The sequence below is a fragment of the Anabrus simplex genome, chromosome 5 (assembly GCF_040414725.1).
Source record: "Anabrus simplex isolate iqAnaSimp1 chromosome 5, ASM4041472v1, whole genome shotgun sequence".
Classification (NCBI taxonomy): domain Eukaryota; kingdom Metazoa; phylum Arthropoda; class Insecta; order Orthoptera; family Tettigoniidae; genus Anabrus; species Anabrus simplex.
In genome coordinates, this window is record NC_090269.1 from 143204933 (window position 1) to 143349111 (window position 144179).

Sequence of the window (144179 nt, forward strand, 5' to 3'; positions counted from 1 at the left end):
AGAAGTTAAAGAGATTACACGGTAATAGTTAACAGTCGTATTGTTATTGATTATTGTCGCTCCTCATATTCAAATATTGCATTGTTGGCTACAGTCGTGAACAAAGGGTGTAGTGTAGTCAAGTAAATAAAAATAAAAATCAGCTGACCTTGTATTCCATTCATTTGTACTTCTGAGTAGGTAGTTAGTAACCGTAATTTATATTTCGCTCCCTCGATCTTTCAGTATTTATGAGCGGTTAGCTAATAATAATAAAGTTCATATATCCCAGTAATTGCAGTTCAAGTCCGTGTAGATACATTGTAGTATAGATACAGTACATTTAGATAGTGCCGTATCTTGCGTGCCATATTCGTGTGTTATCTTTCGTGTATATCTATTAGACCGTAATACTAATAATAATTTGTCTAAGCATTTAGCTTCGTTGGTAATCTTTGAGTACAGTAGTTCTTGCAAATTTCATTTCTGTTGTGCTTAGTAGTGACATACGGTACGGTACCGGTATCGTAATTAGGATACGTCTGAAAGTAGTTTAAAAATTACTGTAGTGTACTGTACAGTAGTATACGAGTAATATCCTATTAGAATTTAGTGTGCTTATTTTATTATTGTAAAATATTTGTGTAGTACTGGTGTGGTAGAGGTATCCGTAGAAACTCTTACTAAAATATTGTTGAAATTAGGATAGGCTTAATTGCAGTTTGGAATTGTGTAGTTCTTGTGTATTACTTTCGATATTCAGTAATTAACAGCAGCTTTTATCCTGTTAGGGGTTGTAGGATAAAAAAAAAGTAATAGAGCACGACTAAGTAGTATTGTAGTGTAGTCGTATATTAATTACCTTATTGTTGTGTACTATCCCGGATAATATATCCCTCCGTTCATTTATTTTTTTGCAAATAAGTTATTTTATTTTTTAATTTAAAATTCCCCCCCCCCCCGTAAAGAATGGCTAAGGAGCGCGAGTGTACTTATTGTGGGTGTGGTGAGGCATTGAGGGGCATGAGGGAGGAGTTGGAAAGTTTGAGGGAGATAATTAGGATTCTCACAGAAGACGGGAAGGAAGATAGGACTCCCTCAAACAATGTACAGGTTACAATAGGTGTACAAGAGGGAGGGGAAGGAAAGGGAGGAGTTGTAGAAGACAGGAGTTCTAATGTTCTAAGGGGAAGGAGATTTCAGGCTAAGGGCTCTATTCAGGATCAGAATTCAGGACAGGTGTCTGTGCGAAATCGGTACGAGTCACTCCAGGTAGAACAATAGAGGGAAGATGAGGGACAGGGAACTGTTACTGAGATGCGTGGAAGTAGGAGGAAGGGAAAAGGTAGGAAAGGGAAATGTATAGTAGAGGATAGGAAAAGACAGGTGGAACAGGGTCATGGGAAGGAGAAAAGGGAGGAGGAAGTAGCTTCTGCAGCTATCAGGAAAGATAGTGCTGACCAGGAGGGGAGGGGATCACATGAGGTGGGTAGGGTTGAGGCTCTGGTCATGGGGGATTCCATCGTTAGACATGTGGGGAAAGTGTGTGGAGGAAAGGGTACTAGGGTAGAATGTTATCCAGGAATTAGATTGAGGCAGATGTTGAGGAAAGTAGAAGAGAGGGAGGAGGGGAAGGAGAAGGTGGTAGTGTTTCACGTTGGTACCAACAATGTAAGGCAAGCTGATGTAAGTACCAACATAGTTGGAGATGTGTGGGATCTGGTAAATGCAGCACGGGTGAAGTTTAAGAAAGCGGAGATTGTTATTAGTGGAATACTGTGTAGGAGGGATACTGACTGGAGAGTGATTGGGGATTTAAATGAGACTATGGAGTGGGTATGTGGGAAACTGGGAGTGAAATTTCTAGATCCTAATGGGTGGATAGGAGAAAGGGATCTGCACTCGGATGGCCTTCATTTAAACCGCAGTGGTACGTATAAGTTAGGAAATTTGTATGGAAGGGTAATAGGGAGGTACATTCAGGGAAACGGGATGGCCTAGGGATCAGTGATAAGGGAACAGGGAACTGGAAATCAAGTAGGGATGACATAAAATTGTTAGTGTTGAACTGTAGAAGTATTGTAAAGAAAAGAATAGAATTAAGTAATTTAATAGATATATATTTACCAGATATTGTAATAGGAGTTGAATCATGGCTGAGAAATGATATAATGGATGCAGAAATTTTCTCACGGCACTGGAGTGTGTATCGTAGAGACAGGATAGGAAAGGTGGGAGGGGGAGTTTTCATTCTGGTGAAAGAGGAATTTGTAAGCTACGAAAAAGTTAAAGATGAGACACATGAAATTCTAGGTGTAAGGCTCATTTCTAAAGATAATAGGCAACTTGGTGAATTTGGAGTGTACAGATCGGGAAAGGGTAGCACTGATGCGGATTCAGAATTATTTGATAGGATAGTCAGCTATGTGGGAAACGACATGGAAAGAAATGTGATTGTAGCGGGAGATCTGAATTTGCCAGATGTCAATTGGGAAGGAAATGCGAACGACAGGAAGCATGACCAACAAATGGCAAATAACTTAATATGGGAAGGACAGCTGATTCAGAAAGTGATGGAACCAACCAGAGGGAAAAATATTTTGGATGTGGTGCTGATTAAACCAGATGAGCTCTATAGGGAAACTGAAGTAATAGATGGTATTAGTGATCATGAAGCTGTTTTTGTGGTAGTTAAAAATAAATGTGATAGAAAGGAAGGTCTTAAAATTAGGACTGTTAGGCAGTACCATATGGCTGATAAAGCAGGTATGAGGGAGTTTCTAAAAAGTAACTATGTTCGGTGGAAAACGGTAAATAAAAATGTAAACAGACTCTGGGATGGGTTTAAAGAAATTGTTGAGGAATGCAAAAAAAGGTTTGTACCTTTAAGGGTGGTAAGGAATGGTAAAGACCCACCTTATTATAATAGAGAAGTAAAGAGACTAAGAAGGAGGTACAGACTGGAAAGAAATAGAGTTAGAAATGGCTGTGGAAGTAAGGAGAAATTGAAGGAACTTACTAGAAAATTGAATCTAGCAAAGAAGGCAGCTAAGGATAACATGATGGCAAGCATAATTGGCAGTCATACAAATTTTAGTGAAAAATGGAAGGGTATGTATAGGTATTTTGAGGCAGAAACAGGTTCCAAGAAGGACATTCCAGGAATAATTAATGAACAAGGGGAGTGTGTATGTGAGGATCTTCAAAAGGCAGAAGTATTCAGTCAGCAGTATGTAAAGATTGTTGGTTACAAGGATAATGTCGAGATAGAGGAAGAGACTAAGGCCAAAGAAGTAATAACATTTACGTATGATAACAATGACATTTACAATAAGATACAAAAGTTGAAAACTAGAAAAGCGGCTGGAATTGATCAGATTTCTGGGGATATACTAAAGACAATGGGTTGGGATATAGTACCATACCTGAAGTACTTATTTGATTATTGTTTGGCCGAAGGAGCTATACCAGATGAATGGAGAGTTGCTATAGTAGCCCCTGTGTATAAAGGAAAGGGTGATAGACATAAAACTGAAAATTACAGGCCAGTAAGTTTGACATGCATTGTATGTAAGCTTTGGGAAGGCATTCTTTCTGATTATATTAGACATGTTTGTGAAATTAATAACTGGTTCGATAGAAGGCAATTCGGTTTTAGGAAAGGTTATTCCACTGAAGCTCAACTTGTAGGATTCCAGCAAGATATAGCAGATATCTTGGATTCTGGAGGTCAAATGGACTGTATCGCGATTGACATGTCTAAAGCATTTGATAGGGTGGATCATGGGAGACTGCTGGCAAAAATGAGTGCAATTGGACTAGACAAAAGAGTGACTGAATGGGTTGCTATATTTCTAGAAAATAGATCTCAGAGAGTTAGAGTAGGTGAAGCTTTGTCTGACCCTGTAATAGTTGAGAGGGGAGTCCCTCAGGGCAGTGTTATCGGACCTTTATATTTTCTTATATATATAAATGATATGAGTAAAGGAGTGGAATCAGAGGTAAGGCTTTTTGCGGATGATGTTATTCTCTATAGAGTGATAAATAAGTTACAAGATTGTGAGCAACTGCAACGTGACCTCGAAAATGTTGTGAGATGGACAGCAGGCAATGGTATGTTGATAAACGGGGCTAAAAGTGAGGTAGTGAGTTTCACAAATAGGAAAAGTACTCTCAGTTTTAATTACTGCGTTGATGGGATGAATTTTCCTTTTGGGGATCACTGTAAGTATCTAGGTGTTAATATAAGGAAAGATCTTCACTGGGGTAATCACATAAATGGGATTGTAAATAAAGGGTACCGATCTCTGCACATGGTTATGAGGGTGTTTAGGGGTTGTAGTAAGGATGTAAAGGAGAGTGCATATAAGTCTCTGGTAAGACCCCAACTAGAGTATGGTTCCAGTGTATGGGACCCTCACTAGGGTTACCTGATTCAAGAACTGGAAAAAATCCAAAGAAAAGCAGCTCGATTTGTTCTGGGTGATTTCTGACAAAAGAGTAGCGTTACAAAAATGTTGCAATGTTTGGGTTGGGAAGAATTGAGAGAAAGAAGAAGAGCTGCTCGACTAAGTGGTATGTTCTGAGCTGTCAGCGGAGAGATGGCGTGGAATGACATTAGTAGACGAATAGGTTTGAATGGCGTCTATAAAAGTAGGAAAGATAACAATATGAAGATAAAGTTGGAATTCAAGAGGACAAACTGAGGCAAATATTCATTTCTAGGAAGGGGAGTTAGGGATTGGAATAACTTACCAAGGGAGATGTTCAATAAATTTCCAATTTCTTTGAAATTATTTTGGAAAAGGCTAGGAAAGCAACAGATAAGGGAATCTGCCACCTGGGCGACTAACCTAAATGCAGATCAGTATTGATTGATTGATTGATTGACCCACAAGATTCAATATCATAACCTGGTAACAGCCGAAATGAAGTCACCAATATTTATGACCATTATGATCCTGGTACCAGCATGCCACCTTACCAGCCACGTGGATATTAAATAACGACCATTAATGAAAAGTAACATCATCTCAGAGGACACTAAACTGAATTACAAATCTATTATTATGGTTATATATTTACAAATACTCAAGTAAGAATAAACCACCACACTGAAATCAAGTCACGGTAGCTAGTATGGAATGTCTATTGAATAATACTGCTAATAACATCTGAAAGCACTTTTTAACCATACTTAGTTTAACTTGAACAGTTATTAAACTCATCTAACCTGCAATTTATAACCTGGCCATACTAACACTACTCACTTCATTTTAAAAATACATATGAAGTGACTATATTGAAATGTATTTCCTTTGGATGTTAATTTTTGAAGACTATTTGACATATTTAACTTCAAATATCACTCAGTAAGGTCTTAAATTAACAATAAATGTGCTAGCAACCTCCTATTACATGCTACAAGAGAATTCAATGTTTAAAAGTCATCAAAAATAATTGTAACCACCTAGTTTTGATAATCAACCATGACTCTGCAAGAATGCACACATAATTTCTGAGATAAAATATCACTCTTAACCTCCAATTATTACACTGGGAATGCTTACTTGGACAGTAATGATGACTACCAACCCGGTTTACAGGGACATACTCAATATTCATCAGAACTCTCACTTGAAATAACCTCCGGTATTGGTTCATGGAAATCATAATAACTCTGACCTAATGTGGTCACTCTATAGCACAATTCTAAAAATTACATGACCATTATATCATTGTCATTACCATCAATAAGCCAGATTATTTCTTCGAAAACAACATCGCTGTCACTATTCCAAGCAAGCTAGAGAAAATTATATCATCATAGCTTACCACTTCCTAGCACAAATAAGAAATACTGACCTACATCATAACCTTATATAAAATACAATGTCACAAGTGTGCTACTGAGCACCAATTATAAACATAAGTATTGAGGACTGCTTTACTGCATTACAACTATAGTAGGGCAATTATTCATTTCAAGACTGTTATAAAGCAACTTTACCAGGTAATATAAATATTACTTTCAATAACAACTGCTTCAAAAATTAACATTCCAATTCTCAGTTTAAGTAACATGTTTGAGATTTGCATAAGCTCCCTGATATTTGCCTAGCTTCTGAATTTTAACTGAAAATTCCATCTGTAGGCTACATTACAAATTTTTGCAGGCTTGAACTTCTCTCAGAGGATTCAAACATTTGTCTGAAGAATGGCACTACACTGCCAGCTTTTGTTTGCAAATTTAAAAGTGAAGTTATTAAACACTCCTAACTGAAATTTTAGTTTAATGTTTATCATTTGCAGATTTTTAAAATATGACTTAGCTTCCTCCTGAATCTTGCAATTAAAAATTGATTTTATACTTTAAATACATTATTATATATTATTATTTTTTATTTACATAATTAGGTCTGATTTATCTCCACAATAACAAAACTACTTCCTACATCAAATAAGTAGAATTTCAAGTACTAATAAACAAGCTTTAAAAACGTGTTTTACAAAGTTAGATTAAAAGACCAGGTTACTTACATGTGAAATGAGCCACATAATGATGGAAACATCTCACCAACTTAGGGTTCACCTGATTTATTTATTTAACGAGACATGATGTTACCATTTTGAGCTGGTGTAGACACGATATGTCTTACTTTCCTTACATACTAGATCTATCTTGAATGGTTGACAACAAGTTATTTATATAACATACAATTTACAAACACAAATTTATAACACTTTATTATTCACAGGATGCTATAAATGACACACTGTCCACTGTCCCTTCACTGTCCAGTTCGACCAACCTCCCTCAGACTGGGTTACTGTAGACATCCAATTACCCTTATAGAAAACTCCTAATGTGGATACTAATTATTATTACCAGTGGGCATTACATTCCACTACTCATAACCCATATTTCTCCCCTGACCTCTCAGCACAGTCTTCCCTGGGTTAATTTTACCTTATGCGGTAATTATGTTTACAGAACATATTACAAACTTTGTTATAATACAAATCTTCTGGGCTATAATGGCCTGGTCCACTCCTGGCAGTCGCTTGCGGGATACAAGAGAAAGTACCCAGACGATGCCACAGAAGATTATTACTACAGCAGTAGTTGAAACGTTTGGAAGTAATGAGAGGAGTGGACCACGTCATTATAGCCCGGAAGATTTTTATTATAGTGACACTGGCCGTAAAAGCTTTCATATTTTGACAAACTTTGTTTCTTGCATTGAAGGTACTGTTTGTGAACATGCACTCTAACAAATGTCTGTTCCACAATATATCTCTACCATTAATATTTATATATAGTCCTAGATAGTTTTGCTTCCACGGTCTGTCTGACTTAAAAAATAAATAACATCTCAACCTATCACACAGTATATCTGTGCTTGGTGCACAGTCACATATTTCAATATAAATCTGTTCAAAAATTCATAGTTTATCAGCACACCAGTAGCTTCAAATATGATGTGTTAATAAACTCTTTGCCTCACTTTGATGAGTTCATCAGTATCTGTTATCTTCATCATGCAGACGTATATGGGTTTCACTGTTGAAACTTTGTAGGTGAGGTCCTCAAGGCAAATTTCCCTTTCCTCATATAATTTCTATTCGTATGAGGCAAAACTTAGTAGGTGGTCCATTTTCTACTACTTGGGTATTTGAGGGAAATTTAAAGAAGGCGTCCTTCAAAATGAAATGTAAAAATGTGCCCTGCATATTAGCAACTAATCTTCAATGTAGTTGTGAAAATTATATATTGGCATTACACCGGTTTAATCCCCTCTCAGCAACTGAACTACTGTATATTAATTTTCACACAGTTTCTGACACATCCCACTTAAAACTTGCTTTGAAGGCCACCCCAAATCTACTAATGTCTGCTCGAAGGTGGGACTTATTGTAAAATTGCTGATTTAATAAAAGGATACATTTTCTAGAAGTCCATAAAATACACCACAAGTTTTCATGGTTTGTGATACTATTAGCTTATAGAGAAATTAAACTGATCACTTATTGCACGGAAATGTGACTTGGGGTGTGGCGACATGTGTACACTCTTCCTTGTTGGCCTGAACATTGTCTGATAATGGGAGATTATAAAATTGGAGTGGCTATCGGGGAGTGAGCTGGATCAACCCTTCACAGAATAAATATCAGCCTTGCTCAGAGGAAGCAATATATTTCTATTCAAAATGTCATAAAGCTTGTGTGCTAGCTCATGAATGATATTGGAAAAAATTTTAAGCTATAACATTGTGTGTGCAGATCAGGACTTAAGTGCTATTTCCTCACTATTAGTTACTACATGAATACCACTAGGCAAAATGAGGATCTATATTTCACAATTAGTCGATCTACAGTCACTAATAGATCACAGCATGTGTAGGAAGTGTGCAATGCATTGACTTTTCTAGTACAATGGAAGTTCCACTGAGAGTTTTGTGGGTTGTATTTTTACCGTTATATGCGAGTGCACGGGAGTAACTTAACCTGTCATCTCAGGGGTTCTTGGATACCATTCGGAAATGTGTTACCACACAATATATTCAATTATTTCAAACCTGCCCATGTTTATATTAACTGAGGTTTGCTGCCTCACACAATTCGGTTCTATATTAATTTATCACCTTCCAGAAGGATTTTATATAATATGTTAACACATTACTTCAGGCCAAAGATTATGTTTTACTGAAACAAATTATTTATATTGGTTTCAACAATACACCACATAAATCACATATATATATTGTACGTATTGTAATTAATTTGGCAGGTGAAATATTCACTTCTATACTTTCCCAAGTTCTGCTGATACATTAATGCCTGCTCATCTGCCTTTATTTATTTCCTGCTGCCATTTTAATTTTTGCTCTATTTTACCTCTTATTTGCAGCTTTATTGGGGCAAATGACACAAACTGAAGTCAACAATTCCACCCGAACAACTGTAGGAGTCAAACACTTCCATTTATCTGTAAAATGAATGTTCTTCTCCTCTACCATTATTATGGTTCAAAACATCTTCATGAAATTTGGTTTACCAATTTTATAATAATAATAATAATAATAATAATAATAATAATAATAATAATAATAATAATAATAATAATAATAATAATAATAATGCTGTGTGGCCACAGAAAAGGATTGTTGCATTTCTTTGGAGTGTCTGGCTCTATGGCTAAATGCTTAGCGTACTGGCCTTTGGTCCAGAGATCCCGGATTCAATTCCCGGCCACGTTGGAGATTTTAACCTTAAATGGTTAATTCCCTTGGCTCGGGGACTGGGTGTTTGTGCTGTCCCCAACATCATGCAACTCACACACCACACATAACACTATCCTCCACCACAATAACACGCAGTTACTCACATATGGCAGATGCCGCCCAACCTCATCGCGGGTCTGCCTTGCTAGAAATAGCCACATGAAATTATTATTATAACTTTGGAGTTGACAACATACGGGTGAATTACGTGGCGTGTCTCTGAGGATGCAACCCTACCTGCAATGAATTATAATGCTGAAGGTGGCACACACACACTTGTAATCCCAAGCCATGGGAAATAACCAATGAAGGTTGATATACCAGACTATGCCAGGATCCCCTGAACCAAAGGCAAGTATTCTATTGCTTCACAGAGCTGGACACCTAATTTATTCAGTTAATTTGACTCAATTTCTTGAACTATGGGACATTCTGCTATGTAATTGGAAGTGTATCCTCCCTTAAATTGTTCTCTGAATTTGATGTACAATTACTAATGTAATTTATTATCTTAATAATATGCTCTATTAATAATGCAACCTAGGTGTCCTTGGTGTTGACTTTCAGGTTAACATTTAAATCTGTTCTGTTTGTACTGATTTTTACTTATTGCATCATGCAACTGTTTTATACTATGGGGCCACATCTTATTGTTTTTAATGATATTTATTATTCGGCCATGAATTTTTTATTGGGTATGTTGACTATTCTCTAGGTGGTGGATGAGGGATAAATTGATCTTGATGTCCTGACATTGTTCTCTACTTAATACAATTAATTACTGAACTTCCTTACTTATTTCACATTCTTGCCACTTGTTTAACATCGCACTAACACATCGAAGATTTTCAATGATGGAGGGATGAGACAAGGCAAGGATTAGCAAGGTAGTGGCCATGGCTTTAATTAAGGCACAAGTACAGCTTTTGCCTAGTGTGCAAATCATAAACCATTGAAAACAATTTTCAGAGATAGTGACAGTAAGATTCGAACCCACATTCTCCCGAATGAAAGCTCACAATGGCACAACCATAACCGCATACACAACTCATTTATTTGGTACACTGAACTTCAGATTTGTTTTATTTACTTCAGTCACCTATTTATTTCTGATATATTATGCGAGAAATTTGGTGGATTTTAAGTGGTTTGATTGTTATTCTACCCTACAGTAATCTCTGTTATGTATGTATGTATGTATGTATGTATGTATGTCCAACCATTGTCCCATTCCTCTATGGTGTTGGGTATGAAGTAGCGAGTATTCATGCCAGGATGTCCTTCCAGACGTCAAGCTCGTCACAGGTGTGATGGTGTGATATGTGGTAGTAGGAAGGGTGAGCGTGAAACACGGTACCAGCACATGGCCTCACTCCTGTCGAAAAGCATCAAGGGGTCTGCTCAAGGCTTTTAGCTCTCGTCTGATGGACGAATAACCTTCAACAGCATATGACCTCTCTCCATCTGAATAATGCGGGGAGATTTGGAACTGAATCCAGGCCATTGGCACGCAATCTTATCACTACAAATGGCATACAATTAGCTCTCCTACCCCACCAGCTAACATTCAGATGATATACAGTAGATGTTCATTCCCATTGGGAATCTGAAATATTTGTCCCGAATGAGTAAATTTATAATACCAATATAAATGGTCCGTTATTGGACATTATAAATTTTCCAGCTAACTACTTCCTGGTTGCCAGCGTTTCGCCCTCGGGACTGGAAACGGCTAACCTACGTTTCAGAACATATAGACTTTGCGCCTCATCATTCGTGGCCACCTGGCAGGTTATCAATCACCACTGATCTACATTTAGGGCAATCCCCCAAATGACATATTCCCCATCAGCTGTTTAGCTAGTATTTCCTTAAATAAATTCAAGGAATTTGGAAATGTATTCAGTGGTTCCAAACTAATTATTCTAATAATTGATAAATAGATTCTGTGGAAATATTAATTTAATTTATCCACATATTTTACCTGGACATACTGAGGTAGTGTTTTGTATGCTATGCAAAAACAAACTTACATTAAATTACTATGTAGAATTTAATTAGGTAATAGTGTCATTTTTGCAATGTAATAAGAAAGAAGAAAACCTACAACCTGTTTTCCAGTCAGCAACTGGGCTATGGATGGAGTGAATGAGGCCCCAATCATGTAGCGAGGATACGAACTGTGCTGGCTGTTGAAGCCTGTTTCACTCCTCTGGGGCAATGATTAACAACTGACAGATAAAATGAAATGATAGTGGAGAGTGTTGCTGGAATGGAAGATGACAGGAAAAACCAGAGTACGCAGAGAAAAACCAGTCTCGCATCCGCTTTTGTCCAGCACAAATCTCATATAGAGTGCCTGGGATTTGAACCATGGATCCCAATGGTGAGAGGCTGCCACCTGAGCCAGAAAGGCTACAACCTGCAAAACAATAAACCACATTTAATTTCTTAATAAAATTAATGTAGAGTTCGCATGCAAACAACCACTTTATCATGTTTCCCTAGGTGCATCCTTTAAATAATAGATCATTATTACTTGGGATTGGTATCAAGGTAGTAACAGTGTTTTCGATCAGTTTGATTTGGTTGTTTCATGGATTGTGTACATGAAATGAAATGGCGTATGGCTTTTAATGCCGGGAGTGTCCGAGGACATGTTCGGCTCGCCAGGTGCAGGTCTTTTGATTTGACACCCGTAGGTGACCTGCGCGTCGTGATGAGGATGAAATGATGATGAAGACGACACATACACCCAGCCCCAGTGCCAGTGAAATTAACCAATAATGGTTAAAATTCCCAACCCTGCCGGGAATCGAACCCAGGACTCCTGTGACCAAAGGCCAGCACGCTTACCATTTAGCCATGGAGCCAGACATTGTGTACATAATACCTGATGACGTGACCTCGAATTAAGAAGGTTTTTTTAACAAGTTGCTTTACATCTCACTAACATATGTAGGCCTTATGGTGACGATGGGATAGAAAAAGTTAGGAGTTGGATGGAAGTGGCCGTGGTCGTAATGAATGTACAGCCCCAGCATTTATTTGGTATGAAAATGGGAAACCACGGAAAAACATCTTCAGAGCTGCCGACAATGGGACTCAAACCCACTATCTTTTGGTGCAAGCTCACAGATGCGTTTCCCTGACCACACGCCAAATTAATTTCAACTTGTTTTATGATTTATTATAAATGTCCCAGTGAGTGGTAGCTGAATGTGGATATATACACTCTAAGTCACAATTCTGTGGTTCATTATGTATTGTTCTATCTATACTCGCAATTTATTGTAACAAAGATTGCCTCGGAGCACACCTGGTGTAGGTCGTTCCAGTCGACACCAGCACCCCTGTGAACATGGCGCATGCTTAGGATTAATTTGCTGAATATTCATTTCATTGCAATTTTCAAACTGATATGATATTCTTAATGCATGAAATAAAATGAAAGTTCAGAAATTACTGCGTTGAGTAAACGTAACACGTCATTCCTATTTGTAGAATTGCCTTTCTCTAGTGTCAACTAACATGTTTCTTTGGAGATGACTTAGCTGAAAAATACATTATTGCATTACCTACACTTGGTACAAAAAGTATTGGTACACCCCATGTTGTTGTACTATTGGGAGCAATGAACGACAATGTAACATGCAAGATATACACATAGACAGAGATACAGTAGAACATGAGTAAGGAGTGATTTCGAAAGGAATATACAGTATTAGAACAGATAAATAATTATTTGCACAGTGGAGCCCTCGTACGCCTCGTTGGTGTAAACAGCATAGAACACAGGAACATGTGCCTATGTCATCACTAAGGCTTCTTTACCAGTTACTCACAAGGCAGAAGTTATAGAGAGATGAGTAGAAAGCTTACTATCAGCTTCTCCACTGTGTGATATGTTATAAACAAATACAAGGAACATGGATCTACAGGAAACAAAGTCAGATCAGGTTGCCGACAACGACTCACACAACGAGGCAGACGGTGCATTGTATGCTTAGAACAAAAAAGATTCGACAAGAAGTGCTACCTCGTTAGTTGCAGAAATCACCACATCTGACAAGACGGTCAGTGCACCGAAAGTACAGAATATCTTGCATAGCGGCAATATGCATGGCAGATCCCCATGAAAGGAATCATATGTCTTGGAGGTAAATAGGAAGAAACACCTTGCATTAGCCAAAGAATATTGTGGAAAACTGCTGGAATTCCGGGACACTGTCATATTCTCAAAGAAGTCGAAGTTCAACCTGTTTGGTTCTGATGGACTAAAGAATAATAATGATGTTATGTGTTCTACGTCCCACTAACTACTCTTTTACGGTTTTCGGAGGCGCCAAAGTGCCGAAATTTAGTCCCGCTGTTCTTTTAAATGCCAGTAAATCTACTGACACGAGGCTGACGTATTTGAGCACATTCAAATACCACCGGACTGAGCCAGGATCGAACCTGCCAAGTTGGGGTCAGAAGGCCAGCACCTTAACCGCCTGAGCCACTCAGCCCGGCATAGACTAAAGAAAGTGTGGTGAAAACCTAACACCGAAATACACCAACGACACACAGTGCGAACAGTAAAGCATGGTGGTGGGGGCATGACATTCTCAGGAGTTGGGAAGATATCCTTTACTGAAAGACATATGGATCAGTACAAATACATTGGTGTGTTGCAAGATACTTTATCCAACAGTGTACACGTGCTCGGCATGGATGGGTTCTTACATTTCCAACGACCCCAAACACACTGCTTTAAAAACTTGAGAGAGTTTATTGTATAATGCCCCCAGACGACTCCTTGTTCGACCATAGAGCCCTGATTTCAATTCCATCAAGCATTTCTGGGATCATCTTGGAGGAGAAAAGCCAAGCGCCGCCTGTTTGGTAAGGAAGAACTGAAGAGGGTTCTACAGGATGGATGGTCGGCAACTGCACCATAAACGATGAAAAAGTTGGTGAATTCAATGCTGAAACGTCTGGAGGCTGTCATTCGTGCTAATGGCTTGCATACACGATACTGATACGTGCGCACGAACACCTATAGTGTTTAATGGTATACTATGCCAAAAATTGTTTTGCGGTGTTAAAGTGGATGTCCTTGTGTAACTTCATGCATCTTTTGCGCTGTTATATTTTCAGTACATTGTAATTAGTTTGCATGTAATATTAAGGACTGCACATGTTATTTTCTTTCACCCTTCTTGTATACACAAATTTTGGGGGAACATAGGGTGTGTCAGTACTTTCTGTAGCAAGTGTATACTGTTCCATCTTAACTCTAGTGTGAATTAACATGTGTCTTCGGAGAACTCGCCGTCGAGCAAACGACTTATTGCATACTTCACACTGATGGCGCTTCTCCCCAGTATGACGTACCATGTGTGTTCGGAGACTACGTCTATCATTAAATGCCTTATTGCATTCACTACATCTATGGGGCCTTTCTCCAGTATGAATAACCATATGTTGTCGAAGACTACTTCCATCACAAAACGTTTTATTGCATTTATCACATAGGTAGGGCCGCTGGCCAGTATGAATAAGTATGTGACGTTGAAGAGTACTTCTAGCAGTAAATGTCTTACAGCATTCATTGCAGGTGTAGGGCCTTTCGCCAGTATGAATGAGAGTGTGACGTCGAAGAATGTCTCGACGAGTAAAGGTACTATCGCATTCTTCACACTGGTACGGCTTTTCTCCATTTTGCCTGGTTGATACAACGTTCTTCACACTGAAATACACAAAAATAAATCAAATTTGAATACAAAAGAACATAATTCTGAACGAAATACATTTACTATATGTTTTAATGCAACTCTGTTTCATACTTAAGTACTCCCATCAAGGACTGTTACTTGAGGTTCAGAAGTTACAAATGTCGGCATTTACTCCAACTTTGCAGATTAAATCCCTAGGTGATGGCACGTTTGTAATAATGACATATAAATATCACGTTGCAATCTACTTACGCTAATCAGCTGGAGTCGGGCGAATGCATTAAACAGTGAAGAAAAATTTAGTATTAAATGTGTATCTCATCATTAGCATTATATTCACTTTAGGATTAAAGAGCATTAAGAGCCTCTGTAGGCAATTCCTCGGCTTTGTGTACACAGTATCAAATTAATCAGGATTCAAATCATGAGCTTTCATTAACTTAAAAAATAAATTTCAATACATTCAAGTTTGGATTTAGAGATACATTAAAGTTGGGAACATGGAACATGTGAGGCATAAAAGGCAAAGAAGAAGAAGAACTGGATAGAGATCTGGCTAAAAAAGAAATCGATGTTGCTGTAAATACCGAGACAAAAAATAAATTACTAGGGACAAAAGGGATTGATAAATGCACTATGATTTATACCGGAGTTGAAAAGGTTAAAAGAGCTGGGGCATGGTTCGCAATATTAATAGACAGGAAGAGGAAAAACAAAATAGAAAGCTACACCATTATCAATGAAAGGATTTTAGTACTGAGGTTGAAGGTAGAGGGAGAGGGAAATTAATCTTGGTAGCCGTGTATGTTCCTCAAGAAAACAAACAGGAAGAATCTGAACAGTTTTATGAAGTGTTTGAAACGTATGTAAAAGTCACGGTATTCTGGTTGGTGATCTCAATGCTAGAGTAAGAATCAAACCAATTGCAGAAATAGTGAGAAATAAAGGTGAACCAACATTAAATAAAAATAGTAAATTATTGATAGAATTTGCATCCTATAATCAATTAAAAATTACTAACACCTTCCTTGAGAAGACATACATAAATTTACACGGACTGCAAGAGGACAGCGATTAATCGTCCTATGAAGAGATGGAATGAAATCTGATATCGGAGCAGGCTATTAACCTAATCCATGAAGAGGAAGTAAAATAGTAAAACGTACGAATAAATTACTTTCCTGGCCATCACATATCCGTCTAAAAAGAGAAACCATAAGAATGTACGAAATAATAAACAGGCTATTTGCAGGATTTAAATTTTCCTGCAATATTTGCAGATTCCCATGAAGACAAATAGTACATAAGGAGATGCAGTTACTAACCAGTTACACAAACATATATCTCGAAATTGATTTTTCCAGAGTATGGGTGAAATCAATTAAATATTTTAAGCATGTTCCTAAATATATTGAAAGAATGTATCAGTACCAATATTGTAAGAGTCTTCATGAAAAGCGTAAGTCCAAACCGATTACAAACGGCGTAAAAAGTTTAGTGATGATCTCTCAGGTAATTGAGCCAAATACGGTCTTTGATTCAAGATCGTGCGTTACTTAAACAAATCGGCAGTTGCTCGTAGATGTTACTTTGCGCTGCGTCAACATCCTCAGGATAGCCTCCAATTATCTACAACTTGATAGTAGAATTACCGATATATCCACGGAGAGTGGCAGGCTTATTTGTGATAACAGCCCTACAACTGTTGTTAGAACACGAAAGCCCCTTAACATCTCTAGGCGATGAATCCGATCTCCTTCAGGATATTGCCAATGAGTGACTTTACATATGTATGTTTTCAGACCCGCTCGGATGCAAACGAAAGAAAGCTGGGTAGACTCGCAATACCATATTGACGTTAGAATTAACATATAAGAAATAAGGAAATATAATTGGTGTGACAAGCAGACAGGAACTGTGGTAGGAAAGTACTTAAATTAAGAGACAAATGATAGGTTAGGCGCAAATTCCACGGACACTGCGCGGTTTCTGTCACATAGATGTCAGATCGCACTCAAAAGATATTGATGAATGAGCGAGTAATATTTTTGGTTTTATATCAAAGATTGTCTCAGACCACTAGATGGTGCAGGATTTTCAGTGTTTTCTGGACAAGCCGTGAGAACAAAGACTGCGAGAGAGCTGAAGCAGAAGAAGTTGACCATCAGAGAGCACCACCCAAATGCAGGGAGCTGCATCGTAATGAGGTAAGGAAGAATTAAGACAATACAACTGAGAGAACATAACATTATGGATTCATAGGTGATTTTGAGGATCGGTGCTGTTGATCGTGCTTCAGAATCCCGAAGCACAAGACAGATCGTCAGATTTTCTAAAGCAGAATACAGTAAATTTCTAGCCAGAAAGCAAATTGAGAACATCAGAACTTGATTAATTAATCACAGTGAATCACATCTTGTAATAAAGGGGAGAACTCAGGCAGACTTCTGATGTTATTCTTCCAGCTAACAAAACATAACAACAAAATCTCTACTTAAGAAAACAAAGAAAATTATCTTCAATGCGATCATGTTGTATTGTTCTGAAGAATGACCAGCCATAAAAAGTGAATAATGAAACACACATATTATAGGAAGGAAAATAATTTGGATGCTAATGAGAACAACGAAAGAAAATTGGCTTCGAAGGAAAGGAGCAGTGGACGATTTGTACCAAGACATCAATAGAGAGCAAATCACCTGTCTAAATGGACACAGATTTATTCAATGCGCTCGTCATGTTGCAAGAAATGTCAACAGCAAGGGCACTGTGAATCAGACCCTTAGATAACCTAGAACAAAATGGTGACTAGATCTAGAACAAAAGTGTTAATCATTGAATGCCTCAGTTATAGGGTTACAGTCTTTCTGAAGTGGTGCCATCTAGACGGCCTATTCATCAATATTGACGTGTGGATTGTGCTGTTTAGATATGAAAATGAAATTCTACCAGAATTAAGATTTTAAAAGTTGAACATAGGTGCTCCCCCAGATATTTTTAGCATACCGACGATATACTCTGTCAAGATTTCAAACTTGCCTTTCCAAACTAGACTACACCAGCGATGATCGAGCCCCACAAACTTAGGGACAAGAGTCAGATGTTCTACCACAAAACTCGGAAATGTTCTGGTCGAAATAGCAGCAGATACTATGTGAATCTATCAGGGTAGAAAAAATCCACTTGGTCCTGAATGTTCTACAATGCCGACACGTAAAAATACCCTTATGACGTTAGAGAGTGCACCTACCGAATTGTTTTCTTGTTTCTTTGCTCTACGTCGTACGGACACAGATTGGTCTTATAACGACGATGACATAGGACATGGCTAGGAGGAGGATGGAAGCGACCGTGGCGTTAATTAAGGTACAGCTTAGGCGTCTGCCTGGTGTCACAGTGGGAAAGCACGGAAAAACATCTTCAGGCCTGCCGGCAGTGAAGATCGAACTCACTATGAATCGAATACAAGCTGATAGATATGTGAACCATACTATGCAGCCACTTGCTCCGTAATTAATTAAAACTCAGCTATGATGATCGAATAGAGTTGCTATCTATCTAGTAAAATAAAACACCTAGTCTAAGTCGACAAGTAGTCAGGCTGAACGGATGAGATCATAATGCTTCCACACGAATGGGCAATCTCTGGAGAGATGCACAGGGCATATCATTCAATTACTCAGGTAGATAGATGAAGTCGATTACGTGCGACCAATATACAGTATTCGGGAGACAGTGGGTTCGAACAACACTGTCGGCAGCCCTGAATATGGTTTACCGTGGTTTCCAATTTTCACACTACGCAAATACTGGGAATATCTTAATTAAGTCCACGACCACTTCCTACCCATTCCTAGCATTTTCCTGTTCCATCGTTGCCATAGGAAATATCCGTGTCGGTGCGATGTAAAGCAACTTGTAAAAAACTCATTCAAGTTTCTGTAATAATTTTAGTTCGTATTACTACGTATACAATTCAGGTGAAAACTAGCATTTACCATGAATAATGATTTAGATTACAATATTATATTCTTGTAACACACTAAACATCCTTGTGATGCAAGGGACTCAAGAGTTATTTCTTTTCATGGATCTGACTCTTTTGATCTACTTCTACTGTGAATTAAAATGCCCAGGATATTGTACTCAGGATTTATATGAGTTTCTTCCTCTGTGGTGCATGGGGCACTTGTTATGAGCTACTTCCTTGAAGGCAACAAACTACTACAAACATAAATTACATTATAGACCGTTTTGTCTTTCAGCGTTCAGTCTACAAGCCTCTGTGAATTTACTAAAGGTCGCCACAATCCTCTATTTGCAACTAGTGCTGTGGCATCATTTAGTTCTATACCTATTATCTCTAAATTGTTGGAAACTGAGTCCAACCATCGTCACCTTGGTCTACCTCTACTCCTCTTACCCTCCATAACAGACTTCCCTATGTACCTATCCTCCTTGATTCGTCTCACATGACCCCACAACCGAAGCCGGTTTTTGCGTACAGCTTCATCCATTGAGTTAATTCGTAACTTAGCCTTATGTCATCGTTCCGAGTACCCTCCTGCCATTGTTCCCACCTGCTTGTACCGCAATCATTTTCCCAACTTTCATGTCTGTTACTTCTAACTTATGAATAAGATATCCTGAGTCCACCCAGCTTTTGCTCCTATAAAGTTGGTCTGATATCAGACCGAAGTACAGATAGTTCCGTCCGGGATTTGACTTCCTTCTTACAGAACGCTGTTGATCGCAACTGCGAGCTCACTGCATTATCTTTACCACATCTTGATTCAATCTCATTTACTATATTACCATCCTGGGAGAACACACAACCTACATACTTGGAATTATCTACACGTTCCAGCTTTGTATCGCCAATCTGACATTCAATTCTGTTGAATTTCTTACCTACTGACATCAATTTAGTCTTCAAGAGGGTAATTTTCATACCATACTCATTGCACCTATTTTCAAGTTACAAGATATTAGACTGCAGGCTTTTGGCACAATGTGCCATTAAGACCAAGTCGTCAGCAAAGGTCAGACTGCCTATTACATTTCCACCTAAATGAATCCCTTCCTGCCACTATACCTATCAGCAGATGATCCATGCGAACTACGAACAGCAAAGGTGAAAGGTTACAGCCTTGTCTAATCCCTGTAAGTGCCCTGAAACAAGAACTTATTCCACGATCAATTCTCACTGCAGCCCAATTGTCAACATAAATGCCTTTGATTGATTTTAGTAATCTACCTTTATTTCCAAAGTCCCCGAGTATGGTGAACACTTTTTCCCTCGCTACCCTGCCATGTGCTTTCTCTAGATCTACGAAACATGCACATAACTGTCTCTTCCTCTCGTAACATTTTTCGATTACCTAGTACATACTGAAAATCCGATCCTGACAGCCCTCTGTGCTCTGAAAATACAGTGGTTTTCATCCAACTTCTTCTCAACCACTAATTGCACACTCCCTTCCAAGATACCAGTGAATACTTTGTCTGGCATAATAATCAATGAGATACCACAATAGTTGTTGCAATCCCTTGCTTACAGATAGGTGCAATTACTGCTTTTGTCCAATCTGAAGGTACATTACCAACACACCATTCTATTATTATTATTATTATTATTATTATTATTGTTATTGTTACCGTGTTTTGTGGTAGGTAGAGGTGAAAGAAGGTGCGGGGGGTGAACAGGTCTCAGGCTACGAAATTAAAGTGAATTTAAAATTTAACAAGGTTATATTTTCTTTTCAAAATTAAGAAATAACAAGCATGGCAGGTACAGAGTAGCAAGGCAACAAAGGTGCGATTACAGAATTTACAGGATTTGGGCTTCGAGTCCCGAATTCACACTTCTAGGGCAATTAGCCCAACTTTACTCCAAAATAAGTTTTTCACAGAGGGGTAGAAAACCCCATTCATGCCCAGGAGCACTTGCTCCAAAATTACACCATAAAGCCTCCATGAGGCATACAACCATCAATTTTCAAGGAAAGAGCCACCCGCTCTCAAATTTAAGCCTATCAAAGGCCACACCAAACTCCACCTTCAAGTTGTCCTCTAAGGACATAGACACAGGGGCAAAATACCCAACCTACTGAGGCCTATTAAGTGAGAAAATGGTTAATTACATGACCTCTAAAATAACAATTTGAGAGAAGGCAAACAGCACTCCTAATACATTTGTTTAAAACCTACTTGGCACTAGGCCGCAAATGCAAGGGCTAATCCCATACTAAAAAGGTGACTTAGGATGAAACGAATTACATACATAAAGGAAGAATTGGTTGTGAAAAAATAAGTTCACCTCAGAACAATATGAGTGGGAGCTCGAGAGGGTTAAGCACTCTCTATCCCAATATGAAGCTTGAAAGAGAATAGATACAAAGATTCTTTACATTTTAGGGAAAGTTACATTGTGGAAAAGCTTCGGACCCGCCCCGAGAGTTAAACTGCTGAGCAAGCAAGAAAAGAATTTATTAAAAGGCCATTACCTTGTTGTTGACTGCCGCCGAAGAAAGAGGCGCTTCCCGCCCCCTGCTATGTACTTTACACACTAAAAGATGGAACAGAAGTGGTGCAGAGACCCAAAAAATCAGCAGTTTATATACTCTCGCGGAAAGTTCGAGGCGTTTTAGGAATAAGAACACCCTCCCACCAAAACTTTATTGGTTAGGGATAAGCAGCATATTCAAGTTGGGGGAAGATACATCAGATTGGTCAGAAATTAATTAAAGAAATTCGGGATTGGCTAAATACAAAACAAGGGGAAAGAGAGGGGTATACAGCCAACTTAAACAATAACAGAAAGAAATTTAACAAGAAACAAACTTTTGAAATAAAAATTTCTCCAAAAAACAGTTCTTTCACATCGCACTAGGGTGTACCATTGTAGTTTTTCAGTAGTGTCCTCTAGAAGAGAAAGTTCACACTTCTTACTACAGGTGAAACAAAAATACATCAAAAGTGACACAGTTCAAAAACTCCAAAATTTCCAAGTAGTGACATCTTCTGAGAAACTTGAAAATTAATACCGTAGATAAAGTTCAGACTTCCTCCAGCAGAGGAGTTTCAACTGGCGCAAATTTTAAATTAGCGGCGTGGAGGGGTACCGCCCGGTACAGACCTCCCCCCCCAAAAGTTCCTCCAGGGGTGACACACGAAATTTGTTTGAAAACCAGGTCCAAGTTATGATGTTGATATGGAGATTAATTGCAGCAGCATTTATAAAATTTTCTTAATTTGGTTTGATTCAGTTTCAAAATTTTGGTAGTAACTGGTGAAATAATGTCTTTATGTTTGTAGAGGTTGAATTCAGAAGGAAAACTTTAGTTTTTAAAGTTAAGGAAAATTTTCTAAGTCCACCAAATATTGCAGTAGAATACCCAAGAAAAAGTAGTAAGGTTGAACTGGAATGTCCATATAGCTGGATATGTACTTCAAACGTTGATGATATTAACGGCCAGACCAGCCGCCACTGCTTGCGTTCAGAGGAGGCCGCCGGGGCCCCTCAAGTACCCTGAGATACCGCTCGCCCGCACTATGAGGGGAGCAGAGGTGTAGAAGCACGCCGCGCCCGCGGTGAACATATACAGGCTGCGGGCCAGTAGCAGGTCGTGCGCCGCACATCAGACTTGGCCGGGAGGAGAGCTCCGGCTCGCCGTGCACATGTCGTCCTCGCTGGGGTCGAGGGGGCCCTTCCTCTATCCCAGTCGCGGTACAGCGCCGCGCGGCTGCGGGGGCACTGAAACATTAAAGCTAGGCGGCAGAATTTTTGTTGGACCAGAATAATAGTAGGGTACATTCATTGTGGAGAGGTTGAGGGGCCAGCGGCGTGCAGCAATTCGTTTCAGATGCGAGCCACTGTGTGTAGTGGAGCAGGAGACGGGAGCGTGGTAATGGCCGTGGTAAGGACAGAATGGCAGTTTAACTAATCGGGGGAGGTTTACAAAAAATGCTTACATATGAAACAAAATATTATAGAAGGGGCAGAATGCCTCAAAAGTGAAAAAAAAAATATATATAACCTTCATATTCCTTTCAAGATAGTATGAGGCAAGTTAACACGGAAATTACACCGGTTTCACCTGTGACAGGTGAACCCTAAATATCCTCTCGGTGGCTGGATTACTTAACAATAAGGTAACGGGAGTAAGGAAATCGAGAATGATACACGGCCCATGAAATCTGGGGGCAAGCTTACCCGCGGGAACAAAGTTCTTGACCATCACTTGGTCGCCTACCTTCAAATTGGTGGGTCTCCGTCCACGATCATATCTTTCCCTAACCTTTTCGTGAGACACTTTAAGATTGGCTTTAGCCTTCTTCCAAAGATCTTTAATGTTATCCGGATCTATTGTCTCAGGTAGAATGTCACTCAGAGACCAGAGGTTAGAGAGCGGCGTGTTGGGAACGAACTTGAACATCAGCGAAGCTGGAGTAATCTTGTGAGATTCATGAACCGCCGAATTCAAAGCAAAAGCTAACCAATGCAGGGACGTGTCCCACCTAGAATGATCTTCATGATGATAGGCAATAAGCGCGGACCTGAGATTACGATTAACCCGTTCAGCCAGAGATGGTTGAGGGTAATAAGCAGAAGTAGTCACATGAGAGATGGACAGGTCAAAGCAGAATTTACGAAATAGATTAGATGTGAAAGTCTTAGCATTATCAGATACAATATATAGACACGGAACAAAAGAAGCAAAGACAGAATTCAGACAAGTAATGGTGGACTGGGCGGTAGCCAGCTTAGTCGGAAATAACCAGGAAAATCTTGTAAAACCATCTACACATACAAAGATGAACTTGTTGGCATTTCCCTTTGACTGGGGGAAGGGTCCTACATAATCAATATACAGGCGTTCCATGGGGCGCGACGCTTGATGAGAAGACAACAGGCCTACCTTAGTGGACATGGTTGGTTTACTAAGCAAACAGGATTTACAAGCCTTAACTAGTTCACGGATTTCACCGTCCATACCCTTCCCGATGAACCTTTCACGAATCTTTTCACGAGTTTTAAAGATTCCAAGATGCCCGCCTAATGGGGTCTCATGATAGTACTTGAAGATCATAGGTACAAGAACAGCTGGAACGACAACTTTCATCATCTTATCATGCCTCGATGGGCAACATAAAACAACATTCCTCAGTACATAAGGGACGACATGTTCCCCAGAAGAAAGGGCTTCCATTATCGGAGCCAGCGTCGGATCTTCACGTTGGTATTTCTCGATATCCCTAAAGAGCATGGGAGCATCTGTTAAGATGGCATTAACATCAAATAGTGTGGACTCGGGAGGTGATGAACTGTCGACCGGTTCATGGGTCTCAACGTCGTTGAAAAACATACGGCTGAGTCCATCAGCAACAACATTTTCGGTACCTCTGATATGCCTGACATCGAATTGGAAGGCAGAAATACGGATGGCCCAACGGGCTATACGACCAGTACGACGCGGCCTACCTAAGACCCAGCTTAAGGCTTGATTATCTGTCTCCAGGTCGAATTTGACATGTTCCAGATAGAGACGGAACTTTTCTAAGGCAAATAAGACTGCCAAACCTTCGCGCTCATATATGGAATACTTGGCTTCTTGAGCCGATAGAGTCCTAGATGCATAGGCGATGGGTCGCCTCCCTAGTTCAGTCTCTTGAAGAAGGACTGCAGCTACCGCCGACGACGACGCGTCGGTTTGGACGATGAATTTCTTTGAGAAATCAGGCATAGCAAGGACAGGGGCATTACAGAGAGCTAATTTAAGATCTTCAAAAGCGGATTGTTGAGAAGGTCCCCACTCAAATTCGATGCCTTTCCTACGAAGAAGGTTCAAGGGCGCCGCTCTCTCAGCGAAGTTAAGAATAAACTTCCTGAAGAAATTCACCATACCAATGAACCTGGCGATACCTTTGATGTCCTTGGGAGGTTTAAAATCACGGATGGCCTGTGTTCTAGAATGATCGACTGCAACACCATCAGGTGACACAATATGCCCTAGGAATGACATAGACGGCTTAGCGAAGGCAACTTTGGACAACTTAACAGTTAACCCAGCCTTTCGAAGGCGACTGAGAACTTCTCGCAGATGATCTAAATGTTCTTCAAAGGTCTCCGAAAATACGACGACATCAGCCAGGTAGTGATACAAGTACTCAAATTTGATGTCGGAGAAGACCCTATCTAGCAATCTAGTGAGTACAGCTGCTCCCGTGGGGAGCCCGAAAGGCACGCGGTTGTATTCGTACAAATTCCAATCCGTGGCAAACGCTGTAAGGTGTTTAGACTCTTCCGCTAGGGGAATTTGATTATAGGCCTGATTCAGTTCCAAGATAGTAAAGAACTTGGCCTTACGAAACCATGAAAAACAAGAATGAAGGTCAGGAAGGGGCACAGATTGTAACACTCACCTTCCGATTGAGAGCCCTATAATCAATGACAGGCCTGAAGCCACCTTGGGGTTTCGGGACTAGAAAAATAGGCGAAGAATACGCCGACTTAGAGGGCCTAATAATACCATCCTTCAGCATCTGATCGATGATTTCTTTCAGAGCCTTCATTTTAGGTGGAGATAGCCTATATGGTGGAAAACGGACAGGAATCGAATCCGTGACCTCAATTTTGTATTCAATAAGGTCAGTAACACCAAGAGTATCAGAGAACACCTCTGGAAACGACTGACACAGCTTACGAATACTATCAGCCTGCTCCTCAGGTAGATGTCTAAGGTCTAACAACATCTCATCCTGGGTAGGCGAAATAGATGAACATGATGCAGAATTACATTTCAATAATGGGATTTTATAATTAGACTCAAATTTGAAAGTGCACGACCTACTCTGAAGATCGAGCACAAGACCAGTGTGAGAAATGAAGTCAGCTCCCAATAAAATGGGGCAAGACAAGTGCTTGGCCACAAACAATTTAATTTTCCATGTAAATTTAAAAATACGAATTTTGACCTGTAAAGAACCTAGAGTTTCTAATGGAGATGAATTAGCCGAAACATATTGGATCGCAGACAAACAATAGTCAGGAAGCTTACAAACAGATTTCAATTTTGCATAACATTCAGCCGAAATAATAGAACAAACACTGCCTGAATCTAATAGAGCTGTTAGAGGCTCATTATTTAACTCAATTTTGAGAAAAGGCACAGGTGCGGGGATATCCGCCGCAATCCTAAGACATTGTTTAGGGCATTCAAAAGATGAATTTGAGGACTGAATTTTCCCTGAATTTACGACCTGTTTACCAGGGGCTGAGCCTCGGGAAGAGGGATTAGTCGACTCAGCCGAAGCCACTAGTCACATTTTATTATTGGCATTGGTGGAATTTGCACCAGAAGTTGAGCAGGAGGGGGTGCTATTTGAATTTGGGCAATTCATGGCGATATGTGTGAAATCCCCACATTTAAAACAGCCTTGTGATGAACCAGCTCCATTATTTGCCCTACTAGATTTGATTGATGGGCACTTTTTCCGAAGATGGTCAGGCGACCCGCAAGCATAACATTTACGAGGTGTGACAGGTCGGCGAGGTGGAGGCCGAGGATTACCAAAAGAAGGAGGAGGTTCTTTCGCGACCCGCAGGGAATCGGCGTATCTAACTCCTTCCGCTGAGACAGCCAATGCTTCAAGTTCAGAGAAAGTTTGCGGGCACGCCGCGAAACACAAATATGACCTATAGGATGGTCAAATGCCTTCCACAATAGCCTGTACGATCTGATCCTCCGGGAAGTGAAGAGCAAACACCCTAGTATAGAACTTAATATATTGGATGAAATCTGCCAAGTTTTCATCCAACCGTTGTACACGATAATAGTACTTCTGAATAAGGGAGGACCTTGCCCTAGCCGGGATGAAGTTAGCTAACAAGTGGGCGTGGAAGTCCTCAATAGATGATTGCTCGGCAATGGCCCTTACTATTTTGTCCGAGAGAATACCAATTGCATAGGGATAAATGATTTGCAAAATCTGACATGGAGAAAGAGAAAAAACAAGAGCATGGACCTGGAACTCAACTAAAAACCTTAAAAAAGAAATAACTTCACTGGTAGTGTTAACAGAAAATTTCGAGATACCTCTGAGCAACATTGCCAATGGATGAGGCTAGCTGCTGAACCCAGGTGACATAGTAGGTAAAGGTTTAAGTGGCAATGACGTTAATTCAGAACGTACACTATTCAACGAGGTACGGCGTTCAGACTCGTTGTCCAATTGGGCAGAGGTTGTTTGAGCTGCAACGGTTTTCCTATTGACGTCTTCCTCGCTACCTACATTCACCGTGACGGGTTGATCAGTTTTGGGAGGAACTTCCCCAGTTAACAATTGGGTAACTTTACTGGACAATTCAGAAAGATTTTCGAGAACCATACTAGCTTCCTTCCTCTGCCGTCATTCAACTTCAGAGACAACAAATCGTTAACTCTATTTGAAAAATGAAATAGCCTGGCTTGCACACGCTTAATTTGATTAGTAGAAGGATCATTTTCTTCAAAAAAAACTAACTACAGATGCTAGCTCAGTAGTATTGTCAGTGATCGTGGAAAGAGAGTCGTCAATTCCTTTCTCTCCCAAAGTGGGGATGGAAATGGGCAAATCAAGGGACTCTCTAAGCTTATTTGTGTCTACCGCAACCGTGCCTCCAGATTGCACATTTCTGATAGTTAATTCATAGATCAACTCCTCCTTGCGCAAATAGTTAAGATGGAGAACATCGCGAGGGCCGGGCATGATGACAGAACAATTTTGAAAAAGGAAAAATTAAAAATTCCAGCAACTGAGAAAATTGTTAGAGTTTGAATCAAAGCAATGTTTAGCCGTCAAAAGGGGCTAAATTGAGACCCATTCAACCACGCTCTGCTACCACTTGTTACCGTGGTTTGGTGGATTAGCAGAGGTGAAAGAAGGTGCGGGGGTGAACAGGTCTCAGGCTACGAAATTAAAGTTAATTTAAAATTTAACAAGGTTATATTTTCTTTTCAAAATTCAGAAATAACAAGAACGGCAGGTACAGAGTAGCAAGGCAACAAAAGTACAATTACAGTATTTACAGGATTTGGGCTTCGAGCCCCGAACTCACAATTCTTGGGCAACTAGCCCAACTTTACCCCAAAACACGATTTAACAGAGGGGCAGAAAACCCCATTCATGCCCAGGAGCACTTGCTCTAAACTACACAGAAAAGCCTCCTCGAGGCATACACACTCAATTTTCAAGAAAGAGCCACTCGCTCTCAACTTTAAGCCTATCAAAGGCCACACCAAACTCCACCTTCAAGTTGTCCTCTAAGGACATGGACACAGGGGTAAAATACCCAACCTACTCAGGCCTATTAAGTGAGAAAAAGGTTAATTACATGACCTTTAAAATAACAATTTGAGAGGAGGCGATCTGCACTCCTAATACCTTTTGTTTAAAACCTAATCTGGCTCTAGGCCGCTAATGCAAGGGCTAATGCAAGGGCTAATCCCATACTAAAGAGGTGACTTTAGAAAAAAAGCAATTTACATTACGTTAAGGAAGAATCGCTTGTGAAAAATAAGTTCACCTCAAAACAATATGAGTGGGAGCTCGAGAGGATTAAGCACTCTCTATCCCAATATGTAACTTTAAAAGAGAATAGATGCTAAGAGTCTTTACATTTTAGGGAAAAGTTACATGGTGGAAATGCTTCGGACCCGTTCCGAGAGTTAAACTGCTGAGCTAGCAAGAAAAGAAGTTATTCAACGGCCATTACCTTGTTGTTGAACTGCTGCCCGAAGAAAGAGGCACTTCCCGCCCCCTGCTACGTACTTTACACTTTGAAAGTTGATACTGAAGTGGCGCAGAGACCCTAAAATCAGCAGTTTATATACTCTCGCGGAAAGTTCGAGGCGTTTCAGGAATAAGAACACCCTCCCACAAAAACTTTATTGGCTAGGGTTAAGCAGCCTATTCAAGTTGGAGAAGATACACCAGATTGGTTATAAATTAATTAAAGAAATTCGGGATTGGCTAAATTCAAAACAAGGGGAAGGAAAGGGTTATACAGCCAACTTAAACAATAACAGAAAGAAATTTAACAAGAAACAAACTTTTGAAATACAAATTTCTCCAAAAAAAACCCAGTTCTTTCACTTCGCACTAGGGTGCACTATTGTAGTTCTTCAGTAGTGTCCTCTAGAAGAGAAAGTTCACACTTCTTACTACAGGTAAAACAAAAATACATCGAAAACGACCCAGTTCAGAAACTCCAAAATTTCCAAGTAGTGACATCTTCTGAGAAACTTGAAAATTAACACCTTAGATAGAGTTCAGACTTCCTCCAGTAGGGGAGTTTCAACTGGCGAAAAGTTTGAATTAGCGGCGTGGAGGTGTACCGCCCGGTACAATTATTATTATTATTATTATTATTATTAGCGTATGATGTGTACATGACAATCAAAATATACAAACATAATACAAAATATACAAATATACAAGTTGGTGACAGCATCAGGACTTCACTTTTATATTTTAATGTCCACATTTTTTGTCCATGTAATCACTTCTGGTGTTACTTCAAAAATTCCTCCACAGAGCCAGGAAATGCACGTAGGGGGCACTCTTGAACTATGTACTTGATAGACTGCACTTGAGCACCACAATCACAGCAGGGAGAATCTACCCATTCCCACAGATGTAAGGCTGCGCCAGACCTACCAACACAGGGTTGACCAAACAGCACAGGGCAGACTAAAGCCAGCCAATTTCATGCTGGGGTCGGAGATATCACATAAGCCACTGGGAGACGACATCCTCCACTCCCCTCTCCAGGCATTCCTTGGATTGAACAGAGGACATGACAGGTCCAAAGCTGTCTTCAATGCTGGTTTTCTTGTTTCAGCCTAGTTGTAGTGTGCTGCTTTATATCGTGATGTATAGGAAGGGCCTCATTCTTCACTATTCTGCACCATAAGCTATTAAGTGCTTGCTGTCTCCTTATATGAGGGGGAGAGATATTGCAAAGGACAGGTAACTATTGCACTGGAGTTGAGCACAGCGTGCCGGATACAATAAGCATAGCCTGGCGAAGTTGGATATCAATTAGATTGCAGTGAGAGCTATTTAACCACATTCCGGCACAGTACTCGGCTATAGAATACAGCATGGCCAAGGCAGAAGTTCACAAAGTATTGGCGTCAGCTCCCCATGAGGATCCAGCTAACTTGCTCAGCAGGTTATTCCGGGTCTTAAGTTTGGCGGCTGTTTCTTCTATGTGACTTCGATATGTCAGTGACCTGTCTAATGTAACACCTGGGTATTTTGGTGTACTATTGTATTTCAAAAGTTGATTCCTGAACCATATCCTAGGTTGATAAGTAGCCTCTAAGTTGTTGAGATGGAATGCGCCTACTTCCGTCTTCGAAGGACTTGGCTGAAGTCTGCACTTCCTAAAGTATTCATCCATCACCCGTAGATCTTCAGACAGTATATCCTCAGCCTCCTTGAAAGCAGATCTCTGTACTGTTAGGTTTATATCATCGGCATACATTAATTTCTGAGCTGTAGTTTCTGGGATATCATGGATGTACAAGTTGAACAGTATAGGGGCTAAGACTGAACCCTGCAGTAAGCCGTTGTTCAATTTGTGAAATCTACTCCTGGAATTTTCAGAGAATACCTGGAATAATCGATTACTAAATACATTATCAATGAGAGTAATCACCTTAAGACAAGGTACAATCTCGATGAGCTTCAGGAGGGGACCCTCTCTCCAGACAGTATCATAGGCCGCTGACAGATCAAGGAAGACAAACATTTTTAAATTTCCTCTCAAATCCAATCTCCAGATATGATGTTAAGGCAAGGACTTGGTCACTACAGTCTCGGTTGAGGCGGAACCCAGCTTGATCTATTGGGATCAGGTCTTCAATTGCAGGAGGTATCCTGGCCTTTCCATTAGTTTATATGTAACACACAGTAGCAAAATTGGCCTGTAGCTCTGGGGTAGAGAAGGGTCCTTTCCTGGCTTCAGTATCGAGATGATTTTCGTTCTCTTAAATACTGGGGGTACACGTCCAGAGTGCAGTATACTGCTAAAGAAGGACGCCAGCCATTGTACAGTTGCGGGGCCACAGTTCCTCAGTAGCTCTGTATATACACCGTCAAATCCAGCTGCTTTACCATTCTGGAGGGACTTCAGGCCATGCTGTACTTCCTCTGGATAAAATGGTCGAGAGTAGATGGTATGAGGTTCAGCTTCTTGTCTTAACCGCTTGAGCTCATATCGAATTTTTCTGCTGTATTTCTTATCTTTCATCGACCTAATGAGGAGACAAGTTTATAGATGATCGTTTTCTTGCTGGCTTGTTTGCTGAGTCCAATTTTCGGATAAGTGACCAAGCTTTCCGGCTTGAGTGAGTAAAGCTGAGCCTTCCAACAGTTTTGTTCCACTTTTCTTTCCTGCCTCTGTCCAAGGAAGCCAGCAGTTCAGTAGCTTTCTCATGACTGTTGTCTTGTTCGTACTCTTTGTATATACGGCTAGTTTCCTCACTCCACCCTGGTATGTAATCTTTACGGAATCCTCTCGGAATACTTCACTTAGCAGCAGCTTTGATAAGTCCCACGAAAGGAACGTAATTCTCAGATGGTTTTACCCATCGTATATTAGCATCAGTGTACGAGGTGTTGATCTAATAATTGGGATTTGCAGACAAATTTTATAGATTATGGGCCTGTGTTGGCTTCGTGGGAAATCGTTCAGTACTTGCATTTGTGTTTGTGAAGATTGGGTCATTAGTCCATGTGACATAAAACACAAGTCTGGAGAATAATCATGATCCCATCGCGCTGAATGGAATGTACCTTTGTCCTTGGCATCATACACCAGTGTCAGGTTATTAATTTCTATCCATTGGAATAGTCTATCGCCATTCTCATCGTTATCCGTATAGCCCCATAATATATGATGGTTGTTAAAGTCACCTCAATTAACACTATTTTCGGTGGGTTTTAGTGTGACAAGGTCTGGCCAATTAACCATTGGTGGTTTGTAAACTTTCCTGATAGTAATATTTTAAACCTTGACAGATGTGGTGAAGAGATTACGCATGGAGTCTGGTGGCAGAACTTCATAGTTGTCAATATTGTTCTTCATATAGATGGCGATGCCATATTTAGGGTGGTGAAGTCCGGTAGTTAGTTTGTACCCAGGAATTTTCCCCCTGGTAATCAGTTGATGTTCATCTTCACAATGAGTTTCCTGTAGCACCAGAATTTCAACAGAATGATCCAGAAGTATCTTGGATTGGTATTCACTTTTGGCTCTACTTATACCCTCAATGTTTAGCTGACAGATGGTTAATTGAGGGCCTAGTGTCCGTATGTAGCATGCTACGCCTTGAAAAGGGCTAACTCTTTGATTGTCATTGCCGTGAGGTCCCTGAGGACAGTACGGCGGCATCTAGTCTCTGTTGCTCGCTTAGCACCATCCGGGGGTCACGTGTAAGGCAACGTGAGGTTAAACCTACGGACATGAGCAACTTCAACCATTCTAATCTTACTATTCTATGAAGCAATTTCATCCCCGCCTTCCCACTATACTTCACCATTCCAGGTCTAATTTTATCTATTCCTACTGCTTTATGACAATGGAGTTTATTTACCACTTTTTCCACGTCAAGCGTAAATTCACCAGTACCATTTGCTTCCACTCCATGAGCTTGGTTGTTCACACCACCAGGGAGATTTCCTATTATGCTGAGAAAATTTTCAAATATTCCCTCCCCCTGTCCAACGATTCCGTGGGATCTAATATGAGTTCACCTGAATTACTCAAAACACTGTTCTTTTCCTTTCTCCCTGCCTTCTGAAGATTCTTTATTACTGTCAAGAAAGGTTTCCCCTGCTGCCTGATCTAGCCTTTCCAGGTTATTACCAAAATCTTCCCACGACTTCTTTTTTGATTCAGCAACTATTTGTTTCGCTCTGTTTCTTTCATCTACGTACAATTCCCTGTCTGCATCGGCCCTTGTTGGAGCCTTTTCTGATAAACCTTCTTTTTACGTTCACAAGCTTCTCTCACTTCATCATTCCACCAAGACGTTCGCTTTTTCGCGTCTTTACACAGTCGTTCCTAGGCATTCCCTTGCTGTTTCTACTACAGCATCCCTGTATGCCACACGTTCCCTTTCAATATCAGAAACCTGCTTACAGTCCACTATCCGAAACTTCTCACTAATCATGTCCATGTACTTGTGTCTAATTTCCTCATCCTGAATGTATCCTAGCCTTATTCGTTTACAGACATATTTCCCTTTCTCTATCCTAGGCCTAGAGGTACATAGTTCACTAAAGATCAAATAACGGTCTGTATCACAGTTCCTAACAGACTTCCTGAATTCGATGTCGGTTAAGATATAGTCTATCAAGGATCTGCTACTCCTCGCCTCTCATGTGTAGCAGTGAAGAGCTATATGCTTGAAGAATGTATTCGTAACTGTTAAACCCATACTAGCACATAAGTCCATCAAACGCTTTCCATTCCCATCAGCTTCCATATCTTTCCCACATTTACCAATCATCCTTTTGTATCCTTCAGTTCTATTTCCAACTCTCACATTGAAATTGCACATTAGCACTATCCTACCCGTGTTTCTTTTTTTGCTAGTGGCTTTACGCCGCATCGACACAGATAGGTCTTATGGCGACGATGGGATAGGAAAGGCCTAGAAGTTGGTAGGAAGCGGCCGTGGCCTTAATTAAGGTACAGCTTCAGCATTCGCATTGTGTGAAAATGGAAAAACCATCTTCAGGGCTGCCGATAGTGGGATTCGAACCCGCCATCTTCTGGATGCAAGCTCCCAGAAACGCGTCACTAACCGCACCGCCAACTCGCCCGGTGTTTTTGTTGCTGACCCTGACTACGATGTCACTCAATGCTTCATAAAACTAGTCAATTTCATCCTCATCTGCACACTCACATGGTGATTACACAGAGACAATTCTCGTCCTAATTCCTCCAACTGCCAAATCTACCCACATCATTCGCTCAATTATGTGCCTAACAGAATCTATGTTGCATGCAATAGTATTTCTGATAAAAAGTCATACCCCACATTCTGCCCTTTCCTTTTTAACATGCATCAAGTACACTTTATAATCTACTGTCTCTTCCTCGTTATCTCCCCTTACGCGAATATCACTTATCCTAGCACATTCAGAGGCATCCTCTTTGTTGACTCAGCCAGTTCTACTTTTTTCTTCCATAAGTTCCATTAATATTGATAGCTGCCGATCAAATTCCATTTCGTTCACCAAGTTGTCTTCATGGAGCCCCTCGCCTGTCAAATGAGGGTGGGACTCCAAGGTCCAAGGCTTGCTTACAATGTTCTGAGGTCGGTAAATTCATAAATCAGGATGCTACCCTACTTACACATAGTCCAAGTGAGGATCTCTCATCTAACAGGTTAGGGACCACAGTGGATTGTACAGTCCTAGCCGCCTGAACACAAGGAGGGCACGACTCACAATATGTCTGAGATGCCCACTCCCATTCCATAGCAACTGGTATCCCAACTCTCAGGACCACTTACTAGACCACTCAGCCATTGCCTGTGGTTCACGAACTAGGACGTGACTACAGTAACCCACACACACACACAATGAACCATCCCACCTATTTTTTTAAATATTCAAACCGGAGGTTAATGCCGGACAAATAGGTCTGTAGTGCCTATTGTGATGTTAGAAGCTACAGTAGTTTTAAGATATTACATTGTATAATTTTTCATATATGGCTGATTTTCCAGAGTCTGCTCTGCTTCTATTCCAAGACAGATCACAACAAGTTCCTTTTACCACGTTCAGAAAGACCAGCAAATAGCGATACAGTAGGGAAGTATCTGAAGCCACCCTTTCCCATTTAGTCCTAAAATTGCAGTTTCCACCAAAACAGTTGTTTTACATTATGCGGCGATAGGATTGGAAATGGCTAGGAGCCTGCATTTTACTGGTGCAAAATTGGGAAACTGCAGGAAGTTATCTTCAGGGCAGCTGACAGTTGGGTTTGAACACACTCTCTCTCCCAGGTGCAAGCTGATAGCTACGTGATCCAAACTGCGCAGATACTCGCATGGTATGAAAATAGTACGGCCTTACGGGAAACAATATCTAAATTCTGGCAATGTGTATGTTCACATCTTGTTACTGCTCTTTGAGCTTTACAGAGTCTATACTTTTTGACTTCCAGTTTTCTTGTATTCTGAGCTCATTTTATTACCCTTATCTAGTTGTTAATAAATCAGTACTCTTAGAAGTGAGACAGCAGTATCAACCACACACCTGCTTCTCTACAAGAAACAACTTATCCTTTGATACGTAAAACTAATAATAAAATCATCAACACCTATGTTACTCGACGGTTCGTTAGATTATTGTTGCGAAAAGGAGGCAAGTGCAACACACTTGTTCTTATAAATATTCCAGATTCTCGCAATCAACCAAATTCACGTCATGCTTCTAAAGGAATACAGTTCCATAAAAATGGTACTGTTATTTAAAAGCTATTATTCCTTTCAGAAGCACAGTGAAGAAAACAGACAAATCACACATAAAGCAAATGTAAATCGCAAACACACAGTGAAGAAGACACAGTTAGCGCCGACTTCCTACAACTAGTAGAAGCTAGTTTAAAGCCGTTTTATGTCATGCCATTAAAGCAGCATGCCTTCTATAAAAAAAAAACTCTGCAACACACATATTTCTCAACATATTTGAAAAAGTCCTGTCAACAATCAGTCCCGTCAGAGTCGTCACTGCATTTCGTATCTGGACAAAGCCTACAAAATAAACTATTGGATGAATATCGGAGCTTCTCATTTCTGTATCTCTGTTGATGAAACAACAGGTAGCCTTCTGCATTAAGTAGCAAAGTTGATTATTGAAAATTTTAACTTTGATGCCCCCTTCAGAGATCCCTTAATTTATACCAAGAAGTTGAAAACAATAACCAGAACCTAGTGGCTCATCCATGAACAGTGCGCTAATGGTGATTATCTCGAATGAAGGTAAATATGCTAAAACCATACATGGCTCCTGCTTCAAGCATGACTTTTTAAAAGAACAACTACTTAGGGCAGTGTAACGACTGCCAAACAGAGCTGCATTCTCCCCTTGACTGCGTTTTGTGTTTAGAATCCCCTTGAATGCACTAGTCAATAGAAGTTAGCAATCCGCACAGCGAGTCCAGCTTACATCAGAGGAGTCGTGTTGTGGTATGGATACACTAACACACCAGGAATTACACATTCCCCACATGTCCACAAATTAGAATCCATGTGTTCTCAATTGGGCTTAGAGTACACAACTTACGGGTAACCTGGTGCTCAAAATAATTGTCTTCCTACGTTTACACAACCTCAGCATCCGATGTAAAACCTCTGACAGCACCTTTTTAGCACCCCTCACTCTACAAAGAATTTTCGGAAGAACATTGCGGCATATTTTGCAGTTGTAACATTTTGAAAATGTGTAAACATATGAATTTTGAAACAAATTCTTCATTAGATTACTATACTTGTATATTTTGTTTCAATTACAAAGTAATAGCTTGCCTGAATGTCTGACAAAGAATGTTAGTATATGTCCAGTTTTCTTAAACAAAAACTGAAAACTGGTCAAAGACTCGCCTGGAGCACAAAGGTGCGACATAACTGCTAATTGTTCTGTTGACTGATATTGATTGCTCTTCTGAATGTAGTTTCTTCCATTGTAACTATCGGCCCAATAACATGAAGGAGATACTTAAATCTGTAGAAGACATTCTAATTAAAGTTGTGTACTGACAACCGACTTCCTGATCTTTCAAAATATTCAGAAAATTACATACAATAATTACAATTCTGTCCCTAAACTGATACATTTACCACCACTGTTCCAGATATCATTTCTCCTTCTGCATACACCACCATCCCATCAAAATTAAAGCAGCATCTATGACTGAAACTAGAAGTAGTATGGAGCAATTCTACATCGAGCATTCACCAAACTGATATCACAACAATACATTACACTGCTCGGCTCCAGTCAGTCCAGTCGCCGGCTTTCCCTCCCCTGTCAATGTTACATGCCTGACACACGAACTACTTCAAGAGGCAGAGTAAATCAAAATGAAATTTTAAAAAGTGAATAAACTCATCTCACCTCTGCAGAGAAGTGTTCGTGAAAGCTCCACTTTAAGTGCAGGCTTTCCATCAAAAATTCCTGATGTTCATCTTTTTCCCAAACCCACCCTCCCGCATTGGGAAATTCTGCTAGAAGCGGCAGACTATAAGTCAATATTTTGAAGAAATTAAGCAAATTGTTGAAACCATAGGGGATGGTGCATTTTGTGTATCTGAAGCCAAGCAAATTGTAAATTTTTCTGTACAACAGAATGAAGTGATGTATATCAAATCTCACTCAACAATAATTCAAACCTCATGACTGGTGCTCTCAATCAACAACTTGAGCTAGTGAACATAGCAAAGCAGAAGCTTTCTGAGGTACCCGGAACTGGGAGGAAAAACTGAAATATACGTTGGACAACGCATTAGTTTATTTAGTTTATTCTTAAACTAAACAAACGTGATACCTTCTAATATTGTTTTTTAGAAAATTATTATTCCATATTTTACACATTAGAGAGCTGTATAAAACCTATTTTAGGCAATTAGATAATAAGGTTACTCAGTGTAATTATTATTAGCAATACTTGATGATGATTTCTGTTTAAAGGAGCCTAACATCTAGGCCATCAGCACATTAGCAATTCCATTAAATTCATCCACATAATGAAGACCATTCGGACTAAATGATTCTTTATTCAGGAGGGTATGTCCCTTCAAATACCAAGCAGCATGAATGAGAAAAAAGGAAGCTACATCACAACTGACAGGAGTGGCAGTGTACGACAACCAGAAGTATCCACCAGAAGTTGTCAGGAGAGGCCATGATGGATTTGAAGTGTCTGTAAAGGTACAGCTAGGGGAAACTAATTTTTGAAAGTGAACTCTAAAGACTGACAATCTTATATATACAACTAATGAAATTCACAGCAAAATAATGCATCCTATTCAGATTTGAAGATGTTACATTTTGATCCATGATGCTCAGGGCAAAAAGATGAAGTACTATGGTGCTGTACAGAGGTACCAACTGTGCATTTTTTTAGTAACAACTGAGGAATTCTGGCGGTGTTTATAACTGAACTTCATTAATTAACGAGGACATTACAAAAGAAGGAATAAAATGTCAACAAGAATTTTATATCATAGTTTAAGTGTTGTCTGTATAGTTTTTAAGTTTATTATATTGTAGCTGGGGATGGTCCTATAGTGGACCAAAACTACTCCTATTTATGACGGGGTAGAATTAAAATTAAATCAAGGTCTATAAAACATAAACTTAGCTGCCTACCCCTATCGTATCATTTTTCAATTACCTGGCGCATACTGAAAGTCTGATTCTGACAGACTCTTTGTTATCTAAAGCTGCACTGGTTTTCATACAACTTACTCTCGACCACTGATTGCACCCTCCCTTCCAAAATGCCAGTGAACACCTTGCCTGGTATTCTGATCAATGTAATACGCCGATTCCTGTCATTGCAATCCTAACTCTTCTCTTGCTAACAGACAGGTAAAATTATTGCCTTTGTCCAATCAGAAGGTACCTAACTTTTCATTAAAACCCTATTTCTCCATGAAGCCATTTCATCCCTGCTTTCCCTCCAAATGTTACCATGTCAGGCCTAATTTCACCTATTCCTGCTGCCTTATATGACAATGGAGTTTATTTATTACCATTTTTACTTCTTGAAGCATGATTTCCTCCTCTCATTGAGCTCAGTAGTTTGCAACATCAACAGAAAGACATGGCATTGTATAGGCTTTTGGGCTTGTGCTGTGTCTAGAAAATAAGGTGAAATTCTTAACGTTTCACAGAAAACTGTACTCTGTGTACTCAGAAGAATTCTCGACTGTCCACGAGAAAGGATTCTTAAACAATGACACTTTTAAATTTGGAACATTGTAATACAAGTAGAAGTGGAAATAGTACGTTCATTCACCACCAGATGGCCCCTGAACATGGCACAATGCTAGCATTCGAAGCGGAAGCTGACCAAACCGTCACAATCAGACTAAGCGGTTCACATAACATGTTTGCATAACATATGACAGGTGTAAGTCATAGACATAAGCCTGGAATGAAACATCTGGTGACAAGGAACGTACGAATTTGGAAAACACCGAGACAAAATAACAATAGTGAAGGGGCAGGGAAGGGAACTACCTATGTAAATTCTTAATGGCTGGCAAACAGGTATTACTTAATTGATAGCTGGTGTCCCTGTTCAAATTGTCAGGATTTCTACGTATTTCCACAGCTTCCCATATAATCCTGGACCTGTAGTATCTAGTGTGGTTAAGAGCTCGAGCATCTTGGAACATGACATCATGACCCGACGATAGAGCGTCAACAGGGCAACATCAACAGAAAGATTTCTTTTCACAGTGAAAATATTTTCAAAATATTTCTTCTACATCTCCAGTGATTCCCTGGGATTTGTTATGAGTTTGACTGATTTGCACAAAACACTATTTATTTCCTTGTTCCCTTCCCTTTCTAAGATTTTTTAATTACTGTCCAGAAACATTCCCTGCCCATTGGACATTGCCATTCCAGGTTACTACCAAAATCTCCCCATGAGTTCACCCTGCTTTCAACAATTACTTGTTTCACACCGTTTCACTCACCAACATAAAGTTCCATGTTTGAAGCCTTATGCTTTCTTTTTACATTTACATGCTGGCCTCACCTCATCATTCCATTAAGATGTTGACTTTTTGTCACCTTTACACATAGTTGCCCCTAGATATTTCCTTGCAGTTCCTACTACAGAATCCCCTTTAAGCCACCTATTCCATCCCTATATCCTGAAGTTGCTTACCATCTATTATGAATCTTTCACTAATAATATCCACATAATTCTGTCTAATTTCCTTCTTGCAGCTTTTTTGTTGGCAACTCTGCCTGCTGCATTTTATATCTTTGTCATGACATAGTTGGAAACAAGCTGCCGCATCTCTGACACAGAACATGGCGACTGGCAGCAGTAGATGCATATCGGTGTATCTCTAAACTTGTGTAAATATGTGGTGTTTATTCGTTTACTCATGTCTAATAAGTATTTTAAATCACCCACTGATTGTTGTGTTGTGTCTGCTCACGTAGGGCAGTCTGGTCCTCCATCTGGCTTTATCATCTTGTATATGTGCACCTATGAAAACTAACTTTGTTATGTGCATTCCATATGTTGATTCATCGGTGCAACATAAAATTTTGGTCCTTCCGAGCCATTGTGATAATTATTGTGAACTATGAGTTTCAACAACATACAGCTTTGAACATTGTGCTAGACACAATAAAATTGTTATCATTATGTATTACTGTCTTACAGTGCCATTTGAACATAGCAACGAGCTTCACACGAGTAGCATGGTGAACAGTTATTGTATTGTAGCACCAGGATGTTGTCCTTAAAACTAATTACTATGAATATTGGAATATGTTATATTGCAGTTTCAACAAAGTCTACATTGCTTTGGAACTGTTTTGAGCGCATGTTAGCAGTCTGTGGAATGTTACCATATGCTAATGCATCAGTTCTTGTGAGCTGTTTATGCCATTTTGTATGTGATGCCCTGACATTCACAATGTCAAATGCTGCTTGGAATTTGGACTCCAGTGAATATTATATCACAGATTGCATCCTTTGGACTTTCTAGACACCTAACCCATGTGGTTCCAGTCAATGAGTGGTTCCAGTGGTATAGATGATACAGCACTGTTCAATTTGTCGTTTTACTGTTCCTACCTTGACTGGGGTGGATATTGTGCCTAATATCATAACCCTACAGCTAGTACTTTCTGTGCATAGAATTGAGAAATTTGTTTTCATTTCTCATGGGCAATATAAAGATCAGTAGTAATAATGTGTTGTGCCGCTTACTGCATTTTGCATATTTTGGAATGTATGTGACCTTTTATATGTCATTTCAAACTTGTATGCATCCTTTTACATTGTTGGTCCATTCAAATACTGTCACTCATTCTCACAATGCAAAATGAATGCAGTGTACTGAATATAGAGCTTATTGTTTGCATAGTCCCCGTTGTTGTGGGATTGACTTCCATTATTATCTTGTCAGTAATTGAATTCCAGAACTATTCATCATGGTGTTTGAATCCAAGGCAAAGGCTGTTCAAAAACACGGCCTACTTAGAAGGTCATTAACTCATTTTGAAAATTACTTGAAGCAAGATACCATCAACAATTATGAAATGATTTACATGAAAAATAGGCTGCCAGAAATTTGGAAGGAATTCAGTGTTATTAGGGAGTATCTAGAATGTGAATTAGACTCAAACTCTAGCGAAACTCACATTGGAGAACATGATGAATTTGAAAACAGGTATCATGCAATAGTTGGTAGGATTCAAGAATTGCTTTGCTCATTTGGGAGACCCACAAGTCCAAGTAATGCATCCATTGTCTCTGATAACTCCACTGGATCCAGCTCTAGCCTGGAAATCCCTCCCATTGAATTGCCTGTTTTTAAGGGAGATTTGACAACATACTTGAGTTTCAGGAACACCCTTGAAAGCTTGGATATTACTAATACTGGCATTGGCAATGTGCAATGATTACGCTACCTATTGTTGTCTCCTCCAGGTGAAACAAAGTATTTTTAGATAACCCAACCGTATGTGCTGAGAACTTCACTGTTGCTTGGAAGTTAATTGGTGAAAGGTACAGTAATAAACATTTGATTGTTTCACAACATGTAAAACATTTCCTCAATCTCCATAATTGTACTGGTGGATCTTCTTTTGAATATTGCAAATTGATAAATCAAGTAAAATTTAACCTTAGTGCTATTGACAATTTACAGGTCAAGTTGCACTTCATAAAATTTTGGTACAGGAACTGATTCTAAATACAATCAAGTCCAACCATACAAGTCAACAGAAAACAAAATATGCCTCCACTGATATCCTTACACTGAATAATTTGATAGATTTCTTACAAAGAATATATCACACATTAGAGCTGACAGAATCCAACACACTTGTTATTGAACAGAAATGAGAGCCAAAATCCAACCTAAAGGCACTTCATATTACCAACATAAGTACCGCCTTGAATTGTAGATTTTGTAAATTTGATAATCATAACATTTTGGATTGTAGAAAGTTCAAACAAGCTAACACTGATCACTGTCATAAGTTTGTGAGGGAAAATAAGACAAGTGCCCCCAATGCAACGGACCCCACAACTTATTGGTTCACAAGGAACAAAAGACTCCCAACAATAATAATAATAATAATAATAATAATAATAATACAAGTTCTGTAATTGTTTTACGCACACTATGAGGGTTGTTTCAGGATTAGGCTCCAATATTTTGCTGAGCAAAGCTTATGTAGGGGTGAAAGACAGTTCAGGAGAGGCTGTACAAGTTAAAGCTTACCTGGATTCTGTGTGTCAGTTACACTTTGCAACTTCTGAGATTGTCAAGAAGCTTGGCATCCACACAAGGGCTTATTGTCTACAGATTGTTGGTAAAGGCAAAGACAATGTGTCGCCTGTAAGCTCTATTTGTAACCCTGTTTCATTCTCTAATGTCTCAGGTTATACATTGAAGCTGAACTGTGTAGTTGGGAACACAATCACAAGTCCACTTCCAGCACCAGAAATTAAACGTTCCATTTGGATTATTCCTCATGATATTATTCTGAATGATACAACTACTACTGATGAAGAGATCATGGATTACATAGACTACAAGTTGTGTCCCTATTAATGCTGAAGAATACAAAGAATCCCGCCTCACTGCATCAGAGATCATTCGGTCTTGTTAACATACTGACAGGTACTAGCACAACTGAAGAAGCTAAGGAACTTCAATCAGAGATTTCTTCCATGCTTGATAGTGCACATTTTCATCTTAGCAAGCGGATGTCTAATTGTCCAGAAGCTCTTCTCAATGACCCTGCAGAGGATAGAGAAATTTTGCTACCTTGTAGCCTCACTAAGAATGAAGCTATTGAAACACTAGATATTGTGTGGCATCCTAACTGTGATGAGTTAAAGTTTCAAATAAATTTGAAGAAAGCACCTAAGGAAGTCACTACGAGTAGCATTCTCACTATAATTGCTTAAATATTTGATCCCCTTAGATTGTTAGGATGTATAGTGGTCAAGTGCAAACTTATCCAGCAGTCTCTTTGGCAATTGAAAATAGAATTGGGATGATCTGTTAGAAACTTCATCTGAAATTATTGAAATTTAGAAAGATATTTACAGCAAGCTCCCCTTGCTTAATGAACTCAGAGTGCAAAGAAATGTAATGCCCTTTACAAAACTTAAGGCTGTTAAAATCCATGGCTTTTCTGATGCTTCAGGAGCTGCCTATTGTGCTTGTATGTATGTATGTTAGGCCCAGTGAGGAAAGCAATGGCAAACTACCTCACTCCTCATCTTGCCTAGTATGCCTCATTTTGGTACTGCCATTGGTTTTTGTGGTTTCCCTATAACTGCATAGCCTTTGGTGATGCTATTTGAGGATCCAACCAGCCTCTGGGCTGATGATCTAACGGACAGATGTATGTTAGGACAGTATATGATGATAATGAGATATCAGTGATCCAGTTGACTTCCAAATCAAAAGCTGCTCCATTGAAACAGCTAACTATTACCCACTTAGAGCTTTGTGCTGTTCTACTGCTTTCTTATCTCAGGAGTAAAGTCACTGAATCTATGAAATTGCATGTTCCATCCTCAGGAATACACCAATGAATGCTGGACTGACAGCACGATAGTTTTATGTTGGTTACATTGGAAAATCTTCGTTCCTAATCGAATTGCAGAAATTCAGTCTCATACTTCTGTCTTAGATTGGAGACGTGCACTTATCCACAGCAATCCAGCTGACCACTTGTCGAGGTGTTTTACCCTCAGACTGTACTGTTTTCTTTGCGTAGCAGATTCTGGATTCCACATGGGAAAACATTTATTCGTAGTGTGATCCATTCATGTTACAAGTGCTTCAGAAGCAAACCCCGACTGGTTGTGATAATATTACTCGTGTGGTCACTGTGGAAACAAAAACTGTCTTTTCTGCTGGGCCACAGTAAAACTGCGTCCATTGTTAAGCACTTGTCATCTTACAAGTGCTTCTTGCTGTATGGAGGCAGGATCCTACCTGGTTGCATGAATTGTCCCCAGTGTATCCTGATTTTGTTGATTGTTAACTATGACTACGATGTTACCCATGCTTCAAGAAAATTGTCAATTTCATCCTCATCTGCACACTCAAACAAAGAATTCTAATTCATCCCACGGCTGAAACTACCCACATCTTTTGCTCATATACAAGCTTAACAGAAACTATGTTGCCTGCAACAGTATTCCTGATGAACAGTCCTACACTACAGTTTGCCCTTTTCTTTAAAATACCCATCAAGAATACTGTGTAATCTCCTATCTCTTCCTCGTTCCTTACCCTTTGTCAAATATCATAAATGCCTGAGACGTACAGATTCATCCTCTTTGCTGACTCAGTCAGGTATATTTTCCTTCTTCCATAAGTGCCATTAATATTGATAGCTTATTTCGAATTCCATTTTGATCACAAAGTAGCTTCAAAAGAGCCCCTCGCTTATAAAAGGAATGGAAGAGTGACTCAGTTACTGGCATAGGTCAGAGCCATGACTCACAAAATGTCTGAGATGCTGTTCCTTTCTCCTATTCTATTGCAACCAGTATTCTGACACTCAGGATCACTTACTAGGCCACTCAACAATTCCTATGGATCACAAACTATGAGGTACCTATGCCACGAAGGAAGACATGATCAAATATAATATAATGAAGCTTTAAATTAGACATTTTTGTGGTTAATTACAATTCTTAAAATACCTATATTATTTATAATATATTGTGAAATCAAACAATATTGAGTCTGTAGGTTCGGTTTACAATCGATGAACATAGCTTCCTTTGTGTTTTATTGGTGTATAAAAGGAATAATAAATCTTAGAAAATTGAGAAAGCCTTGGGGAAAAAAGATGTACATGTCATTTAAGATGATAAAACATGATGACAAAAGTTGAAGTAACACAGATGGAATGAGGACATTTTTTATTTTGGAAATATTTTGGTTTACCACAGATATTTTACGCAGGAATGTATCCAATAAAAGTATATCTAGAAAGAGATTAAACATGTTCACAAAGTTTCTGAACATTTCATTTACTTCAGTTGACTAGATTTTTAAGATATTAGAGTTTATTTTCCATATTGTGTAGGGTTAGTGGTGTACTTACTTTTTTACCTCTTTAATGTTTGGGACTGTCAGTTCAACTTCATCTTGTTCTACCAATATTTCTTCCTTAACGTCTGCAGAAGGCTGTAAGTAAGAAATAAGGAGAGTAAAGAGGTGAAGTACAAAAATGTACAAATATGGAACAGATGAAAAAATACATTTCATATTGACACAATGAAATTATCAATAGTATAACTTCCAAAGTAAAAATTATAAGAAATTGAGAGAAAAAACAAGTGTTAAATTAAGTAATAATTATATATAGAAAAAGAAACATCAATAGGAAGAAAAAAGAACAGGGTAAAATTAGATGAAGTAGCAACAGGAAAGAAGAAACTTGAAAGGATGAGAAAAATCTCCACATCCTTACAAAATACCATCCTTCACATTCCATTGTTGCTCTTTCAACATGAGCCACACCCACCCTCAATCTGACATAAATACATAGACAACAACAAGGATAAAAGAGGAAACTACAAGTGAAGCGCGACCAGGAAGGGCGAATAACTCTGCCCTGAACTGGAGATGTTACTCACCTAAATCAGTACAAGCTTAAACTAACACTACTTTGAGTCAAAATCCAGGTAAGTGATAAATGATAGTTTATTTAAACTCAACGTTGATTAGATAATTAATTGGAAAAGGAAAATATAAGATCATAATTGAGTAATACATACGTATATGGGTTAGCCCAAATGACAATCAATTGTGATATCCTGAACTCATAAATACACACATGCACAGTTGCATAATTACGCAAGGGATCTTAGCATTTTTACTCTTGACGACTTTGCATACAACATTTGCGAAGAGAACAGTTTTAGGCTAGGCCTTAAATCGATTGCTCCCATTTATTGAGGGTCTATACTAAATTACAAGTCGGGAGTACCTTATCCATTTCACCCTTACTTTTCTCTTTTTAATAACATTCCTTTTCTTCTTTCATTTTTTTAAACAATACCACGATCTCTTTTCATTAGGTTCCCACACATCAAGGAGCACAATAAAAAGGGGTCGACCCAGGAAAAGATAACCCCAGCGGGCAAAGAGAAAAAGATACATCGGGTAAAGAACGGAAAATTAATCAATCAGATAAACACGGGCCAGCGTGCGGCCAAGAAGGAAATTAATCAACATGGCGACGTCCAGGTCGAAAAAGATCGGGGCGCACACTAAATAAATAGAAGAGATAGCAACCGAGAGAAAAGGGGCAATAAAGAACAGTTAAATGTAAATTCAATAGACCGAAACTTCATCTAAATACTCGGCTCATTCATTTACTCATTCATTCAGCCATACGAACAAAACGCCTTAACGGCAGATAACAGTGATAACTGGTGCTAATAGGCAAATCTGGCCAACTCGTAGAGCGCAATATAACAAAAAATCAATAAGGACAGACGTCAATAGCGGCCAAACAATTCCACTCATCACAGATGTCAGTGGCACATGTCGTGGCCTCAAGGCCAATCGCAGATCATCTACAAACATCGCTGTGTACAGCCAAAATAAATCTTCCGGTCGACACACAAACCATAATTCCTACCGGGGGCAAAGACGTTTTGTTGAAAAGCTCATTAAAATAGACAGAGGCTCAGATTTAGATGCACCACAATTATATCAACAATGCACACAAACACATGCCATTCTCTTCCCCGAGTATTAAGACGGGTTTTCGGTCAGCGAAAATAAAAAAGAGAAGAAAAGGAAGACAGATCATACACCAAAGATACAAATCAAAAATGGTACGATACCCTCAATATCAATCTTCAGAACACGTTAATCATGCAGTGATTTAGCACGGTTTTAAATCTAAAATACATCCATTTGAAAAGTAACGACATCACTCCTTTGTGTGAGGGCTCCATATAATTATTCTTCCCCATCATCAGAAAAAAATAATTATCAAAGAGAAGATAGTTAAAAGACTTAGTCAAGACAAGATCATCAATGCTCTTGACAGAGGGGCTGACCTCTATTGATAAATGTCGGAAACACATATAGTAACAGTTTGATACCTATTCAGTGAAACACTGGTAAGGCATTTTGAAAACCATGCTGGAGCAGCATGTTTCAAACACTGACTAGCTATTCTATTTAACCTATCATATTACGTGCCCGTCGTATTATTCCAGTCTCTCTATTCATGACCTGATTTGTCACTTTTCAATTCTTTCCATTGCAAAGAGGTGTCTAATAATCACGAAGCATGTAATGGGTTTCATCCTTTTTTTTTTTTTGTGGTTCTACGTTGCACCGACACAGATAGGTCTTATGGCGATGGTGTGATAGGAAAGGCTTGGGAGTGGGAAGGAAGTGGCCATCTTATGGCGATGGTGTGATAGTAAAGGCTTGGGAGTGGGAAGGAAGTGGCCATGGCCTTAATTAAGGTACAGCCCCAGCATTTGCTCGGTGTAAAAATGGGAAACCATGGAAAACCATCTTCAGGGCTGTCGACAGTGGGATTCAAACCCACTATTCTCCAGATGCAAGGTCATAGCCGCACGTCCCTAACCGCACGGCCAACTTGTCCGGTGATTGCCATCCTGACCAAGCTCTCCAGGTTGATGACTTGCTTGCCATCATTCCTAGAAAGTTTTCCCGATCAATTTTCCAAAGACAACTTTTTCTATTATGCACTTTAATTTGTTCCACCAATATGTCCTCCTTAATGTCTGCAGAAGATTTCGTATCCCACCACACACAGTTTTACTACCAGTTTATCCCAAAAGTATTTGCATATTATCAAACCTATAATGCTATCATCAGTGGGAAGGAAACAAAGGTAAAATATGGGGACAAGGAGCTGAATATAACACTCTGGTGTGAAGAGCAAACAGAGAGGAAGTAACAGGGCAACTCAACATAATGAATGAGATTGTTGAAATTTATGGAATGAATATTGGCAAGAGAATGATTAAGATAACGGTGCTGACTAGAGAAGAAGGAAAGGGAAAGGAATTTTCAAAACCTTGAAATTGTGAAGTGCTTCAAGTAATTGGGAGCTAAACTGATGCAGGATTCAGGGCTGGAGATCATGATCAATTTTTTGAGTGAATTTATTATTACTGACATTCTAACCATAAGAGGTACTCCTCGCCTAAGTTAACTATGCCATGACAATAATGTGCCATTGACTATTGTACAGCGATTGGCTGCCATTTTCACTTTACAATGGCGAAAAATGAAAGTATCCTCCTAATCAATACATCATATATTCCGTCATTAGACAGAGTAAACAAGATCAGACATGTTTCGGCTCGTTTGAGCCATCTTCAGTGAAAAAAATTAGGGGGGTTGGAATAATTTACATAATATGAGTTGAAAAAATGCTAAAAAACATAATGAAAGCGCAAATGAAAAAACAAACAAAAGAGAGCCTATACGGAAACAAAATTAGCACAAATATACAATATTTACATCAATATGCAGAGCAAAACACAACTTGTGACAAAATTCAGTGAAACAGGTGTTAATTTGAAATAATAATTGATACTAAAAATTGCGTTAACCTAAGAAACAAGGGAATGAGAAAACAAAAGATGTAGATGGAAAATAGTAGCACATGGTGAGGTTGTGGACCTCATAGTTTACAAATTAATGGTTTATAAAAATCACAAAACAGTTTGAAATCGCTGTTAAAATCATCTTAGTGGAAACCCATCACATCAAATTGGACAGGAATCTCATAATATCTTGTAATGGCTGCCATTAACAATTACGACTGATAAATGTGTACATATTCCCTTTACATTACTATTGGCCACTACTCATTGACGTTCTACCATTTCTGCCACTTGCTCTGGTGGACTATGTGAACTTTGGGACATTGCTGCCATCTGTCTACCTTGATGGACGCAGTTCTATGTTTCTGACTTCTAGCCCTTTTGGTTAGAAAGAATGATCTACGACCACCAAAATGGACAACTTCAATGCGCTCTACATTGAATTCATTTAATTAATTCTTCCTTATATGGTAGGTAGTGTTAATGAGTTTGTTTTTGAATGTGATATCTGGTGTGACTAAGTCAGTCAATCTACTTCATACTGAAATTTCGCTACAAGACCATTTATATGAAGTTTGAGTTGTATGTCAATTACTGATTTTGAATTATATTACACAAGTTGGCAAGTGTAGCTGTTCAATTTTTCGAGTGCATTTATTATTACTGACATTCTAACCATGAGTGGTACTCCTTGCCTAAGTTAACTATGCCATGACAATAATGTGCCATTGTGCAAGAAACCTTTTATTATAAGCATCTATGCACTCTTGAAGACCAAATTAAATTCAAGATTTTGCCATTTGTCGACAAATAATTCATTTTTGCTAGATGTATCCACATTAATTTCAACTAAATTCCTTCAGCAGTTAAGATTTTATCCACAAAATATTATTTTAGAACTGGTAATAATGATACCTTTGTGAATATATGGATACTTATATTTTTTTAAGTAACAACAATAATAATAACATGCTCGTGTTGTTAAGATTTTCTGATGGAAATTATTAAAGTTGGAGGGAATTCTGAACTTGTGGTGTAATATGCCTAAGGCTTCCCAGGCTCCTATGGATGTAAAAATATAATTATTATACGATCTTGGTGTATATAAAAATTTCATGGCATGCCAAGCATTGTATGGAAATCCCAAACCTTCAGCAATAGTTTATTAGCTGCTGAGGCCACACCTATTGTAGTAATATTTATTATAAAAATGCAAAAATTATTCCTTAGTCGATTCTAAATATTTTCATTTGAATAGGGCTCTTACGATACTAATAATTTATCTTTTGGGTGTGCATTCTTAATATTTATTTTTGTCCTATTAATTCTCATGTAGTAGCTTTCCCTTTGGGCATTGTTATTATTACATCATGTCTTGAGACCGTATGTCATTGTTTTGCCTTCGATAGTCTGATAAGAAAATGTTATGTAATGATTATCTATGTAATAGTCTATTAGGCATCATTCGAGATAGATGCTTGTGACTCAGAATTTCTTATTGTTATGTTGCTGTGGTAAAAATTCAATTAATGGTTTGGTGTGGATCCAGTTGTATTTTAAAAGAACAATGGTCACATTAATGTTTAATTTAATTATTTAATATTTATCCTTCATGTGAATTTTGCAACTTCTTATTTTTTTATTTGTGATTATGTCAAATCTTGTGCTGATACATACTTATTGTATTTTAAGCCTCCTCAGTTCCCTTCTGCAATCACAGATCACTTCATTTCTCCCCCTTTGGGAAATTTCTCATTTTGTTTTGCATTATTATTTTCCTGGTTTCTATTTTGAAGATTTTCAATATATATTTCAATTAATGTACTTCAGTGTTCTACTTGGAAACTCTAAAGGTCAGGTCGGAAATGGATATCCATGGAACAAAATGAGATCTCAATGATAACTTTCAACATTGTCATTAATGTGCAAACAGAAGAGTTAGGTATAACCGGATGCAGTACTGTAAATAATTACACAAGAAAAGGGTATGTGAGATGTTAGTTATACACAAGTTGGTCAAACATATTTTACAGAGTTACTTATTTAAGAAAATTTATTTGTTTTAAAGATATTCCTCCATGTACAAAGGATTTCCTCATATTTAAATTTTTATTTATCATTAATTTATTCTTTTGCCTGGTGATTTTTTTAATTTATTCAAGGTACCTTCCCCTTTTACAAGGTTCTTAAAAATGGTTAGAAATAATATAGTGCACCATTTCTTACGTTACACTGGTATACTACAGTATACCCCATTATTACTGAACATCAAAAAATTATATTATGTTAAGCATGTTTCTTTATTTTCAAGAGTTAATTTAACAAGATTAAATTTATTTTCATCAGATTTCAATATTCAATGTTATTATATTTATTTATTTTCCACTATGACATGTGTTCTTTAATGTGAGCTCTCCTTGTCCTTTGCTGTTACCTGATCCACCCACTGTTTGGTCCTTTAGACCCTGATTCTGCCTGGATTCCCACGCTTCCTAGTCTCATTGTTTTAGGTGCTGTGACTTCCGCCTGCATACTGTTAACATCATCTGTGTTACTGTCACAGTGTCCGGTTGTTATGTCACAAGGGAAATGCATTCTACCTGAGTGTGAGATACTTGGTATGGGGGAAGGAAGTACCAATGATGTATAAGATGTACTTCTACCTAAGACTGACATGTGTAGCAGAGACCTGGACGAAGCTAAATGGTAGGAGAATGTAATCCAAGGCAGTGAAATGAAATATTTAAGATGATAGGAAACATAAAAAGGACAGAGTAAGAAATAAGGATGTCAGGAACAAAGTTAGAATGGAAAAGGTTTTTGAGAGAATGGAGAGGAATAAACTTACATGTTTTGGACCTGTTAAGGAGTTGGAAGAGGGAAGGAGGTGAAGTGGATGATGGAAGCACAGACAGAAGGAGGGGAGGCAACAAAGAGCTGCATACTCAGGTGGTTGGAAAGGATAAATAATAGCATCATTAGAAGAAACCTGGATTGGAACACAGTTAAAGAGGAACAATGTTGGACGGATAGAAGAAGACTGAAAGATGCCACAAACATCCCAACATAGCAAGGGGTTAACTCAGGAAATGGATGATGATGATGATGACGATCTCTTTCATAAGTGAACAGAGCTTAAAACATAACCACACAAGTATTAATTATTACAAGTATTATCCACAAGCTACATCTCTCTTTGTACATTACACGAAAAGAATAACAAAAAAAAAAACCCAAAGTGGATACTGAGACAGCCCTCATGCAGGTATCCATTGTATAACCAATAAAATTGCAACCTCAAATGAAGTGGATTTGGCATCAGGACAGGATAAAATCTGTTGTACTGGAATAAAATATACCACATTTTTCAGACCAGAAGTCAATTCAGACCATTCGATGTGCCTCGATTTTAGAACAGAAAATTAAGGAAAAAGTATTTAAATGCATTGATCACTGAAACGTTTATCAGGGAATTTTATACTTTGGGCATTTACACAAAACATTACACTGTAAAATGAAATGAAACCCAGCAACTCATTTTTATTCCTAAATATATTCATTTTCACTGTCATGCCTAATGCTGATGAAAAAAATCCTCACTACCCTAGAAATTCTCTCCATCAATGGCAAGTTAATTTTTCTCCAGATGATGGTCCTAAGTGTATTTCTGCTGCCCTGTTGGCATGCAGTTTTTTATTTTGTACCTCTTCTAATTCAAATGCCACAATATACAAAAATCTCTCAACAGGAAGTACCAATGATGAGTGAGATGTATTACTACTGGTAACCAACTTTTCAAAACAGATTCCAGCACTGTTTGTGTCTGAAATCAAGACATCCCATTCTCTCCCAGCCTCTCTACTAGTCATTATCATTATTTAAGATTTGGTAGTTTATCCAATATCATGGTATTATAAAAAGTGCATTTCTGTAGTCAGTGATATGTATCTACAGACCTTCCGATCATAAAATGATGGAAGTTCCAAGCTACACTGAGTGGCCAATAGTCATGGGAAGACACTGAATGTGATGTTAATAACAAGTTGCACCTCTGCAAGCCCTCAAAACTGCAGCAATTAGGTGAGACATTGACTCTACAAGGTGTTGGAATTGTTCTGGAGTGATCTGGACCCATATGTCTTGCACTGCTACCCAGAACTGGTCTTGTGTAGTTGTTGCAGGGTTTATGAAGCGTACCACCAGCATTGAAAGCATTCCATAAATGCTCAACTGGATTACGATTGGGGGATTTGGAGGATCAGTCCATGGTCATACCTTCACTGGAGTACCCCTCCAACACCACAGAGCAGAGACATGGCACATTCTCTAGTTGGAACATCACATCTCCATCAACGTACTCTAGGGCCAGAAAGGAATGCAGATGGTCTGAAAGAATGTCCACAATACGTCCACCTGTCAGCGCTCCTTGCAAGGGGAAAATGAGGCCTAATTGTGACCATGAGAATGCTGCCCAGACCAGAATTGAGCCACCTCCCGCCTGGAAACATCCTTGTTGCCACGCAGGACCCATAGCTTCATGGGGCAAATGACACACAGTAAAACGCCTTTCAGCACAATGCAACTGGAACTGGGATTCAGCGGACCATACAACATGCCGCCTCTGCTCCATGGTTCACTGCTGATGATCACAGGCCCATGGACGACATTGAGCTCTGTGTCAAGGTGCCAGGAAAGGCACACGAGTTGGTCATCAGCTGGTGAAGCATATGCGGTGCAGTTGCCTCCTTACAGTCCTAGTAGAAATGGGTTCCTCATTCCCAACATTCAACTGGTCAGTGATCTGACTCACAGTAGCCCATCGAGCGCCCAGTATGGTTCTGCAGAGCAAACGTGATGTCCGTTCGTGAAACACCCGTGCTCTTACCACGCAGCGGTTTATATGGGTGGTAACATTCTCCCTGCGATATTGAAGATCCACCCTCGACACGGTTGACCTTAGAAACCAGAATTCACATTAAATCTACGCAATGCAACGACAAATATTCATCCCATGTTCAAAGTTGGTTAATTATTACAAGATATTAAAATCATTCCATACTGATCGTTTTCACTTTACAAAGGAAATTTAATATGTCCTCCTACTCAATACATGCACATCTCCATCTTCAGATAGAGTAATATTAGTCATACATGTTTCAACTTGTTTGAGCCATCCTCAGTGCGAAAAATATTAAAATTTTTACATAATTGGTGCTAAAATAAATGATAAAATACAATGAAGAAAAGAATGAAAACAAATGAGACATGATTGAATTAAAACAATAAGTGATTATGGCGAGGTTGAGAACCTCTTTAATCTAAAAGATGCAGTGTGTTACAATTAAATTATGAATTGAAACATGTATGGCTAATATTACTCCATCTAAAGATGGAGATGTGTATGTATTGAATAGAAGACATACAAAATTTCCTTTGTAAAGTGAAGGTCGGTTAACTCGCGATGTGTTGCAACTGGTGTCTATGACAGACTGTTCAGCTATGCCACAGCTATCCTCAACGCTCAGTGGTTATTCATGCCACATTTTCTAATGGGACACTCCTTTCCTTGACTTTTAGCCAATCAGTGTGTATTTTCTGGGTAAAAAGAGTCTGTCGTACGGTTCAAAAAATATGAAATGAAAAGAAGAAAGTAGGGTTTATGATTATTTGAAAAAGAAAATCCACAGCCTGTCTCCAGTCATTTGACCGGGTCAGGAATGGAATGGAATGAATGAAGAGCCTTTCTAGCAGCCTGTCACACTCTTTTTGGGCATTGATTAATGAAGGATTAATGAAATGAAATGATATTGGAGAGTGCTGCTGGAGTGAAAGATGACAGGGAAAACTGAAGTGGTGTTGAGTCATCAGTCCATAGACTGGTTTTATGCAGCCCTCCATGCCACCCTGTCCTGTGCTAACCTTTTCATTTCTACGTAACTACTGCATCCTACATCTGCTCTAATCTGCTTGTAATATTCATACCTTGGTCTACCCCTACCATTCTTACCACCCACACATCCTTCAAAAACCAACTGAACAAGTCCTGGGTGTTTTAAGATGTGTCCTATCGTTCTATCTTTTTTCTTCTCGTCAAATATAGCCAAATCGATTCAGTATCTCTTAATTCATTCATGATTCGGTCTATCCATCTCACCTTCAGCATTCATCTGTAACACCACATTTCAAAAGCTTCTATTCTCTTTCTTTCTGAGCTAGTTATCATCCTTGTTTCACTTCCATACAACGCCACGTTCCACACGAAAGTCTTCAAAAACATCTTTCTAATTCCTATATCAATGTTTGAAGTGGGCGGTTTCTTTTCTTAAGAAAGCTCTTCCTTGCTTGTGCAGGTCTGCATTTTATGTCCTCCTTCTGCCATTGTTTGTTATTTTACTACCCAAGTAACAATATTCATCTACTTCCTTTAAGACTTCATTTGCTAATCTAATATTTCCTGCATCACCTGCCTTCGTTCGACTGCACCCCATTACTTTTGTTTTGGACTCATTTATATTCATCTTGTACTCCTTACGCAAGACATCGTCCATACCATCAGCAGCTTCTCGAGATCTTCTGCAGTCTCAGATAAAATAACAATATCATCAGCAAATCTCAAGGTTTTGATTTCCACTCCTTAAATTGTGATTCCCTTTCCAAATTCCTCTTTGATTTCCTTTACTGGCTGTTCTATGTAAACACTGAAAAGGAGGGGGGACAAACTGCAGTCTTGCCTCACTCCCTTCTGGATTGCTGCTTCTTTTTCTAAGCCCTCAATTCTTATCACTGCAGACTGATTTTTATACAGACTGTAGATAATTCTTCGTTCTTGGTATCTGATCCCAATCACCTTCAGAATCTTAAACAGATTGGTTCAATCAACATTATTGAATGCCTTTTCTAGATCAACAAATGTCATGTACGTAGGCTTGTCCTTCTTGAATCAATCCTCTAAGATCAGACGTAAAGTCAGGATTGCTTCACGTGTTCCTACATTTCTTCTGAAGCCAAACTGATCTTCTCCCAACTCAGCTTCAACTTGTTTTTCCATTCTTCTGTAAATAATACATGTTAAAATTTTGCAGGCATAAGATACTAAACTAATGGTGTGGTACTTTTCACACCTGTCAGCACCGGCTTTCTTGCGAATAGGAATAACAACATTCTTCCGAAAATCGGATGGGACTTCTCCTGTCTCATGCATCTTACAACTAAATGGAATAACCTTGCCATGCTGCTTTCTCCTAAGGCAGTCAGTAATTCAGAGGAAATGTCATCAATTCCAGGTGTTTGTTCATATTTAGATTTCTCACAGCTCTGTCAAACTCTGACCTCAAAACTGGGTCTCCCATTTCATCAGCATCAACACCCTCTTCTTGTTCCAGAACCAAATTATCTACATCTTTACCCAGATACAACTGCTGGATATGTTCTTGCTATCTTTCTGCTTTTTCTTCTTTCCTTAGAAGTGGCTTTCCATCTGAGCTCTTAATATTCATACATCTAGATTTCCTTTCTCCAAAGGTTTCCTTGATTTTCCTGTATGCAGCATCTACCTTTCCCAGGACCATACAACCTTGGACAACCTTGCACTTCTCCTTCAGCCATTCTTCCTTAGCTACCTTGCACTTTCTATCCACTTGATTCTTTAATCGCCTGTATTCTTTTCTGCCCTCTTCATTTCTAGCATTCTTGTATTTTTGTCGTTCATCAATCAGGTCTAGTATCTCCTGAGTTATCCACTGATTCTTAGTTGATTTTTTCTTCCTTCCTAACATCTCTTCAGCAGCCCTACTGACTTCATTCTTCATGACTATCAACTCTTCCTTTTCGTGTTTCCTTCAGCCTTTTCATTTAGCCCTTGTGCCACATGTTCCTTGAAACAATCTCTCACACTCTTTTCTTTCAATGTGTCTAGATCCCATCTTTTTGCAGCCGTTGTTTGCGGTGTTTGAACCAAGTATTGGCAAGGACTACATTATGATCAGTGCAGAATTCAACCAGCCGAGTTCCTCTTTCATTCCTTTGTCCCAATCTGAATTCTCCTACTGTAATACCTTCTCTTCCTTGGCCTACCACTGCATTCCAGTCTCCCATTACAATTAGATTCTTGTCACCTTTTACATATTGAATTAAATCTCCTATCTCTTCATATATTCTTTCGATTTCCTCACCATCCACTGAACTAGTAGGCATATAGACCTGCACTATTGTGGTGGGCATTGGTTTGGGGTCTATCTTGAAGACAATAATTCTTTCACTATGCTGGTCATAGTAGCTTACCCACTGCCCTATTTTCTTATTCATTATTAAACCAAATCCTGCATTTCCCCTGTTTGATTTCGTGTTGACAATTCGGTAGTTCCCTGACCAAAAATCCTGTTCTTCCTGCCAACGTACTTCACTTATACCAACTACATCTAACTTTAGTCTATCCCTCTCCCTTTCCAGATTCTCTAATCTACCACAACGATTCATACTTCTAACATTCCACGCTCCGACTCGCAGAATGTCAGTATCCATCTTCCTGATGATCGCCCCCTCTCGTGTAGTCCCCACCCGGAGATCTGAACAGGGGACTAGTTTACCTCCGGAAAATTTTACCCAGGAAGAAGCCATCATCAGTACATCATTCATACAGAGAGAGAGCTGCATGTCCTCGGGAGTTAGTTACAGCTGTAGTTTCCTGTTGCTTTCAGTTGTGTAGCAGTATCAACACAGCTAAGCTATGTTGAGTATTATTACAAGGCCATATCAGGCAATCATTTAGACTGCCACCATTGCCACTTCCGAAAGGCTGCTCCCCCCCTTTTGATGAACCATTCGTTAGTCTGGTCTCTCAACAGATACCCATCCGATATATTTGCACCTGCGGCTTGGCTATCTGCATCATTGGGACATGCAAGCCTCCCCACCACAGCAAGGTCACATGGTTCATAGAGGAATACCCAAAGAAAAAACCTGTCCCACCTCTGCTTTGTCCAGCACAAATCTCACATGGAGTGACCGGGATTTGAACCATGGAACCCAGCGGTGAGAGGCCGGTGTGCTGCCACCTGAGCCACGGAGGCTCTAAATTTGAGAATAGTACGGTATAATTTTAAGCATCCAGTCATGAAAATTTGATAAAAACATTCACTTCACAAGGAAGCATACTCAACTGTCGTCGCTGAGTTTTGAACGAGACCAGTTTATTTATGTTTCAGAACATCAGAAACAACATTTGGTGCAAACTGATGTGCTATGGACCACTGGAAGTAGGAGGGGGAGGGGAGTATGTGGTGCAAAGAACAATTTAGACACGGAACCGGTCTGGTAGTTACGTATTAGAGGTTAATGTGACTTGTTGTATGCATAGGCTGTCACAAAATGAAACCAGCTATGGTCGTTAAGTGGATTTCGTTTTTTTCTGAGGAAATGCCCATTAGAGTAGATGGCATAGTTTTCAAACAGATTAGAAAACATCTACTTGATTAAGACTTTCTTGCTGAAGGGCATAGAACTCTTATGGAAGATGAAGATGATACTGAAAGTGAGTTTGGGGATGACCCAGCGATAAAGCTAGAAAATGAGATGACTTCAGAATGTGGTCCAGCACTATGTGGCAGCGACAAGAGCAAAGATTCTTTGTATTATCCATGGCCAGATTTGCATAGCATGGATCAAATTCTTCTTTTGGTTGATTCTTGGACAACAAACAAAGCCAATTCTCTATACAATGAGACAGTTCCAGATGATGATGATGAAGTGCACAAGAGACTTATCCCTGCTAAATGTACTGGATTGATTGATACAACCAGCAAACGTTTTCTTTCTCTGTCCATTAAAAAGTATGGTAGCTGCGATAGTGTTATCGGCCACAGTTGAAGTGTAGCAAAAAGAACAATTTCTTGACATTCAATTATTCATGCACTTCCAATTATCGGCAATAGATTCAAACAACTGACCTGATTTGCTTCCTTCAAATGTAGCTCCAACGATCAACATCCAGGATAATTTCAGGCACCTTCTAATCTGTTTTGTGAGTGGTTTGGAAGAAGAATGTTTCAAAGAAGACTGTATTCAGCTTGGCTTCTGTTGATATGCTCACTGTAAAAGAAGTTTACTCTAGACCATGGATTACTTATTCGCCTTCATGTCTTCTGCACTTGACTACCATGGGTGTAACATATTTTACTTCCAGAATTTAAACATTATTGAATGCATTTGCTCTCCCATCTACAACATTCAGCAACGTTTGTACTAATCTTCACGATGACTCGTGTCTTTATGTGTACTCATAGTCTATATTTGGCAGCTCGTAGCTACTATGTTTCTTGACCACAGCAGCTGTAATTTGCATGGTATGCATAATTCAATATTGTCTATTCCACACACTATATAGATTCAAAATGTGCACAACAACAGTTGGGTACCCTTCCTTGTCAGTTCATACCCGAACCCTCATATAAATAGGACAAAGACTGGATGCACATTGGGGTAGAATATATAACTAAAAGTTACTGGCATTAACGTAGAATATTTCGTGCACAAAAACTGTACATCATAAAACATGTAGGTTGATTTTATGTTAATTATTATTGTTCCTACTGGGAGAAATATACAGAAAAAATCAGTAAAGGGGGAAAATTGGTGGTGAACACTGTCAAAGGGCAAAAACTAAGGAACTAGGGAAAATGCGTTTCTAAGAAAAAAGGAATTGGGAAAAATGTCAAGAATCACCTTACATATCTAAATTCAGAAAATATGAACAGACTTAATACACACAGTTCAGACTGATGACATCTTTTTGGTTTATGAAAGATAAAAGCTAGAGTGAAACTTCCTCAGAAGCAAATCATAAATATGCTAATATTGGTGAAAAGGTTCAAAGTAAACAATTGTCATAAAATAGTGACTAGTTGAACTTATGAATCCGAAATTTACCAAGGAAAATTAAAGCAACACAAATATTTAAAAAAGTTTAATTTGTTTTGTATTTTTTTACCACTAAAAACAATTGCTTGAATTACTCTTATTCCAGTCTTTACTGCTGGGGGATCTACAGTATATGAAACATCTTAATATGTAACTTCAAACAAATTACTAGAAAGTAATTCTTTATTAAAAGACCAAAGTAACCCCATATATCAGATAACTTCTGATGTACACATTTGCATATACATGTCCAGAAATATTACAATATATAGGATTCCTTTGAAAATATAAACAGTAAAAGGAAACCCCAACAAGCAGATTTCAAAATTACAACCACTAGCATGATTTCCTCCTGCCTATGCTCTTTCGGTTTTTCTTATTATCTTTGATCTGTAAGGTCGAGGAACCCTGTACTTCTCTGCAGCTTCTCTCTACATGAGACATTCATTAAGTGTCACTTTAGTGCCTTAGTTAACATATCTCTATAGTAATTACGATGGAACATTCTCCAAATTTATGCCTATATTCAAGTGGCATTAACCAAAGTATCCCTATTTAGTGCCCTACACAGAAAAACTGCCAGAAAGAAAATGCTCGCAAAGGTTTGGTGGACCTTCACAACTACAGAATGTCAGTTTATATAAAGCACAAAAAAAAAAAAAAAAAACCTATTGATTTCACTTAACATTTGCTGACATTCAGTACCATGAGATAAAATAATCTAACTCTCCCATTCATGAAGTGTGCAAAAGTGCCGACAATGAAGAAAATAGCATTCTCGAAACATGACAGTCAAATGCTGGAATAACAAAAGTTGTACACTAAATCAACACAGATTTACCAGTGTTAAGCTAATGGAGTGCAAATTTGTCTGAAGATGAACCCTCCTCTAAATTAATCTCCATAAAATGTAAGAAAACTCCTAGGTGGACCAGTGAAAGGAAATGGCGTATGAGTTTTGGTGCCGGGAGTGTCTGAGGACAAGTTTGGTTCCCCAGATGCAGGACGTTTCATTTGACACCCATAGATGACCTGGGTGTTGTGATGAGGATGAAAAGATGATGAAGGCGACACATACACCAATTATGGTTAATATTCCTGACCCTTCCAGAATCAAACCTGGGACCCCTTTGACCAAAGGCCAGCATGCTAAGCATTTAGCCATGGAGCCGGTTGGTGGATCAGTGAGAAGAACATACAAATTACAACAAGAGCCTAGATTTTGATAATCTAGTAAACACTAAAAATGATCAAAAATTCCTCAAAAATTGACCTAAATGGTGTGAGAAAATAAACAAATATTTTAAGGAAAATACATATTTACACAAAATAAATAATATGTGCATTTTCCACATTACCCTTAAACTCAAGATTGAGCAAATAAAAGTATTAAGGGTCTCCAAAGAATAATAATAATAATTGTTACCGTGTTTTGGTGGTAGTTATGCATGAAAGAAGGTGCTGGGTGGTGAAGGGGTCTCAAGCTACTAAAGTGAAATTAATTTTAAAATTTAACCAGGTTATATTTTCTTTTCAAAATTAGGTAACAACAAATTGAACAGGTACTTAGTAGCCGAAACACGATTGACAATTACATTTACATAGGTACCCCATTTGGGGCTTCAAAAAGTCAGAAACATAATTCTTGAGCCATGAGCCCAACCTTACAATGAACACCATACAACAAAGGGGCCGAAAACCCCCAAACATGCCAGAAACACCGGCTTCCAATTACATCCAAAAGCCTCCTTGAGGCAGAAACACAATTTTCAAAAAGGGCAACTTCCCCTTAAAATACAAGCCTATCATAGGCCACTCCGAACTCCACCTTTAAGCCGTCCTCAAAGGACATATACACAGGAGCAAAATACCCAATCTACTGAGGTCTGTTAAATGACAAGAAAGTTAATACATGACCTCTAAAATCACAATTTGAGAGGAGGCGAACTTGCACTCCTAATACACTTTGTCTTTAAGACCTATTTTGGCTCTAAGGCCACTGATGCAAGGGCTAATCCCATACTACAGAGGTGACTTAAGGAACTACTAACTTACATTACTGAAGAATAGGTTGCTAAAAATAAGTTCACCTCAAACAATGTGAGTGGGAGCTCGAGAGGGTTAACACTCTCTATCCCAGTATGTCGCTTTACAAGAGAATAGAAGAAAAGAGAAGTTACATTTTAGGAAAAGGTTACATAGGGGAACGCTTAGAACCTGCCCCGAAAGTTAAACTGCTGAGCTGGCAAAGAAAAAATTTATTAATCGGCCATTACCTTATTGTTGACCGCTGCCGAGGAAAGAGGCGCTTCCCGCCTCCTGCTATGTATTTAATACACTGAAAGATGGAACAGAAGTGGCCCGGAGACCCTAAAATCAGCAGTTTAAATACTCTCGCAGAAAGTTCTAGGCGTTAGGGGAAAGAAAACACCCTCCCACAAAGATTTTATTGGGTAGGACCCCGCAACAGATACAAGTTGGGGAAAGATACACCAGATTGGTCAGAAATTAATTGAAAAAATTCGTGATTGGATACATTCAAAACAAGGGGAAGAAAGGGGTAAATATTGCCAACTTAAACAATGACAGAAAGAAATTTAACAACGAACAAACTCCTGAAATTAAATTTTCTCCAACAAAATAGTTCTTTGACTCCGCACTAGGGTGCACTATTGTTGATCTTCAGTAGTGTCCTCTAGAAGAGAAAGTTCACACTTCTTAATACAAGCAAGACAAAAGTACGTCGAAAATGACACAGTTCACAAACTCAAAAATTTCCAGGTAGTGACATCTTCTGAGAAATTTGGAAATTAAGACCGTAGATAAAGTTCAGACTTCCTCCAGAAGAGGAGTTTCAACTGGCGCAACTTTTAAATAAACGGTGTGGAGGTGTACCGCCCGGTACAATAATAATAATAATAATAATAATAATAATAATAATAATAATAATAATAATAATAACAGAAATATGTGGGAGTAAAATTATCTGGCAGAAAATGAATTATATATATGCAGCAAATACAGAGTTCTTCCATTACCATTATGGTCTTGTGCGAACAGACCCCAGTCTTATTCAGACAGGATCTTGCAGTAACCATTATTGCCAACAATGAAGCACTGAGGATACATCACTGCCAAATTTTTGCAATATCACGGAAAGAATATCCACCTTATTGTAACTGTATTACATAGCTCCATTCAAACTCAGTAAGCTGCAAACAATGCATCCTACATCTCCTTAAAGGCATGTTTGATTCACAACTCACGCACAATGTACACCGGATGATGAATAACACTCACACTGTGTACAGCACGTATTTAAATAAAACTTGCTTTCCAAGTTCACAGTGGTGTTACTAACACAAATCTTCATTGACTACCATGCAAATGTGAATAGGCATCATATGTCAGATGTGCAGGCATGTCACCTGAATCTTGTTTATCTAGGGAAACAACTGAGCATCTAGCCTATATACTATCAACAATATTCTGGATACCACTTTCCATCACAACGTGCATATTATTGAATGAAAAATATTATATCTGCTGCATCTTTTGCCTTGCATGTTAGTCAGAAAGGTACTTGAGCATCTGCAGAAAAATTTATTTCCATGCTGAATTTTGAAATAATTTATCATGTTAATTAATCAATGTAAAGGGTTAAAAAAGACCAAATGCTAATGCAGAACAAAAGAAAACAGACTTTAAAACAAAAATTAACATAACAAATTACCAAAAATTACAAAATAAAAAGGCAAAACGAAAAATGAAAAATATATAAATAAATATGTGTTCCTGTAATGAGGGCACCGCAATCGAAGTCAGCAATGTGCATGATGCACCGCATAAGAGATTAGTCGGCAACAAATTCCAGGACCTGCTTAGAACATTCCAACAATTATTGAATGACTTGGCACAGATTTTACATTTCTCAGTTCGTATGTTACAATAATAATAATAATAATAATAATAATAATAATAATAATCCCGTGGGGTCTTCCTGTTCCTTTAGCGTCCCAGGTGGCAGATCGAGGGGCTCGCCGGATTTGCCCAGAGGGTCTACGGGAAATAAAATACCTCTCGTGGACCAAAAACAGGTACAGGTAGATATCATGAGGCAAACTCTAAGGCTCAAAACCTTCATTGCACAAATGAGGTTGACGAAAGTCCATCTCACCATTTTCTTCAACTTACTAGCATGATTTTCCGAGGCACCATATCTGCTCTGTCCATATAGGCTATTGTTACAATGGGCTCGCCACACCCAAAGGCATTTTATACCTACTGCCAGGTTCAAAATTAGGCCGCCCCTAACATGGAGACAGAAGCTTTTTGTAGTCGCTCCTCTGGAGTACAGACGCTACAGGTATGCCCCTTCCGCCATCTCCGCCGTATTGAAGTCCACCTTCTCCGCCGTAGATGCCGTTGAGATCTTCACTCGTAACCCTGAGCTGGGACCCATACCAGATGTTACCAGATGTCAGTGTGCTCTGGGACTCACATAGGCAGGGGCGCCACTCCCTGGGTAGGGCTGCCTCCGAAGAGGGTCCCTACCCGGCTACAACTTGATAAAGGGAAATGATGATGATGATGATGATGATGATGATGATGACTAGCATGATTGAAATGTCAATTCAGGACACTACTACCCCAGGCCCTAGTATTCATACTAGTCTTTTACTGTCATCAGATTCTGGGGGACCGAGGACATCATTCAGGAATGAATCAGAGCTTCCCAAATCTCTTTGCCCGAAGCACAAACATTTCACTGGCACCTTAAACATCAATACTCTTTTTAAGACTGGAAAGCTAAAACAACTAACAAACATACTAGATAAATTCAATGTCTAAATTCTAGCACTCCAAGAAACCAGGTATGCTGATGAAAATAATTTTGATTCAGACAGTTACAGAATTTACAATGGTAAACCAGCAATCTCCTTCTCTAACTAGCCAGATCAGTTTGGTACTGCTTTTGCAGTGAGGAGAAATCTTACAAACTCAGTACTGAACTCCACGTCTCCTTCTGAAAGAATTTCATTATTCTCAATTAAGTCAGGAAACAAAGCCTATACACAAGTCAACGCACATGCACCTACAAACTACTACAATCAAAAAAGATTCACAGAAAGTAGACGAATTCTGGAAACAACTTGAGGAAGCTATACCCAAAATTCTGAAGTATCACGTCAAAATCATATTTTGGAGATTTTAATGCCCAAATTGGCAAGGAAATGAAGTTCTGAACAATTGTGGGATTCTATCCAACTAATCAGAGGACCATTAAAAATGGAGAAAGATTAATTGGGTTCTGCAAGAATTCTGATTAAATTTTTTTTTTACAATATGTTTTACGTCGCACTGACACAGAGAGGTCTTATGGCGATGATGGGATAGGAAAGGCCGAGAAGTACGAAGAAAGTGGCCGTAGCTTTAATTAGGTACAACCCCAGCATTTGCCTGGTGTGAAAATGGGGAAACCATGGAAAACCATGTTCAGGGCTGCCAACAATGAGGCTCGAACCCACTATCTCCTGGAAGTTAGCTCACAGCCATGTGCCGCTAACCACACAGCTGATTTAAAATTAATGTCAGCTAATTTTTGGCACTACCACAAAAAGAAATTGACTTGGATATCCCCTAACTTTCATTTAGGGGAATTCCAGTTAGATCATGTAGCAATTTGTAAGAAAAATCAGAGGGAAATCATGAATGTTAAAGTCAAAAAAGGAGTTACTTAATGTGATCACCACTAATCTCTATCTAAAGTCAAATTTCAACCTAGCAAACCCAAAATCAGAACAAACAGGAAACTGCAAATTGACCCGGAACATCTTAAAGAAAACCCGGGCTCCTTTATTGCAAATATCTCCTACCAGAATACATCCAACTGGTTAGAACTCAAAGAAGCATTTGTAGAAGCTTCCAAAAGTTAGGCATCCCTCCCAGGAAACCCAAACACAGATGGTGGAATGGAACCTGCGACACAGCCATAGAACTTATAACGAGAGCCTGGAGAGATTGGAAATCCCATAAAACTGGAAAAACATGCCATTAATTCATTAAGATCCAGAAACAAATCTAAAAAAACATTCGATGTGAGAAAGGCAAATACAATCACAGAAGATTGGCAGAAATTGAACTGGAATTCACAAAAATAACACACAAAACTTTTACAGAACTTTCAGAGAAGTAGTATCAAATTACCAGGCATCTAGCCTTTGTTTCAAATGTCCAGATGGAACTCTAGAATCAAATATCCAAGAAAATTGCAAAGTGTTAGCAACCATTTTCAGAAACTTTTAAATGGTGAATCCCCTGGAGAACAGCTGAACTTTCAAAAACCGACACCAAATACAGATTCAGAACCAGCTACATTAGAATAAATTAAACAAATCGGTGAACTGAAAAATAACTAGGCTCCAGGTGAGAACAGTATAATTGCTGAAATGTGGAAAATTGGTGGTGAAAGTCTTGCCTCGAAAATTCATGATATTCTCAGCAATATCTGGATCACGGAAATGATTCCTAAGGACTGGAAATGTGTACTAATTCACTGACTGCACAAAAAAGGTGATAAATCTGATATCAACAACTACATATAGAGGTATCTCCTTGGCATCAGTTACATACAAAATTTCCGCCAAAGTTCTACTGAGAAGACATGAAAGACAAACAGATCATTTCATTGGAGAATACTAGGCAGGTTTTAGAAAGGGCAGATCATGCAAAGAACAAATACTCAAGTAAGACTAGACAAACAGTGATCGCCCTTGTAGGCATAAAAACAAGAGAATTGATCAGATAAACATTAACTGATACTACTTCCAAAGTTAAATTATTAGGAGGAATATCAGAATGTTTCAATGTCATCACCTGCGGAGGGGGGGGGCGTCGACAAGGAGAGGGACTGTCACCTCTCTTGTTCAATCTTGTTCTAGGAAAAGTAATCAGAACCTGTGGAATAGAAGTTGCAGGAATAACTTTTCGTAGACAACTGAAAAACAGAATTGACATGCAGTGTCTAGGTTTTGCAGATGACGGGGCGATTCTTTCTAACAATAGGCAAAATGCAATCCACTCACTCAAAAACCTACATGAAATTGCAGCCAAAACAGGATTTCAAATATCATATGAAAAAACAAAGTACATGGAAAGTCTCTCGGTTTCTAGATAGGCAAACTATGATTAAATTTGGACAAATTTCCCAAGTAAATAAATTCAAATACCTTGGATATATCATTGAACCTTCTGGATTAAATCGTGAAGCAAATCAGGAGAGAACTGCTAAATTACAGAATGCATATAAAATCACTTGAAACAAACATAACAAAAAACCTTTTCTTGGAAAACAAAACTAAGACATTATAATACAGTAATAAAACCTGAAACACATCAGAAACCTTAATCATTGGTGGTAGATCACTCATAAAAAAGTATAGAAAAGCAAGAAAGAATAATTGTCAGAAATTTTTTGGCCCAGTCTGCACAGAGGGAGTACGGATGAAAAGGAAATCTCATGAAATTTATTGCCATACTGGAAAAAATCTCAGACACTATCAGGAAAATGAGGTTCAAATTCTACGTTCACATTCTCAGAATGAACAATGATAGACTGACCAAAAGAATTCTTAACCTTGCCCTCACACAGAAAGTCAAGAACAACTGGCTAAATGAAATAGAATCAGATCTTCAGGAAATCAACAATTAACCAGGAAACTGCAAAGAATGGATCTTCTTTAAGAACACTGCTTAATAACCATTGTTTTGCAAACCTACAAGCCAAAACTAATAAAACCTGGACAGAAGAACATAAGGATTTCAGTGAGAGGATGAAGAGATTTTCAGAAGAGAAGGAGGCAAAATCAAGCACGCTCCTCAGTTGGGTATAACAATGTAAAAAAATTATAATAACAATAATAAATATGCGATTCGACAGAATCTGATGATGTTCTTTCAAGAATGAAAGAAGAATGGAATAGGTCTAACGCACTTCCCTCAAATATTTGCTATAACCTCTTTCCATTTTTGTTTGCACTAGAGTATGTAATAATTTAACAATTTAATACCTTCTGTAATTGGAGCTTAATCTCTGTAAAAGGCATAAATCAATCAGTAAATAAATAAATGAATAAATAAATAAATAAATAAATAAATAAATAAATAAATAAATAAATGACTGAATGAATAAAAAATAAGTAAATAATGAAATAAATAAATGATAAATGAATAAACAATAAGATAAATCATTGTCTTTCTAATTTAGGTGTTTCTTGAATAATAGATAATGTTATTCGCTTTACGTCCAAGTAACTACTTTTAAGGTTTTCAGAGATACTAGGGTGCCAGAATTTAGTCTCTCAAAAGTTCATTTACATTCCAGTAAATCTACTGACCACTGGACAGAGCCAGGATCGAACCTGTGAAGCTGGGGTCAGAAGGCCAGCGCCTAATTATCAGGTAAAATCTGTTATTATGTTTTATTTTTCTGAATTGTATGTATTCATAAATTTATTTTGACAGACTGAAAGCTAACAGCCACAAATTAACTGAGCTGAAAGTTAAAGAAAATGGCTCTCACAATAACAAACTATACAACCTGCCATATGACATCTAGAGCAAGATCTTGGAACCTCTTGAAGGAAATAATTTTTCCTACGATCTTCAAATCATGTGCATTCAACCAATCACCCCCCGATCTGCATTTAGGACAGTCACCCAGGTGGCAGATTCCTTACATGTTCTTTACCAAGTCTTTTCTTATATAATTGCAAAGAATTTGGAAATTTATTAAACTTCCTTGGTAAATTATTCCAATCCCTAACTCCTCTTCTTCTAAATAAATTTTTGCCTGCATTTCTCCTCTTAAATTCCAGATTTATCTTCATATTATGATCTACCCTATACCACTCAATCTTATTTGTCTACTAATGTCATTCCATGCCATCTCTCTACTGACAGCTCAGAATATACTACTTACTACAAGTAATAAATTTCATCTTGGTCTGTGGTGGAAATATTATATATATCATATTCCAACTTGTACGTTTTGGGAAGCTACACGTTTCCACCAATACCACTATGACTAGTGTTGGAAAGGCCTAACTTCCCAAAACGTACAAGTTTGAATTTCTCATACATACCACTAATCGAGCAACTCGTCTCCTTTCTCCCAAGTCTTCCTAGCCCAAACTTTGCAACATTTTTGCAATGCTACTCTTTTGACAGAAATCACCCAGAACAAATCGAGCTGCTCTTCTTTGGATCTTTTCCACTTCTCGAATCAAGTAATCCTGGTGAGTATCCCATACACTGGGGGGTCGTACCATTTTGCCTTCTCCTTCACATCCTTACTACAACCCCTAAATACCCACATAACCATTATTTATTAATTAACAATACTGTTTATATGATTACCCCAATAAAGATCAATCCTTATATTGACATCCAGGTATTTATGGTAATCCCCATAAGGAAATTTTTGGGCAATAACATAGATGGTAGGTCTCATTAAACAACCAGGAACAACAAGGAACTTTCACCCCCCCCAAACACAGTAATTAAACCTGAGACGACTTTTCCTATTAGTGAAATTCACAACCTTACTTTTAACCCTGTTTATCATCATAGCATTGAACGCTGTCGATCTCACAATATTGTCAAGGTCTTCTTGCGGTTGCACAAATTCTTGTATCTTATTTATTACTCTACACAGAAAAACATCATCCGCAAGAAGCCTTAACTTTGATTCCAGTTTATTACTCATATCATTTACATATACAGTATAAGAAAACATAAAAGTCCAAAAATACTGCCTTGAGGACTTCCCCTCTTAATGGTTACAGGATCACCTAGTCTTATTCTCTGAGTTATATTACCGGTATCTAGAAATATAGCCACTTTTTGTCTAGTGCAATTGCACTCATTTTTGCCAGTTGTCTCCCATGATCTACCCTATGAAATACTTCAGATAGGTCAATCGTGACACAGTATATTTGACCTCCTGAATCCACGATATCTGCAATATCTTGCTGGAATCCTACAAGTTGGGCTTCAGTGATAGAACCTTTCCTAAACCTGAACTCCCTTACATCAAAACAGTTATTAATTCTGCACACATGTCTAATATAAACAGTAATAAGAATACTAAGTGCCCATTATCTTTAATATATCACCAGAAATCTTATCCTTTCCAGCTGGTTTTCCAGTTTTCAAATTTTGTATCTTATTGTAAATATCTTTGTTATCATGGGTAAATTTAAATACTTCATTAGCATTAGTCATCTCTTCTATCTGGACATTTTCCTTGTAACAACTAATCTTAACATACTGTTGACAGAATACTTCTGCATTGTGTAGATAATTGCATACACACTCCCCTTGTACATTAATGATTCCTGGAATGTCTTTCTTGGAACCTGCTTCTGCCTACATATCTATACAAACCCTTCCATTTTTACTAAAATTTGTAAGACTGCCAATTATGCTTGCCATTATGTTATCCTCAGCAGACTTCTTCACTACATTCAATTTCCTGGTAAGTTCCTTCAATTTCTCCTTACTTTTACAACCATTTCTAACCTTATTTCTTTCCATCCTGCACCAGTTTCTTATTCTCTTTACTCCCTCTGTTATAATATAGCAGGTCTTTACCATTCTTCGTTTTCACATTCCTCAACAATTTGTTTACAGTTTGTTTACAACTTTATTTACTGTTTTCCACTGATCATAATTACTTTTTGAAAACTCCTTCATGTCCCAATTAACAGCCATATGGTACTGCCTAGTAGTCCTACAATTACGACCTTCCTTTATTTACATTTATTTTTAATAACAAAAACAGCTTCATGATCACTAATACCATGTAATACCTTGGTTTATCTATAGAGCTCATCTGGTTTTACCAGCTCCACAGCCAGAATATTCTTCCCTCTAGGTGGTTTCATGACTTTCTGATTCAGCTTTCCTTCCCAGATTAATCTGTTTGCCATTTGTTGGTGATATTTCCTGTCATTCACATTAACTTCCCAGTTGACATTCGGTAAATTGAGATCACCTGCTACAATCACATTATATTCTGTATTGTTTACTACATAGTTTATAAAATAATTCTGAATCAGCATCCTTGTCACCCTTTCTAGGTATACACATTTCTAAAACATCAAGTTACCTATTATCCTTAGAGATGATCCGTACATATGGAATTTCATGTTTGTCATCTTTAAATTTTTCGCAGCTTACAAATTCTTCTTTCACTAAAATGAATACTCAACCTCCTACCAATCCTACCCTCTCTTTATGATAAAACTCCAGTTTTGTGAGAAAATATCAGCATCCATTATACCATATATCAGCAATGATTCAACTCCTATTACAATGTCTGGTAATTATATATCTATTAAATTAATTAAATTCGATTACTTTCTTTACAATACTTCTACAGTTCAACACTAACATTTTTATGTCATCCCTAATTCACGTCCAAATCCCTGTACCCTTATCACCGCTCCCTAGTCCATCCCTTTTCCCTGAATGTACCTCCCTATAACTGTTCTATGCAAACATCCTAATACATTGAAATACATTATACATTGAAATTAAGAGTTCAGCCATTTTCTCACTATTTCTATTATCAGACAGTGGCATATCAAATTTTACATTACCTCAAAAGTGTTTTCCTCTGCCTGACCTGGCTCTATTAATTCTGAGTTGGTTTCTTGTTTCAGAAGTACCATTTCTGATACAAGTTCAAAATTTTCCTGTGGAGAAGAATATACATTAGGCAAGCACTTCACATACATCTGTCTACCTAGTCACCAACAAATAAGCATCGTAACTCATTTCCTGCCAGAAGATGAGTTAATTTCAATATTAATGGAAGTTGATCATAACAGAATGTCAGTTTCCATATAGCACTCAAAAAAATTGATTTAATTTCATATCTGCTGTCAATGTGAAAGATCACAATATATTCCATACCACGTGATACAAAAATCGATCTATCCCACTTAGGAAGAATACGAAAGTGCTGACAATCAATAAGGTAGACTTCATGCACTTATACTAAAATCCGTGTAGTAAAACATTGGGTTAACAAAAGACGTGCACTAGATCAACACAAATCCACCCAGGGTAAGAAAATTAAAATAAATTTGTCCGAAGATCAACCCTCATAAAAGTTACAAGAATTCTGCTTTACATCGCACCGACACACATAAGTCCTATTGTGAAGATGGGACAGGAAAGGCCTATGAGTAGGAAGGAAGCGGCCATAGCCTTAATTATGGTACAGCATTTTCTTGGTATGAAAATGAGCAACCACAGAAAACCATATTCAGGGCTGGTGGCAGAGGTGTCTGAACCCACTATTTTCTGGATGCAAGTTCACAGCTGCATGGCACTAACCATATGGCCAACTTGCCTGGTTAAACCAATTTTACAGTATAATGATTATTTTGAAGCTAATACTCAAAAATTGTAAGAAAACAATATATTGCATGATGTAGTGTTCCTGGGTGGGCCAGTAAGAAGAGAAGGACCACAAGAAGAATACACATATGTTATTACCAGGGCCACGATTTTGCTGACAAGAACCTAAAAATCCTGAAAACTGACTTAAAATTATTGATAAAATTACAAAAAAGAGTTAAGAAATATTATTTACCATGTGCATTGTCCACACTATCTTTAACTCACAGTACAGTGAATGCTATTAATAAGTGTCAACAAATAATAATAATAATAATAATAATAATAATAATAATAATAATAATAATAATAATAATAATAATAATAATTGCAGAAATGCCTGAGAGAATAATACACTAATGAAAAATGAAATTTCAACACCAAGAAGACATTAATTTAGGGGAAAGTATTTTTTTCAAAGCAATTTTCTCAGTTCTTTAAATTTTCCTGTTTTAAGGCTTAAGCATGCACAAGAAGACATGTGACAAAGTGATACTTTAATAACTGCTGTAGTCACCACACGACGAGACATGTGACATGGTGATACTTTAATAACAGCTGTAGTCACCACACGAGGAGACATGTGACATGGTGATACTTTAATAACCACTGTAGTCACCACACGATGACACATGTGACATAATGGTACTTTAATAACCGCTGTAGTCACCACAAATTGAGTGCAAGCATGTATTTTGTTGTGCAGGTGCCGTATGTCATTTTGTGGAGTGGAGTTCCTCGCATGTTGCACTTTATCAATCAAATCTGCAACAGTTAAAGTTGGTACTGTGTGATACTGGATCTCTCCCTATATACAAGATACGGTGAACCCTAAGTCCAAGGCAACTGGTCGATACCCTGTAGAGCACATTAGATAAAAGCAGCGGTATGAGGACGAGCATTATCTTGTTGGAAAAATAATGCCCTTGATTTCTGTGAATGAATGGTAGCACAACTAGTTCAACTGCCAGTCTGACGTATTCGTACAAATACACTGTCATGGTTCTTAAGATCACGATGAGTGCTCCAGCTACAGCTTGGCTTCAAGTGGTCACCTGGCCTCTTACTTATCAATCTTCAGCCTTCATTTGCACCAAGACAGAAATGGCTCTCATCGGAGAACACAAGAGATCTTCACCCCAGCCTCCAATGAGCTCTAGCTTGACACCAATGAAGTCAAAAATAACAGTGATTTGCAGTTAGTTGTATGAACATTGCATGATGTCTGGCTCAGAGCTGTCCCTCAAACAATCAATTTGTCAAAGTTCTCTGTGTCACTTTGGTGCCAATTGAGCTCTAATGACTGCTGCAAATGCAGTATGATCACCAAAGTCATGCGGGGAATATGACGGTTTTCCATCTCTGCAGTGTCCCGTGTGCAGCCAGACATATTCTTCTTGAGCTAGTGCTTTCCCTTGACCAATTTTTTCAATGCTTTGTGGAAACATCTGTGCCAAGATTTTCTGCAGTATCGCAAAAAGATCATCAACCTTTTCATCACCATATTATATAGCCTTGTTCAAAATTAGCAAGCTGCCTTCTCAACCAACTAAAAGACATGTTTGACTCACACCTACATCACAAACATCAACACCATATAAGGACTAAAACTCAAAGAAGTATACAGCAAGTATTACAAGTATTTAAAAAAAATACTTACTCTGCAAGCTCACAGTGATGCTACTAGCATCATACTTTGTTGACAACCATGCAAGTCTGAACAGGCCTACTGAATTTCTTTTATCTAGCACAACTCTTTCTTGGTGTTAGGATCCCATTTTCTGCCAGCCTGCATCAGGTGTTAGGATTCCATTTTCTGTCAGCCTGTATCAGTCAGTTCTCTAAATGCAGTTATTACAAGCAAAAAAACTGAGCATCTATATGAGGGTTGGGACAAAAGTCATGGCAACTATTTTTTTTCTTGAAGATACCAGTCCGGTTGGAAAATGTGACATATACAGATGAAAGGACAAGGTGTTAACTACATGTGTGGACAATGAATAACACTGAAATATCGTAACACACTAATTTATTACAGCAGTATACAGGGCAATATGACCTTCCCGGTGCAAAAGAATGACACCACAGTACACATAAAGTTGACATAACAAATCTGGGCCTAAAGACCCTCAAAGTAGTCCCCTGCTACTGACACCACACGCTGCCAACAATGTGGAAGGTGCTGAATACCATCTGCCTCAGCATTTGCCGCACCATGTGTGATTCGGGTCACCTATTGGCGCACAGCATTAGCAATGTCCTCTCGTGTTGCAAACTGCCTACCATGTAGTGGTTCCATAATCTTTCGAATGAGATCAAAGCCACAGGGTGAAACGTCGGGAGATTACGGTGGGTGCTCCAATTCCTCCCATCCCCAACGTCGCAGTAGCTGCCCTACACACTTTGCTTTATGTGGCTTTGCATTGTTGTGCAGGATTATTGCACTGTCCACAAGATCCGGACATTTCTCCTGAACGCCACATCATATGTAGCACCAGGAAGTCGCTGTAGTCCTGTGCAGTCACTGTTCTGCCATGTGGAACAAAGTGGCCGACAATGACACCCCTGATGTCAAACGGGACGATCACCATCAATTTGACTGGGGAAGGATTCTGACGGACCTTCTGCCTCCTTGGTGATCCAGCACGCCACCACTACGCGGAATGACGTTTCAGTTCTGGTTCGTATGCCCTGGCCCAAAATTCATCGATGGTGATTATTCGTGACAAGAATTAATCGCCATCCTGTCGCTAGTGTGCAAGCTGGTCGAAGCATATTGCATAGCGCACCCACCTTTGAACTTCTGTCAGTGCATGCGGTACCCACCATGATGCAATTTTGTGCAGTTGCAGCTCATTAGGCAATATCCTGTGGATGGTGCATTTCTCGATGCCACATGCCTCTCTAACTCCAGTAGCATCCATCGTCGGTCTTCACCCAGGAGCAGCTCGATGCCGGCACGTGCCACATCGGTCCGCACACTGACAGGTCATCCCGAACACTGCTCATCACTGGTTGACACATATCCTTGCTGAAACTTTCCTACCCACCGTGCTACTGTAAAGTATGGTAGGGCATTATTCCCAAGGGCTTCCACAAATTCACTGTGACATTCCATCACATTTCTCCCTTGGAGAATGGCTATTTTGATGTAAGTGCGCTGCTCAACATGGGTTACTTCCATCTCGCATGACCTTCACTAACTGAGTAATTTCACAGCCCTTGCTGCGCTACTACCAGCTATCACAAAGCCATCTGTTGTTCTGCATACACACTATGCCTGCAAAACTTCCACACGACACATATACGTTTGTGATCCGTTCACACGTCTACAAGAAAAAATAATAGTTGCCATGACTTTGGCCCAAATCCTCATAAATTAACTATTGGGATCCTATACAATCCACTGATAATCTAGATGCCACATATTTGTCGTGACCTGCATATTGTTGAATATTAAATATTTTAGCTGCTGCCCCTTTCATTTCACATATTTCTCATAAAGGTACCTGAGTATCTGCAGAAAAAAGAATCCTCAGCAAATTTTGAAATAATAAATGCATGAAAATGACTTTTTTGCTATTTGCTTTATGTTGCACCGACGCAGATAGGTCTTATGGCGACGATGGGATAGGATAGGCCTAGGAATTGGAAGGAAGTGGCCATGGCCTTAATTAAGGTACAGCCCCAGCATTTGCCTGGTGTGAAAGTGGGAAACCACAGAAAACCACCTTCAGGGCTGCCGACAGTGGGGCTCGAACCCACTATCTCCCAATTACTGGATACTGGCCACACTTAAGGGACTGCAGCTATCAAGCTCAGTTGAAAATGACTAGTGATAATACAAAACAAAGTAAAAAATACTTTTAAAAAACAAAATAAATGTAATGAATTACTAAAAATGACAGTGAAAATGAAAAATACCTAAAAGTAAAAAATGGTAAAAAGTGATAAATAGGTTTTCTGTAATCAGGGGCCACGATCATGATTTTTATATAAATCTGCAATATGTATGATGCACCAGTTAAAAGGTGTCATGTCATCAAAATCTCGGCCCAACAATAATGGACAGAGTGGGCATAGGCTTTAACAAAAACAGTTCTATGCTTCTCAAATATATTTATCAATTCATGTGTAATAATAATAATAATAATAATAATAATAATAATAATAATAATAATAATAATAATAATGTGTATGATTTGATGGAATCTGATTATGTTCCTTTAAGGATGAAATGTTCAGTAGCAATCATCCTACACCATTTGCATGGATGTCATAGAATTCAAATTTTGCTAAGAAGCTAGTGCTCAAAATTTGTTACGAATACGAATACATGTAATAATAATAATAATAATAATAATAATAATAATAATAATAATAATAATAATCATAATAATAATTTCTGTAATATTCAATCTCACGGCAAGCACATTTTTGTGTCACGTTAAATTATTATTATTACTTAAGTTGTTCTTTTATTCAGGTATAATCTGTTCTTATGTTTTCTTTGTAAGGCATTTTATAAATTGTATTTATCAATAAATTATTTTTGACAGATTGAAGATATAACACTTATAAAATAAACTGAGTCAAAAGTGACAATAACAAACTATACAATCTGCCACATGATATCTAGTGTGAGATCTTGGAACCTCTTGAAGGAAATATGAAAATGAGGTAAGTAAACCACGTCTTATAAAAATGATACTTTTCCTTGAATCTTCAAATCGTGTGCATTGAAATTAAGGATCCAGCTGTTATCTCACCCAACAGTCACGTATCAAATCATTCACATTACCACAAATGCATTTTCTTGTTTTTTTATTATCTCTGATTTGCTTTCTTCTTTCACCATTTTGGATACAAGTTTAACCTTAGCCAAGCATTACATATCTTTATTCCAGAACCCGTCTACTTCTGTGCGAGCGATAGACATGTTTATCCAGAATTTTGAGTTACCCGCATTTGCAACCGTATGTTTCCTCTTAGAGTTGAATTATTAGTCGATAGATGCCCGGAGCATATAGGTCCTTATTTAGGCTAAACACAGTGATTTGGAATTTTAAGAAAGAAGGTGTCTGTTTTGAAGCGCAGTTTCCAAGATGGTATACTTCACGTAAGTTTGCTTTTTCTGGATGTTATGTTGTGGAAATATTTTCAAATGGAGAGTGAAAGAGTCATAATTATTAAATTAATGATGATGAATACCTGGAAATGAGTGATAATGAGTGGGAAAGTGAGGAAAGTGAAATAGTTTCAAGTGTGTGCGAAAATAACCTAAAAGACGGAGCAAACAGAGATACTAATGGTGATGAATTCCTGGAAATGAGTGATAATGAGTGGGAAAGCGAGAAAAGTGAAATCGATGCAGGTGAGTATTGTCTGTAAGGACTAAAAAGTAAGAAAATAGACTATTTACTACTGTAAAATTTGCAAAGCAAAGCCATTCTTACATCCTGATACATGCTTTGAAATGTATCACACAAGTGAACATTTCTAAACTACCAGGGAAGACTCAACATCATGTGTATAAAATTGTATCATAAAAACTAGTTAGATTGTTACTGTACATGTTTATTGGTGAATTTGCCAGTTCAATATTATTTTATAGCAGTAGTCATAGTGAATTATGAAGTAGGGTAGAAAGTGAACTACAGCTCAGTTGCTTTGTGATCATGATCAAAACTACTTTGTGTTGTGACTTGTGCCATTTTTGCTCTACAACCAGCAGTCAAGGATTTACTTTTTCAAGAATATATGAATACCTACAAGCTGACATCCCAAAATCAGGTATGAATAACTTAATAAACTTTAGAGTACTTGCATATTTGCATTTCCACATGCATTAAGAATAAAAATATTTCTACAAAAAATAATTATGCTCATAAGCAAAAACCTATCCGCTAGGCAAGGGTTAAACTTTATCTGTAGAAAAGAACAAATATTAGGGAAGCTCATCACACACACACATCTGACAATCTAGTCACCAACAAATAAGCATGAACATTCATTAACTCACACTATTTGGAATTCAAGATGACAAATTGGGGCAAATATTTATTTTCAGGGTGAGGAGTAAAGGACTGGAATACATTATCAAAGGAAATGTTTGATAAATTACCAAAATCTTCAAAAACGTTTAAGAAAATGCTACACAAACAATTGATGGAGAATCTGCCACCTCAGAGACATCCCTAAATGCAGATCATTGATGACTGATGATTGATAAGAGTTAATTTAAATATTTTACTCATGTTTAGGGAAAATTTGTGTATGTATAGGATCCTTAGCCTGATGAGTGCTACGCCCGCCTATAGACAGGCTGACACAGCCGGTCCACCACTGCTATGTCCGTTTATAGATGTTGCGTGAGAATTTTAATTTTTTTTGAGTTTCCGGGTTCACTTTTGAGTGCGAATTTGATCTCTAACATGTTCTGCCATCTGTAGAGCATTATGCAGAACTAATTGATGAGAGATTATATCTTCAGGAAGTAACTTAGAGAGCTTTCTGTAGACATCTGTGGAGTTCATCTGTGATGTAAACAAACATGGCGGAACAACATTCTATTTGCTCTTGCAGCGATGTTATTTCTCATCACAGAATCTTTCAGTTATTAATCACAGCAGAAAGTGATGATGGAGATGATCATTTCAATGAATTGTTAAGCAATTTTGAAAGTGAGAGTGATAGAGAGAGTGCCGAAAATATTGTATGTGAGAGAGAAACAGAGCCTCCTTCTAAACGAAAGAAGAAAAACACGGTGAGTACAAAAGCTATTTTATCACTATTTTTGTGGCGGACGGATTACTTTTCTTCACCAGAGATTCAAGTAACTGTGACAGGCTCTAAGGGCCAAGTAGTGTTTGATGACAAATCAACAATCATTGATTTTTTAGAAACTTTTGTGCCAGTGGAGTTGGTGCAGATAGTTGAACAAATCGGCTCACAAAAAAACCAGTAGAAAACATTTAACTATCACCACATTCCAGGTTTGGAAAGTATTTTAAAATATTAACTTATATACTTCTAAGAAGTTACATGTATTAGTTACCTATAGATTTTAGGAAATATTATTATTTTGTGCTCTTTACTTTGCATAAAGATAATGCATGCATGGGCACATAAGTATAATTTTGTTTTCTCCCAAACTAATATTGAACATAAGTGTAGAATTTCCCATTTGCATTTAGATTTATAAACAAGCAACTTTTATAAACATTTTAAGCTAATCACCCTACTGATAAGTTGAAAATTGAGGCTTCTACAAAAAAATTTACATACGTGTGAAAAAAAACTCAGCACTGAGGTACCAAACAGTCAACTGGTAACTCAGCACTTAAAAGGTTAGTACCAAATGGTGCAGTTCAGGGGAAGAAAACTTTCAGTCTGAACGTTTAGGGACACATTTTTAATGTATCACAAATAAAACACACCAAATATCATCAGGAAAAATGTACAGTATACTCATAGTTATTCCACTCATACTAAACAAGATAACTCTTTACAATTCTGCTGTCATAAGCAAATTCAACCTATGAGATTACTGCATTCAAAATTTTCTGCTGGGTTACCTATCATGTGCTTTACATGAATTTGTCATTTTCCTAGTAAACTTACCACATGTTCTAACAGATACGTTGGTTAACCCAAGGAAATGCAAATGGGCAATTTCACCTGTTTCCATATACTTCATTAACATTGATTCTGCAACATACACCAAAAAAATAAAGCTAACTAACAGCTTGAGTTGGGATGTAGATGTACTAAACTGGCTCTGAATAACTGAAACCATCTCCACGACAAATTATGTAGCCGACACTTATCTCAAAAGCTAACTTTCTGTAGATATGTACAGCAGTATTCTTCTATGACAACCTTGGCTTAGGAGGCTCATATCACTAAAATATCTAAAGGCTGCCCTCTGGTATGTTTAAAAGTTAGGGAGGCAGGTCAGTGTTGGGTGCAAAACTGCACAAAAATTACTGTGATAAGTGGAAAGGTTTACAGCTGCATATACAAAAAAGCCAAGTAGATTTTAGCCATATATTATCCTTCTTATACAACTTTTCACATACCCTGATGGGGTGAACTTTGTTGTACACAGGGATTTCACCGTCTTACAATCCGATGCCCTTCCTTTAAAAGGGATGTGTTTCTGTGCTGGTTCATAGTATAATTTGTTTGTAGTGTATATGAAAAGGAGAATATAAGACAAACACAAATAACCGGTCCCCATATCAAAGGAAATAATGATTCTCTATTAAAATCCCATATCCGACCAGGACTCGAACCCAGAACCCTCCGAACCAAAGGTCTTGATGTGGACCATTCAGCCAACTGATCATTTTCAACCTTTTATATCCAGTACACATTGACTGAGTCAACTAAACTATTCACCATTAGATTTTTAAAATCTGTGTTCATTTTCAATATTACCAACAGGCTGATAATATGACTTACAGCACTTTTCTTGTACAAATATCAAAATTATGTTAAAGAAATTACAACCAATACCGTACTGGTACCGGTAGTTGAAATCTTGTAACAAACTACTTATTCTTCATGAACTTACAGTGTTATTCTAGATGTATGATTGCAATTTAAAAATCCATAGTTTATAAAGTCTTTCACATATAATAACATTTGATGCATAAAAAAGAAATGTAAACTTTCCAAGTTTTAAAAGACACTACAACAGGTGCAAAGTGCTTCTTCCTTTCATCACATGGCACAAATTTAGGCAGAAGTCTAGTTACGTTAATACACAAATTAGCATGTTCGTGATGACCTTCAGAACAGAAGTGATGCAATCTTGGAGGTCATTCATTGTTACTGGAAGTTGTGGGTACTGTAATTCCTGACTTTGGAACATTGACAACACACCATTTTCTCTTTTGCTCTCTGCTCATGTGTCTGTTCTCTGCCCAATGAGCTGATCATCAATGGTTTTACATATATTACAATTTAGCAAATGCATAGTGCTCTAACTGTGGTGTGGTCTTAAAATACAAATACTAATGATACCTACAGAAAATGAGTTTATCAGCCCCCATCAAAGCCCACTGATGGTCACCGTTAGTGAAAGAGTTCAGACTAGAAATCTGTAAGTTCTTACTGTCGGTATCAAAATATCTCAATCAGTTCCTTGGTCCTGGAGAAAAGAACCTTCTTCTTAGCTAGATGCTCCTGGTTTTGCAGTCAGTTCAGGTATTATTTTTACCTGACTCAAAGAGTTAGTTTGAGATCCACTCAGCCTATGTGGGAACAACTCCAGAGCTATCTGATGGGAAGATATGGCCCTCGGTCTAGAAAACAAAGTATATCAGCCAGGAGCTGAACGTACATCATCTCATAATCTGCAGATCTTGGAAATGGTTGGGAATGTTTGTAGTACTGTTTATTATTTGTTTTGTGAATATTACCACTAGTATTATTATTGATAGTGATGGGTTAGGTATGTTTGGCTAAAACACTGTAAGTTACCAAAGTCATATGTCTCATCATATTCACCATTGTGGTACCCATCAATTTATCTTCTTTGGAACCAAGTGAATTATTGCTACCTAGTCTAGTAAAGGGCAAGGTTATGGGAAATACAGATGCATGTATGGTTGATGATTTGGTCTCTTTTTATTCCCTGATTGGCTAAATTTTGGGACACTGACTCTTAATTTTGATATTCTAGAGTCATTACCTTATGAGCCTGTAAGGTGGTCAATAGAAATTTTTGGTGGGATTTTTGCCATTTGTTTTGTGCTCTGCACAGTTGGATATACAGGTGAAGGTGTTTCAGCAGCGGGTATGGACAGTATTCTTTTGGCAATAGTTTCCCAGTTGCGGTAAATAAAGATATCTTCATTATGTCCCTATGTGGATAAATCACTAGTAATAAAGTTGGGCAACCTTGAAGGAATCCATACACCACCAAGTCATTCACAGTACTGCATCCAATCCAGCAGTCTGAGACTTTTCATCTAGGTAGCAACCCTTTTCTGCGCACCAGTCAGAGGAAATTTCATCTTGTTGAAATATGAAATTCAGTTGTGAAAATTGCAACAATTGCAACATTTGTAAATATGGTGCACCTGTCCCAGTGATCTCTCTTATATGGAATGATCTGTAAACCTTTGTTTTTGAGATTGCAATGCAGACATTATCCTTTACGAAGTCTCATTCTTATTCCATTTTAGCAGCAGGGTAGCCCTTGTCCAATATCCAATATTTAGATAGTGTGAAGGTTAATTCTCCCATTTAGTGAAATGCCACCATACATTTGGAAATCAGATATACAGCAAAATCATTGACCTCCTTCATTTACACTATGATGTTCCAACACTTCTGGTCATAATTTAACAACTGCATTGCCATACCATAGAATACTAAACAAAAGGAGATATGGTAATTCAGTAACCTTACTTTTATTTTATTCGATTGGTAGGACACATGTAAAATCCACAGGTCTTCTGAAGTTGGTTTTGGAATGAAGTCTAACATACGATTTGTATATGGTACACAAATTAAGGTTACCCAAAAAAGAAGAGGGTATAACAGTATGAAGTGGTGTGGAAGCTGTTATCACCCTAGTTAATTGACTGAGGATCCTAACACAGTTGTAACAACAGTAATAAAGATATAATAATAAAAATAATTGTACCTTCTCTGTCCCATTGATTTGTATGCTTTCTAGAAGGCCATCTGTGTGGTGAATCCAGAACTAATGTAAGTCAAGATACTTGGACTTTTAGATGTCTCTAATATCAGCCTATGTGCCCCCTCTGGAGGGATTACGGACAATTAATTTTTAAGGGAATTTTCAATGTTTGTAAACCTTAAATTTTAATTGATTTTGTTTTCATGTTTTATAGTTGTCAACACTCATATGGCTTCATTCTTCCCTAACTTATTAATCAATCAGGAATTTTATGTATGTTTCTTTAGTCAATTAAAATTGGGGGTGTGTACAGACATTCTGCCCAGCTCAAGAGAGTTCTCAGTGATGATATAAAAGCTTTGGCCTTTAGGGCCCTATTGTCATATTCATTGCTCCGGTCTTCTGTGTGTATAGCATAATAAGGAGGCAGAGGCTGCCTGCCATCGTTGGAAGGCCCAACTATTCAAGGTAATGGCAGAAATTTCTTAACATGTGATAGCTCCAGGCAGATAACTGGAGGGGAAGGTTTCAAACTTCTTTTATTAATGTAAAGTTCTAAATTCACTGTTTAAATATAATTTCTTGGCAATTCTGAGGATTCTGTTTAAATCCCTGCTGGGAAACATGTAATTTAAGGGAATTAAATGTGTTCATCCTCTATTGATTTGCATTCAACTTGGTATAGGGTGACTAAAATTTTCTAAACCAGTAAATTCTTCACTCTTCTTTGGCAGATTAATATTTCTCATTTAGTCAACCCTCTGTAGTATAGGCTTAGCCTCTGCAACTTCGGGCCATGAGCCCTTTTAAGAATTTTAGTATTTTTCTAAAAAAGAGTACAAGTGTTTCACCTCCTGGAATTTTGTTTATGGCTGATCATCTTAAACCACAAAAACCACATCTTGACTTTCACCAAGAGTAACCAAAGAACAAAAGGACATCAACAATGTGATGCAGACCAACATCAAGGGAGAAAAAATGGGGCAGAAAAGGGAGAGCTCAGTAAAACCATAAAGCCAATACAACAAACATAGTTGCTCCCTTTTGGGAAGTACTTGCTATTATCTACTGTTACCGACTTATCATGGATGTGCAGAGGTGAAAGAAGGTGCGGGGGTGAACAGGTCTCAAAATACGAAATTAAAGTTAAGATAAAATTTAACAAGGTTATATTTTCTTATCAAGATCAAGAAATAACGAGAATACCAGAAACACAGTTGAATATCAACAATTTAAGAATGTACAATTACAGTTTTTACAGAATTTGGGCTTCGAGCCTCGGACTCTCAATTCTTGAGCAATTAGCCCCAACTTTACTTATACATAAGGTTTAACAAAGGGGCAGAAAACCCCAATCATGCCCAGGAGCACTTGCTCCAAATTACACAGTAAAGCCTCCTCGAGGCACGCAGAACCAAAATTTTAAGAAAGAGCAACCCGCTCTTAAGTTCAAGCCTATCAAAGGCACACCAAACTCCACCTTCAAGTTGTCCTCTAAGGACATAAACACAGGGGTAAAAATACCCAACCTACTGAGGCGTATTCACTAAAGAAACAGTACAATGACATGGCCTCAAATTATCAATTTGATAGGAGGCGTACAGCACTCCAAACACTTTATTAAAACCTACTTGGCACTAGGCCGCTAACGCAAGGGCTAATCCCATACTAAAGAGGTGACTTATATAAGAGAACGATTTACATTTACACTAGAAGGGAGGAAACGGTTGAGAAAATAAGTTCACCTCAAAGCAATATGAGTGGGAGCTCGAGAGGGTTAAGCACTCTGTATCCCAGTTTGTAGTTTAAACAGATAGAATTGATACCGAGTGTCTTTACATTTTAAGGGAAAGTTACATGGTAAACGGCTTCGGACCTGCCCCGAGAGTTAAACTGCTGAGCTAGCAAGAAAAGAAGTTATTAAACGGCCATTACCTGGTGGTTGAACAGCTGCCTGAAGAAAGAGGCGCTTCCCGCCCCCTGCTACGTACTTTACACACTGATAGGTGTTACTGAAGTGGCGCGGAGACCCGAAAATCAGCAGTTTATATACCCTCGTGGAAAGTTCGAGGCGTTTCAGGAATGAGAACACCCGCCCACAATCATTTTATTGGTTAATAACGAAAACCCCTACACTAGATGAAGAAGAAACACATTATTGGTGGAAAATTCATTAGAGAAATTCGGGATTGGTAAATTCAAAACAAGGGGAAAGAGCAGGGTTATACAGCCAACTTAAACAATAACAGAAAGAAATTTAACAAGGAACAAACTTTTGAACTCAAAATTTCTCCAAAAAACAGTTCTTTCACTTCACACTAGGGTGCACCATTGTAATTCTTCAGTAGTGTCCTCTAGAAGAGAATGTTCACACTTCTTACTACAGGCAAAACAAAAATACATCGAAAACGACACAGTTCAGAAACTTCAAAATTTACAAGTAGGGACATCTTCTGAGAAACGTGAGAATTAACACAGTAGTTAAAGTTCAGGTTTCCTCCAGTAGAGGAGTTCCAACTGGCGAAAAGTTTGAATTAACAGCGTGGAGGTGTACCACCCGGTACATCTACAAATATTAAGCTTAATATATCACTCTAATCAAATTGTAAGCCCAGTAGAACCAAAATTAATGTAAATACCAATCAACGATGCCAAAAAATAATGCTAAGTACAAAACGGGAAACCCACTGGGACCATACAAGGAGACGTGGCTTAAATAAGGTGGGAGGCAAAATAATGTGACATATCGCAGAAAGTGAGAGATAGTCTTCTCTTAATTCAACTTGGACTTGTAAACACAGTTATCCAGACAGAAATCCTCATGCTCCACATCCATAACACCATAAATACTTCAGCACCTTCTCCTCATAAACAATACACCTCTATGGTACCATAAGCAAACATAAACATTACATGTGATATCATTTTTGGTTCCGTATTCCCTTAAATATATTGAAAAATTAATTGAAATTGACTTTCAACCTATTAGGTTGTGTTACGTACATTTAGTACATGTTGAAGACATGTTAAGTACAGAACAAAAGTGGCCAACCGGTCACCAGTGGGATCCGAACCCACAACCTCCCGATTTTGCATCGGTTGCTCTACCAATAGGTTGAAATCTGTTTCAGTTACAATGCAGTCATGAAAATTCAATATTCATTGACTTGGCCCTCAACGGGCGACTCACATGCACTCAACATTGTGATGGCAGTAGTGCCAGACCTGTAGCTTAGATCCTTTCCAACAGAACAAAGATGGCCTAGGCCAACATAGCTCAATTGCTAGAGCAACCGACGCAAAATTGGGAGGTTATGGGTTCGGATCCCACTGGCGTCCAGTTGACCATTTTTGTTTTGTACTTAACATATCTTCAACACATACCAAATGTACATAACACAACCTAATAAGTTGAAAGACAGTTCCGGTTACAATGCGGTCCTGAAAATTCAATATTGATATTTAAAAATGTTGACAAGAATTTCCATATTTTGTCCACCTGTTCAATACAACAAAATAATATCACTTAAACTAACTGAGCTGTCTAATAATTACATCTAGACGACATGTTTCCACCTATGTTAAGGTTATGCTCAGCTTGATGTACAAGAAGTAACACATAATATAAAAGAGCAGTACACCAAAATATAAGAGTAATAAGAAAGAATTTTACAGTAGACAATAAAAACTCAATGTTGTGAGATAGAACTTTTAAAATAATTTTCATTTTCCAGTCTTGCTTTGATTTTAATGTTGACTTGACTAGAAATAAGTACAAAGTCAAATAAAACATGGTTGGCTGATATCAGGTAGACTACTTGCAAAGGAAATGTCAGATTATCAGTCATCAATATCGGAAGAGAGGGTGAAATTTAAATTCCTTTGAGAAGCTATTCTCTCTCTCCTCCACACCTGTAGGTAAGTCATTCTGGTCAGATCTACATCAAAATCAACTACAAAGTTGGTCCGAAAACCGAGTGATATAAAGGCAAGTTCTTCCTTGCAGAATACTGATGGTTGCTGCAGTATCTATGCTACATCGACATTCAATTTCACATCAGATATTACCACCCTGGGAAAATACAATTAAAATGATCCACTCCTTTCAATTTCATATTCCTTAAAGGACACAGAATTGCATCTTTTTCTTTTTACCTGAGACATCCTTCACTCTTGGAAATGTCAATTTCCATTCCATACTCACCACACCTCCCTTCCAGCTACAAGATATTATATTGGAGACCTTCAACACCATCTGCCATTATGCCATAGGCAAGAATCCTTACTATATTTCCACTTACATCAATAACTCCCTCCCATTTAATATTATCAGTAAATGAGCCGCATATACTCTTAGTCTAAACCCAGTAACTTTTGTGGGCTAAGAACTCATTTCATCATCCGTTCACACTGTAGCAATTTGCCCTTGATTGCCTATAATAATCTACCCTAACAACCAACATATTTTCCTTTGTACTCTATCATAGGCACTCTAGATCTACCAAAGTTAACCATGACCTTCAATTCCTCTCATGGAATTTCACAATTAGTTTCTTTGTACTAAAAATCTGGTCCGACAGTCCCTCCATGGTCTGAAAAACTGGACTGGCTTTTATCTAATTGACTCTCCATCACATTCTCAATTATTAGATAGTATTTTTAGTCAACTTACAGCGATTGAGGGTTCTTCTGTATTTGAAGGCCATGCTGGCTCACATTTGACAAACACAGGTTCCTCCATAATTTTTCGATCAAATATCCTGCAAAATACAAGCAATACAGCTCTTGAAATAACTTCAACACACATAAAATTTGGGAATCATTTTAGATCACTGTCTTGGATATCACCCCCAGATATATGTCCTTATTGTGCATGAAGTGGGACAAAATGATGGAAGAGGAATGGTAGAAGGAGAAAGGAAGGTGCATAAGTGCCATAACACAGCAGGAACTGGATAAGGGGAAAGTAGGAGGATGATGATGATATGTCCTTAGTGACTTAGTTTAAAGAGAGAAATAACCCTACTGCAAATAAACTTCTTCTGTTAACTCTAGTAAGAAAAAAAGGAAGAATTCATTAAAACTGCGCTAACTAGTTCACAAAAGAGAGATTAAATTTAAACATATCACGGTCACACGTCACAGCATGCTTCACAATGTTGCCAACTTAGGAACTATTCTCCCACTGGTTAGTGACAAGAACATGACAGAAGGCCCTGCAGCAACTCTGAAAAGCGGTGGCAAAAGGGGCTCTGGTTAAGATGCAGCAGGTAATTATGCATGTCAGGTACCTAAATGGGTTTAAAGTAAAATGCAATTTAAATTTTAATCTTACAGCAGTTGTACAGTATTATTTGGAGTAATTCCACAAACTGTACACAAGTTGATTATGTTTGTAAGTACAGATGATATTATGAGTCGAATTTTGTAAATAATACAAAATGTATTAAGAATGAGCTGTCTGTTAAATAGAAAAAATTGTTAAGAGTAAATTGTATAATACTGTATTTTAGTGTACCATTTGACACTGAGATAGACACCTCATTTGCAAATAAAGTGATACTGATTGATTGATTGACTGATTGATTGTATGAGACATGTCTAGCTAGCAACAAGACCATTAATTCCCAGGTTAGTGTCCCCAGACTTCTACTACCCCCTGTGATAGAACGCCCTAGTGGCAAGTTAAGTCCTGGAAAGTGCCATGACATCTGGCACACACCACAACACTTCACATTCAAACTCTGAGGTTTCATTATTCTTGGTCTGGGGTTTAGGGGCAGTCATTTTCCTTTGTACCACCTGTTATTCCAGATGAAATTTCCATCACAGGGTGTAAGGTGAGATGGGGCAAGAGCATTTTTGGGGCAAGTGCATCCCTGGTCCAAAACATATTTGTCCATTTGAAACATATTGTGCCATCTCTTGGGGAGTTAGCAAAAGTTGTCCTGCATTCATTTAACACTAGATGTCACGGGTGAAGTCAACTAACAAGCAGTTGGATAGGTCAGTTCCGGAAGTAATGCTTTTCAAATCCACATTGTATCTGGACCATCTTCCATTGTAATAATTTATGGTAAGTTTAAAAGCTAAAAGTATACTCTTTTCATTAACATATTTAATTACAGAAATACCATGTAACTAATGACAAACACATAAGGGGTTGCTGTTGCCCCATAAGAACAAGTATGCAGAGTAAGTTTGTTTATGCCCAATGGGGCAAGTGCAAAGCTGGGGTGTGCACATAACCCGTCCTTTACTTGCATACTTTTGCATTTTTTCGGTAATTTTCACTATTTTACTCAATTTCAGATACTAATCAGCTCTGAATTCATTTTAAAACACAATGGTACATGTTTATGTGCGGAAGACGGCTGGAGGTTATTCAAAAGACGACTTAAATTCAGCAATTGCAGAGGTTATGAGTGGTAGATGTGGCAGTAAATTAGCAAGTAAATGATTCAGCATTCCCCCTAGTAGGTTGCTTGACCATGTTAAGGGAAGATACGGAAATAAATCAACAAACTTTGATTGTCCTACAGCTTTATCCTTGCAAATAGAAACTGAACTTGCTGAAGGATTAAAATACATACAAAACTATGGCTACGAATTATCAAGGAAAGATGTGAAGTCCCTGGTAGGGGAATACATTTCCCAAAATTAAATAAAAACACCATTTAAGGAGGGACACCTTGAGGCTGATTGGCTGGAGCTCTTTATGAGATGGCATAATATTTCAATCACAAAACCACAAAGTGTTGAAATTGCATGAACGATGAGTTGTGATCCATTCACTGCATATGAGTACTTCAACATTTTGAAGAAAACATTAGAAGAGTTGGGGCTCCCAGAAAAATCACACTTGATATGCAATCTCGATGAGACCAGTTTTTGCAAAGATCGCTCAAAAACCAAAGTAGATGGATCGAAAGGAACAGCATGTACAAGGACAACTAGTTAATCAGGAAAGGAGAATATCACAGTCCTATTTTGTTATAATGCAACTGGCGATAAGGGCCCTCCATTAACAATTTTTCAAGGGAGAAATGATGGGACCAATGGACAGCACCAGCAGGAACTGGATTTCCAGGCACGACAAACGCAGCTACAGCCAATGGGTGGATGAAAAGTGATGTTTTTGAGAAACATTTTAAGAAACGTTTTCTTACATGTGTGCCATTTCACCGTTCTATATTTGCGCCAGTAGGAACAAAAATGGCGTTCAAACCATTAAAAGGTCAATATGAAAGCAACTAATATCGGTACGAGCCGAAATGATAATCCTTTCAACCGGTAGTCACCGAAAGAACCATTCTTAGAAGGCTGTGAGAAAAGAATAACAGAAGCGGATTATTTAAACTAATTATTTAAAAAAATAGACTTCCATTAGAACACTCGACACAATTCAGCACTACGGCAAATAAGACGGAGTCGAGTAAAGAAATAAGCCAGCTTATCTGATTTCAAGATCAACTATTGACGGAGAATAAAATCCGCGGCAGCCCGCTCAACGTCAACTGCATAGATTGAAATATCTGCGCGAAATTTAAGACCAGCAAAAAGGAATCATCACGCCTGGTACAACTAATACGTCACGGCTGGACTTGGAAGCTTTATATTTGTCTGATACTGCACATCATAGAGAGCAGAATCCAACCAGCTGTCAAGTGCAATTCTAATAAGCACGGAAAAATCGCATTCACTCGGCAAGCGAGAGAGTTTACAAATAGTAGCTCAGTTAGAACTGTTATAGCGAAACTAGACGGCCCAGAGCACATATATTCTGATATCATAGGCAGCATGACAACATTAACTAATACATTGTATTATTCTGTTCCTGACGTACTAGAGACCACTATGATGTTCTAAAAGACCAAGGCAGAGACTACTCCGACTATGGTGGCGCTTTACGAGATTGATGACCCAGGAGGATCGGAAATCAGCTGAGAAGACGAGATGGACCCGATTACCTAAAGCAGAACCATGGAGCGAGGCCTACCATTCCCGATGACCAACAGCGAGATGGCAAACAGGGCCCAATAAGCAAAGTTAAGTCCCCTATAAGTCGTTTTTCGTAAGTAGAAACCCTATTTATTTATTTTTTGGCTATGTGTGATATGATTTGTGACATTGTGCGTGCGTATATAATATTGAAGTGTAATTACATGGAAGTAGGTATTCATCTGAAATTACTGTTAATCCCATATATAGGCGTAAAATACCAGTGAAAGCCATTCACAAATTTATCAATGTGGTGTGAGAGAAAGTAATAGATATTCTTAATCGTTATCAGTGAAGTGTTAGAGTATTATATGAATGTTAATATACATATGTGATGGCTTTATCGAAATAACAAGCTTGGAGATCGTATTTAGGGAATGTTTACGACGAAGTATAGTAGTACAGCTTAGTATTGTGATACACTTTTCTTTGATACTATGACGGTAAAGATAATGTTTTTATATGTGTAGGTTATGGCACATATGCAGCGTATTTAATGAGATGAGTGCTTGAGATACATTGATATGGATATTACGTGATATTTGAAGTGATAAATGGTGAATGAAGAAATAATATAAGCGTATGTTAAGTTGTGATGGTGATATTTATTTTTTTTAATTTGAAAAGTTGGTCATAGTAGTCTTCTGAGAGATGATAGTATGTGTAAATTACGCATGCTAAGGTATATATTGAAACGTACTATTTTCAATTGCTGTTTTTATTCCCAGATACACAAAATAGGTTAGGATACGATCTCAATGCCATCAATACAGAGTTGTTTGAGTATGTAGGATAATCAGATGAGCCAAGATGCTAATAACGTTAATATTTAGGCCTTCAATGAGTTATTTATGACCATTTTCAAGTATTCTCACACATGGTAACCTAATTCATGATTTTATGGGAGCAGTTTGACACATCACTGGTGACTTAGTCATTGGTATATGGATTTTTAGATGAAGGTAGAGTCTTCTAACATGTCATTTTTTCCACTTACGGTATAATTTGTTAGAAAGTTAATTAACTACACTTGGCAATGCTACATTCAGCCAGATACGCACTTAAATTGAATTTTAACCATGGATTAAGATAATAATTAAGTGAATTTACCACATAAGCCATATGATAGAATTGATTTGAAATTAATTACGACTTAGAGTGGACCTGAATTTGCTTATATGGAGATCAGACCCTATGAAATATGAAACATACCTGCAAATTTTCAAACATATGAGTTAACTGAAGTCCTCAGAAAACAGACATTGCTTTCCCATTCGATTTTCTACTGTGTATGGACACAGATGTTAAGTTTTAGCAAAGTGACATTCGTTTCACCAGTCATATGTGAATTAAAGATTAAATAATAGAATTTTAAGTAATTTTGAGGAGCAATCCAGCTCATTGAGAAGAGATTCCAGATCTTAATGAATTATTTACTTGGCTATTTTCACTGCGTTCTACATTCTATTTTAAACTATAATCTGAAATGATGTTATAGTAGGGAGTATAATTTTCTTTTCATTTTTAACCAATTGGATGCATCTAATTCTTTCAATTCTATTTAACATATTTCATTTAATTAATATATTTTTCTTTTTCAATTGATTCTGCGAACATTACTTAACTAAGACTTAGTACTTCAACAGGCCAGAATTAATGAATCGATGATTAAGGCCTGGTTTTCAACTACTTGTTAAGGGTTTTTCCAAACCTATTTTTCTTTATTTCAACGTAATTGCAACTGATGGAGATGCTTATAGCATTATGAAACTGTCTACGTTGTACAAGGCAATTTTTTTACGATATCTTAGATGACATTTACTTGATATTTAGACTGAATAGTCAATAAAAGCTGAGTAGTGAAACTATATAATTCTTTTAATGCCTACTTAGTATAAGAACTAGATATAAGACTGTAATGACTCACTTTCTGATTGCGATTTCGTTAGTAACACGTACGAATCACTTGAAATATCGTAGTAACCTGAAATTTGCGATTAATTACGGCGACATGCGACTATGGTATCCGACTGATAGCGTGTTGGAGACATCCTTCTGCGTAGGTTGAGATTTACCGTAGGCCATCGGCGTACTTTCTCAAGCAGAACCCACAACCCAGCAACATTAATCAGATAGAATCATTTATCAAGAGCTAGTCTGGATCTCATGTATCCTCACCTGGACGCGGGAACGGTGCACATGTGTTGGAGAAGTGTGATCAGTGCTCCTAATATATGATGGCCATTCAACTCATGTAGGTCTAAAATTGATTCAAGTGGCTAGGAAAGAAAATGTGGTGATAATCAAGTTACCACCCCATTCAAGCCATTTTTTACAACGGTTAGATTTGAACGTCATGAAGTCCCTCAAAATTCACTGGGATGTGACACTTACATCGTGGCAGAGAAAACATATTGGGCAGAAGCTTACAAAGAGTGAATTTGCAAAAAATGGGAGGAAACATATTGAATGAAATACCTAGGGATGTAATTTGCAATGGGTTTAAGAGAGGTGGGATCTATTGTTTCAATGATGCAGCAGTACCAGAAGAGAGATTTGATCCAGCAGCCCTTAGAAGATGGAAGTTAAGAACAACAATATCTAACAATAATTGTGTTAGTGCTTCGGCTGCTGAAACTATCCCTTCAATGTCAGATGACAATATTGTTAGTGGTTCAGCAACCAAACCCATCCCTTCAACATCAGGAGATACCCAGCACACTGAACCTGTTGCTAGAATTAATGGCAGGCATCAAGCAAACACTACTTTTGAGGAACTATTACTAGCTTCTATTAAACATTCCTCACCGGGTGAAAAGACAAAACAAAAGAAAATCGCTATTGGTGCTGATGTTATCACAAATGATGATGTGCAAACAAAAGATTGGAAATGAAAAGAAGAAAGAACAAAAGAAGATCAAGAAATGTACCAAAACTATTGTTCATGATTTGATAGATACTGACATCTGCACTCCTCCTCTGAATTCAAGTGATTACGACTACCTGTCCCAACTTGTAGAGCAAGAATTGGATGATTTGGAGGATGTTCACAACTGGGGAAGAAATCCATCTGAACAGAGACTAGATCTCGGTAAATCATTGTTGCAAGAAATCGCTGCTTGTTGTTTTAAGGGGCCTAACATCGAAGGTCATTGGCCCCTGCAAGAAATCTTCAAAACACTTTGTGGCACAAATCTTACCATTTAATGATGAAGGAAACCCTACAGTAAAATTTGTTAGAAATACTTCTGAAAGTTCGCACACCCCAGCTTTCACGTATCCAGACAATGAAGATATCAGTGATATTTTAGAAGACGGAATAGTGTCTATACACTCTCTGCCATCTGTAAACCGCAGGGGTAAATTGTTGTCTCCCCATTTCCTTTACTCAGAACAACATACAGTGAATGGGTGAAGAGTGAAACTTAATTTGACAATTTTTTATGACAGACCATGAGTGAAACTTATTTTTGATTTGTTATTAAGGAGATTTAAACACATCAGTAAGTTATTTAAATGAATATTTGCAGTCTACTGTTAGGCCTAGTGACAATGTTTAATTTTTGTTTCTTTATTTTAAAAATTTTCCTTGTAACTTATTTGGTGTAACAAAACTTGATTTTACAATTTGTTTTTAGTTATTGTTCAGTTAATAAATTTCTTCGAATCCTAAGCAACTTATCTACTAATAAATGTAAGGAAATGTCAGTTTTTGTCTTTAATTTTCATATTCTTGTGATGTTTTTTTCAAATGGCTGTAATTTTGCATCTTACACACCCCAACATACTAAATTGAAGAAATTAATAGAAAACATAACTTCATAAATTTTGAAACATGCATGTAATAGTTTAATAAGTGGAGAAAATGAACTTGCCCCACGATTATGTTATATGTGTTATAGGCTAGAAATGCACTTGCCCCATATCACCGTGCAAGTACGTACCCTGGACATTATAGTGATATTTAATTTCCTAATAGAATATAGCCTACATTCTCGAAGCATACATTCAAGATGCAGTAGTCATACATAATTAACCAGTCAAATTGCAGAAGAAGTCTTGTTTTGGTATTGCAAGTAGTTTAAATATATTTAAAATTGAAAGTTGCACTTCCATGTTTAGGGTATGCACTTACCCCAATTCACCTTACAAGAATTCGAGGTACAGCTAGCCTGGTACACACCCAGGAGTTATTAATGCCCTCTCTCCTAACTAGAACAACACTTTACAGTGTCAGAAATAATTAATAATTAGCATCACCAAGTGAGGTAATTTCATTTACCAGAACTTAATCTCATCAACTTGTATAGTTGCAAGCAACAGACATTATTCCGCACATGAAAGTAATACATTGATATTTTGCCACACTAGAGCAAAACCACAATAAGTATAACATCACTTTTCTTTTGTTTACTCCAATTGATGAATTTTAGTGTGATCATAATGTATATATAAACGCAGAAATTCCTAAATATGTAACATCAAACCCTTGAAGTAAAACATATTTCATTTACATTGGATTTATTTTTAAGAGCTCAGTAGAAAACACTGTTATCTGTAGATGCAGCGGTTCAAACTAGAAATGCAACTGACCTTCAGTTTTAAGACACTATAATTATCTGCACTTGTCGCAGTTTTGCGCGGGCATTGTTTGAAATCTTTAGCAACCATCAAACCACAACTTATTTACATATATCGTCGTCTTCCACTGGCACAGGGATTTGTTAAAAACTAAAACGAACGTTTAAATCTTAAGGTTAGGAGCTTGACGTTGTTGCCCGACATGTACTGTACCAGTCTACCACGGGAGCTAAACAGCATGACGACCAGTTCGAGGTGGAAACTTTCCCACATACAGAACATCACCGTAGAAACATTCTGAAGAAGTACAAAACTGTGACACTAAATCACAGTCTCAATCAATCAATACTGATCTGCATTTAGGGCAGTCGCCCAGGTGGCAGATTCCCTATCTGTTGCTTTCCTAGCCTTTTCCTAAATGATTTCAAAGAAACTGGAAATTTATTGAACATCTCCCTTGGTAAGTTATTCCAATCCCTAACTCCCCTTCCTATAAATGAATATTTGCCCCAGTTTGTCCTCTTGAATTCCAACTTAATCTTCATATTGTGATCTTTCCTACTTTTATAAACGCCATTCAAACTTATTCGTCTACTAATGTCATTCCACGCCATCTCTCCGCTGACAGCTCGGAACATACCACTTAGTCAAGCAGCTCTTCTACTTTCTCTCAATTCTTCCCAACCCAAACATTGTAACATTTTTGTAACGCTACTCTTTTGTCGGAAATCACCCAAAATAAATCGAGCTGCTTTTCTTTGGATTGTTTCCAGTTCTTGAATCAGGTAATCCTGGTGAGGGTCCCATACACTGGAACCATACTCTAGTTGGGGTCTTACCAGAGACTTATATGCCCTCTCCTTTACATCCTTACTACAACCCCTAAACACCCTCATAACCATGTGCAGAGATCTGTACCCTTTATTTACAATCCCATTTATGTGATTACCCCAATGAAGATCTTTCCTTATATTAACACCTAGATACTTACAGTGATCCCCAAAAGGAAAATTCATCCCATCAACGCAGTAATTAAAACTGAGAGGACTTTTCCTATTTGTGAAACTCACTACCTGACTTTTAACCCCGTTTATCAACATACCATTGCCTGCTGTCCATCTCACAACATTTTCGAGGTCAAGTTGCAGTTGCTCACAATCTTGTAACTTATTTATCACTCTATAGAGAATAATATCATCCGCAAAAAGCCTTACCTCCGATTCCACTCCTTTACTCATATCATTTATATATATAAGAAAACATAAAGGTCCGATAATACTGCCTTGAGGAATTCCCCTCTTAATTATTACAGGGTCAGATAAAGCTTCCCCTACCCTTATTCTCTGAGATCTATTTTCTAGAAATATAGCAACCCATTCAGTCACTCTTTTGTCTAGTCCCAATTGCACTCATTTTTGCCAGTAGTCTCCCATGATCCACCCTATCAGATGCTTTAGACAGGTCAATCGCTATACAGTCCATTTGACCTCCAGAATCCAAGATATCTGCTATATCTTGCTGGAATCCTACAAGTTGAGCTTCAGTAGAATAACCTTTCCTAAAACCGAATTGCCTTCTATCGAACCAGTTATTAATTTCACAAACATGTCTAATATAATCAGAAAGAATGCCTTCCCAAAGCTTACATACAATGCATGTCAAACTTACTGGCCTGTAATTTTCAGCTTTATGTCTATCACCCTTTCCTTTATACACAGGGGCTACTATAGCAACTCTCCATTCATCTGGTATAGCTCCTCCGACCAAACAATAATCAAATAAGTACTTCAGATATGGTACTATATCCCAACCCATTGTCTTTAGTATATCCCCAGAAATCTGATCAATTCCAGCAGCTTTTCTAGTTTTCAACTTTTGTATCTTATTGTAAATGTCATTGTTATCATGTGTAAATTTTATTACTTCTTTAGCCTTAGTCTCCTCCTCTATCTCGACATTATCCTTGTAACCAACAATCTTTACATACGGTTGACTGAATACTTCTGCCTTCTGAAGATCCTCACATACACATAATTATTCCTGGAATGTCCTTCTTGGAATAATTAATGAACAAGGGGAGTGTGTATGTGAGGATCTGTGTGAGGATGTGTGTATCCCAATATCTAATAATAGGCCTAAATCGGATACAAGCACTACTGGTTTACTATCTGTAACCGTAAGTGTATAATAGCACCACCGCTTGAAACTCGACTTCTTCTTCTTCTCACAATTTTCTCGGGCGCTGCTGAAAAGCCATTACCCAGTCGCAACACTTGTCACAAATCTTCAAGAGAAACAGACTAAGTTTTACTAATGATGGATAAAGTTGTTGAACACTTGTAGAAACACCAGGGTTACAGTCGAGAACGTGACGTCATCATAGGGTACAGCAAAGAGATGGGTTACAATTTTGTAGAGGAGGATGCGAGGAAGCTCATAAGACTCACTAGTCAAAATAACTTAGAGTTTAATGTTACACTTACCCCAAAATTCTTGAATAGCAAGAACAAGTGAAGGTGTAGGCTGTTGAACGAGGCGGGCGACTGTTGTGGGTACTTGTATTTTTTGTGAGCGTAAAGTGTGGAAAACATTTCTATGTAGGGCGAAATGGGAACATTGAAAGAATATGTGATTAATGTCGGCCATACTATTATTACATGAACACATGCGTGTATCCGCTATCTTTGATTTGAATTTATAAGCCGGAATCAGAGCGTGATTAAAGCGTAATCTGATAATTGTTATAATATTTCTGCGTGAATATTTTGTTGTTGAAAACCATGGGTGACTAGCAGTACTTGGTTGCAGTTGACAGTAATCTTTTCCTTTGAGTTTCGCCGAGTGTGTCCAGTTGTGCTGCCATTTTTATTGAATAGCAAGTTTAATAATCCTCGTGAAAACTGTGTAGGGAAGGGCTATGGAAGCATTTGTTCCAGATCCAGATGCAGCTTGTTTTGCCATTTTATCATGCGTTGTTCGAATGACCTTTTATCCATGTTAAAGTTATATCAGCGCCATTTTTATCGAAAAAAAATAGAAAAATGTGACGATAAATGAAACAATTCAGCATACTGAGTTTGTTCGTAGTAAAAAGCAGCTCCAACACCACAAGAATTTTTGGATCATCAGTATAAAAGTTGGTACATGCATTAGTGGATGAAATACGAACTTTTTAGAATATAGAGGAAAATATGAAAGCCGGTAAGGGAGCATAGCAAAGGATGATTCTTTAGAATAAATAATAGTAGGAGTATATTGAATCACGTCATATGACACAGGATAGTATGGCAAGACATGACTACGAATAATATTAGGTTTAAATGGGGAGACAGCCTCTAATGCCCAAATTAAGGCAGGGGCTCGGCAATGTTTGGGAGAGGGGATGGGAATGATTGAGCGAGTAGTTGTATTTTGGGTATAAGGTTATTGGAGATCACGGGAAGTCATTTGAGAAGATACTTAGATGCTAGAAATCTGCGTCGAAGCAGAAGAGGAGGATCACCAGTTTCTACTAATAATGCACTAGTAGGAGTGGTATATAATACACCAAAACAAACTCGCAGCGCTTGATTTTGTATCGAATTGAGGGATTGAAGGGAGGATGGTGATGCAAGATCAATGATATGTGCACAGTAGTCTAAGCGAGCACGGATGGTGGAGCAGTATACCGTACTCATTTTTTTCTGTAACTGGATCAGCTCCCCAGGAACGACGTGTAATAGCTTTTAGGAAGTTAATATATGTGGTAATACTGTTTCGTAGGTGCTGTATATGTTGGGAAAAGTCTAATTTACGATCAAGTTTAATGCCAAGATATTTATGATGCGGACGTATGGGAATTTCATATGTATCGAATAGTAAAGTCTCTGAATTATAAACACGCTTGGTAATAAAAGTTACAGCAAAGCATTTATCAGGAGATAAGGATAACCCGTGAGTGTGTAACCAAGACTGGACTTTAACCAGAAGCTGTGTTATGCATTTCCGAGCAACATACATCTTTATGGGGAAAATAAATAACTATGTCGTCAGCATACATAAGAATTCTGGCAGACTGGAGGGCAAGTTGCTCATGGTCGGATAAATATAAAGCAAAAAGTATTCCACTAAATATATCACATTGAGGGATGCCGACAGTAGCTTGACGAAGGGATTGTGTAGTGAGAGGAGGTTTGAAGATAAAAGTGCGATATATTAACAGATGGCGTAGGAGAGTTATGAAAGTGGTCGGGATTCCTTTCTGTAATAACACATCCCATAACATATTCAGGGGGACTAAATCAAAGGCACCTCGTATATCGAGGAAGACAGCAATAGTGTGCTGTTTCCTAGATTTAGCTAATATTATGTCAACGATAAGCATATTGATCGCATCCTGAGCAGTTCGACCTTTACAGTAAGCATACTGATACTTTGGAAGAAGGGAATAATACTCTAAGAACCACAGAAACCTTTGGAGCATGATTTTAAGAAATAGTCTGCGTAGACCAGATGGCAAGATTATTCCCCTAATATTGTGAGAGGTGGTCATTGGACGACGAGGCTTTGGAACCGGGACTAGGAAAAAAGTGTTACATTCCTGAGGAGGAGTCGTAGTGGTTAACACAGAATTAAATACTGAACAAGCACTTGTAGGGCTTTGATCGGCAATTGTTGTAACATAACATAAAGGCGGCCACACACGCTACGTTTTGCTTGACGATTTGCATGCGCAAGCCAAATACGCAGTGTAAAACTGAACGTGCGTGTTAGTAAGTCGTGCGATTTAGTAGGCTTGCGCAGTCTTGGGCATGGCATGACAGAAGTCTGGAGCTGCTTGACATTTTCCCGCGTGTACAAGCAAGACGGCGTGCAAGTTGTAGCGTGTGTGGTGACCGATTGCGTTCAGTTTCAACTTGAGTTAAAACTCCGTACGGAAATGTGTGATTTACGTGTGTTACCGCGTACATTCTTATCTGAGTTCATTGATATCTACAGACAGAATACTTGTCTGTGGAAAATTAAATCAAAGGAATATTCAGATCGGAATAAGAAAAATGTTGCTTACGATTTGTTAATAGAAAAACTCAAAGAGGTTGATCCCGAAGCAAATAAAGATAGAGTTATTCAAAAATAAACTCGCTTCGAACCTGCTTTCGGAAGGAGCTAAAGAAAGTGAGAGACTCAAAGAGATCGGGAATTGGCACTGATGAAGTTTATCATCCTACGCTGTGGTATTTTGATGAACTGTTATTTTTGGCAGATCAAGAAACTCCAAGGTCAAGTGTCTGTACAATGCAGGAATCAACGCAAGAGGATGACATGATAAATCAGGTAAGGTAAAAATATATTTAGAGATATTATTGTGATATAATTATTATCTAATTAGTTCAAAACATATGGAAGCCTTTCTTTTACATGCAAGTTAAATTATTGTTTCCAGAACGATGACAATATTGATGAGGTTGAAATAGAAGAAGTGATATCACCGTCAGCTCCATCTTCTGCGTCCTCTTTTTCAAGGCGTCCAAAGAGAAGTAAAAATCCCGACCCAAGTCACAGGAGGAGGGAAAGTATGTGACATTTGGCAGGCACATTGCAGAAGAATTGGCTGCAATTGATAACAACATGGCAACATTCTGCAAGAAAGTCATCAACGATGCAATTCTTGAGGCTCAGATGGGGACACTTAACCGAACGTCAACAGTAGTGACGCGGGGAGTGTCATCCCACCCACCGTCAGTTGTGTACATCCGGACGGAGGACGACATACACTACGGAAACTCAGAGACTTCCTCAAGCAGTGTCTCTGAAGAATACCTGTCAAGTTTTCAAGTAAGTAATAGCATAACGTTATTTAAGCCTACATTGAAAATCACTGTTACACTTAATCGATCATTCGGTCCTGCCATTCTACCCAGCCTTCATTATTAAAGAATTGCATGAACATATCTCTTACTTCCTTCTCCTCTTGACCATAATTCCTATTGAATCATCTTTGTAGTGGAATGAACACATTATCGGCTAGCTCTGTATCCACCGCGTTGATTTCTTCATGACTGAAAGGTTGCGGAGACCAGTACGACATAGATCGACGACGTAAATATTTATGCAAACAGCAACAAGCCAAAACAATAGTTTCTATACGATCTAATCTTAAACTGATTTCTGTGTGAAAAATTCTAAATCGTGAGGCCATTATTCCGAAAATATTTTCCACTATCCTTCTTGCTCGTGAAAGCCGGTAGTTAAACACTTTTCGTTCCGGAGTGAGATCCTTTTGACCGAAGGGCTTCAAAAAGTCTCTGCGCAAGGCGAATGCTTCATCTCCCACAAACACAAACGGAAGTTCGATTGTGCTATTTTGTGGACGTCTTGGTTTCGGCAACTGGAGATGAGCACCCGCTAATTTTTGGTAGAACTTTGTGTTTTCCAATATTCCCCATCTGAAATTTGTCCATTAGTTCCAATGTCACAGTAAATATATTCATAATTTGCATTCACAATAGCCATTAACACCAAACTGTTTGGTCCATTGTAATTCCAAAAGAACGATCCACTTCCACCAGGAGGGATTATTTTTATGTGCTTCCCGTCAACAGCCCCCAAGCAATGTGGGAATTGCCATCTCTCTTCAAATTCTGCTGCAATTTTTAACCACTCTTTCTCGCTTGACGGGAATTGAAAAATAAAAGAAAGAGAAATATTAGAATTTTCTCTCCTTTTTTCAGGTAGCAGAAAATGATCTGTGAAGAGCTGCGCACGTGCACGAGTTCCAAATAACGACGACATTTATTTCCTACCGATGCATATATTTTTATAATTATACATTTGTATTACTCATCAATTTAAATAAATAATTAAATAAAGCATACCTTGCAGTATTCTTCCTTTAGTTCCTCATAAATTGCTCTGCATGTTTCTGGAATAATTACTCCAAGGGCCTGACTAGAAATAGCTGCAGAGGACTTCAGATCTTCATAATTCCTTCTAGTGGCCAAGAAACGGAGTGTTACAGTGAGCCTTTCGTGTGGAGTAATTGCCTGTCTCATGACTGTGTCGGATTTATAATTCGAGGAGTTTTCTTATTAAGAAGAGTCAAATATGTATCTTCATCCATGCGCAAGTAATTATACCAGTCCCCTGGATCTAACCTCAATTCACTCAGTAAGTTCGTGTGCGAAAAATCATTTCGTTTCAGTAGCCAGTTCTTCGTCCATCTCTTTCTAGAAAGTGTCTTTCTTCTTTTTGTAAATTATGGCAAGAGCTACGTATATACTATCGTCCGACATGCTTCCACATAAGCTTGCGAACATAACTTCTGAGAAAGACTGAATGGTGTGTGACGGTCTCTGCGTTCCGTCTTGCTAGCGACTTAGGTTCGCGCATGCAAATCGTCAAGCAAAACGTAGCGTGTGTGGCCGCCTTAAGAGATAGTAAATAAGAAAGAAGGGGACTGGACCACAATGCGTCTAGACCAGCGGCAGCCTCTGCGCGTGCGCGTGGGCTTCCCTCCCTTAAGGGGCCTCTCACTTGCTAAGGCGCGTGTGGAATGTTAACTACACATACCCGGAGGTCTTTATGTAAGAGGTAATTATTTCTTGAAAGGTGTGGGGCAAGGTGCTGTGACTGGATTTGCTTTAAAAGGACACTTGCTAGAGTGGCTTTCACTGGCTAAGGGGGTCAACCACATGTGGAATGAGAACACCACACTCAGAGATCATTATGTCAGAGGTAATTAATTTCTTGAAAGGTCTCGGTTGTGGGCGAGGTACAGTGACTATGTGGCAACTGGATTTGCTTTAATAGGTCACTTGCTGGTGAAAGCTGAAGAGGATGTTAGTTTATGTAAAAAAATGAACCCTCCCTCCTCCCTTACTGTGGGTGAGTGGGGGAAACACTAAGGAGTGCTACAGTGCAGCTGTTACTAGGCAAGATCCGCTTTCTAGCTTGTTGAAAGTTATCTCCATCACGAACAGGATGTTTATGGTAGGTTGTAATTTCGAGTGAAGGTGAACCAGTGACAAGTCCAGCCCACTGTTGAGGAGTGAAGGTGGTAGCAGGGAGTATTTAAGGAACAGAGCACGACATGAAAACTATCATCTAGTTGGAAGAGTCTACTACTACTACTACTACTACTACTACTACTTTTCTTTCCTCTTCAGTAAGTGTAAGTTTATTTAGTTTGTTAATTTTAAAAGATATAGCAACAGAATGGATATGCTAATGAAATTAAACAAAATTGCAAAGGCACCAAAATTTCATAATAGAAAACTAAGCGAGTTGCAACTTAACCATCCATTTAAGGTTAAAGCGCTGAGAGCGGTAGAAACACGTTTCAGGAGGAAAATAATCATTGATATAGAAGGGGAAGATGAGCAGACTGTGAGTGTTTTCCTGCCGGCGCAATTCGCAAAACTTACAGCAGAAGAAATAGAAATAAATTCATTAAAACGCAACTTGAAAATGATGTACAAAGGCATGGAGAGGGGCTACCACCAAGTGTGCTTCCTACAGTAGAATGTCAACAGTTACGACACTTATTTTAACTAAGAATGCAGAGAGTATTTTCATTCTTATATGTAACTTTTTTCACCGTATTTGTATAATTGTTTTGTTAATTGAAAATAGTATGTGCTGCTTCTTTTCAGGTCCGAGGTGTTGCTATGATGAAGTGGAAGAAAGTTGAGATCGAGCCAGGAACTGAACATCAAGCATATCCATGCATATAGAGCCGGCGTCCGCAAGCACATCGAGAGGAGGAAGTGGTCGCTACTTCACAGCCTGTTGAAGATGAAGCGGGACAACTGAACGCACAACAACAACAAGAAGTGAGTGCTAATTGTATTGAACTATGGAACAGAGGGTGTGCACTTTTTCATTTTACAGTATATGTGACGAACCTGTGTAAAGCATATGAAAGCCAGCAGGAGGTGACAGCTGCTGTAGTGCGATTTCTTTTAAGTGAATTCTCAAGTAATGAACATTTTTTTACTATTTGTAGGCTATAATAAATTCGAAGAAATTTACATGATTGAATTTTCCTTTTCTTCACAAGAATCGAATAACATTCCCCATTACCGGAATACATTGTTAGGGAAGCTTCAGGACGAGTTTCCAAGCGAAGCTGTTCACTGTTCACTAGATGTAGCAGGGAGTGAGCTAGCTCGTTGGTTATACTGGGTGATGACGGATAATACATTCTTGATAAGTCGTTGCGACAGCAACTGTTGGACTTGTCTTGAGAACGCAGAAAAGTTTAGCACAATAACGTAATTTTTTAAAGTCATGGAGTGTCCTTCAAGCAAACGTAGAAAACTAGACATTAATTTACAGACAGATGAAGATGACGGAAGAATGCAAGCTCATTTTGATAGAGCGTTTGAACGCATTCGTGAGTTTATAAGGGAGGTAAATGGATCAATACTAATTTCATATCGGTTCGAACCTAGCGAGGAGCGAGAAGAAGCTCAGTTCGAGATGATTGAAAATCTTAACGAGCTAGAGGAAGTGCGTAATCGGATTTTAGGAATTTATTTTCACGCTCGCGCTGTTAATGGGCTAACTTTTCAGATAGAAAATTTGTCTGCTTTCCAGTGTAAACAAATCGAGGAAGCTTTTCGGCGTAGAGTGTACACACTAGCGGTGGTAAATGTTAACAATGATTTCTTACTTCCCGAAGAGTTCCTAGATAAATCTTACGTGTGGTTTAATAAATATGTGAAGAAAGCACTTAACACACAAGCATTAAAGGTAAATACCGTTTTCTGCACACAACATGATCTTCACGTTAAAATCGATAACAATTATTTTCATTCAAGGAACGCTGAAATTACCGAAGGTACTAATTTATGAGAATGGTACAACGAACATGTAACGAAACCGATACTGAAAAAATATCAGAGTTCGAGGCTCGTGATTCGGGTTGGTCTCTGCTACGAATTCGCGAATTGCGGATAAACATTAATAAAAATGTAGGTTTTCACGTGGGCAAGTCGCCAACTAGTCTAACGTTGCCTACAGCAATTAGAAACAAGAAAGCAGTTATTAATCTGCAGAACACACGAGATGCTTGCTTTGCATGGAGTGTAGTTGCTGGCTTAGTTCCAGCTAAACAACATGTAGATCGAATTTCTTCTTATCCACATTATAATGCAATTTTAAATTTAAAAGACATACCAATCCCGATGGAAATGAGATACATGAGAAAATTTGAAGAACAAAACGAAATATCCGTGAATGTATTCGGAGCGCAGTATGACGAGAACAACTGGGTGTGCATAGGACAGAATGATGACAAGAAAGAGTTTACTCTTGTACCTTTGTACATTTCACATAAAACGTGTGAAAAGAAAGTAGATCTTCTAATGCTTCAGATTGCCGACCGTGAGAAGTATCACTTTTGTTTGATTAAGAATATTCCACGTCTTGTGCACTCATCTCTTACGAAGAACCGGAATAGAATTTATATTTGCAGACGGTGTTTGTCTTACTTTTACAATAAGGAAAAAATTGCTTTGCACAGTAATGACTGTATACTATTTCCGGTAGGCAAAGTATAATGCCTTCGGATAACGAACGGCTAGTGTACTTTGCAGAGTATCAGGTTAAAGAGCCAGTGCTTTTTATTGTGTATGCTGACACAGAATGCATACTGAAACCTGAGTCTACTTGTTTTCCTTATGATAACACGTCACATTCAACTCCAATTCACGAACATGTGCCATACACTGTAGTTTTGGCAGAGAATTGCGCTCTTTCAAACTCTATCGAGGTAGTGATTGTGTTAAATGGTTTGTAGATGAGATGTATAACTTAGTGGACACGCTTGCACCTATTATTTTGAAACGAAACCGATGTTACCATTAACTGTTAAGCAAGAAAATTAATTTCTCTCGTTTACATTATGTCACATATGTGAGAAGGATATTGCAGATAATGAAATTAAAGTTCGCGATCATTGTCATTTAACGGGTGTCTACAGGGGATCAGCACATCAATCGTGTAACTTACAGTATCGTAAAATTTCTATCCTGCCGGTAGCATTCCATAATTTGACAGCCTATGATGGTCATTTTATAATTAGAGAACTGCATAGGAGGGGATGTTGTGGCAAATCTCAGAACAAACATTAAACTATTAGCAGTGAACATGGAACGATACAAAGGATTTTCAAACTTCATACGTTATAACCAAAGACAATGTGTTGAACTAAGATTTATAGACACTTACAATTCCTTTCTCGCTGGACAAAATGTCACTATTACTTAGTGACGAGTCAAAGCTTGTAACGAGACGGTATTTCACCGATGATTTACAGTTTAAACTCACTTCTCGGAGAGGGATATTTCCATACGAATATGTTACTAGTATGGAGGTGTTAGACGACACTAGTTTACCGCCAAGGAGTTCATTCTTTAGCTCTTTAAAGGGTGAAACTGTTTCGGAAGAAAACTACGCGTTTGCTCAAGTTATTTGGAATAAGTTTAACTGTAAATCGTTGGGTGAATATTCTGATCTTTACTTGAAAATCGATACTTTACTCTTGGCCGATGTATTTGAAAACTTTATATTGAGTGGAAAAGAGATATATGGTATTGATGCCGCTCATTTCTACATGGTACCGTCTATGGCATGGAGTGCTATGAAAAAATAACAGCTGTCCAGCTAGAATTACTTCAAGATGTCGACATGCTGCAGTTTTTCGAACGCTCCATACGCGGTGGTAATGTGCAATGCGTTACGCGGCATGCAGTAGCAAATAACAAGTACATGTTAACATACGATGAGTCCAAACCGGAATCATACATAATGTACTTTGACGTGAACAATTTGTATGGATTCGATATGGAACAGTTTCTTCCAACGGGCGGCTTTCAATGGGTCAAGAACGTCGAGAATTTACACATTATGAATGTAGGAGATGAAGCAGATGTTAGGTTTATGGTAGAAGTTATTTAATCTACCCGCCAGAACTTCATGATAAACATGCTGATTATCCATTGTGTCCTGAAATATCCACGAAACTAATGACCACTCTTTACAAAAAGGAACGGTATGTTCTTCATTATAGGCTATTAAAAGAGTGTGTAGTATTAGGTATGAGAGTAGCTCGCATTTACAGAGCGATTCACGTTAATCAGAGCGCATGGTTAAAATACTATATTGATTTGAACACAGAGAAACGAAAGTTAGCAAAAATGAGTTCGAGAAAAGTTTCTATAAATTAATGAATATCGTAATTTTCGGTCGTTAATTAATGAACGTAAGGAACCTGCGCGACGTCAGATGGGTCACACAGTGGGAGGGTCATTCTGGTGCACGTACGTTGATCTCAAGAGCAAACTTCAAACATCGTATTATAGTAGACGATCAGTATATGGTTATCGAAATGAAGAAACTTCAAATTCTTCACAATCAACCAGTTTACCTCGGTGCTACAATTTTAGATTTTTCAAAAATGAAAATGAACGATTTTCACTTCAACGTTATTTTGAGAAACACAGATTCAAACTCCCAACTACTATACACTGATACCGACAGTTTGATATACAATTTTTCATTTGATATATACGAGTTTATGAAGGAAAATTCAGTTTTGTTTGACACAGGAAATTATGATGAAAATAATCCTTTCCAAACTGAAAGAAAAAATTCAGGTAAAATAGGTTTGATGAAGGATGAAAACGGTGGAAGTATTGTTGAAGAATTTGTATGTTTGCGACCAAAGATGTATGCTATGAAGTTGTGTGAAGAAGAGAAACCTACAAGTAAAGCTAAGGATGTCAAAAAAATGTTGTCGATCATCTTACAATTGATCAGTATAGACGTTGTCTGTATGAAGGTGAACGAATGACCAAACTACAAGTGTGCATCACTTCCAATTCTCATTCTGTGTTCACGGTTCGTCAATACAAACTAGCACTCACGGCTAATGATGACAAAAGATACATCACAGATAACAAAATTAATACATTATCATTTGGACATTACAGCCTTGCAGAGAAAAGAAGTATAACTAATGTATAGCTATCTTGCAAAGTAGTTTGCTTTTTTTGAGCATCTCCTCCACTTCCTCATCAGTTTACCCTTCTGTATGAAAAATAATGTAATTTACTCTGAAGGTAATTATTAAGTAATAAGAGGAGAAGCTCTTGTGATCACTTTAATCATTTTATTTTAGAAACTGTTGTTTGTTCTGTATTTAATTAAGAAAATAATGTAATCTTACAGAATTTCAAACTAGATAAACATTTCACTCGATGTTTCTTTTATTCAGTGTATTGTACTGTATTTATACTTTCTCTTTTAAAGTACATTGTATACTATTAAGTTTATTTAATTAAGAATAAATATGTAATCTTATAGAATTTCACTCGCTGTTTCTTTTATTTATACTTTCTCTTATAAAGTACACTGTATACTATTGTACTTTAAGTTAACTTTCTATCATATATATATTAAAGTGCATTGTAAACCTTTATTTAATCTTTTTCTTTTTCGAAAAAATAAAACTCTAAACTAGTTGATCAAAAAGTTGTTAAAAAGTTTTTCTTTCAACTATCCTCCGCCGCCTCTCCTTTTATTCCTTGTACTCTAACCAAAGTAGGAGTAGGAGAATGAAAAAAAGAGAACATATTTCTTTTTTACAATCAAGTTTATTGAATGGGAAACTACAGAGGTTTTTTAAATATAAAATTTCGATTGAATTTGTAACTGCAACCACGAGGAGAGATCTGCAGAGACTGAATCTTCGTCTGCCACCGCCAGGAGAGTCCTGCAGAGGGAAAAAAGAAAGAAAAAATTAGTTGATAGCAGCATAAAACAGAAAAAGCAAGCAAGAAAAAGGAAACTAATATTTTTTTCTTTACCTTAATAATTGATGAAATAGTAACTAATATCAAGCTCGGACGTTGTTGTTGTTGTTGTTGTTGTTGTTGTAGCCACTATGAGGAGAGACCTGCAGAGGAGAAAAAATAAATAAATTAGTTAGTAGCTGAATAACACCGAAAATGCAAGGAAAAAAGGATGCTATTATATCTATGTTTTTCTTCACCTTAATAATTGATGAATTAGTAGCTGATATCAAGCTTGGACGTTGTCGTTGTTGTCAGCTCCTGAATCCTGACAAGCATGGTGTAAGTTCGCCTTCAGATGATCTGGTAGATACTGCCAGAGCGCACTTAACTGATGTTGTTCGTAAATAGATAATATGTTTTCAGGGAAGAAAGCCCACTAAAATTTATTGAATCTGCTCACACCTTCTTTTTTAAATTTGTTTATCACTGAACACACTATTCTCATCACACCATCTGACGATTTTAACCAACTATGAACTGCGTGAACGTTGAACATAGCACAGCTGCCTGAATGTCTTGCAACATGTGGTAAATGGCGCGGACAGTCAATGGGAAAACACTCGTTACGCATTGTTCTTAAATCGGGTACACCTTCTATAGTGTTCAAGTCAATTATGCATGTACGAGGATACTCTCGCAGTGCTAATAGACGTAACTCATTAACACAGTTGCACACAACCAGATATTGGTATTGTTGTTCACTGACAAGACTGAAAAACGACGTAAGCGTGAAATCTAAATTAGGTACACTCATACCTAATAGAGCAGTAGATAACACATTTGTAGACGAATCTATATTACAACAGGCTATCTCGTAACATCCAGTAGGTAACCTCTGAATGTCAACTATCACTCCTCTGGGTTTTGCACTCATGGTGTGCTTGATATCGAAGAACTGAAGCAGAGAATCCTCACTCTCTCGTTTATATACACTATTAGAAAAAGGAAGAAAAACTCGCGTAAGATTATTGGAAGAAAAATACTTCATTCGTTAGTGGTTTATAATTTATTATGCGGTCATGAATAATAATGCAGTGCAGAGTAGTGTTGGCTGAAATAGGTTCGTTTGTTTCAATTTCAACGCGAACATCTACAGAGGAAGATTTTATCGATTCTACCTGTTCCATGCAATTAATAACAACAATAGGACAATGCGATTGAAATTCACTTCGTGATATATTCGGTTCGGAACGATTATCATCAAGCTGATAGTACGCATTACGAAACTTGATGAACATATAATACAATTCACTGCAGTCGCCATTGTTAAAATTAGCTACAGCTTTTTCATAGCGATAAAAGTTTGAATTTAAGAATACGGCAACGGATCGAATATTACAGTGATCGAACAGAGAAGAAGAAGTACCGGTATTAATTTTCTTACGATCGGTTTGGAAAGGAAGCATAGAAACTCTCGGTTTTCTCTTTGTGACGTAGTCATAACAGTCCAATTAATTTTCGTTGAATTTGGAATAGTAGGTAACTGGTGGTAACTCCACGATCGAAAAGCTACAGGAATAGAAGGATTTTTTGGATTAACTTTATGCGTTTAACTTCTTCCTCGTCGGACAGTATTAGAGTTGGTAGCTTTATATACATTTTTTCGTACTTTGACCTTAGATGTATCTTCCGCGTTGGCTGAAAACAGTGCACATTTGTCATCTCTAGAACGAATAAAGATAAATTCAAGTTTACAGTTTATGAATGGTTTCCTGTGGTCTTCAAATAATCCGCAAAGAACACGCAGTTGTATGGAACAGATTTGTAACTGCGTGGGCAATATTAGCTTCGTTTGGTGGTGTAGAAATTGATGGAAAATAGCCAGCATTTTGCAGCGCTAACATTTCGTTTTTAGAATAAGAGGCGAAAGTTTTTATAGTACTAGTCGTACCTACACGTCGAGTTCTTTCAATCTCTTTCCCATTCAATTCAATACGAATTTCATCGAAGAGATTTGCTGCAAAGTTTTGATCGGGAGCGGCTGTTGCTGAAGGTGTATTACCTGCGCTTGATCTAACTATTTCACCTTCGTTGTGAACATCAGCTTCAGAGGGTAAAAAGGTATGTTCTTGGTTGTGTACAGGAACTCGAATTTCTCGTTGTTTTCATATTTCGTGCCCGCATTTGGATGATAGTTCCTTACTTCCCGCCTGGCAACTCTGTTGTCAAATATAACTTTGTCCGTTACGTTGAACATATTTCTCCTTGATGTTAGCGTGATTGTACACAAAAAGAGACTAAAGTAGTTTTTGGTAGAGAAATAGAATTTATATGCTTTATCTTATGGTAGTCGGTAGCATTGTAAAAAGAGAAATTCTTTCCGTGTTCTTTCAATTTCCTTCGCATCTAATTTAATACGAATTTCATCAGAAAGATTTGCTGCGAAAGTTTGATCAGAAACGGTTGAAGTTGTAGGTGTATCATCTGTGAATGATTTAACAATATCACCTTCTATGTGAACATCGGCTTCAGGAACTCGAATTTCATCTTATTTTTTATATTTTGTTGTTGCATATAAACGATAGCTTCTTACCTCCTGCCTGGCTACTCCGTTATCAAAAACAACTTTGTCTGTTTCGTTAAACATATTTCTTGTTGATGTTACCTTGATTACACACTAAAAGAGAGTAAAGTAGTTTCCGTAGGAGAAATAGAACTTATAGTAGTCGGTAGCCTGGCGATTGTAAAAAGTCTTTATTGTTTGCGGTTAATTTTTTCTTGTAGTGTACACGATGAGATTGTTTTTTAGCTTTACTCTATATTTTATTACTCTGGCTGCTTCCTCTTTTAATCCTCGGTTTTTGACTGGTTGTTGTAAATTACCACCATGATGTTGTTGTTCAACTGTTCCTTACTCGAATGATAGTACATAAGAGTACACTTTATGTTATATATGATTACTGCATTTTCACTGGACGAACGAACTGATCTTCGAGTACGACGGATATATGTTGAATAACACTAGTGTTTATAGTTGACGGTTGAACTACGATAGGATAGCCTGCTGGAACAAGCGGTTTAAAATTGTATAACGAATGTGTTTGTTTACCGTTGAGGTAGGAACCGGAACCAGCACGAGACTACAACATACGCGAATCGAGTTCACGTTATTAATTTTAATAATCACCCCTGAAATATGTAATTTATTAGGTTCATATTATTGACGTGAAAATCCTAACAAACAGCAACTGAGTCGGAAACATCAAAGTCAACGTCTAGGTTTGAAGACATTTTACAGCGAAGATAAGTCTTTTCATAAGTAATAGTAATAAGTTTACTATCTCTCTCTAGAGGGTCATTCTACTCTTCGAGAATAGGAAAGCTGTTAATTATTGTTTCTTGAACTAGAGCTCCTATTCCGAAAAAGTGTAACTACCTTCAGGTAATGTGATTATAGTTGTTTTGTCTCCCTTCATTTTAATACCAATCTGGTTATTTGTGCTATTAACGCTCACGTTACCTATTTCATTCAGCTGTGATTCATGGTTAGCATATTTCTCATATACATTTAACAGATAACCTAAGCTACTACCAACACTGTTCGGTACATTGAAATCAATGTCAAACGGAGAATGTGCACCATCCCGCGTCCAGGTTGATTACACGAGTTTCCAGACTAGCTCTTGATAATAATTTCATCTGCCGAATATTCTTGGGTTGTGAGTTCCGCGTGAGAAAGAACACCGGCGGCCTACGGTAAATACCAACCTACGTAGATGAACGTCTTCAACACGCTATTAGTCGGTTACCGTATATTTTCGACACCAAATTTTATCGCAAAAATCAGATTATCGTGGCTTGCCAAGAACACCGTACATGATATCATCATGATCGCAACGAAAATCAGTCATTCCAAGCTTATACCTAGTACCTATTCTAAGTAGACATTGAAAGAATCCAATATTACTCTACTCAACTTTTATTCATAAATTGATTTATGGATGAATTGGAATAAACTTTGATTACCTTGAAAATCATTTATACAGTATAGCAGGTTTCCTATTCAATCAGTTTCTCAATAATATATTGATGTTGTCTTGAAGAAATAGGTTTGGGAAAACCTCTGATAAATAAATAAATAAATGAATTGAGGCCTTATTCATCTGACTCATAATCTTAGCTTATCGAAAAATTGTATTATAACTAAGTAGTTTCCAAGGGATTGAGATGAAAAAAAAACAATTAAATTACATAATAAGTAAAATTACTCAACATAATTGAAAAAGTTGGATAATTGCAATAATTATAATTATTATAATGTTTGTAATGAAAGAATTATTTGGATGCATCCGAAAGTTCTAAGTAAAATAAACTATATTCCTACTATATACAATTCAAATTAAAATTCAATTGGAAAATGATGAAAACGCAAAGAAAATGGCCAATAATTAATCACTCAATTAATTAATTAATTAATTAAGATCTGGAATCTCTGAATATTTAGCTAAGTTGCTTCTCGAAATCATAAAGATTCAATTGCCTGAATTAAATTCACATAGAATTACAGAAATGTATATCACTCGGTTGAAAACAGTTCATCTCAATGTCCACGCACAGTAGAAAAATCGTGTGAAAAGATTACTATTTGATCCTTAGGTATTTACTCTATTCGAAGTTTCAATTTGTTCAATGTTTCATATTTTGCACCAACTAGCCTCCATATAAGCAAACTAAGTCCACTTTAAGTCGTAAGCATTTTCAAATTATTTCCATCGTAAGGATTACATTGCTAAATTATTCAATTATTCCTTTAATTCATGGTTAAATTTCAGCTAAAGTGCGTATATGACTTACCATAACATTTCCAAGTATATCACGATTAATAATCCAACGAAATACCATGTGTGGAAAAACTGACACATAGGAAGACTCTATCCTCATCTAAAATCCACATATGAAAGTCTAAGTTACCAGTGATGACTAATATTGCTCCAAGAGAAAATAAATAAATCGTAAGCTGACTTGCCGTAAGTGAGAATATATGAAAACAGTCGTAGTTATGTCAGTGAAGGTCTAAATGTTTATGTAAGTGATCTCTCGGCTCTTCGAAGATCCTACTTATTCAATTAATTCTTTAGTGATGGCATTAAGATCGTATTCTAAACTGTATCATATATATATTAGGGAATAAAATAGCAATCAGAAACAGTACGTTTCACTACCGACACCTTAGCATGTGCAACCCACACATACTACCATTTCTCGAAGAAATACTATGACCGACACCTTAAATAACAGTAACTATCACCATCAAAATACACTAGCAATTCATATGCTAACTATATTCATTATTTAACACTTCCATTATCGCGTAGCATTTATAATTGAAGCACTCATTCCATCAAAACACAACATATGTACTATCACCTGCACATATATATATTCATTACCATTACTGTCATAGTATCAAATAAATAGTACACTGTAACCTTAAAATTGTGCCATCAAATTTCCTTGTAATACTCCCTAAATACGATCTTTACGCTTGCTATTAGTCAAAACCACCATGCATATAAATATTAGGTTCCTCATAATACTCTAATATTTCACTGACAACAAATTATGAAAAATATCAATCACTTCTCCACTCTCATATTGATAGACTTACGAACGGCATTTCACTGGTACTTTAACGCCTATGTTTGGAATTTACGGTAACTTTGGATGAATACCTATTTCCTTGTGAACACACACACGTATATTAATTACGCACACAAAATGTTACTACATATATTATACATTAACCCAAAGAATAAGGTTTTCTACTTACGATACGACTTAAATGGGGACTTATCTTTGCTTATTGGATCTGGCTTCCATCTCGCTGTTGATCGTCATGGGATGGTAGGTCTTGCTCCCTGGTTCGGCTTAAGTAATAAGGAATCATCTCGTCATCACAGCTGACTACTATCCTCCTGGATCATCCATCTCGTCAAGCGTTACCATAGCCAGAGTAGTCCTCGCCTCAGCTTCTTAGAACATCATGATGGCCTTCATTGCATCAAGGACAGAATAATACAAGGCATTAGTGGATTTATACATGGTAATCTGCTTAGTAATGCTAATGTGGTCAGTATATTTGTTTTCTGTTCCGCTTAATTTGCCTATAAGACTCTAAATATCGTCTTGTTTAAAACTGCCTTGCTCGCCGAAACGTTATGAATTTTATGTGCTTTAAGGATTGCACTCTGTTCCGTCTACTTCAGTTCTCTTGATGTTATGCAGTATCGGGCAAATAAAATGTTCCGAGCCCAACCGTGACGTAGTGAAGCTCCAACTTGACGTTTCTTATCAGCTGGTCTTTTATCTCACGTATATGTCAAATACAGCTGGTGTTCGGCGGGTTATCGTTGACTTGATCTTATCTCTAACAGTAGACTAAACTCTCCAATTATTACTGGGTTTCTTTACGCGATTCCGTCTTTCTTGGTGTAGTGCTCAATTAGGAATCCTTTCTTCTAATGGAAGACTTTTTTTTCAATAATGGATTTAAATAATCCGCTCTCGTCATTCTTTCGCACTGCCTTCTAAAAAAAATTCCTTCTGTGATTGCCGGTTGAATTTATCATCTCTTCAGTTCATACAGCTGTTAATTGTTTTTATTCTGACCCGCTAATAGCCGAAGCGCCATTTTTGTTCCAAATATAGTAACTATAGAACGGTGAAATGGCACATTTACTCCTCCCACGTTGACTTAAATATATGGCTTGCTATATATTTATCCTATATATTTCTAAGATCATAAATGGGACTTTTCACTGTTCACAGTTAAAATTTTGAGAGCATTACAGTAAGTTTTTTTTTAATTGGATTAGTTCGTTCTTCTCATAAGCCATTCCACTTTTCATTCCTTATTTAACTACGTCATTTGATGGATCCTAATCCCTTTGTTCCTTGTAATATAACTTAATATTTGCCGCATTGTGTATTCCTTTACTTCTACCATTCAGATCGTGAACTTCATAAGCGTTGTTTCCAAATGACCGATGTATAACAAATGGTCCATCGAATAAATGTATGAACTTTGCAAATATTTTAGTGGATACGTTCGAGATTGCTGGCTTCTTTACCAATATAAGGTCGCCTTTCCTCAATTCAGGATGGAACTTCTTGTGTTGTATCCTCCTCAGTCTCCTTTGGGATTGTTTATATAACCTCTCTCGAACTAGTTGGTTCAGCTTATCTTGGTCTAAGCTTGGTTCGGTAGGTAACTGGATTATTTTGTCCCATGGTCTCTCAGGTTTAATGTTATAATGAATAACCTTTGGAATTTGGCCGCTGGATTCGTGGACAGTGTTATTAATACTTTCTTCAATTTTCTCAAGCACATCTATCCACTTCCAGTGTTGCTTGGAACAGTATATCCGGCAAAATTTGGCTATTTCTTTCATATATCTTTCGACTGGGTTGGATGCTGGATGTCTTATTGAACATAGAACATGTTTAATTCCCATCTCTTCCATAGCCTCTTTAAATTTAAGTGACGTAAACTGAGTTCCTCGGTCGGACAACAGTCTCTCGGGTTTTCCCATGTTAGGCAAAATATGTTTAACTAGACGTCGTATTACTTGTTTCGAATTAGCACGCTGTATTGGTTGAAGTGATACATACTTTGAGAAAACGTCCATAACTACCACGATGAATTTATTTCCTTTCTTAGCGGTAGGAAGCTTGCCAAATATATCGATAGCATATAGCTCTCTGGCTTTGTGTGGTATTATGGCCCTTGGTTCATGCCTTATCAGACAATTACCTTGTTTCACTTTCTGGCAAATATCACAAGTTTTTACAATACTCCTTATAGTTCTTCTATTTCCTTTCCAAGTGAATTTTTCTAAAATGACTTGAGTTACTTTCTCCATACCGCCATGTCCTGTGATTCGATGTACGTGCCAGACCACTTCTCTATATAATACGGAAGGTAATACAATGCGTACTTTCTCTATAGTTCAATATTCACAAATATTCTTATCCTTACTCACTCAACTGTACTGATACAATGCTTAAATATAGGCTTAACCACTCTGACTAGGCTTTGCTTACGAGGATGACCCAATTACTCCACAAAATATGAAACATTTACCTTAATGACTAAGATTCCAAATCCTAATTCTGGCCTAAATAATTAAAAAAAATTCAAATAACTCAACTTATCATCTACTTCCTATATCTAAGTTATTTCATAATAAATGGTGACCAACATGTTAGTAACATCCCTTACATTCACTTACAATGTTTTATATTTACAATTATAAAGTCCTCATATTCTACTTTAGCTTCCTCTGGACAGAAATTCGATTTTTTTCTAGCCATCCTGAAATATTTTCTTCCTCTCATCCATCCGTTTCTCTCCCCTTTTACTTCTGATTATTATTATTATTGGGCATCTATTCGATTTCACAGTCCACTGTTCTGCTGTGCTTCCTTCGATCCCAATATAATATCTGGTCAAACGACAATTTTTTTTTATCAGATATGACTAAATTTCGCATGATACCTCCATTTTCACTCCATTATCTGGTCCATACATTCAAAATCCTCTGTGAATCAACTCCTAAAATATACCTTTCCTTCTTATCAAGGCTCTCTCAGTAAAATTTGAAATTGCCACATGTTTGTGTAATTCTACAATACTCAACAACTCCACTTCTTGACCTTAATATCTTTCTCTTCATTCCGAATATGACGTAACATCATATGAATATGGTTTGATAACCAACATCTCTCTCCCACGGTGTTTTTCTCTTGAATTATTCCACTATTGCGGCATCAATTACTACATGTTTTAGCCACATTTTGCCCCACAGTGTCCTCATATATTTGCTACAGATTACTCCCACGGTGTCTTTCTCTTGAATTGCTACACGTATGGACGACAATTTATCTACAATTGGCGACCATTCGTGTACACCTTTTCCTCATTTCGCATGGCACCAATTAACTACATGTTTTGGCAAGCAACGGTTCTTGACCTCGGTGTCTTTCTCCATTTGCCACACATTACTCCCACGGTGTCTTTCTCTTGAATTGCCCTACTGTTGTGGCGCCAATTAACTACAAGCACCATCCCGCGTCCAGGTTGATTACACGAGTTTCCAGACTAGCTCTTGATAATAATTTCATCTGCCGAATATTCTTGGGTTGTGAGTTCCGCGTGAGAAAGAACACCGGCGGCCTACGGTAAATACCAACCTACGTAGATGAACGTCTTCAACACGCTATTAGTCGGTTACCGTATATTTTCGACACCAAATTTTATCGCAAAAATCAGATTATCGTGGCTTGCCAAGAACACCGTACATGATATCATCATGATCGCAACGAAAATCAGTCATTCCAAGCTTATACCTAGTACCTATTCTAAGTAGACATTGAAAGAATCCAATATTACTCTACTCAACTTTTATTCATAAATTGATTTATGGATGAATTGGAATAAACTTTGATTACCTTGAAAATCATTTATACAGTATAGCAGGTTTCCTATTCAATCAGTTTCTCAATAATATATTGATGTTGTCTTGAAGAAATAGGTTTGGGAAAACCTCTGATAAATAAATAAATAAATAAATGAATTGAGGCCTTATTCATCTGACTCATAATCTTAGCTTATCGAAAAATTGTATTATAACTAAGTAGTTTCCAAGGGATTGAGATGAAAAAAAACAATTAAATTACATAATAAGTAAAATTACTCAACATAATTGAAAAAGTTGGATAATTGCAATAATTATAATTATTATAATGTTTGTAATGAAAGAATTATTTGGATGCATCCGAAAGTTCTAAGTAAAATAAACTATATTCCTACTATATACAATTCAAATTAAAATTCAATTGGAAAATGATGAAAACGCAAAGAAAATGGCCAATAATTAATCACTCAATTAATTAATTAATTAATTAAGATCTGGAATCTCTGAATATTTAGCTAAGTTGCTTCTCGAAATCATAAAGATTCAATTGCCTGAATTAAATTCACATAGAATTACAGAAATGTATATCACTCGGTTGAAAACAGTTCATCTCAATGTCCACGCACAGTAGAAAAATCGTGTGAAAAGATTACTATTTGATCCTTAGGTATTTACTCTATTCGAAGTTTCAATTTGTTCAATGTTTCATATTTTGCACCAACTAGCCTCCATATAAGCAAACTAAGTCCACTTTAAGTCGTAAGCATTTTCAAATTATTTCCATCGTAAGGATTACATTGCTAAATTATTCAATTATTCCTTTAATTCATGGTTAAATTTCAGCTAAAGTGCGTATATGACTTACCATAACATTTCCAAGTATATCACGATTAATAATCCAACGAAATACCATGTGTGGAAAAACTGACACATAGGAAGACTCTATCCTCATCTAAAATCCACATATGAAAGTCTAAGTTACCAGTGATGACTAATATTGCTCCAAGAGAAAATAAATAAATCGTAAGCTGACTTGCCGTAAGTGAGAATATATGAAAACAGTCGTAGTTATGTCAGTGAAGGTCTAAATGTTTATGTAAGTGATCTCTCGGCTCTTCGAAGATCCTACTTATTCAATTAATTCTTTAGTGATGGCATTAAGATCGTATTCTAAACTGTATCATATATATATTAGGGAATAAAATAGCAATCAGAAACAGTACGTTTCACTACCGACACCTTAGCATGTGCAACCCACACATACTACCATTTCTCGAAGAAATACTATGACCGACACCTTAAATAACAGTAACTATCACCATCAAAATACACTAGCAATTCATATGCTAACTATATTCATTATTTAACACTTCCATTATCGCGTAGCATTTATAATTGAAGCACTCATTCCATCAAAACACAACATATGTACTATCACCTGCACATATATATATTCATTACCATTACTGTCATAGTATCAAATAAATAGTACACTGTAACCTTAAAATTGTGCCATCAAATTTCCTTGTAATACTCCCTAAATACGATCTTTACGCTTGCTATTAGTCAAAACCACCATGCATATAAATATTAGGTTCCTCATAATACTCTAATATTTCACTGACAACAAATTATGAAAAATATCAATCACTTCTCCACTCTCATATTGATAGACTTACGAACGGCATTTCACTGGTACTTTAACGCCTATGTTTGGAATTTACGGTAACTTTGGATGAATACCTATTTCCTTGTGAACACACACACGTATATTAATTACGCACACAAAATGTTACTACATATATTATACATTAACCCAAAGAATAAGGTTTTCTACTTACGATACGACTTAAATGGGGACTTATCTTTGCTTATTGGATCTGGCTTCCATCTCGCTGTTGATCGTCATGGGATGGTAGGTCTTGCTCCCTGGTTCGGCTTAAGTAATAAGGAATCATCTCGTCATCACAGCTGACTACTATCCTCCTGGATCATCCATCTCGTCAAGCGTTACCATAGCCAGAGTAGTCCTCGCCTCAGCTTCTTAGAACATCATGATGGCCTTCATTGCATCAAGGACAGAATAATACAAGGCATTAGTGGATTTATACATGGTAATCTGCTTAGTAATGCTAATGTGGTCAGTATATTTGTTTTCTGTTCCGCTTAATTTGCCTATAAGACTCTAAATATCGTCTTGTTTAAAACTGCCTTGCTCGCCGAAACGTTATGAATTTTATGTGCTTTAAGGATTGCACTCTGTTCCGTCTACTTCAGTTCTCTTGATGTTATGCAGTATCGGGCAAATAAAATGTTCCGAGCCCAACCGTGACGTAGTGAAGCTCCAACTTGACGTTTCTTATCAGCTGGTCTTTTATCTCACGTATATGTCAAATACAGCTGGTGTTCGGCGGGTTATCGTTGACTTGATCTTATCTCTAACAGTAGACTAAACTCTCCAATTATTACTGGGTTTCTTTACGCGATTCCGTCTTTCTTGGTGTAGTGCTCAATTAGGAATCCTTTCTTCTAATGGAAGACTTTTTTTTCAATAATGGATTTAAATAATCCGCTCTCGTCATTCTTTCGCACTGCCTTGTAAAAAAAAAATTCCTTCTGTGATTGCCGGTTGAATTTATCATCTCTTCAGTTCATACAGCTGTTAATTGTTTTTATTCTGACCCGCTAATAGCCGAAGCGCCATTTTTGTTCCAAATATAGTAACTATAGAACGGTGAAATGGCACAAATGCATAGTAGGTTTGTTGTTAATAGTCGAGATAAAAAACTAAGTTTTGGAGTGTACTCCTGCAGAAATAGTTTTACCTTTTTAATAGTTAGCAAACTTTCTATTTTTGCCACGAGATCTTCGAATTCATAATACCTTCTGCCACACTCAAAATAATTTTTTTACCATTCAAATATATAGGAAACTTATTATTTTTACTAGTGACATTTCGAATACTATTAGATGTAAATAGTGCGGCATGTCCTATTTCATAGAAGGAAGCTCTATTCAAATAAATCGGGGTTTCTAATACTACATCAATCTTCGAGCCTCTACCCTCGAGTGTAATCCGTCTTTCATATGGCATCGTGCACACTGAACACAAATACTAAGGTCGTGCTGTATTTATACAGTATAAAAATAGTAAACACAGATGACCAAAAATTGATGAATTAAAAGTTTGATAAGAATGAAAATTATACCGAATGAACAGTTTTTTATATATTCTAATATATTACCAATCTATCGAACGCAACCCAGTGCGAACCAGATTTACTAATCGGATCTAAATTCAAAATACAACTCTCATTTTTACGAGAAATTTTCGGTAACGTATCTCGCATAAACACACCTCTGAAGTAGGGAATTTTTAAACGAAATGCGTAACGATATAGATCTATGTTAGTTAATGCTCTATTCGGCAGGCCTTCCATTATATTTTGTATGCTGGAGGATTTAAGAAAATGCCCTTTCCTTTGTTTCGAGTAGAAAGCCCTTTCCCACGCATCGCTTCTAGCATTCGATTGTGGCGTTTCAGTTCTTTTAATTCTTCCCGTGCGGCTTTCGCCTTGTTTACAGCCGATGCTATGCCCGCAGCTCCACTTGCTAGACCGCCCAAGCCCGACAAGGCTGCAAGTATCAGAAGGAGTGGAAGAAAACCACCTTTTTTACAGCATGCTGTCTTTTTTATGTTTTACACTTTCTCTTCGTTGATTTGATTTTCTTCTTCGTCTACCCCCACCTACTTTAGATTTCGCTTTCATAATACCCGTAATTGCTAGTGCAGCTGCTCTTTCTCCTAATGATGCGTCCTGAGAGTTTACACGAGACCAAGCCTTAGAGGCTAAGATTTCATCTGCTTCTTTCCTTCTGTTCTGGTCTGTGTATGTAGCATAAGCGATATCGTGTTCTTTACATGCCTTATCTAATAGATTTATTCCTTGATCACCACGCTTAAGTCGTTTTTCTAACTTTGTCCCAGGTCCTCAAAATTCATAAGCTGGTATGTGCAATTCTACTGGTAAATTATCTATAGCTTTATTAAGAACCTTGCCTATTATTCCTCCTTTCCCTACTCGTTTGCATGGAGCTGCTACAACGTTGCGTCTTCGACGCAGCATACTCAAATAAGAGCTCCTGCTAGCAAGTGTGTTATTATATACGAATTACATTTTTACACGATGTGCAACTGTTGAGTACTAAAATGTATGTAAGTTTATTTTTATTCTTTTTTTGGAAAGTAGGAATATATATATAAATAAGAGAGATATTTTTCTGCTCTCCTCATTTTACAACGACATGGCGTACATTCCTCGTTCGTTAAATTTAAAATCTGAGGTAGATCGGATAAGGACTTTCGCTAGATGGCGTGTACCGTGGACAGACCCAGTAAGTTTAGCTAAAGCAGGGTTTTACTACACGGGATACCTAGACGCAGTTAAATGTTTTTTTGCGGAATCGAATTATTTTCGTGGGAAAAAGATGATGATCCGTTAACAGAACACAGAAAATGGTCACCTTCTTGTCGGTATATGAGGGGTTGTGAAGTTGGCAACATATTATTAGATCACTATAACAGGACAGCTGTTCCAGCACTTCTTAATACTAGGTGTAGTGTGATGCACGAACCATTTTGGATTTAGATAAGTAAAACAGAAGGTAAAAAAGGTCCATGTTTATTTAGTAATCAACAATAACATTGAGAAAAAGAAATCCACTGTACGTGTTGCTCCTGTAGACTCGATCGTTGCAAATTATTATCATCAAAATAAAGTGATGGTAAAGGCAATAAAACAATCGTTATCTTTACCTGTTGCAAATCTGAACGACACAAAACGTTCAGTAAGAAAAAAAATAAACATAGTAAACTGTTGCTGGACACAATACGCGGTATCATATGCGGTCCATCGAATGCAGGGAAGATTAATGTAATGATTAATTTGTTATTTCAACCGAACGGGTTACGATTTGAGAATGTGTATGTTTACTCAAAATCATTGTCGCAGAAGAAATATATTGAGCTAGAGAAGCTTTTAAAATCTATTAAAGAAATAAAATGTGAGTTTTACTCTGATCGTGAGCAAGTAATACCGCCAGAAAAAGCTCAAAGAAATTCCGTATTTATTTTTGACGATGTAGCAAGCGACAAACAGCAGCACATGAAAGACTACTTTAGTAGAGGTCGACACCATATCGTGGATGTTTTTTACTTATGTCAGACCTATTCCTGCATTCCCAAACAACTTATTAGAGACAACGCTAATTTCATTATTCCGTTTAAATAAGATGCAAGAAATCTTCGTCATGTTTACGATGATCACGTGAACACCGATATGAGTTACAACCAGTTCACTGATTTATGTTATCGTTGTTGGTCGCAGTCGAAATTCAGCTTTCTCGTTATCGATAAGGATAGCGAAATAAGCAAAGGTCGATATCGAAATGGATTCGATATATTTTATGTGATATAAATACCATAGTGTATACATTAACAAACTCGTTTTCGAATTGTTGAGTAGAGAAAGAACATCACGATGGCATCAAACAACAGAACCAGTAACGTGTATGTAACGCGACCACCATCACGACATGATATTGCTACTAAATTATATGTAGATGAAAAAATGTTAGTTAATACAAATTACGTATCATCAACATCTGACGGAAACTTAAGTATTCATGGTAAACGTTTAAAGAACGTCGGCAATCCTATAAACATGGAGGATGCTTGTAATAAAAATTATGTGTTAAAAACCGTTAAGGACAGTATTTATAAAGAAGAAATACAACGTGACATTTTAGATATTAAAAATGAAATACATGACATATGTGAACTAGAAGATGATGCAGTTGATTTTTAGAACAAAAGGCTGAGAGGAATAGTTCCAGCGATGAATGGAAACGAAGCAGTTTCGCTTGACACAATGCGTACGCACACTAACCATGTGCAGAGAAATTTGGAGAAACGAGTCAACGACGTTTCTGCACGCATAGAATATGTTGACTCTCTTTTACGTGATATTGTGGATGATAACCTTCCTTTAATTGACAATAACCTCAACATGAACAACAAGAGAATAACGGGTGTGACAGATCCTGAAGAAGAACAAGATGCAATTTCGCTTTTATTTTTAGAAAAGCATACAAATGTAGACTACTACAACTGAATGACGATGGATCGATAGATATGCAAAATAAACGAGTAACAAACATCGGCAAACCTATTCATTCGACGGATGCGATTAATAAAGCATACCTAGAAAAATATTCAGCAGCGCGTGAAGACCTCGAAAAACTGAAATATGAAATAAGCAATCAACAGAAACTAAACGTTGATGTGGGTGGTACGTTGAGTATGGAAAGTAAGCGAATTACTAACGTACATAATCCGTTAAATGAGAAAGATGTTGCAAATAAAATCTTTGTAGAACAGTATGCAGCTGCGCGGAGAGAAGTTGACGAGTTAAAACTTGTCATATCTAAACTTCAGAAAAATTATCTACCAGTAGAATACAACGGAGAGTGAAATATGAAGAACAAACGAATTACAAATGTTGATTCACCTATCCACGAGCAAGATGCTGTTAACAAACAGTATTTAGAAACGTTTGCTACTGCAAAAGAAGAGTTTGAAGTGATGAAAAAGGAACTGCACAATAAACCAAGAAAAGCGCTTTTTCAAATTAACAGTCTACCATAAAATCAGTCACCAATATATATGCTACAAAACTGTCGACACGGGTACACTTACACCGTTAACAGTTTCGCGTAGTTCTCTGGTATATGCGATGATTAATCACGTGAACAATCCAGTCGAATTAGAAGTAGGTACACCAATTGCTGTAAAGGAAGGTGATGAAATTCAATTCCGCCTAAAAAATCCAGAACAATGGAATACTAACGATCTTCCACTCCATATACTCTTTGAATATACTATATATGAGTAAAACAATAGACGTTACAGTTCAGTTTAAACATAGTGGGAAAAAGTCGTGTAGAGGATAAACTAGCAAAATTAAGAAAAGATGTAAAAAAATAACTCTCTTAAAGCAGATATGGCTTTAAACCAACTAAAGTTAGAAGAAGAATTTAAACCAATAACTGGACCATTACATAAACTACAGCAGCTTACAGTTAACTCGAATGTATTAAATGTAAAGAAAAATCGAAAATTAAATAGTTATATAAGTGATGAAGAAGAATAATCAGAAGAAGAAGCTCTGGACAGAAAGGTTACGACTCTCCTGCAAAATTATCTTACCCACAATTGAGACACAAAGTTGATAGAATATTTGGGGTTCGAGTAGTTCAAGGAGAACACTATTTAGGGAGTAAAAAAGTACTGTTTCGCGATAACAATCTTATAATTGACAATATTAACTATCCTTTAACTGAAGATCTCCTTGAATTAATATTTCAGAAAGATCCGGACGCACAGCTGTATGATGATAAGGATCTGTCAGCTTACAGTCATATATTAAATTACACTAACGTGCACAGGAAACAGTATAACCCTGGCAAGCAAATGAGAGGCACAAAATCGCTCAAATTTCAAAAAATTATCAAGCCATTAGTAGAAGATGCAAAAGTGAAAAAAGGAAGGAACACACCAAAATTCGTAAGTGCACTGAAATACAAACGTACAGGAGGAGGATCAAAAGTATCTAAGTGGAAAAATGAACAAAGAAAGAAGATCGAATTAGTTCGTTGGAATGATCCAAACAATCTAGTGGAGAGACTGAAAAAGTTAATAGCATCTAGAAGTGATGGTCATTCGTCACACGAAAACGAAATCTTGACAATCGAAGAAGAACTTCGAAAATCGAGGTTTATCGAAAAAATGAACACTGCAGGGTGGGACGAATTTCCGTTCGCAAATACATTTAAAGCGGTTAGATTCTCAAAGGATATTTCAGTAATCTATGAAATTGGATGTGAAGACAGAAGAAGCAACTGGCAACAACTAGCTATGGATCGAATCAGATTCAAGAAACGAATAGACGACACAGAACGATTTATTTTACCCATACTTTATGAACAAAATCAGAGAAGAAATAGCGAAAGAACTCCACGCTCCAGTGCGAAAGAATTTTGAAAGACGGAGCGTTATTAGCCTGGGAAGAGATGATTTGCATCAAGCTGATCTTGTTGATATGTCGGTGTTTTCGAAAGTTAATAGTGGATATAAATACATGTTAACTGTTATTGATGTTTATTCAAAGTATGCCTGGGCAGTTCCACTTAAAACAAAAACAGGAAACGAAGTAGTGGAGAATATGGAACGCATCTATTCAAAATGTAAACGCTATCCAAAACATCTTCAAACTGACAGGGGTAAAGAATTTTCTAATAAGAGTTTTCAACAGTGGATTACAAACAGAAAAATTAAACACTATTCGACAGGGAGCAGCTTGAAGGCAAGCGTAGTTGAACGCTTCAATCGAACACTGAAGCAGTGGGTGTGGAGGAAATTCTCGGCGTGTGGATCATACCACTGGCTTCGTATGCTACCAAAAAGATTAGATGAATATAATAATCGAAAACATCGTACGATTGGTATGAAAACTATAGACGTTACAAATAATCCACATCAACTTGCAACTGTGTACAAATTACGGGAAATGAAGGAAAAAAAGAAGTCTCCTTATCCACCAAAATTTGAAGTACGCGACACAGTACGAATAAGTAAAATTAAGCGATATTTTACAAAGGACTATACTCCTAATTGGAGTAATGAATTATTTACCGTAAGAAAAGTAAAAGAAACATTACCGAGAACTTACTTGCTTCACGACTATCAAAATAAACCAATATATGGAGCGTTCTATGAACAAGAACTGCAGAAGGCAAAACATCCTAAAATATACCTCATTGATAAAATTTTACGCAGAAAGAACGACAAAGTTTTCGTATCACGGCTAGGTTTCGACGCTACGCATAATTCTTGGATTCCGAAGGAATATGTGTTCTAAAAAAAGCACTAGTAAGTACGCTAGTATAATATTTATATATATAATTTTTAATTTTTTACTCTAACGTCTAATAGATTTACTATCTTATAGTGACGTCTCTCTATTGTTGCAGACTTCCCTTGCTCAAGAAACGGTGCTGTTTGTTTTGATGATGACAACGTTGGACATTACCTCAAGCAAGAATATATTTTCACCTCAACTCTGCATAATTAATTCGAAACATTTATGTAACATGTATCTTAATAAATTATATTAAACAAAATTTAACTAAAGATAACCTCATATTTTTCTTTCTTCCTAAAAAATTAGACTCCCTTCTTTCTTTCCTAAATATATACATATAGCTACGGTTCTTCTTTTCTTCCTACTCCTTTACGTATCTGTGTTAGTGCAACGTAAAAAAGAAAAAATATCTTTAATTAGTTCGTCTTCCTAAGAGCAGAAAGAAAGAAAGCAAGAAAAATAAAAGAAATTTTGTACACTCACCCATAACAGTTCAAATAAATTAAATTTCCTCCTCTAGGCTCTCCCACTTCTTATTCTTCTACTATATCGAAATAAAAAGTTCATCTAAAATTAAAAATCTTTCGCGATCCTACAATAGACGATTTCTTAAAATTAAAAAACGTTGATACTCACCAATGACATCTTCCTCACTTTCATGTATTAACTCCCTCAGGTCTAATAATAGTGCACAGCAGGCAAAGAAATTGAATTTGTAGATTAATAATAGATGGAAGTGTGGGCTATCGCTCCGTGAAATAATGCGAAAGTACAGAGTAATAAAGAGCTCAAACTCTTCGTTAGTCAACTCTCTCATTCGATTTACAACAGCGCGTTCGAATGCACCCTCCACTTCCATAATATTATTAAATTCACACACTTCTTGCAGCCTGACGACTTCCCGCAAAGCTACTAGTTTTTCGAAAAGACTGCGTTGCACTGCAGACATGTTTGCTTTTCGAAACTTTGACGTACTTACAGCAAGCGATTCGTACTATATATACCCGTTCTAACGGAGAGATGTAATTTGAAAAAAAACTAGTTTCAAAAAACCTGCTTGGATACAACATCTGCCAGTATCCTACGTGGCGTCCCGGACTTCAGTTTACGCATCCTTTTTAGTAGCCTGAGGGGATAAAACCGTGGTCGAAACTCGACTATGACCAGCAATGACCGCGAAAGAGGTTAGGCGTTAACCGGTTGAGCGAAAGCTGCTTGCAGGAAACATCCGGGATGGATATTCACTACAAAGCAACGTTCTGCTCCAAACATATGTCTACAAAATAATAATTTTACACACAATAAAATGGTGTCTGATAATATAATGTGAGATTATCTTACACCTAGCATTAAAACTTTTTATAAATCAAGTGAATTCGCTCACATCTTTAGTTAGCTAGCTAGAAGAGTGCAAGCTCGATCCTCCTCGTTGGCAATCATAAAATAATTCTCTCTAGTTCGCTATTTTCACACTAGGCAACTGCTAAGGGAAGTGTACCTTAAAGCTAACTGGACTATACGCCATGTCAGTGTGACGTAATATTAACTGTAGCACACTATTTAAAAAGTGAGTGAATAAATACTAAGGTATTGACATCGTTGACAACATTGTGTGTGTCATCAATCATGGAGCGACAAGTAAAGAATGAGTTTGGTGAGAAGAAAAACCGTAACATCCAGTGTAAATGTGAACTTTGTACACCAAATATTAAACCTGATCCTTTACGTACAATATATTTCTCACTAGTAAGTGAGGCTATTACATCATACTATACACATGGCAGTTTACTTCGGATGCCACAACATCTAATTCATTATTTTAGCATCTGGGTTTCTCTCAACATATGCTGCTAAAGATGTAGATGAAGCATAAAAGGAACTTCCCTTCTATACAAAAACGAAACTAGAAATAGCAGTCTGCAGACGATGTCAGAAACATTATTGCTACAGAGGAGAAGATGAAGTCGACGATTTTGACAGCCCTAATCCAATGATTAAAGACTGTGAGGCATGCAAGAAAGAATTTAATCATGTATTTTGAACTAACAGGTAAATAAAACAGTGTGATGTTCCACTTATTATTCGAGTTGCTTGAATAATTCTTCCTAACCTATATATATACACACACATATTTTTTTGCTTTTACACCAACCAAATGCTATAACCTTGAATCATTTACCAGAATTTATTTTTCTATCATCAAATCACCAACCTGTGTAGGTGTGACAAATTATAGCTTTCACTCACACGCTGTCTCAATTCAGAGGTTGATTAAGAAATAATTCGTAATGTTTTATTTTAAAGAAACCATGCTTTACAGTTTTTCAACCAATATTTCAGCTACGTGGCAGCACGTTCTTTTGTTTTGTTAAAAAACTGTCGTGTTTGATGTCTTTGTTCACCGAAGTTCTTTGCTGTTGTTTTATCCCGCGGTCAATTCACGTGCCCCTATCTGATTCATTAGAGGATTTATTATTTCATCTTCCGCGCTAAACATATATATTCTATATAATTTTTGATGAGATAGCACATCATGTGTTAGCCTAACTAATTTATTAGTTCAGAGATCATAATGCATTTTTTAAACAAAAATATTTGTGTTAGCCATCTTGGACAAAGATAATAAGAAATCACAGACATGACACTCTCATGTACGGGCTGTTTGACCTCGAAGAGTACAAACAGTTAACGACGTATCCAACAAGAATGGCGAGCTGTTTTTTATTTATTCCGTATGTAAAAATTCATACTATCGCGTTCGTAACGACGGAATTTCTTAATCAACCTCTGATTTCAGACTTTATCTCAGTTTTTTATTTGTTTTTTAACTAGTACAGTGATATTTCATAGATGACATTTATTGATGTAAGGTTAGTAAACAATGCGTGTATCTATCGTCAAGATTTACAGCTAGATGTGCTTCCTGTCACCAACATGAACGACTTGTGAGAGCTAATCAAGGACGAAAAATAATTAAAGGTAAGTAGTCGAGAAAAAAATATTTTATTAAATTAAGCACTTTTGTCTCGACCTTCACTCATCACCAGTTGGCTAGAGTCGTTAGTGGTTTACCTTCACTTAAAATTACAACCAGGCATGAACATCGTGTTCACCTTTCATGATAGAGGTAACCTTCAACAGACAGCAAAGCAAATCTTGCGTAGTAACAACCGTACTGAAACACACCTTAGTGTTTTTTTTCACTTACTCATAGTAGGGGGGAGGAGAGGGGCGATTCTTTTTTTACAAAAACTCACATCCTGTTCACCTTTCGCCAGCAAGTAACCTTGTAAAGCAAATCCCGTTTCTGCAATTATTTCACATGTAGCTGGCCTTCTTGAGCAGTGAGAGGCACTCCAGCAAGTAACTTTTAGAAGCAAATCTACTCACAGCACATTGCCCACACCTTTCAAGAAATATTTACCTCTTACATAATGACCTCTGGCTAAATGTAGTTAACATTTCCTACATGCGCCCTAGCAAGTGAGAGGTCTCTGCAAAAAATATTATATAAATATAGTAAACAATGTGATTATATCTAACATGATGATATATGTCTCAATGTCCATTCTGTCACCAAAATAAACAATTTAAGAGCTAATCACATAGGCAAGTAGGGTAGAAACTTTTTTTTGTAATTGAACTAAGCAGTTACTTACACTCAATAGAGGTTTAAAAAAATCTCTACTAGGAGAGTAAGGTTAATAGTTAACTTGTTTTGCTCTTACAATACCTTTCAGTAAAAGATACTCAATTATGCACCATAACAAGCCATATTACCTATCATACCCACCCATCGAGGCATAGCAGTAGAAAGCTACCGCAAAGAGCGACATTCCACACTAGTGTGTAGCTTTGACAGCGAGAGGCCCCCTCCGTATGCGCCTTAGCAAGTGAGAGGCCCCTTCAGGGAGGGAAGCCCACGCGCACGTGCAGAGGCTGCCGCTGGTCTAGACGCATTGTGGTCCAGTCCCCTTCTTTCTTATCTACTAGAGATATAATCAGGACCTGGAGTGGACGATTTGCAAGAGTTAAGAATGGACGTGAGCTCTGGGAGAGTGATGGGACGAGAAAGGACTGAAGACCGACTAGTGGAAGCAGAGAAAGCTGGGGTATAAGGTGGAAGGACATAATCTGGAGGTAGGAATGTTATAAATTCATTCAGAATACTCGACGTGATTTGAGGGCGTGGGACATGAGTGGAAACTCTAGTGAGAGCACGGATAGCATTCCATAACTGAGGTGCAGAAATATTGGTATGGAAGGAGGATATGAAAGTTTTCCAGACTTGTCTTCGTTTTTGATTGAATACACGTCTGATATGAGCAATATGATGTTTGAGATGAAAGTAGTGTGAAGGGGTTAAAGTTTTACGATATATTTTGAAAACTCTCTTGCGTTTGAGGATTAGTTGGTGGCAATGAGTGTCCCACCACTTTAATTTAGAGGCACCAGATGTTATGGAATTTGATGGTGTTTTAAAAGCATGGTATAGGTCCAGATACTGTGTAATTATTTTGACAATTGACTGATAGGATAAATCTGTTACAGGGGATTTCTCTAATTGGGTTACCATGAAGGACTTAAAGCACGAAGCACTGAAATGTTTCATGGAACGAATTTGACCGGTATAATGGTGGTTAAGAGGTTGTTTAGTAATATACCCATGTCCATAAGTAGTGATGATAGGAAAGTGATCACTAGTATGAGTGTCACTTGGTACTCTCCACGTGGTTATAGAGGTAAGAGTGTTGCAGCAAAGTGATAAATCGACTGCGCTAGGCGACGAACCAGGCGGAGTGAGCCTGGTAGGGGGACCATCATTAAGAATCAGGAGATTATGTTGATTTACTGCATGTAAGAACTGTGTGCATTTAGAGGTGTCGAGCGGGGCTCCCCACTGAGTATGATGTATATTGACATCTCCCAAACAAAGGAGTGGGGTATCAGATGGAAATTGATTAAGAAATTTGAACCATTGTGCGAATGAGTTATAATTACTGGGAGGATTATATAGGTTTATAACATATGTGTTGTGATATATAAGGGCCAGGGCACAGGTGTTGGGTATTGTGTATTGCAGATGTAATGGAGTGTACGATAACGAACTATGTGTCATAAGTGCGACACCATCAAATCCTGGTCCGTAATGGCGTTCAATAACATAACCTGGAAAATAACAGTTAGTTTTATGAGAAACGAAGTTCCTTGCAGAGCGACTACAGTATATGAGGAGATGTTTCGTGCATTATAATTTTGAATTCGTATTGTTTATTTTGTAGGCTCCTAGCATTCCATTGAAAAATGCGTACTACCATTATTAAAGATAAGGTGTAAACTTTCTCGAAGTTGACTAATAACTGGTAAAATATAGGGGTGATCTCCAATTAGTTGTGTAAGCTGCATTAGATGGTTGAGAACACACTGTTGAACATGTTCTCGCTACGTTAGTGTGTTATCTGTTTGTTGTTGATGCTGTGCGGTTTGCATAGGGGTTGATTGGCTCGATGTTGATGGAGTTGGCTGAGTGAGTTGAATGGAGTATTGATGACACAGAGATTGAGAGAGGCGAGAGGATGTAGTGGGTTGCACTATCTGGAGATATCCAGCCCTATCATATCCGGGAGGAGGCTTAGATGGCAAATCCTTGACAATCACTTGCGTGAATTTACGTTTGCGCGGCATTTCTGGTATGGGAGAAGAATGTTGAGAGGGTAGGGGAGGAAATTGTTGAATGTTATTGTAATCAAAATAAGTAGGTGAAAATAGTCGAGCAGAAGCTTCAGAAAAGGAGATGTTATCAATGCACATGAGTTTTTTATCTCCACTTGTCTCTGATGAACAGCACAATCAGATGAGCCCGTTTCATGCTCCCGATTACAATGTAAGCATAATTTGACGTTAGCAAGGCAGTCTGAGGTAGCATGATTCAAACCACAGTTGCGACAACGAAAGTTATTGGACTGGGAATTGCGTATGGTGTGACCATCACGCTGGCATTTGGAGGAAATAATGGGGTAGAATATAAAGGGATTGACTTCCAATAATACGTGATAGATTGAAACATATTTGGGCAATGTTTTGGAGCAAAAAACAATCCTTACTTAGCCTGTAGGTAGATATACCGCCTGACCATCTTGGAGGGTTTTGCGAAGTAGGCGATGGACAGAGTGAACTTTGACGTCACTCTTAAGTAAGGTAAGAATATCTGACTCCGTTAAATCTTTCTCAACACCGCGTATGATGCCTACCCGGAAGATATTGGAGTGAGGAATAAAGGCATGTAACTTGTGTGTCTCAAGGAACTTATTCTTCAAAAAATCATTAACATGATTATGAGAGTGAAAGTTTACCTGAATCCGATTACGGCCTTTATACTGAATGGATTGAACAGGAAAGTTCCTTTCATGTAATAAACGCTCCATAGCCATAGGGTGCAGGTTAACAATGTTATTACCATTTTTGGATGAAACAAAAACAATATATGGTCCTGGGTGGCTTAATGGGTAGAAATTACATGCAATATTGTTAGGAGGTTGCACAGGAGGCGGAGGGTTATTATTGCATTGGGTCGAAGTTTGCAACGAAGGGGTATTAGGAGAACTATCAGTCACGTTTGTATCCATTTTCACCTCTTCTTCCCGTTCAACTTTGCTATTTGATGCGGGATGAAAGTCCCCGTTACCTCCACTATCAGAACTCATATCACCACTTCACAAATCACACGCAAGCTATCACTCGAATTCAGGAGTAAGTTCGAGAAACTTCAAGATACGGAACACGAAACCTCGAACACTACCAACCGTACAGTACGATGTCGCGAACGAGACTCAAGACGCTACGTCCAGTCACTTGTTTGCAGTTTAAGTATTGCCTAGGAGAGGTGCCAAATTAGAAGAAATTAGTGAACTACAGAAGAGCAGGAATGGCTTTTAAATGTAGCTAATTCACAGCGGGTAATGATAAAACATAGGAAAGTACAAAGTTATTTAGGGTAACTTAGCATAACATAAGATAAAAACACTGGGACACAAGGTTCTAATTCTTCACGTCTGTGTGATCCGTCATGACATCTTACTACAAACGAACTAGACCGGACAACAAATAAGGGTTGGGATGAGAAAGTATATAACTGATAAAGGCATGTAACTGATATGAAAATATTACAAATGAATGTTACAGGCAATTAAAAATTGAGAATTAAGTCTACAATACGAAACGTCGGTTGGTACACTAAAACTTTGTGTCGGTGCGACGTAAAGCCCCTAGCAAAAAAAAAAAAAAAAAAAAGGTACACTAAACACGAAACATTTAACGGCAGTTGGTAACCCGCGTTAAGAAGTTTAGATATGAACTCGCGTCCTTGATGGTCGTATGTCTGACACTGAAAAAAAGATGTGATTTATAGTCCCGTGTGCCTGTCCACATGGACATAATTTACTTTCGATAAATTAAGGCGATAGAGATGTGCGGGCGTACATACATGATTTAAACGGAGCCGTATGATTGTAGTAATATGACGGCGAGTGTATTTACCAAAAGCGAACCACGGTTTGTTAGCAATGTCAGGCAGAAGCGTAAATAAATGTTTACCTTTCGTCTGTTATGTTCGTCGCCATTCTGCATTCAACTGATCTTTGATTAAGTGACGACAGTGTTCCCATAAATCTGTGTGTGGAACTGCGATGTAATAATCTAATCCGGTACCCAGTGCTGCCTCATTTGCTAGGGTATCGACTTTGATGTTCACCTGGATTCCAGAAAGGCCCGGAATCCACGCGAAGAGTACTTTAATATTACAGAGCGACAAGTCGTAACTTAATTTGCGTAAATTCTGAATATAACAATTATTTGTATGTTCGGGATTGTCTAAGGCGTTCAGTGTGCTTAAGGAATCAGTACAAATTAGAGCTTTTAATATTCCGGAATATTATGCAGTGGAGGCTCGTGAAAAAATCGTCCTACGTGCTACAAAAAACGCTAAATACGCTGTTTTCAATCTTCAGTGCAAACAGGATCTTGGAAATATAGATCCTCACTAAGATCACTAGTTTAATTTCACTTGATATACACTGTAGTGGATAAATAATTGGATAAATCTCCGTATGAACTTTAACACTAACACAGTGATAGAAAAACACGCACCAGCAATATAACCGCGAGATCAAACACCGCAGAAAGCAACTGAAAGTGCTGCTAACTAACTGAATCATTGAGACCTCCTCTATTACCAGCATAATTTACCTTCTAATGCGGGATAACATTTAAGCTTAGGGTCAGTCCAAGATTCTTTGACTCACGTACGGATTCCTTATTTTTGATACAAAAGGAAGATGGATATTGGTTGGTTACCTTAATAACAACGTTATGTTTGCGATAGATTGCCCCCAGTTACGCTGTACATTTGAGCCCAGACGATGCTGCTCTCTAGTGGCAGAATCGCTTATCACGTTCAACATCAGGGTATCAGGAGGCATCGAGCACTTCTACCCCCTTGCGGGAGAGGAATTAACTATAGACGGGATCAGTGAAAGTTGATCCCGGTTGATGATATACTCCACCGGCTACGGGGAGTGTTGCAAGCTTGGCTGCGCCTGCGTATTGCTTCCTCCAGGCTACAGGCCAGAGCTCATTTCACATGAGCACGAGAGGAGTTCACCGGGAGAACGGAGCTAGGTGTTCGACAGATCTCGTCCTGATTTTCACAAAACACAAATTCATACCGTACTCAAAACAAATAAAAGGCACCACGATAATTGTACTAATAATAATTAATTCCTTACAGTTCCAAGCTACGTGCTGGAGCCCGGTAGCACGTATTGACCGGCCGCCACTGATATTATGTACAATAAATCCTGGCGGATTGCGAATATTTCGGCCGTGAAAGAAGAAGCAAGGTGTTGTAGAGTGTATTTTTTTCGACGGCCAGCTGTGGCGAGTAAAATGCAGCGCCTACACCAGTTGGAGGTAGATGTTTTGAACCATCCGTATAGAAAGCGATATAACGTACATGATTACTTAAAACAACGTGAAATAGACTATTCGTGACATGACTATTTGAAGAACGATCTTCAAAGATAGTGTGAAGAATGTCCGGTTTAAATGTACTAGCTCCAAAAGGTATGGAGTATTTCGGGTGGTTTAATGTTTGTACCCTACTAGTACGAAAGAGACCGAATTGGTTAAATGCCCATAATAGAGCCGGTTGATATTTTTCCTTAACATTCCGGTTTTGATAATATTCGTGTAGCAGGTGTAGTTTCGGGAGGATTGGGTGGCGATATTTATTTAATTTGTTTAGAAGATATTTGCTTGCGAGTAGTCGTCGTCGAAACTTTAATGGCGGTTCTGATGCTTCAGCTAACGGGGCATTCGTTGGGGAGGAAGACATAGCCCCCATGATTAATCGGAGTATTTTAAGCTGGAAGGTATCAAGTTTGCGTAGGTGGCTAGTAGATGCTATATCAAGAAAGTGACAACCATATTCGAATACTGATCTGATTATATTTTATATACCGTAAGAAGTACATATGGATCCGATCCCCAAGTGCTTTTAGTGAGAGATTTAAGAATATTATATTTAGTTCCTAATTTGGAAAGAATATATTCGATATGTTCTTTCCAGAGCAATTTGTTATCAATTTTGATTTCTAAATATGTGATCGAAGTTTTTATACTAATCTCTTAAGAGCCGTAAGTTATTAGCGTACGGTCATAATTTCGTTTCCTCGTAAAATTCATTACAGAGGATTTTTGATATTCTATTTCTAAACTATGATGTAGAAGCCATCTATTGAGGATCGTTAGTGTATTTTCAATGGTAGTACGGGATTCCATTACCGATTCTTTAATGGAATAAATAACTATATCATCAGCGTATTGTAGGATTCTAGCATGTTGAGTAATCACCTGTTCTAAGTTAAATGTATATAACAGATACAAGGTCGGGCTCAAAATGTCACCCTGAGGAAGACCTTTGGAAGTGTACCTAGAATCAAGAATCTGTCCGTTGCTTTTTACAAAAATGTGACGATTAGTTAATAATTGTCTTATGATATTAATAAACGGGATAGGAAATTGCCACTTATGTAATTTGGCGAGAAGTACTCCGATGTCCACGTTATCGTGTGCTCCTTTTATATGGAGAAACAGAGCTGCCACAACATCACCTCGACTTCGAGCGAGTAATAAGTCTGTAAAAATATGTTAAGGGCGTCTGTCGTACTTCTGTCTTTCAAAAAACCAAACTGATAGACTGATGCTCGTTTTCGTCTTGAAAATGTTTACCGTTTTACAATATTGGTATGATTTGAAACTCATTCCAATCGACAGCAATTGCATGCCTATCGAGTATGGCGTTAAATTTATGTACCAGCGTTTCTTTGCATGGGGCGGCAGATACTTCAACATTTTATAAGTTATAGAATCTCTGCCCGGACTAGAATCTTTTCGATGTTCGAGTACCATATCGAGTTCGTTAAGGGAAAAATTTTGTAGGAGACTAGAAAATTTCGCGGAGAGATGTCTGAAACTATTTTCGTATGAACGTTCCACGTAATCCGGTGTCAGTTGGTGATAAAATTGGGCAATTCCGGTAGGGTCCGATTGAGAAACAAAATTTGTGTGAGCATTATTTAGATGTTTGATGGCTGTCGATATATCTTTGATAGGAGTGTGTGTATTGAGAGATGTGACAAATACCTTCCACGCTGTTCCTCTTTTTTCATTAAAAATAGACTGTATAGAAGCGACTACTTTATTATACTGAACATAATGATCATAAGTGCAATATTTTTGATATGCTTTTAAGGCAGCTTTTCTTCGACGGACTAGGGAAGCGCATTCGGAATCCCACCAGCGAATAGAATTGTTCTGATTTTTACAAAACTGCTTGTGTTCGATGGGATGATAGGTATCTAAATATTAATGAATAAATTGTAAAAGTATATCATAGTCAAGAAGATGTGTATGTGGAAGTGTAGAGTGTAGTTTATCAGCAAGGAAGGTTGTGAAAAAATCAGGATCAAACGAACGGGGATTACGGGATGTAGTAAATTGAGACACACTTCTGTAAACTTGTGGGCCTATATATATTATTATTGGGAAATGGTCATTTTGATCTTTATCATAAATTGCACTCCAATTTGTTTTGTGTGCTAAATCAACTGTGCAAGTAGTGAGATCTACTGCACTTTTATTAAAGTTAGGGCTATTAGTCGAGTAGGAGAGCCGTCGTTGAGGATAACCAGTTCCTGTTTTACGGTGATTTTTTCGATATTCCTCCCTTTTGGGTAGCTAGATATGCTCCCCCAAAGAGGATTATGGGCATTAAAATCTCCAGCTATGAGAGTGTTTTTTGTAAAAATTGCGGAAAAAAGATGTCCCATTGAGCATAATTACCTTTCATCCACGGCGGGCAGTATACTGAAACCACGTACCAATCTTTAATTTGTACTGCAATGGCTTGAGTTCCCGGTATAATATAGTTTAATGGAGTTTCCTGTAAATAGATGTCGTGTTTGATTAAAATGCATGTACCTCCAGAGATGGGTGCATCATGCCGTAGCGCCGAGAAACCTTTCGTATGAAAATGAAAATGAGATTTCAACCAAGTTTCGCTCAATAAAATTAACTCAAGATCAAAAGAATTTAACAAACTCACTAATTCGTGTTTCTTATTTAGAATGCTCCTACAGTTCCATTGCAATATTCGTATGTTTTACTTGGAAGTAGTGGAATGTCCCAATAAAAGAAGAACCTCATCACGTAAAGACTTTAACAGAGGCTTCCATTGGACATTTTGTCCCATGTGGTCCATTAAGACTTCAAATTTCTTAGAAACGATTCGACATTTGTCATTAGAATTAACATTTGGATTACAATTTAGAGTTGCGACAGAGGTAGATGCTGAGATTTGTGCATGGGGATCCGAAAGTTGCCCTTGTTGACTGGACTTCCATGGGGTAGATGCAGTCTCGTTAGGATTAGCAGGAATTAATCTCACTACTGGAGTGCCAGAATTTTCTGTAACTACCTTCGGATTACTTAACAAATTAAGATAAGCTGTCCTGTCGTAACCTGGTTTAATGGGTGGGCGGGGAGGATTACTAACCACCATAGTATATTTACGCTTTCGAGGGAAAGTTTCTTCAGATTGTTGTGAATTTCTACTTGGTAAAGAAGGGAGATGTTGTGGCATCATAAGGGGATTGGATATGTACTCTAATGGGGCAAAATAGATTTTTACTTCTAAATATGATGTTTTCAACACTCTTATTTTTTATTTCTCTTTTTTGTTGTGAATTTTACATCGTTCAGTCCCCGCAGGATGATTTTCTGCACAATTAGCGCATTTAGATAGTTGTAGAGTGCAATCTTCGGTAGTGTGTTTAAGGGAACATTTACTAAATCTCGGCTCCCTTCAGCGACAATTAGTAGCGGTATGGCCATACCGTTGACAGCGTTTGCATAATAAGGGAGAAAATATTAAATCCTGAACCTCTAAAATGACCTCAAAAATGGAAACACTTTTTGGAAGATTTTGACTTTCAAATACAACCTTCACAGTACCTGTCGGGATATATTCAGTTTTGCCCTCTTTCGAGGATCGTCTGTTAAGACGTTGTACTTTCACAACAGGATATGGGGATTCTAATGTCGGATTCGGAAATAGTAGTGTTTACCCCCCGTAGTACCCCTACTCGATTAATATTCGAGGACGGAAAAACCGCTTTCAATTTTTTCCTTAAGAATAGGATGAGAAAGAAAGGCGTTTGCAGCCTTACTAGACAGGAAAGTAATCTGGATCCCTTTTATTCCCTTCCTATGAATAGCCTTGACTTCACCAATTTGCCTCTCATAGAAAATCCGACCCAGAGTCATAGGGTGAATATGTCCTATTTTATTTTGAGATTCGATGGATTCTACGAATACTATGTAGGGACCAAGATGAGTTTTAGGATATGTAGATACAGGAACTTGCTGACTTTGATCCATGTCATGTACTGTATCTTGAGAACCCTCTCTTTGAGAATCAGTATTAATATCGTCCATTCGTAAGTCCTCACTCATAGAATTATTGGCAATATCGGGAGGTCTCCGTAAAGGGCCGCCTCCACTATCTACAGACATAGTACACCGATAGGTGATTACACTATACTATCACCGAAACAACTACAAGGGAAGAATTACTAAGATACAAGCACAAACACAAGACACTACTTATCTACAGACGTGGGAAGTCAAAAACTACTGCACCAGTGAACGGATAGAGACGTGTGCAGTGCTCAACAGCCGAACGCCGAATCGAGAACACTACGTCCAGGTACTGGTTTGCGGGTTAGTTATATTATACTGGAGGTGCCAACTTAAAGAACGATAGGTGCACAACATAAGTGATGTCTTTCTTATTGTGACTATTCACAGCATCAACTGGGCGGCAGGTGAGTTTCAGAACTAGACACAATATCATACGGAATTAAGCCTGTGGCGACTCCAAAGATGTGGATGGAAAAGTAGTAGCCGAGTGGAAATCGAAGCTGCAAAATTTAATTTCTGACTATGAACGTAAAGACATTTTCAACGCCGACGAAACAGGATTGTTTTCTCGAGCCTTGCTTTCAAAGTCACTCGCGCCTCGTGGGGAAAAGTGTGGTGGGAGTAAAATTTCGAAAGAAAGACTTACAGTACTGTTGTGCGCTAACATGGAGGAGGATATGGAAAAGTCCGTGGTAATCGGGAAATGAGAAAAACCAAAGTGTTTTAAAAACTGGAACTTGTGCAAGCTTCCGGAAAATTGGAGAGGCAATGGGAAAGCATGGATGACCAGTGCTGTAATGGAAGAATGGCTGAACGAATTTTAAATGTAGGCTGAAGGAGGAAAATCGCGAAGTTATTCTCTTTCTCGACAATGCTACTTGTCACCCACATGTGTTGCTTTCCAAAGTCAAGCTAGCCTGGTTTCCATCTAACACAACCAGCGTTGTTCAATCTACTGACCAAGGAGTGATTTACACCTTTAAATCTCACTTCAGGCGTTTATTGATGCAGTCGCTGATCAAGAATGTTGATATAGCTGACAATACCTACTCCCTACACGCTCAGTTCCCAGAATCGACGCTGTAAACTGGATCAGTTTGCTATGAAGCAGATCAAACCTCAAACAATCGTAAAGTGTTTTTCAAAAGCGAGATTTTCAGAAAATGATGACGTCGGCACACCTGAGGAAGTAACTGAAAATGCTGCCCTGATATCTACGCTGAGCCAACAACAGAATTTCTCATGTTATGTAAACGAATACATTCTCAGCGACGACCAGCTTGACCAAGCCCGATTGCTGCAGTCGCTTAAGTGTAGGCCTGTATCCAGTAATCGGGAGATAGTGGGTTCGAGCCCCACTATCGGCAGCCCTGAAGATTGTTTTCCGTGGTTTCCTATTCACACCAGGCAAATGCCAGGCAAAGGCCACGGCCGATTCCTTCCAATTCATAGGCCTTACCTATCGCATCATCTGCATAAGATATATCTGTGTCGGTGCGACGTAAAGCAACTAGCAAAAAACGACCAGCTTGACACTCACTACAGTTTGTGAGAAGAAGAAGCTACGTGAATAATATGGAACCATATTCTAAAAATGATCGAATTGTGTTTTTATATACCGTAAGAAGTATATATGGATTAGATCCCCCATGTGCGTTTTGTGAGAGATTTTATAATATTATGTTTAGTTTCTAATTTAGAGATAACGTTCGGTAATCGCTATGTTCTTTCCGTAATAATTTATTATCGACTAGCTGTTACCCATGGCTTCGCTCGCGAGGATTTCGTAATTTGATAAAAATTACTTGTTCCTCGGTACTGCACTAAGACATTATCTGTAAATCCTTAAAGTATAAAAACTCGCCGAAAAATTGAATTTCATTTACCCCAGAATCGCCTTGTAAACCTCTTTTTTTGGCATTCCCTTTTGGGGCTCAGATGACCAGGCTACTGGCAGACCGTGCTCGATAGCTGCAGTCGCTTAAGTGCGGCCAGTATCCAGTAATCGGGAGATCGTGGGTTCGAGTCCCACTGTCGGCAGCCTTGAAGATGGTTTTCCGTGGTTTCCAATTTCCGCACCAGGCAAATGCCGGGGCTGTACCATAATTAAGGCCACGGCCGCTTCCTTCCAACTCCTAGGCCTTCCTATCCCATCGTCGCCATAAGACCTATCTGTGTCAGTGCGACGTAAAAGCAAACAGCAAAAAAAAAAAAAAAAAAAAAAGCTACTGGCAGACCTAAATCTGGAACACGGGACATGGAACTCTATGTATGAGAAACAGTCCTCTTTTATGTCATAAAATAGGTTTTTTATTTCTAAAGGTGATTCCGAATACTAAATTTCACGTCTGTAACATTTTAGTTTTTGAGATATAAGTACCGTCATAAAGATAATTCAACTCCTTTTTCACTTATTTTCGATCTCCAGCATAAGTTGATTTTCCGAAAACAAAAAGTACGTGTTTCTTTATTTTTAAAGGAGACTATAAATACCAATTTTCACGTCTGTAACATGTTACGTTTATGAGATATAATGTAGATATACTCATTATAAAAACTGCCCCACTCCTTGGCTGAGTGGTCAGCGTTGAGGTCTTCGCTTCACAGGGTTCCCGCTTCGATTCCGAGCTACGTCAGGGTTTTTAATCGGGTGTGATTATTTCTTATGGCTCGGAGACAATTTGTGTTTGTCCCAACATTCTCCTCTTCATATTCACTCAACACACCACATTACCAACCACAACAGGAACACGCAATAGTAATTACATCCCTACATATACGGCTACCGTCAGGAAGGGCATCCATCCGTAAAACAGGGTCAAATCCACATGTGCGACACAGTTCACACCAGCAACCCCACAGGTGTCGGTAAAGCAGTAGAAGAAGAAGATACTAATTTTAAAAATTCACTCGCTTTTTTATTCTTTTCACCCTCTTAAGTGGATTTTCTGAAAGCGAATATTTGTGTTCTTTTATTCTTAAAGGGGATTCCAAATACAAATTTTCATGTCTGTAACATGTTAGGTTTATGTGATATATTGTAGATAATTTCGCTGCTGTTGAATCCTGGAGCTGACATTGCCATGGCTACGGTAGTTCAATACTATATCCGATTCGTAGGGCAGGGGTAGTACGGTGCCAATATCTCCGTAACGGTTGGTTTTAGGGCCTTAAAACATGGTTTTCGTGCCAAAGGGCTTACCGAGTTCTGTTCTTTGCGTCAAGGGGATAAAATTGAACTTTGTCTCGTCCTTGTACGACAAATTCGATATTTTGCCTATATTAGCCTAATATTTTTATCTCCCCCCTTGCCCCCACCCCCCACCCACCTCGAGTTGTTTTGGAAATAAAATACAGCCGATGTTACTCACTAGCAATGTAGCTTT

At 37.9% G+C, this 144179-nt stretch overlaps 1 protein-coding gene across 1 annotated transcript; it reads right to left on the reverse strand.

The window, feature by feature from the left end:
• Positions 1–13204: 13204 nt before the first annotated feature.
• Positions 13205–95994, reverse strand: LOC136874706 (zinc finger protein 722). The gene is made up of 5 exons (XM_067148355.2): positions 95533–95994; positions 87611–87698; positions 71477–71572; positions 45395–45477; positions 13205–14997 (listed from the first exon to the last, which is right to left on the reverse strand). The coding sequence occupies exons 2-5, from the start codon at positions 87677–87679 to the stop codon at positions 14433–14435; spliced, it is 813 nt and encodes a 270-aa protein (XP_067004456.2). The 5' UTR covers positions 87680–87698; positions 95533–95994; the 3' UTR covers positions 13205–14432.
• Between the last annotated feature and the right edge of the window lie 48185 nt (positions 95995–144179).

What these genes read in the sequence shown, in the direction of transcription:
- LOC136874706 (XM_067148355.2), bottom strand. Translation starts at nt 87,679, where the DNA reads ATGGAGGAACCTGTGTTTGTCAAATGTGAGCCAGCATGGCCTTCAAAT. An exon ending in CAGAAGAACCCTCAATCGCT is followed by an intron (nt 71,573 to 87,610) that starts GTAAGTTGACTA and finishes TCTTCTCCACAG; the next exon opens with GAAAATTTTGAACTTGTATC. An exon ending in AACATTAAAGAGGTAAAAAA is followed by an intron (nt 14,998 to 45,394) that starts GTAAGTACACCA and finishes TGTGTATTTCAG; the next exon opens with TGTGAAGAACGTTGTATCAA.